General features: G+C 40.4%; 1 protein-coding gene across 2 annotated transcripts; it reads left to right on the top strand.

Annotated features, from left to right (window-relative positions):
- Positions 1–46773: 46773 nt before the first annotated feature.
- Positions 46774–103136, top strand: zswim6 (zinc finger, SWIM-type containing 6). 2 transcript variants are annotated; one of them, XM_053516210.1, is made up of 14 exons: positions 46774–47276; positions 76414–76770; positions 78040–78188; positions 79303–79453; positions 84953–85132; positions 85959–86135; positions 86770–86916; positions 88012–88149; positions 90442–90705; positions 93085–93220; positions 98347–98504; positions 99143–99306; positions 99745–99826; positions 100196–103136. In XM_053516210.1, the coding sequence occupies exons 1-14, from the start codon at positions 46856–46858 to the stop codon at positions 101059–101061; spliced, it is 3390 nt and encodes a 1129-aa protein (XP_053372185.1). In that variant the 5' UTR covers positions 46774–46855; the 3' UTR covers positions 101062–103136. The 2 variants fall into 2 exon arrangements, with proteins under 2 accessions (XP_053372185.1, XP_053372184.1); XM_053516209.1 differs by having other exon boundaries at positions 90439–90705.
- Positions 103137–140630: the final 37494 nt, after the last annotated feature.

The following is a 140630-nucleotide window of genomic DNA, read 5'->3' as shown; positions in this document are numbered from 1 at the left end:
TTGAAGTGACAGTCTTACAGTGTTCTTAGGGTTATTAGAAAGACCAATGCTGCTCTGAAATGTAATATTTGAATGTAATATTTGGACTGTACAATGGAATGCAGCCCTGGATGGGATGGGTGTGAGTGCACAGGATGGAAATGTGTAATGGACAGGATTGCTGAAGAAAGACATGTAAGATATAAAACAAAATTGTGACATTGAGCAATGATGAACATTTGTAATGTATAAAGTACAAAAAATTGGATATATGATGGGTGTATATATATATGGGTGTATATATATATATATATATATATATATATATGGGTGTTCAAGTCAAACCGGGACACTTTGATTAACTTTTTCATGAATGAACGCATAAAACTGACATTTACAGAAGACTTCAAGCACAATACAAAAATAATTCTCTTAGCGGCAGTAAAACATTGATTGGTGCAATTTCTTTTTTTTAAAGCTGTGAATGATGACTCCAGGTGAGGTTGAGATTATATAGAGAAATAAAGGTCATTTGTACATTTGTACACAAAAGTCCCTGTTTGATTTGAACACCCCCTATATAATTATTTGCATGACTTGTATTGTTTTCCCATTATATAAGGAAAAGAAAATAGTCGAAAAAGATATTCTACAATTGGAAGCCACATCTTATGAGCTAATGTTACTGTAGAAGTGTAGAGTGTTGTGTAACTGTGTGAAAGGAGACAACATATTCCCACCTGCCTTACATAACCACCTGCATACTTTCCCAAGGTATCACACTGTCATTGTGTTTGTGTGCGTGCGTCTGTGTGTGTGTGTGTGTGTGTGTGTGTGTGTGTACTGGGAAACAGCATGACATCTCGCTGTCCTGCTTCTATGACAACAAATAAAGTAGCAGCGTGAAATCTTTGAAGCGCATAAAATAAGCACAGAGTGTGTTTCACCCACAACAGACCAACATTTATATATACATTCAATCAACCTGATCACAGTAGTAGTTTAGCACCCTGGGTTTTGTGCTAGGGGCCAGGAGTTTATAGGTTCAAATCCCAAGGAGTGGTGGATAGCAACTTTACAAAGGCTGTACTGTATATACTGTAATTCAATATAAACCAGTGTGTCAGTTCTGCCCAGAGACCCCACTGGCTCAGTGCAATCATCCCTAATATATCTTAAGATGTCTATTGGAATGGGTGTGTGGGTATTTTGGAAGACAACGGGGGAAATCCACATTGTAAATGTGATATTTATGTGGTTTATGAACCTGACGCTGCCTACTCTTTAAATTTAAAAGAAGATCACGTATTTGAGAGCAATTTTAGGTAATAATCAGTATTACTCATTTTCATACTGCTGATAATAAACAAACAAATAAACAAGCAATCAAATAAAAAGCCCTTACAGGTCCAACAAAGCAATGCTGCCCCCTGGTGGACATATACTTTACCACACAAGCTGTAAAAAGGCTACTCTACTCTAGATTGTACCTAATTTAACTAAGTGCAACCAAAGACAACCCAGAAATCTTAGTATCTACATTCCGTATACAATCGTATTAAACATACCAGAAACCTGTTCTGAGGACTTCGGTTAAATTTTATTTTATGTATACGACAAAGAACAGAAATAAGAAATATTTATTAATTAAATGATTAATTAATGTAATTAATAGTACAGAAATCATTATTTCTATATATTTATATACTTTATATTGATAATTATTTCTTGTAAAGTGCTTTGTAACACTATATTTCGACAGCATGGTGGCGCAGTGGTTAGCACTGTCACCTCACATCTCCAGGGTCAAGGGTGTGATTCCAGCCTCAGGTCTGTGTGCATGTTCTCCCTATGCTTTGTGGGCTTCCTCCAGAAGACATGCAGATTAGGTTAATTGCTGTTTCTAAAATTGTCCATAGTATGTGTGTGTATAACGTTCAAAAGTTTGGGGTCACTTTCTAACTCCATGATGGTTCCTGATTTTTATTTCTTTCTACATTGTAAAGGAATGCTGAAGGCGTCCAAAAAAATGCATTAATCTCCTTTAAACAGTTGATATTGAGATGTGTCTGCTACTTATACTCTGTAAAGACTTCATAACGCCTCTAATCTGAGGTGCTGTTAATTGGTCATTTTTCAGGCTGATAACTCTAAATGAACTTCTCGTCTGGGACAGGGGTAGGTTTTGGTCTCGCCCTCCTGGGATGGTCTTCATGAGAGCCAGTTTCATTATGGTGCTTGACGGATTTTGCAAATGCACTTGACAATATTGTTTTTGCAAAAATTATTACAGAAAGGCTGACCTCTGTGTCTTAAAATAACAACTAACTGTTACTGTTTTTTTTTTTTGATGTTATGTAATTACAGTACCTAATCCCATATGTGTTATTTTATAGTTTTGAAATAGTTGTAGAATGTAGAAAATAAATCACAAAAAATTTGCATATATAAACAAATTATTAGCTTTATCAGTTTATCCCCAATTAGCAAGCGTGAGCCGGAGGTAATGTTGACCAGGAAAAATCCCTGAGATAACATGAGGAAGAAACCTCAAGGGGAACCAGAATCAAAAGGGAACCCATCCTCATTTGGGTGAAACTGCATAGCAGGACCATAAATAATTACTACACTGTAACTGTGTGCCATATGGCTAAAAAGTGCAGTTATTGCATATTGATCAAGTTAACATGGAGTCAGCTTTGTTTATATTCCCAACTGTTGGAGACTCGGGGACAAAAATCTTATTAAAGTCCTAAACCCCTCAGCCATCATGGCAAAACTATTTTGTACACTGGACATATTTCCTGATGTTGCAGTTTCACAAAAATGTTAACAGACAACAGGAAAAGTTTCAGACACACCTACATTAACAGCATGCAAACTGGAAATGCCACCAACCCTACACATGGCCCCCTTCACCTGCTCAACACATGACCTGCATTTGCATTAGGTATGAAACACAATGCCACGTTGTGTTTTTGTATCTATATTTGTTTTAATGGTCCAATCATGCCAATCATGTATTTGGATTTAAACACAAAGTGAACTTTGGAATAGAGATATGCGTGAGCTATTATGCACTCCTTATTTGTACCTGCGCATGACGGCACACTCTCACCTGCAAGAAAGCAGAAATCTCATGCTTTTCATACCGAATGTTACAAATTTTAACCTGAAAGACTCATAGGTTTATTACTGCAACAACTGCTCGATCAGATAACTTGTCCAAAAAAAAGGATTTAAACACAAACAGCACCTACTTTTGTATAAACTAAAAACAAACACCGCTGTTAAAGTCGTGTTGTGCAGGAATGCTGGTGTTCCTGAGCACAGCATATTCAAGGACACAGCAGAATAAATTTACTCCCTGACAAAGGCAAGTCAAGGGGTCACACAGACGCCAGACATTAAACCATGACCTTATTGACAGCACTGTAGGACCACCCCTGCAGACAATCCTGATAGTGCTGAGGTCTAGAGGACAAAGAAGAAAGAAATGAATAAAACAGCGCTGTTATATACAGTACAGCACAAGATACAGTGTGCTAAACAAAATAATCTTCTTGTCATCATACGTGTACAATAGTATCCATAGTGTGCAAATATATTTTGTGCATATATGTCTGTTGTTTAATAAAGAGCATCAGGGTAGAGTAGTAATAAAAAACATAAAAAACACAATGCCTGAAATATCTTTTTACTAATAAATGGAAGTGATTTACAACCAGCTCGATAAGGAATACAAAATGTTTGTCATTTATCTCTATACACCACCACAATGAATTTGCAATAAAGATGTGTTTGAAGTGTAGGCTTTCGGCTTTAAATCAAGGAGGTTTTAGGAAATCACCCATTTATTCTCTTCAGTCTCTCAATTTCCACAAAGGAAACTAGACAAACGAACACAATTAGAAATACAAGGATTATTTGGAATAATTAGATGCAAATCATTTGCACTTAAAATCTGGAACCCATGGACATCATCGAATGCTGAAATTCTCCTTTAAGATGTTTTATGAGGCATGTTCTGTGTTTGTTACTCTTTCTGTCTTCAATTTTGTCTTGTGTGAGTAAAAGGAATGTTCAACTGGGTTGAGGTCAGGTGACTGTCCTAGCCCTTTAAGAACTTTCCATTTCTTTACCTTCAAAAGCTCTTGAGCGGCTTGTTATGTTTTGGGTCGTGTGAAGGTCTTGCGCAGCATTTGACTGATCCGGAGCAGAAAAGTAGAGCTCTATATACTTCAGTATTCATCATGCTGCTTCTATTGGAGGTCACATCATCAATATACACCAGTGACCAGTTCCACTGGCACCCACACACGCCCATGTGATAACACTGCCTCTACCATGTGGTATGTTTTGGAACATGAGCCCTTCTTTTACTTCTGCTTACTCTTCTGTTTTCATTATTCTGGTACAAGCAAATCCCGGTTTCATCTGCCCAAGGAATATTGTTCAAGAACTGGGCAAGCTTCTTCACCAAAGTCTTCTAACAAAGTCGAATCTGGCCTTTCGATTCTTGAGTATCACTAGTGGTTTGCCTCTTGAGGTAAACCCCCTTTGTTTACATTTATGTAGGCGCCTCTTGATTGAAATCCTCTGGTGTTTTTGATTTGGCTAGATGTCGGGAAGTGGTTTTTCTTGGACAAGGAGAGAATTCTGCTATAATCCACTTTAATTGTTTTCTGTGGTCTTCCAGGCCTTTTGGTGTTACTGAGCTCACCAGTGCGTCCTTCTTTTTAAGCATATTACCAAATTGTTGATTTTGCCGCTTTATCTACAACAGGTTTGTTTTGTTTATTCAGTCCGACAATGTCATCCTTCACTTGCATCAGCACATTTTTGGCTGCATATTGAGAGCTGAAAAGCTACCAAATGAAAATTCAGCACTTGGAACATTTCATGTTCTTAGTTTGCCGTAATAAAAAAAACTCGAAACAGGCTGCACTTGGCCATGAAACTGCTTATGACACAACCCCCCTGTTTTTATCTGTTAAAATGTATATAATTCCTAAATGGTTAATATATATTTTTTAACATATTAAAATGAGCCTGAGGATGTGCACTTCAATCACCTTTAAGCACCCTTATTGCTTTGGTTCAAATCCATTGTGGTGCTGTATTAAGGCACAATTACAATAATTGTACCACCGTCCAAATACTCATGGACCTGACTGTATTATGTAAATGCATGTAAATGTTTGATACGCATATCTGAATGTAGTGCTTCTGTTGCTCTGTGAGCCTCTTACAATGTTTCATGCAGTGTTGGGATGTTTCAGGGCTCTTGTAGATATTTCACAACTAATTATAATTGATGGTGCTGTAGGTGGTTTGGGTTACAGACAGGAATTGGGTTTTGGTGAAAGCCTCATTATTTTCGTTTTTTGTTTATTTTCTCATTTGCATGAATGTAATCTCTTTTAGATGGAAGCAACCTTCATTAAAAGCACATTCCCCTGCCCCTGCATTCTGCCTCCAGAAATTAACCCTCAACTCCCCAGCATGGAAACCTTATTTGGCCTTTGGGGTTTGTGAAACTTGTACAGACAGTGAGTGATGACTTGCTTATTCATTACCTCATCTTTAGTAAGAGTTTTATCCCAGTCATGGTTGTGATGGATCCTATGCCAAGATCAACAAATATTCACACTGCTGCTCCACCTAATGGACTGAAGGAAACCAGAGATCATGGAGAAAAACACAGAAAGCATATGGCAAACTCCTCAGAGTCAGTAATCCAAACTCAGGATTGAATCAGGGATCATGAGACCATGCCATCCATAATGATATTTCAACATTTCATCGTATCTGTACTGTAAGTGACAGATGAGTCCAGCACATTTTGAACTTCATACTTTCTCAGAGTCATACATTCTTATTCCAATTATTATATAATTTTAAGTTTAATTTTTTTTCCAATATTTTTTTTCATGCTTTTTCAAGTTATCCTTCTTCCAGTACTTCACCACTACTGTTCCAATGGAAAACAATCACTCTTATTCATCCTTCTTTTTTTTTTTGGAACTGTTTCCCAAACCAGTTCCTGGTTCCCCAGACAATCCACATTGTTTCCTTCTCCCAGATCCTAACACACCATGTATTCAGTGTTCCTAATTGGTTTTTTGTTGGTGTGCTGGGAACTGGCGAAAAGCAAGCCTGTGGACCGCCTAGGGGTTTCCTACCACTGGGAAAAACTGATTTAGAGCTGCTGCACTGTGAATGCCTATTAGACTATAGCTGCCCTGTGGGGAATGCTGAGTTACATCACTCGGCACTGCAACTTAGATCAATACAAAAAAATTTGACAAAGAAAGAGATAATGAGTAGAGATCAAAGTGAACTATTAATTCAGAATCTGGTAGCATGCTGCTATCTACCTGATCGTCTGTAAATAGGTTTTGCTAAATGTTTGTGTTTTTTTTGCAGAACTATATGTCCATAATAGATTCTTATGTAGCCATCATTCCGACATTGGACGTAAAAGTTGAAAAGTTGTAAGTTATTAAAAAATCTGTCCCTATGATAGATTTTCCCCCCCAAAAGGATCAAAGTCTATATAAAATGTGGAATTAAAATCAAAATCAAGTAAATTTTGAGTTAAATTGAAAATCAGAAATCCATATACATTAGCAAGACCCCATGGGCCAAAATTGAAAACCTGAATCTAAAAAAGCACCTGTTTACATTCCCTGTAGAGGAACCTGGTGTTAAATAGTAACCCAAGGTCCAGACACTCTCTCCTAGTCACTGTATAATGTGCTGTGCTTTTGTAGACTAATAGCATTTCCAATTCTGTCAGCATTTACAGTTCATGACTAGGCTATGATAAAAACAAAATACACTTATTTCTGTTTTTATTTGACCTGGCTTATATCAGCCATTTATTTCTTTGGCCCTGTACTGGTTTAGATTTGGTGGCATTGTAGTGCAATGGGTAGTACTGCCATCACAAGGCTCTATGCAAGTGTTCACTCATCTTTTGTCCACAGTCCTGGGAATAGGCTCCAGTTGTACCAGTTGTATGATTTTTTAATTAAAGGAGAATGAATAAATATTTGAATTGTCCAAATGTTGCACATGCAATGCTGGCACCTAGAACAGTTGCTCCAAAAGTAGTACACTTTTGGACCACTAGAGGCCTCTAGTGAGCACTCCAAGCCTTGAGAAGTGAGCCATTACTCAGCACAGTTAATCATTGTTAATTTTAAATATAGGGACCCAGCCAACCTTACAAGGCTTAGCGAGAGTTAACATAAAACATTATAAGAGAGGTTATTATAATCATGTACAAAATTATTACTATAAAATATACAGCATGCTTATATAACTATATATATATATATATTTAGATGATTTTCCCATCAAAATAAGTGTAGAGAGGTTTAAGAGTTTCCATAGCCTTAGTTTCAGTTTAAACCAATCTGGCTCTCACCAAACTCCTTTTTCCTTTGTCAGTTGGAAACTAAAAAAAAAACTGTTAACCAAACTTCCAGGTTTTTGTCTGCATGTTATGGCATTCCCATGTAATCTGTAAAACTGCAGACAGAACACTGGACAAAATAGTGGCAAGGTCGGTTTTACATTGGGTTTAAATCCCCCACAAGAGCTCTATTGTGTTCTGACCTTTCTCATCAACAAGGCTTTTGTTCCAGCAGTACTGTTGGTCACTAGATGTTTTTAGTTTTTAGCATCAATTTGTGTTGTGTATGAAAAAATACCAATAGACGAACATTTCTGGATTAAAAAAAAAAAAAAGTCTGTCTGGCATCAACAGACATTACACTATCTAAGACACTTATTTATTTTATTCCATTCTGATTATTAACTGAAATCCCTGAGCAGTATATGCATGGTTTTATGCATTGAGCTGCTGCCCCATGACTGGAAGGGGTCTCTGAAATTATAAGGTTATTTAAGTAAGTAGGTAGCTGAGAACTAACTACTTTTTTTTATTTTGCTGCTTCTTGTGTGTCTTTGTTCTCACAGTGAGATTAAATAAAAAAATAAATAACACATTAATCAACCATAATATATATTTTGTATGTATCCTTTTGGCTGCGTGGGCAGCTCTGGCAACGCTGGGCCTGACTCCACAAGACTTCTGCGGGTGTGCTGTGGTGTTTGGCACAGGGACTAGCATTGGATCCTTTGGGTGCTGTGGGTATGTCTGGAAGCTTGAATTTTGATCTTGGGAATTGTTGGGGGCCAGATCAACAACCTTGAACTCTTTGACTGCTAAGCTATATACATGGCAGGCTGTGGTAAACTGGGTGTTCTGATATCACAGCTACCACTGACTGTTTTCAGCAGTTTGTGCTGGATTTGCATTTCTGTGGAATTGGACTGAACAGGCTAGACTTTGGTCCCAGCAGGCATGGGTGAGCCTTGGGTGCCTATGATCCAGCTCCAATTTACTGGTATATAATTAATAATAAAATTGTATTTATTCACCAAACATGTTTTTTTATGAACTAAACTACAGTAGTTGCACTGCTAATAAATTAAATTAGATATTGTTATTATATCTTAATAAGATTGTTATATTAAAAAATATATATATTTTGCCCTGCTACATTCTGACTTTACAAGGTCTAATTCACATACACCTAACAACAGTGCTGTGTTTGTCAAAAGGTGTAGTCATCCAAGAATGCAGTGCAGCATCGCACTCACTACTACACACTTTCCATTTCCTTCACATCGCTTTTCAGGAAAATGGACACAAGCAGAAGCTAAGACTGAAATCGTCCAACATAAAGATAATAAAAATCCAAATGAAATTACCCACCAGTTTATGCATGTGTTGGGGAAATAAACCTAATATTTGAAGCACATGTGTTTAACAGTTAAAAACATATCACATTATAACAACCACCATAGCTGCCTATTCAGTCCTTTGTGTGTGTTTTTCCATTCTGCCTCTCTATGCATTGTCAAGCGCCAGAGAAAAGGACGACCAGTTTGTTTTTAACACAACAACAGATGGCTTGGTGTCACTGCGTTCTACTCCAAGCTGAAAATCTGAAAGGGAATATTGCAGGAAGGAAAAAAAAAACAACAGGGCCCAGATTGCTGGTTCCTCAGCTGCCACTTATCCCAGGGGTAAAATTAAAGAAGTTCAGTATTTGTTCTAGAGCCAAGAGAGCAATATTTATAAGTTAACCTATGCAAACATACAATAAACATTAAATCAATCACATCTTTATCAGACTTTGTTGCTGTGGCCCTTGTAATATATTGCATCAGGGATGTACAGTACAAGACTTTGGGACTGGTCTTAATTTTGTGGTAACGCAAATTACAGTGATACAGTGAAATGGGTAACTACATTTCTTTAAACAAGCTTAATAATTGAAATGGACTTTTAAAGCAAGTTTATGGGATGGTGCATACAAATAGTAGTGTAGGTCATAACTTGAAATAAAATATTGTTTATTTTATTATGTTTAATTGAGTTACATTGTTTATTATATTTATTATAATTATAAAGAACAATATAAAAATATAGTTGCAAGCAACTAGGACAGGCCCAAGCACCCTGTCGCCGCCCCGGGTCCACCGCACAACCTGTGTGTTATTTAAGCGTGTGTGTGTCTGTGTGTTAACATTTGTGATGTGTGTTAGTATGTGAGTGATGCATGTGTGAGACGTGACTTGTTAGTGCATGCGTGTGTGTAAGAGAGAGATGTAAGTGTCTAAGTGTTAACATTTGTGCATGTGTGTATGCATAAGTGTGTACGTGCGTGCGCGCGCGTGTGTGTGTCTGTGCGAGTGTGAGAGTGTTAACGTTTGTAATGTGCATGTATGTATCTATGTGTATGTGTGTGCATGTGTGTGTGTGTGTGTGTGTGAGAGAGAGATGTGTGTGAGATGCTACATGTGTAGAATAGGCCACAGATGCTGGAAGAAAAGCATCACACTATGATGTCACTAAACATGATGTCACTGAACCTGTCACTGAATATAATGCCACTCAATATAAGGCCCGACAGAAAGTTATTAATCACTTTTCAGTGTAAGTTTTAGGCATCCTCAAGGCTGACCCGTTTGTGAAATCAAAAATCCCTCCACAATTTTGCATCCTCAATGTCTTTAGATCACATCGGCCTGGTTTGGTGGCAATCGTATAAATTCCCTAGGAGAAGTACATCAAAATCCTTTGGGTGCGCTTTTGCTAATGACGCAAAATAAACGTGCAACCGTGCGAAAGTTGTTTGGCTCAATGAGCTCTAAATGTCTACCAAGAAAAAGAATAATCCTTAGGAAAACAAGAGTGTCCTATAGTGCTTGGGCCCTAAAAACCTCCTCTTTATTCATCAAACATACTTTAGATGATGCATTTCTGAAACAATGCTCATGCCATTCTCAACAGCCTTGAAACGTTTGTTGCACAGTGTAAAATGGTGACACATGAATTCCTCACCGTTTTGTGGTCTCGTGTCAGAGTCGGTACCCCCTGTGGTTCACTGACTCACCGCAGTTCACAAGCAGCTCACAAGACCTCAATGAAACAGCCCGTGTATATTTTTTGCTTTCTCATTTCGAATCTTCTATGCACTTTATAATACACAAGTTATCCCCGTGAACAAAAAATCCAACAGGATACAGTGTGTCTATTATCCTAATCCTCATCCCATGGCCTTATTAAACAGACTGTACCTTAAAAATGCAAATACTGTATTAAAATTCTTTATTATATTGTTATTTTTTACAAATGCATTATATGGTCTTTACTTGTTTTATATGCAATTATATAAAAGGAGGCTTTACAATTTGTGTGAAAATTGTATATTGTACAAAATGTGCATCATTTTAAAATGTGAAATAAAAGTGAACCAAACAAAGTATTATACACAAAATTTATAATATATTGTATAACCTTCTTCTTCTTCTTAAAAAAACTTATTTTCATAAACCACGTGCCACTGTTTTTTTTTTACATATACATTTCATAACAGCTCCTATTTTTTTTTTATCAAAGGCTCGTGATAAAATATCGATTCCACAGGATTAGATAAATCCTTAAAATATAAAAAGCCTTTGTGCAAAGAAAATCTGTTTGTTTTAAACATTAATTGAATTTTGATTTGAGGCAATTACAATTCGCTTGTGGTTATTTACATTCGTTTAAACTATTCATGGGTTCATTTCGGGATTCAGTCTTCCTTTGATTTTTCCCCCCTCTAGACATATCACTTAAATGAATCGGTTCCTCAAATATAGTATAGTAAATATTAAAACAAGATCCGTCCATCCACGAGATGATTCTGAATTGCAGTAAATGCTCTGCCCGAGTCTGTCTATTCCTCTTTTGACCCATGTGGCTTTGATTAGGCATTAACATGATGCATCTATCTTCATAATGATGATCTGATGACATGTAGGACATTATTTTTTTAAGTTCCTTCGCTAATGTATGTGCCAGTGTGTGATATTAGAAATGAGAGCTCATTTATGGGGCAGTGACCTACAATTCTCCCAATATGCAATGAGTCCTCAGTCATATTGTCTGACTCTGCCTTCATATTTCACTGATATGAAATTCAGATTTGAGTGGAAATGCTTAGGGTGTGTGTGGGGGGGGGGGGGAGGATGGATTAAGGATAGAGAGCAAGATACACACACACATTTCCAGGCGCTTCGCCCCTCACCGTGCACACCGTCAGACGTCACGGGCCAGATTGTTTTGACACCCCGTTAAGAAATTCAGCAGGAAGATGGACGGCTCATGAAATTTGCAGACCCTGATTGAATTTATGATATTTTCATAAAGGCCATCAAGCACAGATGCCTGGGGGGAGGATGGCCTGACAGGCAGACAGAAAGATTGGGGGGGAAAAAAAGAGGAAGAAAAAGTGAGGCAATGTCCCACCCTTCTTCTTTCTCTTTTCCTCCATCTTACATTGCAGCTTCTGCTTCCATGCTCTGGACTAACCTGAAGAGGCAAAAAAAGGTCATTTATACACCCGAAAACACGCACACTCTTCTTGACTTTTATAACTCTGTTATAGGTTCCTTTCTTGGTGAGTAAAGTGGAAATTTAACACACAAATGACTAGCGGTAAGAAGTATCGCTGTATGCTCCACAGAAGGTCATAATATATAAAGCCATTAAACAACCCCCTCAATTTACTAATATGAGTCATGCTTAATGCAGTGAGTGTGCTGGGTTAGGATGAACTTCCCTTGAATGCGTTTTAGCTTAAGTCATGAATATTATATGAATTAAACCTGTTCTATGGATTTAAAGTTAGAGTGTACAATTGTGGCAAAAATATTGGGACAAAAGTGACATTCAAACAAGATAAGAAAAAGAATTTGTTTTTTTTATGCAACGATGTTGCTATTTATCTACCTGCATTTAGTATGAAGTCCTTTATTTTTCAAAACCTGCTGGATCCAGCTGGGCATGGAGTTTGATTGTCTGTCTCTGGTGTCACTCGGTCAACTTATGCCTGCTTGATTGCTTACTGAAGATCACATACTGTCACCACACAAGTTCCCAATTCATTCACTGTTATCTAGTTTTAGCCATTTTTGTGCAGAGGTGGAAACCCTGGCTTCAGAAAGTGCAAGTCCTGCCACATATTTGTTCCCTTCATTAACTAAACCAAGTGATTTTTAATAAGCACAAATCTTCGGCCAGATAAGCAAGAATTAATTAGTGAGGTTAGCTATTTTGTGCACAGGGAAAACTATAATACATGGCAAATGTACATGGCCACCACTGAACATTCAACTTGAGTCACATACCAGTAAAAGATGTTACCACTGTAACTGGTGGATGTGATTAATGATTTGTAATCATTCAAGATTTTATTTCAAGTGAAATAAACAGCAAAAATAAATAAATAAAAAGATTGCATGGATCCCTTCCTACAAGGTACTTAATATAATTCTGAGTCACATGGATTAGTGGTATTGTACATTCTGGTTCTCCAATTCCTCACACCTCCTAAAAACATGCCATGAGGTGAATTGACTCCATCTTGCCCCCTTAGTGTAAATGTGTATCTTGCATGCTGGCTATATTTGGCCTCATGTTCACTGTTTACCCAGTCTTAAAGGGGAACTATAACACAAAATTCACTTTTTAACCATTTTTAGATATTGACATGTGTCTCCAGTACAAATGAAAATCATAAAACAAAAAAAGCATTCTCTGCTTTTTGTCATCTTTTCCATTTTTGTATTGCCCTGGACTTTAACAAGCCAATTATGTTTTCCCCTATGTGACCTCATATAGGAAGACCCCCATCCCCCAGTGTGTTGCTTTGTTGGGGTGAGGCCCAGCAGTAGCTCATTTACATACACATTATAGTGCATTTGAAGAAAGAATAAAATAAATAGAAATTGAGGTACAAAAATAAGTAATATCCATGGGGTATTTCAGCTGGTGCATTACCAGACACTTCGCAGGACCTACAATATCTAGTTAAAGAAATAGCAAAATATGGGACCTTTAATGGAGGTAAAATTATATAGGTCTATTTTGAAAATCTATAATACTGCACACTCATGGTTCATAGCCCTCAGTAGGTATTAGATAAACTTAATTAACAAATGTTTTACCTTAAGTGACTAAGGAATGTAATTCAAACCTAGAATTGAACAGTTGCAGGCTGTAGAGGTCCTGGATCCCAAAATCTCAAATATTAAACAAGACCATGACCAAGAAAGGGAGTGTAATTTGCCCTCAGAGTTAAAATAAATGACAGCCCGCTTTTCGGCTGTATCAAACAGAATGGTAGCAGCCAGTGGGTTTTTCTGACTGACGCTGAAAAACACAGTTAACCATTTCCCCTTCACATGTTTATCAGCCCTGTGAAGTAACAGGGGCAGTAGCTGTAAGGACTGTATAAAGCCTATACCAACCCCAGGAGGTAGCTTTCATGCCATAGGGCAGAACTAGCTAATGAGTCAGAACCGGTGATGTCTGAAGTTGGATAAAAACCTAAATAAGCATTCGAACAAATAAATAAACCTTAAAGACTATTCTCTATCTGGCCTTCCACAGACCCTTAATTGCTGAACCCTGATTAAAGCTAAACAAATGTTTCATTTACATTTGGAGGCTGTTTTTAGCAAAGAGGCAGTGTTTAGTGTTTCCCTAACAAAAGCCCAAATTACCAGTTCAACATGTAAACTTACAAGTTCACACATTACCCAAAACCGCACACATACTGTACTGCCTAGGCCCATGTTGACAGAGACTAATGATAATGGTAGACAATAATGGAAAAATACATTTTTCTTTGCCAGAACATCTGCTACTGAATAGATTTTCAAAAAGCCCTTTTTATCTATCAGTTACACTGAGAGCTCGATGTATTAATAATGAATTAGACCTGTTCCCTCACTTCGTTTCAAATTAGTTTGTACAAGTTTTTCCCAAGCCAAACAGTCCAGTCTTAATTATTCAACTGCCTAGAAAGAAGTAATGTAACCCTTTTTTATAGTAGGGGGTTTGTGCGGGCGAGGGGGAGGGGTGGTGAGCGAAGTTCTCATTGTGAATGTGGGTAAGAGGAAAATCAAATATTTATAAGCACACAATCCTTTCAATTATTTCCCTGACACTTTAATAAAAGAAAAAATGTCCTAAATGAAATTGAGCATTTTTAATGCATTTTAATACAATGTTCTAAAACAATATGCCTGTTTCAATTATTAAACTCGACAGGGGCATTATACATGCATGCTGCGAAAGATTCTCCTAAAAGTTTTGTCCTTTTCCTGACATTGATATCTGCCTAAAACCTTAATGTGGATGCTTTTTAGCAATTAACAAAGAGAAACGGGGGGAAAAAAGCAATTGCTTGTGTTTTTGTCTGTATAATGGTGGATTTGGTAGCTTGTAGCATCAGGATAGATGTAATGTTAGGGAATGCTAATTAAAATGGGTTTTAAAATGAGGTAGAAGAAAAAAACATAAGTGATGACAGTCTTGTTTTGTGGTTAGCGCCTAAAAGTCCACTTTTCTCACTCACATTTTTTCAGAATTTAATGCAGCCATCCAACACACTTGTGCTGAGTGTAGCATGTAACAGTATAATGGATGTAAGAGGGCTGGACAGAAGAAAAAGATTAAAGCTCTGCTGCATCACTCTTTTTAGGTAGAGGTGAAGCAAGGGGTAAATCCACAGAGTGTATAAAATGAAGTGGACAAACCCTCTGTCACCTCATCCATTGGTTTTCTGAAGAGTGATGTTCTTGTAGTCGCCGTCCTGGCAGAAGTCAATACTCCACTTAAGCCTTAATATAATAATAATAATAATAGTAATAATAATAATAATAATAATACATAAATGGGCAAATGAATAGGATGAACAGATCCTGATTGTTGGTTTTAACATGCCTACTTGTCTTAATTACCACAAGCTAGCTAGCTTAACATTAGCTTAGCTAAAATGCTAATGTGGCTAATGTTAATTTATATGCTAACATTACTTTGCATTTGATTGAAATCCTTTATCACCTCCAACAACATTTCTAGTTAATTTGACTTAATGTAATTTTTAATGCGATAAAATACTAACCCCCATACAGTTATAAATGGAAAATCTACTGTCAGGTCCATAATTTTGGATTGATGATATTAAAAGTTTTTTGGAAGATAGCTTTTGTACACCACCAAACTGAATTTGATATGAAAGGTTCAAATAAAGACTTTTTTCAGGAATTACAGCTATCTCCATACACACACCTAACCTGGGAATAGAACTCACAATCTCCAGAAAGGGCAAGCACTTTACCACTCAGTAATCTGAGTAGATCATCAATAAACACCAGTGACCCGGTTCCGTTCTGTTCTTGAGCTTTACCAGTGGTTTGCACATTGTTGTGAAGCGTCTTTATGTACTTCATGAAGCTGGATCATGACACTAGATTTAGTAAACTTTGACAATGTCACTCCTATCTGTTCAAGAGTGTTCTCAACTTGGATAGCCGCTGTAAAAGGGTTCTTCTTCACCATGGATGGAATTCCATCATCCACTTTAGTTTTCTTCATTGGTCTTGCAGGCCTTTTGCTGTTGCTGAGCTTGCCGGTTAAGTTTTTCTTTTTAAGAATGTTCCAATCCGTTGTATTGGCCATTCCCAATGTTTTACTCTTTCTAGTGGGCTTATTTTGTTTTTACAGCCGAATGATGGCCACCTTCACTTTTACAGACACCTCATTGGACCTCATGCTAAGTGTTTGAGTGAACAGCTACTTAAAAGCAAATGTAACATTTAGAACTATCTCCAGGCCTTTTATCTGTTTGATAAGTCAAGAAGTAATGCCCACACCTGGCCATGCAAACGGCTTGTCAGAAATTTGGTCCATTATTTATGAGCCCCCAAAATGGGTGTGTATGAAAATGGCTGTAATTCCGGAATGTTTAATGTCACACTTTTGTCACTTAAATTAAAGCAGAAGCTCCTGACTTTTATTTCGAATTCAATGTGGTGGTATGCAGAGGTCAAAACCTATATTTCTTCTAAAATTTATGGACCTGACTGTAGCTATGGAGACCAAAACCATTTTTTAAAACAAACATGTTTATTTCTGTTGTGAAGTTGGATATTTTAACATGGGGCTCTTTGGGGATTAATTCACTTTGGGAGCCAACCCCTGGTGTTCATTTGAAGAACTGCACATTTTGGTATTTTGCATTGGATTTTTTCAGAACCAGAGGACGCCCCATGGCTAAATTTCACTGCTGTCACCTTTATCAGGGAGTTGAATGGCTTTGTGGGTAATAAAGGACACCAAATTGTCTAAAAAGAAGTTTTTAAAAGTACGTTTGGAATTTTTAAGATTACAATGTCACGAAAGATCACATGTTCATAAAGATTAATATGTCTTTATGATAATAAGTCTTTTAGAGTGGATTTTGACTTTGAAGATCAGAGGATGTATTCCGTGCAGTCTGGACAAGAATTATAGCCACAGAAAGAAAACAGGACAAATGAAATATGTTAATATTTTTTTTGTTTGTTTTCATATGAGAATCAAATGAGAGTGTGGCTTCAAACCTGTTTTCCCTCTCATTTTTACATATGTATATTACACTGGTAACCGTCAGATTTTACACACCTTTAAAAAGATTTGAGCTTCATTTGTAATTCATACATCCTATCCTATCCTGTCCAGAAGTCTTTTTGGTATGCATTCGGTTGAATAAACTTGCTGTCACACATCTTAGTGCTACATGAGGCAGAACCTAAAGAATCAAAGCTCCACAGAAATGAAGTGTGATCCTACATTGCTAGTTCAGTCAGCTAGAAGATTACCTACCATTATCTCAGTCGAGCGGAAGATTATCATTTTAATAAGGGTTGGTGCATTCTTTATGTAAGACTAAAATGAAGTTTCTTTTAATTGCACTTTTTATCCATACATACAAACTGTATACAAGTACTAGGTCAAATAGTGAAGCTTGTCTTTAGAAGTATTTATACTGACAGGTCACTGTATTTATAAGACAATCCATGCCTACATGTCTTCTCTATCACATTTCATTCATGAATATATCGAAGCTTATAAAGATAAAGCTTTACTCTTTCAGAAATGTCTCCAGGCTAAGATTTTCAGGTGAAGTTGTTCTCTGTTTAAAGTTATTCTTCACTGTAGATTTCAAGCCCCGTCAAGGTAATCATTTTTAAATGTTACCTACCTAAAGATAGCCTGGTAGTCGCCATGACAACCGCCTCCCACATCACTTCTTGCTAAGAAAATTGGGAGGAAAGCGCAGGTGCCGGCATCTGTATTCCCCCCTTCCAATCTTATTAGAGCCGATGTGCATGCATGCTTGGTCCGTCTTCATAAAGCTGTCAATTAACGCACAGAGTCAGCACAATGCTGGCTATCAGTGCATGTCTTCCAGATGGGCCAGATACCAATGAGAGATGCTTGGAGAAAAATGTAATTTTGTGACTCTTTTTTTTTTAAGGAGAAAAAGAAACTTGACAGGAAATAGGAGGTTATGACATAAGATATAAATTAGGTTCCTTTCTCAAATAGGCTTAGTTCAGAAAAAAATACAGTTGCTATAATACAGGCTAGGTTTTAGATGTTAACAACCACAGTAGGTATTAAATGTTAACAATTATATTATTAATCAACCAACTATATAAATCATGCTTATCAACATTATGGATATAATGTACATGTTAAGGTTTATATCACTTGGGTGAACGTTGTGTGGTGAGCTCACTAAGCTTTGGGTGACTAGGTGTGACAAAAGACATAACCATGTTAAGGGCAATTTCTTAGGGTTTTTGGGTTCTATGGTTAAACGAGGATCTTCTCTTAAAGGGGAGCTCTGTCATTAAAAGGTGTTAATATGTTATCAATATTAATATAATATAAAATGGGTCAAAACAAGCTGTAATTTTTGCATTTAATTAATGAATAAAGAGGACTTGACCACACTCACAAGCTTTCAGTTTATTTTTTCGAGAATTTACTCACTCTCTAAGTGACTGTGGGAGGCAACCAGAGCACAATTGGAACCCACCAAGCACTGCGAGAACATGCAAACTCCATGCACACAGACCCGAGGCGGGAAGAACCCGGACCCTGAAGGTGCAAGGCGACAATGCTAACCACAAAGCCCCTGCGCCACCCCGTTCGAGAGTTTTATCATCAAAATAATATAAATAAATGCTTCATGGACTGTACGTAAGTGAATTGAGCAGTGATCTGAGCATATTCATATATTGTCATTATCAAAAAAGTACTGAGGGACACCAATCTCCAAGTCTGTTCCATATTCCCTGTTTAATATGCAATATGTCATTACCATGCACAGGCACGTGTTAACTCTCCACACCCCACTAATCACTAGGCCTCCTCATGAAACCACTACTGTCCTTCATGCTGCATGTCTCCTCCAGGATGTGGCCTCACTGTCAATCCTACTGTAAGGGACTTGCATGTTAATGGGTGTGGTGAGGTGTTTCTTCTTTGACCTACTCCCTCTAGTTTATCTTCTACAGAATCAATTCTTTAGATCCTGATGGGTTATGATGTGAGAGCAGTAGTAATGCTGAGGATGAGGGTGTTGCCAAGGGTGTGAATTTGCCAGGTTTCCCGAGAGTAGGGTGCAAATGGGCTGTCAGAATCACAGCAATCATTATAATTGCCATAAAAGGAGATCCAACATGACCTCTCATACATTCAGCTACCTTTATTTTGATCTTCTAGAGAAAACAATTGTCCATAAACAGGAATGATCAAATTTTTGTAATAATTAAGCAAGATTTGTCCTAAACTTTGTTGCTGTGTTGTTTAAAAAAAGACCAAAAAAATTCAACTGGAAATTCCTGCTCAGGAACTCTAGGTTGTTTTCTCATCCATGGGTTCCTTCAAGCTCAGGGAGTGACATCAAATCAATGCACAAGATAAACAAAGTAGCCTTATTAATTTAAATGCATTATACTTTGTGTAAAAGCATCAGATTTAGAAGAATACCCAGACATATGCAGATGTAATCCCTTGTTGAATCTAAAGCAGTACTATAGATTACACAGATCAACAGTGTGAGAAGGAGCGTATACTTATTCCTTAAAATAAGATGGCTAGTTTGTTCCAAACAAAAGACAACCTTGGACTCGTCCAAGTATGCTGTTTTCTTACCTTGTACCTTGAACAGACAGAGGTCAAAAAAAAAAAAAAAAAAAACTCATTCCGAACTTCGACTTCCATCTCCATGGGAGCAGCGTGCGTTCTCTAAAGGTTAAACAGGTGAAGTTGAATAAGATTTGAATGACATTTTACTCCCTCAACCCATCCCCCACCCATTCACAGCCATGTACACAAAGCTTTGCCTCCAGAACCTACAGCTGTTCAACTAGAGTTAGTCTTTGAACTAGACTTAACATTAGCAAAGACTGTCATGCCATCACTTTCAAGGGCACTCATCCATTCAGCTGCATGACAGCCAAGTTACAACACGGTAAACATGCAAGATTTGTCTTCTTTTAAATTCGATTGAATAGGCTATTCACTTGCGCTAAAGCCAAATTATAATGCGCTATAATATACATGTGAAAAAGTCAGCTCATAATGGTTTATGAGGATGGTCAAAAGGAAACGAAGGATACACAAACTTAATATTTAAGTAAAAGAACAAGGACTTAAGTTGAAGTCCTAAGTACATTGCTAGTCTCTCTCATTACTTTAGTAGCTTAACTGCCAAGTGGTCTATGCGAGCATACTGCAAGCATACAGAATACAATAAGGTTAAAGGATGAGCCAAAACATTCGTTAAACACTTTTTTATCGGCATGAAATACAAAGCAAATGGTAAGAGTTGACAGCTCTTTAGCTCAGTACATTAGCTAATTAGCTAGATCGCTTCCAATCTTACCTGGACAAACAGTGTGTCTGTTCGAAATTCTTGAGAAAGTAACCAGTAGAATTCAAAGCCCAGGGACCAAGAGGGCAGGATTTGCTGGCCGGGTAACCGTCAATCACTTTGGTGCACCAATCAATCAGTACTTTCATAATGGCCTGCCTGTCATTGCTGTAAACTTTGACTGGTCCTCCCCATTGGAGTAGCTTAGGGTGACACTGTGCTGTGAGTGATTCAGTTTTTCAATAGAAAAATAAAAAAATGTGAGTAGAAGTAAAAAGTACCATATACATAAACTGCTCAACTGAAGTGCAAAGTACTTACAGTAAGTATGAAAATGGATAGATATCTACCTGAGGCGGCATGGTGGCATTGTGGTTAGCACTTCGGACCCACACCTCTAGGATTGAGGATTTGATTCCCACCTCGGGTCTGTGTGCATGGAGTTTGGATGTTCTCCCTGTGCGTGGTGGGTTTCCTCCGGGTGCTCCGGTTTCCTCCCACAATTCAGATTAGACATGCTGATTAGATTAACTAGCTGTCCCCTAATTGCCCATCGTGTATTTGTATGTGTGTGTGCCCTGTGATGGATTGGCACCTGTCCAAGGTGTCCCCTGCCTCATGCCCTAAGTCTTTAGAATAGGCTGCAGACCCCCCATGACCCTGTACACATGATACGCATTATAAAATATGAAATAAAATTGGTTATGTTTGATTATGATTATGTTATGATTAGTTAATTGAAGTAAGTAGATTAAACATTTCAAAGTTTTATACAGATTATGTTTGCACTCTAAATTACTCCTTCATGGAAACACTATCAATTTTTGACATTTTTTAACACAGCATGTTTTTTCCCTCTACAAAACAATTATCTGGCTGTGCTGAGTGCTTAAAATTTTCAGACTAAGATGTGGGCAGCGTAAAGGTGTGCTGGGGAAATCTATAAAAGTACTGACAAGAGGCCTATTCAAACATAAACAAGCCTCCTGTACCTCAAATCAGTTTTCCAAACAGACTTTTTGAACCTCACAGTACACAATATACTTGTCCAGGCCAGTTGATGATGCTCCAACATATTTACCTTTTTTTGTTGTTGCAAAAATGCAATAAAATGAACTAGAATATTTCACAGTTAAAATAGCACTTTATTTTGCGCTCTTGTTCCATATATGGCTTTTGTGTCATTATTGCATTATCTGACTGTTGAAAGAGCAAATTGTCTGACAGATAATGAAAAGTGTTCATGCTCACTGATCTCTTCAATTCCTTAATTAATTCAAGATAATGATCTGTGCCTTACCTTTCAAAGTTCAGGATCGCAACATTATCATTTGCTCAATTACTCGCTTTTAATGTGAGTGTTGGAAATCAGAGGTGACAGTTCAGCGCGCTCTGATTGGCTACAATTAGCGCGATCCATGTCTGGCTGTGATAGCAGCACGGAATATTGCATTTTCAGGTGAAATGGAGACAAAGCGTAAAGAATGTGGCCAGACATAATCCTTGACTGACAGCGAAGCTCCCGTTTTTAATCGTAACATCTCATCCTGGGTGACTCAACCATTTCTTCTCATATCTGACCCTCCTTTGTTCTTCCTCATGCAGATTCGCATGAGCCCCCTTCCTCTGCATTTACATACATAAATCTGTGGAGCAGATTTGTCCATTACAGCCGAGTATCCTTAGAGCAAGGCCTGAGGGTCCAGGGGCTAATAAACCATGCGCTGTCAAAGCAGCAGCGCATCATTATAAATTGTGCATGAAGTCTATGTTTTAAACATTTTGACCGCATCCCCCCTTTCACACACATGCACAAACATTGGCACGAGCTCACAGCAGAACTGCCGGTCCCTGTGTGAATAAAGTGTGTGCAGCATCTGCATACAGTGCACTGAGCAGATCTCAGGCTGGAAAACAAGAATCTATGAGGCATAAGAGAGCCATATGAGAGACAGACAGAGACAGAGACAGACAGGCAGAAGACTGTGATGGAGCCCATATTTATAAGGCAGAGGTACACTACTTTGGGAAGTGGTTTGGAAATAAGGCCATGAAGGGTCTTGCTGCTGAATGCATTTGTAAGTGTCTGTGAATGTGTGTGCATATTTGTGTGTGTGTGTGTGTGTGTGTGTGTGCGTGTGTGTGTGAATACCCTGCATATCCTAGCAGTGCATCTGCAAATGTACTCCTCAAGCAACACAAGTATCTCATAAAAAAGAAACACAGAAACCAGTCATGCCTGCAGAACGTGAAAATGGAGATATTACAATATATTTAAAGCAGAAAGAAAATAAAAATCATATAATCAGCCGTTGTTTGTGAGCCTAAGCAACAACATTTAAAAATAAATAAATCTAAATACTTAAACTAATATATATCATATCAGATATTTTTTCACTTTTTATTTGACCAACAAATAATAAAAAATATTTAAAGGGAGAAATGACAAAAAAAATGTTTAATAACCTGGTTAAATAATTGTTCACATCCATTAACATTAGGAAATATGACTGTTACAATCACATCATCATATGCGAAAGTGATTATCACAAACCTGTCGTCGATGAAGTGATTCTAATTTTAAAGATAAATATAATATCCGGGTTTCATCAAACTTCTGAAGCCATGATCCACAAAGAGCTTTGCAGAAATGGGGAACGGTAAAGAGAAGGTCTGTGAACATGGGGAGCCAGGAAAGGTGAGTGGCAAGGTATAAACACCAGTGGGAAATTTGTCTAATAATGTTCTGTGATGCACTGAGCAGCTGAAAGGATAAAAAAGGGCGGAGAGAAAAAAGATCAGTGGCAGAGAGCTGTCCGTGTGTGTGTGTGTTTGAGTGTGTGAGAGAGAAAAAGAGCAATAAAAAAATAATCTGCTAAAAAACAAAACTAAAACAATAAAAAAAAATAAAGAAGACATTCCAAAACCGACCTTCATTCCCTTATTACACTGGTGAGAAATTACCAAAACCATGGAGGTAGGTACACCATCAAAGAGTCTCTGCCATTCGTTGACATCAGCCAAACATTCACCAAAGCCAACACCAAGAGTATCTCCAACTTCCCACAGAGCAGGTAATTCCAGGCTCTACTCCAAGGCCAGGCAGAAGACCGGTGGGTGATCGGGAGGATGGTTGCATCAGATTGTGCTCTAGTAGCAGTTCTGCCAACTAGTTGTTATCTAAGATGCTGCCAAGCACAGCTGTGATGGGAGCTCCCAAATCTTTGCATTTAAAAAAAAAAAAATCATATTTGACTTAATTCTTAGGTTTTTTTTTTCTTTTATGAAATATAATTTATTTCATCACATACAATTGTCAAACATTACTAAACATTGGTGCCACAGTCAGGGAAAGGGAGTTTTTAATTATTTCAGGTATTGTGTATCCAAAAGGTAAGGAGAACAAACCATAAAGGTGATGGACCATCCTGAAAACCCATCTCAGAGTTTCTCTTCATCTCTCCACATATTTCACTTTAAAATAGCCTCAGCTAACTAACTGATCTGGGGTTGAATCCCAAATGGAAAGCTACTGTAGTTGCCTAGGTAGGGTTTGGAGTGTGTTGCCCAAGTAATGCCCTTGGTCAGGTGAGAGATGGATTTGGGATTCAGCCTTATGTTAAAAGCTAGTTAGATTTGAAGCTCATTTGTTGCCTTGAGCAAAGCATTAAAGTGAGTCATGAATCTGTCAGCGTGTAGGTTAAATCTTGCGCTCATGTTAACTAGCAATAAAATTAACTTAGGGTAATTGATTAGTAATGAAAAAAGCAAAACACAACACAAATGATTCATAGGCTATCTGGAACAACTTAGACTGACTCTTCTAGTGGCACGCATACCGTCTGGAACATATTATTACAACTATTGTAATAACAAAACTAAGAAAATTGCCAGTATGTTACCAGTATGCTAAATTATACTAAACTGTATGTGATGCAACAAAATGGATGCCAGGTTTTTAATCATTAAGTGAATTTTCATAAGAATAACATCATTTTGGCCAGCACTTAAAGTCTGTCCTGAGGTCACTAACAGAAAACCCAAGTTAAGTCAAGTCAAGTGGCTTTTATTGTTATTTCAACTGTATGAAGCAAAAACAGTACATATTGAAAATTAAGCATGAGACAAGAAAGAACTACAAAAGTATATACCAAATTAAATGAAACTACATGCACAAGACTATGACTAATAAATTGCATAAATGTAGGCATGTGCAAAAATTGCAGTAGAGTTCGGCTAAAAAACACAAGAAGCACAATGCAGCACCATCCAGTACAGCAACTGCAAAGTGTCCAAGACTCATAAGAAGACTAAAAGGTTTTCATAAGTTAGTACCTACTAAATCTGACTGATCTAACTAAACGGAAAGCAGCAAAAGAAGTCCAAGGAATGGAGTCCATGCAAACTTCACCCTGGTGGGACACTCATGCATTCTCCTGACCCAACCCCCCTGGCTTCATCTTACTGACAAGGGGGTTAAGGGCTATGTTGAGATATTCCCAACCTGCTTCCAGTTCCTCACTGCTGAACCAGACTTTAAAGTTATTACAAGAATATAGGGAATCTCCCTTTTGGAAGGGATTGATAGGGAGAGGGGGTATTTCCAAAGCTCTGGAAGTACCATAAAAACACAGTAAAGACCATCATCATCAACAAGTGCAGAATATGTAGAGTTAAACTAATATTCACATATAAAGTTTGGGGGAATGAATGACTGGAATCAGGCTTGTGAGTCTAGTTTATTTATAGGATCACATGTTACCTGTTGGTTCCACCGGCCTCTCTCCGTCTACAGGTGACGGTCGATCACGCCCCTGCTGCTGCAATGACATTCAGAAAATTGGTGTTTTTAAACTTTTTAAAATTGGTGTTTTTAAAATTGCACTATAAAAAATAAAATTTGAATTGAGTTGAATTGAACTTTAACAAAGTCTTGTACACACTTGTGTGAACTGTTAATGCACTTCCTAAATTCTAGGACTCCTCTTGAATTATCTAAAAGCTCTATTGAGACAGTAACTAAAAATCACTTCCAGTGCTTGTCACAGAGAACAACCGCAGATTTAACAGGTCAGCATAAGAAATGCTACATTGTGATGTTCACTGGCGTTTAAACACTAGTCAGTTTGTTCCAGGACCATGCAGATCATTTTTAACTCATTGAGGGTCTTAGGATTTCTTTTGTGATCTGCCCTCTTCAAATGAGACCACTGGTTTTCAATTGGGTTCAAGTCTGGTAAATTAAAGGGCCATTGTGAAAACCTTAATTTTGTGTTGCTGCAACCATTTCTTTGTCGATTTTAATATGTGCTTCAGGTCATTGTCTTGTTGGAAGACCTTACCATGGCTCGATTTCAGGCTTCTGGGAGGGCCAACCAGATTTTTGGCAAAATGTTTTGGTACTGAATGGAATTCATTATGCCACTGACCTTTTCAATAGCCCCATTGGCAACTGGCAGCAAAACAGCCCCAAATTATCAAGGGCCACCACCGTATTTTACAGTAGATATTCTTTTATGCAGGCCCCTTTCTTTGCCCAACACGATGATGGTGTCCATGGCCAAAGAGCCATTTTTATTTTGTGACAATAACACACAATTTCAGTACCTTCAATGTTGCTTGGCAAAGGTCAGACACTGGAATTTGGTCTCAGGAAGGCCTTCTGTCATAGACCTCATCAAAAAAGTTCTGAGGTTTGTTTTTTCCAACATCGAGAAATGATGAAAGGATTTACACCCCTGCAAAACAGGAAACTTTTCATTAATGACAATGAAGTCCCTAAAGGCTTTCAAGAAATATTAAGAGATATTATTTTCCCAAAGAATATACACATACACATAATTCCTCAAATAATTTATATTAGAATATTCTCACATGTTTTTGACAGAATTAACTATTCTGAAGATAAAATGGCCACTTTGGCAGGATTTTCTTTTATTGACTGAATATCTCCTAATATCTTTAATGATTTGAGAAAATGTGAATTATTATATGTAATGTCTATTTAATATGAATGTTTTTGCCCTTTTTTTAAGAAGTGTGCCATTATCTCTGGAGTCAACTATACAAGCTCACTGGGCAATCATGGTTGCCTTTCATGGATGTTTCTGGAAGGGCCTGAATCATATTTATTTATAATGAACTCATGATGGTAGCAGCAGAATGAATTCATAAGTCTACAGAAACATTCTGTCTGCCAAATTGCAGAGAAATTCATCCAATCTAACTTCCAACACCACAAAGGACTTCATCAGTAAGAAAAATGTAAGGTTTTAAATCCAAGACCGTAACCCAGTTGAGCAATCATTTCACTCCTGAAGAGAAGACTGGAGGGAGTAATTCCTCAAAATGAACAACAATTGAAAGAATTTACAGTACAAGACAGAAAAGCATCCCACATAAAAAAAAAAAAACAACCAAAACCGTTGGTTGATGTCATTGGGTTGAGAGATTGATTTAGTTATGGAAAGCACAGGATATGCAACCAAATGTTAAGTGTTATTTACTATCATTTATGTTTAGACTGTAATTTCCAACAGTTTTGCTCACCTAAATTTCGAGTCACTACCAAAGAAAAGTTGATTAACAGCAGTAGTAAATATCGAGAAATAAAAGTAAAAAAAAAATTGAGCTAAAATCAATTTTTGATTTTATTCCCACTCATGGAATTTTATTTTCATTTTTGACCTCAAGTTCAAATGTCTCCAAAACAAGAGGACTAATTCTCTTGTTCTGATTGGAAAAGAATTCCATGAGTGGGAATATCCTGACACAATCCCACTCAGACTTACCCATGTTGTATAAACTTCAATCAAAGCCGAACTAGAGGACGTCAACATTCCATTCATGTAATGCGAGCTAGCTGGACTGCAGGAAGCAATTTTTGAAATGTTACATTTTGACAGTTGTCAAGTCAGCAAATGAATTAGGGGGAATGTATGAGTCAACAGGAAATGCTGCCTTCACTTGAGTCTACAAATTAATGAGCAAACAGCCTCTCAATCAACTTCACTAGGGAGTGAAGAACGTGTTCATAGCTTGCCAACGTCTGACTCTAAACCCCATACATTTTTTGGAGAGCAGACTGAGGAGACAAAATCAGAATACACAATCTTAAAAACGCAGTCTGGTGTCATCAGACACATTTTATCAGTGGTAGAATTGTTTTATAAAAGCAATATAACACTCGTGTATGTGGGCTTGTTAAAGGATATTCCCATGCTATATTTCTTATACGCATTCTTCTATAGGAAATAATGTAAATGCAGATACTGTAATCCATTCCAGCCACCTAAAATATTACCAACAATTAAATTTTCAACACTATAATTATATCATATTATATGAAAACAATTAAAATCTAAATCTAGAAAAGGCATGTCAATAAAATCTAATATAAAATAAATAGACATTTAACCTAATTTAAATTTAATCTATGATTGCTTTTTGTACTTACTGCTGTAAAAACAAAAAGAAAAGTGCCTCCTTTTTCTTCTTGCTACCATTTTTGCTAACATTCTTGGGACTCTCGGTGCTGTCTTCATTAAATCTTGCAAAAATGCAAAAACACAAAATAAATAAATAAATAAATAAATAAAAAATAAAAAAATAAAAAATTTTTTTTTTAAATGGCTGTGAATGATGATAGAACAGCTACACATACACTCTGCTATGTGTTATCTGTGATACTGACAGGCCGGGATAAAAAAAAAAGAAAAAAAAAAGAAAAAACACAAAAAATAAGTAGACTTGCTCCGCTTGGCTTTCCACTGCTGCGAACAAATCTTGAAAGGTCTTCTGACATCCGTGCAACTTAGCCGATGTTTGGTTCGGCTCGGTTCGGTTGCTCGTATGCTAAAAATGCTTTGCGAAAATTTGCGGAAAGGCATCACTTTTAATACAAGTTATTTTGTAATGAGAGCCCTATACGAATATGAAAGTCAGACAAATATATGCTTAAATCCTTTATAGAGAAAATTATTTTTTGCGCGGTAAAGGGAAGTCGATTGGGCAAGGCCGCGGGGATGCTGGCGATGGGGTTTTCCAACATCTGTGTTATAATAATAATAATATATATGATAAAGTATTAGCGCTAGATAAAGCAGAGTTATATTTTACTACATATTACTCCTTACAATCCAAAAAAAAAAAAATACACATAACCTTGGCGCCATTAGCATAGCTAGTAATGCTAGTATCATATTCTACAGAGAAAATCTAATTTCTCACAATGAATGTGTTTTGCAATAAGGCAGGATTTACAGCCATATTAGCCGCTCACACTGCTGTTTTGAAATGGGTTTAGCCGTCTTATTTTCTCGGACGCTAACTAGCAAGCTACCTCTTTAAAATGGAGGCATTCAGATATAACAAATTTTTTAAATATTAATGCTAAAAACCCATCAAGACTTTCTCTAGGTAATTGTTCTTGTCATGAACATAAATGAACATGCGTTGCTGTGCATTATGTGTGATTAAAACACTGAGAGTTGCGCGAGCAGCGTGGTGATTTCAGGGGAGCTGTAGATGATCAAGATCAAGTACATGTCTTCTTGCTAATGTGTGAAACATGAATTTTTCATTAAAAAGCTATGTATTGCTTGGGGGGGGGGGTGGAATGGTTGTGGTTAAAGCACATGTGTGAGTGTATTTTAGTGGGACTTGTGTGCTAAACAGTATTGTGTGTGTGTGTGTGTGTGTGCGTCCTTCCCCTTGTTTTTTGTCCTCTGTTTCCTCTTCGCTCCAGCTCTTTTCTCTCCCTCCTCCTTTTCACTCGGCTAACACATCCCTCCCCTTCTCCTTCTTGCCGTTCCTTGAATGTAGCGTTTAGTGATTAATGTGAGTTTTAATTGTCAGGCCCACTTTTATGCTCATTAAAGTGCATTATGCAGCAGTTAGGGTATTAAAGTTCAGTGCGAAATTTCATGCATACTAATCAGAATGCAAATGAGCCTGGCATAAAAGGATCCCTAGGTGCGAGGCGAGGTGTCGTTAGTTATCTCTTGCCGTGGCTGTCTCGAGCAAGCGGGTGAAAAAGAAAAGAAATGACTCGGGCTAAATAGATTTTTTTTTTTTTGTGAATAAGCGAGGAAAGCGTTGGTAGCTATGGTACGAGCCTGTGTATGAACAGTAAAGAGCGGGATAAAAAAAAAAAACCTATTCAATGCGCATGCCAATTAGGACAATGAACATGCTTTCAGGTAGAAACCGCTTTTATGTAGAGTGCCAGTGGATTTAAATATGCATAGATAAATTTAAATATGCTCCTATGATTGGCCAGTGTGACGTGTCAAATGTCATGAGTGTCACTGAGGAACATTACAGTTTAAAATAGCTCTTTAAACGATACAAACGTCTGATACATTATGGATCTAACTAACATTAGGAGAAAAATGTTGTACGCTCAACAAGAGTGTAATGCTCAAAATTAATAAGAATGGTAATATTTGGTGTTATCATTATGCTAATTTGTATGCTAATCACGGATCATCTTCACAAACATGCATATGATCAACAACATGTGATGTGTCTGGATTCAAATGGGACAAACCCTAATTTCTCATTAAATATGTATTGTTTTGTGGGGGAGAAAGAAGCTAAAGTGTGTATGTGTGTGTGTGCATTTGTCTGTGTGTGTATGTGTGTGTGTGTGTGCATGTGTGCGCGAGCCGTTCCTTGTCCCCCCTCACACTGGTCCCATGCAGAGAACAGATTCTGTCATCACACACTCACCATATTTCTGTCTGCAGGGCAAAATGAAACAATAATAGAGATATTCAAATGAGTTTGGTATATATTTAAAGCCCAGCATGACACAACTATGATCATGTCATACTGTCTAGGTGGGATCACACGAGGTCAGTGGGTGGTGATGGACCAAAGTAAGTGTGTTGAGTCTGTGAGTAGTGGCACATGTAGTTACTTAAATGTAGTATAACAGTCTGAGGCTTAAAAATAAACCAAAAACAATACTGTAGGGAGTTTCCACCCCCACATATCTGGTCAAAAGGAATGTTATGATTTTCCTTTAATGTCACTGCGGTAAAACCAAAAAGGAAACTGAAACTAACTGAAAGTTGAGTCTTAGTAAATGGATAAATTCATAGCAAACCAGCATTTCAACCCAAAGCCATCTGCTTTTACAGCACCATGCAAAAAATCTTGAGTCACCCCTCATTTCTTTAAATTAAATACAATTTAATTAAATAACGTAAATGGGAACACATTTTTTAAGATACACTGTACAAATCGTATACACTTTATGCAACAACCTCATTTCCCCTCTTGTCTGTTCCAGTCACTCAGCATTCGGCATCACCACCAACCGGAGCATCAGTCATCATCTGCACTGTTTTTCGCCTTTAGTTAGATCTTTTTTTATACGTAAATTAATCGTATGTTACTGTGTGGCTTAACAAACAAAAAAAAATCATCTAAAACTTTTCAGGCAAGGGACTGGACTAAAAATGAGAACCAAAAACTTGACGAAAATGAGATCCTTCCGGGAGCCTGGAGAACTACTCCTCAAGACTACATTAAAAAGAAAGAAAAGTCTGGCTGTTTGGAAGCAAAATATAAAGAAATTAGTGGCGGTTCAAGCTTCGAAAAAACTGGTTTCAGAAACTATAAATAAAATTATTTAAAAAGTTTATGTTGAACAAACACAATTATATTTTTATCAGAAATTTTTTTTTTTAACATTGGCCCTATGTATTGTATATCTAAATGCATTCAGTAGGGTCCCAAAAGTCTAAGAACACAGTAAAAATATGTGATTAAAAAAAAAAAAATCTAAAGAAAAATTTTTATTTTTAAAAAAGTAGATTTAAACCTAATTAATTACATATGCAACATATCTTAAATATTAAACATTTAAGATTTTATAATATTTTCCCAAATTTAATTCCAAGCACATTTGTAATACAGAGCATGTTTTTTACAAAAGGTAGGATTGTCCTTATACTCTGATCTCTTCTTCTGGTGCTGTGATCAGATGACAGTCTGATCAGATGATCTGATCTAAAGTGGATCATAACAATCATAAGAATGGATGGTATGAAAACGCACAAACTTGGGTAGTCCATACCAGCTCAAGTGCACGCAAAAGACGACCAAAACTGCATTTAAAAATCTCAGCTTTTAAAAATACCAGGCTACGTGTGGACATGGCCTGATACCAAGAAACTCTATCTAATCTATATAAATGATAGGATGTGATGATAGGATAATAGGAGTGGTCTGGTCAAGTGTGACTCCTCCCCCATCCACTATGCAGTTAGGGCAGGGGTAGCTCAGTGGTTAAGGCATTGGACTACGGTTCGGAAGATCCCAGGTTCAAACCCCACAACCACCAAGTTGCCACTGTTGGGCCCTTGAGCGCGGCCCTTAACCCTTAACTGCTCAGATGTATAATAAGATAAAAAATGTAAGTCGCTCTGGATAAGAGCGTCTGCCAAATGCCTAAATGTAAATGTAAATGTATGCAATTAGCAGAACTTAAGATCGGTGAACACATATGGGAGAGTGTTAGACAGTGCTTTACCACAATCATCAAAACCAATTAAGAGCCAGATCCAGATCCATATAGAATTGACAGCAACTTTATCCAACCAATGTTAGTTCCTACTTTCACAAATAAATTTTTTCAGCACAAATCATTATGTCCTTTAGGAAAGTGGCTGCACTAATACATACACATTTATTATGCATAGCGATGGGAGTGGGGATAAAATATACAAAAACATAAGGAATTTAAACAATTTAAAAGGAAAAAAAAGACTGTGGCACAAAGGAAGTGCCGCAACTACAGATTTTTTCTTGTATTTTTGTTTTCTTTTTTGTGACATCATCATCTATCCTTGGCTTGCGTAGCATTATTGCATGGTCTTATAAACCTGTCAACAGACACACTGGTATATTGGGGTATATGCAAGATTTCAATATGAGATTCACAGATGTAGGAAGCATGTGGGAGTGTTTAAAGAAGTGTGCAACAGGTTTTGACGTGCACTGTGGTTTCGTTGTGGAAACAGAGACATCGTAATGTTTCTGTGAAATTCTTCAGGGGGAGAATTTGCTTCTTTTCACATTTTTTTTTTCTCATCAAAACAATCAAAATGAGGGTCTATTTATGCAATTCCCACTGAAACAAGTCTGAAACATGCCGCTCCCAAATGGAACACCTGTGTTTCGTGTGTGTGTGTGTGTGTGTGTGTTTCTGTGTTTCTGTGTAAAACTCATGGAGCGGATTAGAGTGAGAAGTGCAGGGCAAGAGTAACTCTCTAGACTCGCTGTTCCGCCAGCTGTCATTAAAGCGATGCCAGAAAGTTGTCAGATCACACAGATTTGTTTTGGCTAAGCCAGTAAGGATTCTTTGATAAATTATCCTAATCAGAGAGAGGCACTGATCCAGGATTGTATTTTACACGTGTTATTACTCACTCTGTAACTATGCTGTTTAAACACAGCTATGATCACTGTGATAAAGTAATCTGATATGGTCATCCCTTATGTTAAAGGAACAAACTTGCCTCATATACGCGACCTACTGTACAATCCGAGCAAAAGGGATATTAACGTTTAATTAATAGTACTTCAATAATTTGCATAAGCAAATCATTTACTATCACCTTCTTAGAAAATGCACTGTTGTAAGCAGAAACCCTCTCTACTACCTGAATTAGGGACCACCCGAGACCTGATGCCTCGACAAGCTAATTTCGTTGTTAAATTGAAGATTACAAAGAAGCCACAATTAGTTACATCACAGTTTTTAATTAACCGAGTTCACCCTCAGGCAATCACTTTGAGACGTCAGTATGATAGTAGACTTGTGTTTACTCGGTACTGTATTTGATTTGCAGCTTTGCTTGTCTATTTGTATCTCTTGGATCTCAGTTAAAGCATCTGACTTACTAGAAGATGTCTAATTCAGGTATCAAAGCTTAGTCATTTTGAAAGGCTGTGAGCTGCCTGTAATGGTTATTTCCTGTTAATGTAATACAGTAAATCTAAAATCAGTTCATCGATGTGCACATCACTGTAAACATAAATACCACAGCACTGTTAAATTCGCAGATCTGATTAGGGAGATGGTGTGGATTTCTCGTCTATGACAACATCAGTCAGACAGTTCGTGTCTTACAGAAGTAGAACCTGATGTGATCTTCTGCTGTTGTGGCTTATCCACACTTGTGGAAGTTGTCAAGTTGAGGCTTCTGAGATGCTTTTCTGTCTACCACAGTTGCAAAGAGTAGCTATATAAGCCTTTAGTCCTTCATGTCAGCTCAAACCAGTCTGACCATTCTCCACTTTCATGAACGAGGTGTTTCCACCCACAAAACCAGTGCTCTCTGGATTAAAAAAACATTTTTAAATACAGTGTCTATCAAAATTTTTGAATACTGTGAAAATGGAGTCTCTTTAAAAAGTTTAACTCTCATGTATACTAGATTTATAGTTTCAACCTTTTTTCGTTTTCATTTTGATGATTTTTGGATTACAGCTCATGAAAACCAAACATCTAGTATCTAAAATTATTTTAATATTTGCTGTTGTTTTCAGACTCTTTGTGACCTCACAGACCATAGCATGACAGGTCTTCCTAGATGGGTTGCAATTTCCTTCCCCTGTCCAGCTACGGGCATTGTGGAAATGCCAATTAGCCTAATATGCATGTCTTTGAGCTCTGGGAGGAAACCCACCAAGCACAGGGAGAACATATCTCAGACATGGAACAGGAATCAAACCCAGGACCAATAATTTACTGTAGAAACATTCTGAAAGATTATGTTACTTTATGCACCCTGTATATGGTCTGGGTTTCTTTTACATGAATTAACGCATTAATGTTGCATATAAAATAGAAGCAATCTGCGGCACTGCTGAGATGTCATTGATGGCCAGGTTACTTTGATAGCAGTCTTCAGCTCATCTTCCTCCTCACAATACCCCATAGACTCTAAGGGGTTCAGGCCAATCAAGCATAGTAATATAAAATCTATAGTAATCAGCAATCAGTAATAAGCATCGTCAGCAACTGTGGCCTGGTGCTAAGTCCTGCTGGAAAAGGAAATTAGCATCTCCATAAAGCTTGTCAATAAACAGAAGCAGTATGTGCTCTAAAATCTCCTGGTAGACGGCTGCAATGACTTTGAACTTGATAAAAACACAGTGGACCAGACCAGCAGATGATATGGCACACCCATTTATCACAGACCGAGGACACCTTGTCAAACCTTGTTCACACTGCACTTCAGGCATCTTTGCTTAATTCCTACACATTCTGGGACCTTGATTTTAAAATGAAATTCCATAAAATGAATGTCCAGTTTTTTTTCTCCCTAGCCCAAGTAAGACTTGTCTAACATTGTCTCTGGTTTAGGAATTTGCTTGCTACTAGGAATGTCACAGTTGTAGCCAATTTCCTGAAGACACCTGTGCATGGTGGCTCTTAATGCACTAAAGCCAGCCTCATTCCACTCCTTGTGAAGTTCTCTCAAGTTCTTGATTTGGCAGTCTTCTTAAGCCTGTGGTCATTTTCCTACCACACTTTTTACTTCAAGTCAACTTTCCATGAATTTGCTTCTATACAACTCTCGGAGAACAGCCAACCCTTTCAGGTATGACCTTCTGTGGCTCACTCTCCTTCTGGACACCTGTCAAGTTAGCAGTCTTCCCCATGCATACACTGAGATACACTGTATTTATACCGCATGAATAGTAATTTAGCCAAACTTAAAATGGAATCTTCTAATATTTTAAGATGCTGGGTGTTTAGATGTCGATGTTTGAGCTGTAAACTGTAACGAAAACAAAAAAAGCATTGAAATATTTCACATTACATGTAATGACTAAAATATATGAGTTTCACTTTTTAAATTGAATTATGAAAAAAAAGTATTGTTCACAATACAAATTTTTGCTTGTATGAATGTGTTTATGTCTGTATATATGTTGTTATGTATAAAAGGATTGGGAATATTTTGTGCAAGTTTTGTTTAAAAAATGGCTGAATGACTGGGTCAAAGCAACTCCAAAACTGCAGTTCTTGTGGAATGCTCCCAGTCTGATAGGACAAGACCTACCAAAGGTGGTCCAAGGAAGGAAAAACATTAACAGGGTCATGTATATGTATATACACATACACCGATCAACCATAAAATTAAAACCATTAGCATTAAAACCACATACTTTAGGTTTGGGCCCCCCTCGTGCCACCGGGTTGGTTCTGGCAAGGCTCTGCAGGGCCTCTGGGGGCGTGCTGTTGTGTCTGGTGCCAGGAAACTGGCAGCCGTTCCTTTGGGTGATGTACGTTAGAGGGTGGGGCCTCTGTGGGTGGTTGATTGGATTGGGATCTTGGGAATCTGGCCAGTTTAGCAGTCTTGGGCTCTTGCGCAAGGGTTGTAGTGCACTGGGTGTTCTAGTGCCTTCTATCGTGGCCAGTATTGACTTTTTTCTGTGATTTTTTCTTTGTGGAATCAGACAGGACGGTCTGGCCTTTGGTCCCTGTAGACATGGTTACCTTGGGTGCCTATAATCCTGTACCAGTTTGCTGGTGGACAGTTGGTAATCAATGTTGTTCATTTCACTTGTCAATGGTTGTAACACCAAGTACAATAAATAAGTATTCATAGTGTTATTAAATATTAGAATGAATATTAATATATTAAGGGTTTGGTGTGAAAAATGTGTGCTTGTTTGTTAAAATTTAACAAACAGGATTGTTAAAATAAATTTTTTAAAAAGCCATAAAGCTTTGGTTTAACTTATAGTCCATTTTCTGTTGAGGGCGCACCTGTGTGAAATTAGAGCAAGCATTTGACGATGTCTGTTTCCAACAGGTTTAATGTTGCACCCGTTCTGTGTGCATTTAAGGTCTGGAAAATTAAACTAGTATGTTTATGTTTGTCACATAGAGCAAAAAAGGGCTGAGAAATCAGTTTAATCATTTTCAATTCCAACTTCAGTCATCCTGGCTTATAGTATGAAACTCCAAACCATATATAACTTTATTGAATCTAAGATATTAAGGACCATTCCCGATTTTTAAAAAAATCCTTTTTGGAAACATGGACAATACAAGACTAAACAGAATCAAAAAGCCTTTACAAAAGATTTTTACATGCAGCTAAATCAACTTGTGCATTGTCTAAAACATTCTGTCTTAGCTTATGTAATGATGCTTATTTTTGCCTACTTTATGTGCAAGTGCAGTGTGAATTTTGACTTCCAACCTGCCACCTGCACTGATGTGACTGTCTGTGTGCTAAACCTAGAAATAACTTACCGAAAGACAGGAGGCAAAAATAATGATTTCAAATGGAAATATAAATGAATAGAATACATAAAAATGATATGACATTCAGTATGCAAAATGCATCTAATTCACATACATAATTACAAAGAAATTGACCTCTTACATTCATGGCTGCTCTTGAGGGTCTAACAACCTTTGTGTTTAATCTAGTCTGCTTCTAAATGCAGAAAATAGCTCAACACAGTGGACAAGTTCTATATCATTAAGTTTCAATCTTCATTCCCTTTTACCCTTTAAAAAATCTAATAGGTAAACGTTAACTTTACTCCCAGCTTTCTCTACATAGGGATGCTATCAGCTTTGCTATCAGGCCTTGTGAGGTCTTAGCATTGAAGCCATGGTCTCAGTGACAGTTTGGAGATGATGAAGAATTGCTTATAATAGGCTGGCTCCTTTGAAGATTTCAACACAAACACAACTGCAGACTCAGTTTAATTCTCAATACTTGGGTTGTTATCCTAGACTGCTTCTTAACAAATCAAATCACCAGTTGAAATGGTGAAATTATTGGCCTGCATCAAGCAAAGAAAATAACTAAGGAGACATGAAATTATTAGCATCGGGTTAGGAACTGTCCAACACATTGTTAAAGCTGGGAAGGATAGTGCTAAACCATAAACGTCTTTTTTAAAAAAATAACTTAAAACTCTTGGTTAAGTTGCATGATTAAACAAATCAGCAGTAGAAATCACAGATATGTTTAATATAGAATATATATTAATATTTAATATTGGCACTTTGGCACTGATGAGAACTCACATGATTGGGACTAAATAACATGGTAGGTCAGGTCTAGGCTCAGGAATGTTATGTGGCAATAAAATGAAGTCAGCCGATGACCTGAATGTATTGAATGACCTGGTTATTACAGTTTCTTCTTTGATGAGGCATATTCCAGATCTCTAATTGTGAAAAAGTGGTTCTGTTTAAAGCTTAGTCTTTTATAATTTTTTAACAGATAAAAATAAGTTCATATTATATATGAACTTTTATTTATTTATTTTTGTATTTTTTTACTATTTATGGTGTTTGCTTTAAAGAAACTATGCTATCCCCCCCCCCCCCCCCCCCCCCCCCCGCCTGAAATTACAATTCAAGCATTTGACTCACTGCTTAGCCAATTATGTTATGCTAGCTACTGGAACCAGCACTAGTTTAAAGTACCAAAAAAAAAAAACTTAGTGAAATATAACCAGTTAATTTTAGCATATTAGTGAAACTTCCCTTAGTTTGCTTAATCTTTAGATGAGACATCTCATTTTCTATGAGCATATTAAAACATTTTACTGAGATGGGCCCAGGGACATGCATACTCAAGTTTAACACCGCAGTCCGCTGGTTTGTCCATCATCACTTGCACAGGGATAGCTGTAGCCTTACAGACATTGTGTAGCATAAGAAGGCCACGGCTGATTATAATATATACCCAAAATAGCACTTATCTAGAGTAACATAGTATTGTCTCCTGTTGTCATGGAAAATTAATGTGTAGAGTAAGAATATAGCATGCGAGAAAAGAGGTGCAGCGCATCAGATGACTGCCCATGTGCAAAAATACAAATACGTAACAAAAGAATTCAATATTTTTTATAAGACAACAACAGGAAAGGTACAAGCGATTAATCAGCCCTAATACTGAAACTTAAAGACAGCTTAAAGACACAGGTTTCAACAAATGACTTTATGACAGGAAGACAACGGCAACATGCAGTGCTGGTAATGCTATTTGCTTACACATTAAAAAATACCGGTTTAAAATTTTCTCTTTCCCACATCATCTCTGTTATTATATGCTTGGCCAAAAAAGCCACATATGATACTGTGCCCTAAGGTGCAATGTAGTCCAACTGTCTGCCACTAAATGATAGCTTCTCTTAAGGGCCTGATAGGCATCTTGTGGCTGTAGTGGAGTGGCAAAGTAATTATAATGACACCATAATTAGGCTGCTAGAAGGACTGCCCTCAGAGTTTTGTACAAATGATAATCAGATGTGGCTGGTCCAGGAACCATCCTCCAACAAGTCTGACAGAAATGCTATACACCCATCAGGGTCATTATTTAACAAGTAGGTGTCCATCAAGGGAAAGGGAAAATAAACACTGGGGAAAATGAACTGGGGTGGAACAGTAATAGAGCAGGTTGGTGCTTTGTAGCTCCAGGGTTCAGGGTTTGATCCTGTTTTGCAGGAATTTTGCATGTTTTCCCTGTGGCTGTTCCTTTCCACCTTCAAAAGACTGCAGCTTGCCTTTTTAAAAAATTCTCCCAAGGTGTGTGCAATGTCACGGGATGGACTGGTGTCCTAACTGGATCCAGAGGACATACTGGGGACACCAGTTACGTCTACACCAGTTACGTCTACACCAGTTACGTCTGTTACGCCTACTGGAGTACCTACAGTATATATTCTTGTCTTGTCCCTTGTACCTTGGTGTCCTCGTGATAGGCTCTAGGTCAAACACAACCCTGACGAGAATAATGTGTAACTTAAGTTGTAATTAACAAAGATAATGAGTGCTTGCACTAGCGGCACAAAAATAATGCCATCAAATTTCTACTCTGGTTATTCTGGTTAACCTGTTGCTCTAAAGATTCTGTGCCATGTCCCACAGATAAGTTTACCCAACATGGCTCTCGTTTTCAGAAAACGATGTAAAAAAAAAAAAAAGAAGAAAAATCACCCATGTGTGGCCTAGACACAGCCCTAGACAGACTAGTGGTTTGTGGTGTTCTAACTGACAGATGGGACTGGCACTTCAAGATGCCATAAAACCGATCTTTACCTGCCATATTCTCCTCCTCTTTGAATGTACTTTAAGCCATAACGCTCAAGCAAATCACGAGCAATCCTTCTGATGTCTTGTGAAGATAGGCCAAACAATGTTCTCCCCATTTCCTGGATGTGCTTAGCCAAATCATTCTCAAATGTTGCGGAGCAGACCGGGATTCTGCCTAAATAGCCTGACTCTCGTTTTGTTACTGATTTGGATATGGGCCGCCTCAGGGTTTGTATTTGCGTGCAGCCTTTTTAATGTCTCTCCTTTCTGTCTGGCAGCGCTCTTCTTAACATCTTGTAAAGCCTGATCACCATAGCAGCAACAATTGGATGCTCACTTGTTCATTTACAGCTGAAGAAAGAGAGAGAGAGAGAGAGAGAGAGAGAGAGACAGAGAAATAAAAATTCAACATCCAAAAATAAACCAAAAACTTTGATCTATAGGCCTGCAAACTAGCTACATATGTGTTGTTTTTTTTCATAGAAGTTAGGATTAGCTGCTGGACCTGGGTAAACACTTGTTTTCCTTTTATTTAGCTTAAAATAAGCTCTTATCTAACATAATGTGTGAGAAAACCCGTTGGATGTCATGCTACATTACTCTTACTCACTCACTCATTGTCTATACCGCTTTATCCTGTGTACAGGGTTACGGAGGGCCTGGAGCCTATCCCAGAAGACTTAGGGCACAAGGTGGAGTACACCCTGGCCAGGGTGCCAATCCACTGCAGGGTTTCACAAACATACACACACTCACATGCTTTTTCACACACTACAGGCAATTTGTAAATCAGCCCAATCTGTCTTTGGACTGTGAGAGGAAACCGGAGTACCCAGAGAAAACCCAAGGACCCTGGAGATGCAAGGAGACAGTGCTAACAACTGCCGTACACTCTCAGGCTACATTAGCAAAGCATAAATATAGTTCATGAAAATAGTGTGAAAATGTGTTACTTGAGCTTTACTAGGCTAAAAAAAAAAAAGCATGCAGTCTTAAAAAAAAACATAGTGTTAAAAATTACAATTTTAAAATGCTTGAATGGACAATAAACATTTGGGAAATTTAGCCGAGAGAACTCGCTAAATCCGTTAGCAACAAATGAGTGAAATTTTGACAGCAGAGAGATATAAAACAGTTTAGAGAGGTGGATGATTCTGTGATATGAGTTATTGTAGAGCTCATATTCTGTATTTATTTATAAAACCTATCACATATTAAATATTAACATTAACCTTATTTGTTTTATATTAGGTGGCATGGTGGCTTAGTGGTTAGCACTTTCGCCTTGCACCTCCAGGTTCCGGGTTCAATTTCTGCCTCGGGTCTGTGTGCATGGAGTTTGCATGTGTGGGTGCTCCCATTTCCTCCCACAGTCCAAAGACATGCAGATTAGTTTAATTGGTATTTCCAAATTATTTACAGTATATAGTATCTGCCATGTGTTTATGTCCAGCTGGCATGCCTTAGTATCAAAGATAAGGAAAAGGAAAACGTACCGATTGTTCATTTTCTCTTCACACCGTCATGCCCTATTTACACAATGCTAGCAGAGAGAGGGCCATCGGAACACTTCAACTTGGCGCACCACAAGCTGATGTCACCAGTAGGTTTGAAGTTGCCAGGAATACCATTTGCTTGTTATGGAACAGATTCCAAACAACTGCTTCCACTTCTTATCGACCCTAGGTCTGTAAGGTCAAGAGACAAAACACCAAGATTAATTCAGTGGTGCAATTTGAGATGTCATACAGAAAATGCCACCACTGCTGCTGCTGGTATTCCAGGGGTACACATGATTTGTTGTCTGAATGAATTTTGGTTGTAGCTGGACAGGCAATATTGTCAGCCAGTGTCAACATCGTCAGATTTTAAACATTTTTAGTGCTAATGGATATACAGATTCTTGTACTGTATAAAATTAAACTTCCTTATTCATTTGAAATTTTTTAAGGAATTTATATGTGCAACATTTCTTTTGTCTATGAATATAAAATATTACATATTACAGTAGTTTGCTTAAAGACAATAAATATGCAATCAATATGTTGTGTGCCTTAGTGGCCTATTTACTGTAAATACAGTGGAATAGACTAATTAGAGGAATTTGCTTTTTTTGGGGGGATAAATGGAATTTCAAATATTAAAACTTATGTTCTAAGCATGTAAAGTCAAGTCAAGTCAAATTTATTTTTTAAAGCACATTTAACACAAATTAGTACTAATAGTAAAGTGCTGTACAATTCTAAAATAACTACAGACATAGAAACAGACAATAATAAGAAATTTAATAATAAGAGTTCCCAAATTGCCCGTACTGTGTGAATGAGTGTAAAAGAGTGTGTATGTGTGTGTGCCCTGTGATGGATTGGCACCCTGTCCAGGGTGTACCCTGCCTCGTGCCCTAAGTCTCCTGGGATAGGCTCCAGGTCCCTGCCACCCTGAATACAGGATAAAGCGGTATAAAAGATGAGTGAGTGAGTGAGTGAGTGAGTGAGGATAACCTGTTATTATCAGAATGATGTATATTTAGCAGAAAGTGCTCAAATTTGAGCATGTGAGTATTAATATAGTTAATTTTTGGTAGTAATTTTGTGAATTAATGGGCTACATCAAGCAAAAAAACTAATAAGAAACTACTTGAAATTACTGGAACTGGGTTAAGAACCCTTCGACACATTATCAAAACCTGGGAGGATTGTGCTGAACCGTCAACTTTGTGGAAGAAAGGTGGTCGGAAAAAATCATGAATGAAGATCACACTTGATCAACACTTGGTGAAGCTGAATTTTAAAAACCAACTATGTTTAAGAGTAAAAGTATGAGCATTTCTATACACACACACACAGTCGGGACTAACAGCTTTGTGGCCATAAGAAAACCACTTGTTAGTGAGACTGTACATACTGTAGTGTAAATCTACAACTAAAGTTTATTATATTTGTAAAGCTAAGTTTTTTTATATTATATATTTTGTTTTTATTTTCTATAGCTATATTTTTTATAGCTAAAGTTTTCCTATAGTTTATATCTTATTGATTATATATTTTTTAAAGGTCGCGGTCGGTCGTATAAGCATTTCACTGCATATCGTACTGTGTATGACTGTGTATGTGATAAATAAATAAAAAATTGATTTTGAATTTGACTAATCAGAAAAAGGGCTTCAATTTGTTAGGGATTCTAAAAATTTCACTTTGGAGCAATAAAAAAAGGTCCAAAAGCGCATATCATGTGCACATCAGGGTAAGAAGTAAAGCACATTAAGTGATGTACACATCATGCATAGTGCCCACTGTACACACCTCTGGAGGCAGTGTTATGATCTGGAGTTGCTTCAGGTGGTCAGGTCTAGGATCAGCAATGTAATATGGCAGTAAAAAGTCAGCTGACAACCTGAATGTATTGAATGACCAGATGAACACATTTATGGATATATTTCAAATTGTGAAAGAGTGGGCCTGGGAGAATGAGGAATCATTTTCACACATGAGCTGGACACCACATTGTGTGTAATCAAAGCGAAAGGCGTTTGGATAGAATCTTAATGTGTAACTTTCTTTTGGCCAGTCAAAAGAAAATATCACTTATAAAATACCACGGTCCTTGTCTCAGTTCTAAGTCAATCAATTGGATGTGCTGGCCAAAGTTGTAAAAGCTATTTTAACTTCTATTCAATTTTAGATTTTTATTGTGACAAAATGTATGTGAAGCTCTAATTGTTTGTAACTTCATTTTTTATTTATCTTGTTATTGCTAGCATGTACTACATGACCCAGAAACCTCAACCAACCTCTATGTCAGGACAGACAAACAACCTCGAACATCCTCAATCACCAGACATCTCATTACACCCACCTTTTCACAAAAACACATTTTTTTAAATAGCCTGGACTTCCAATCGGTCACTGCCAAGTCCCACTCCAGCTATCTAGCCTGTGATGTTACTAAGCCTTTACATTTGCCTGTCTGATGCTCTGGTTTGAGTCAGATTTGGATACTCATTTGTCTATTTGGTTCTGGCCTGCTGATGACTGTTTGATGACCTATTGCACATTTAGGGGTTTGGAGTATTTTTTATTCTCCTTGTCCGTTGCTTTGACTTCTTTTAATAACCCCTTAAACTTTGTGTCCTCATATTTGCAGTTCATGACAAGTCTGTGTGGTTGGAAAACAACAGCAGGTTACCAAAGTCCAAAGCTACATTCTCGCAGTTAACAGGAACCTCAATCTGCATAATAAATACCCACAACTGATCATTTAGTCAGGTACGTATAATGGAGATGTTTTTGTACAGTATTCACTGTAGTTTTGGATCTTAAGCCTTATTAAGATAACCTGCAATAAAGCACATTCAGATGGTGAGAAGGCAAGGGAACATCTCTTGATGCTCGAACAGGGACAGTAAACAGCAATTGGGTTTAATTTGGAATTCCAGTCAGTCACCACCAGTGAAAGTCAGAAACACCTAGACAGAGGTTTCATTCCCTAACAGGAAATGGAACAGGGAAACAGGTATTAACTTCATGAGAAATTTTCATCCAATCAGAGAGCGGCGAAACTGGTTGACCATTTACTTTGGTCCTTTCCAAGAACATCCGTTTTGTTTTCTGACGTCAGGCACAAGACTCGATAAGACCACATCCTTGTACTCTCTGCTTTCAATCAGCACACACTTTTTTTTACTAAACAAATTAGTGCCTGTTATCACCTTTTATTATAGCAGCTGTAAAGTCATTTAACACCCACCTCTTCTTTTTGATCTTGAAAAGACAAAAAAGCAGCTTGTTATTTTACCAAGAAACTAAACAGCATGATTTCCTCTGTCCAGAAGACAGAAAACATACTGACTGTAAAAGGAACATTTAAGAAATCTGTCATAAATATTAAATAATAAATAATTGCCCCATTACAAAAAGCTTTGTCATACTGGCATATATTTTTATTGTTTCCTCGGATGGGTGAATCTCATTTCTGGTCAGTGTGTGGAGTGTGCATGTTCTCCCTGTACTTGGTGGGTTTCCTCTGGGTGCTCTGGTTTCCTCTCACAGTCCAAAGACATGCAGTGTAGGTTGATTAGTGTTTCCAAACTGCCTGTAATGTACGAGTAGTCATGTATTGTGTGTGTGAGTGTGTGTCCTTGTGCCTATACCTTGCTTTAGATCCCAGTCCCCCCATGCCCCTTCACAAGAGAAGCAGTATAGACGATGGATGAATAGATGGATGCAGAATAAGACAATTTCATCTGTTTTTATCATTAGTCTTAGATAATATATAGCATCCATCCTACAATTACTTCTGAATAAGTTGTTATATATAGAAATTAAACCATTTTAGAGTCATGGAGTATAGAGACAATTAATTAACACCCTCTAATCAATCAGGTTTGAAGATACTTACATATAAAGTGAGCGTATCACTGATTTCAGGGCAAAAGTGCAAAGAGACTTTCATATTATACTGGCTTTCATCCAAATCTGGTGCTTTTTAATATGGTGGATGCCTTAATGTTCATGGTAGCTATTGCCAGTGACTAATGTAGACTTTACTGTATTTTTTTTTCCACCATAGTGGATTAGAATTACAGCAACATAAAGCTAAGTGATGTTCCTCCGTTTTATGTTTTCATTTTCAACAGTGATTGAAAGGACATCTAGCTAGCATTTGCAGCACTTTAAATCCATCATTTTTTAGATGGTCATTTATAGTACTTTAAATCTTAATAATATAATGCAATATAACATAATCTTAAACTAAAACTTTATTCATGATATGGAAGCAGACTGATCAGAGTAGTTGAACGGCAATGAGATACTCTAAACCTTCAGAAGTAGCCCTATATATTACATGTGATACTGTAATTCTGCCAAATGTTAATTTAATGACAGATATTTAGTATAACAACAGTTTTATATCTAAGACTATTTACCTTATTACATTAACCACTCAACAAGCAAACTTCCCTGGCTGATGGCAAGTGTATTCATGATAAATGGACCTTAAGCCATCTGGGGCCAACTTGCTCCTTTCTGTACTGAATAATCTCACCTGGATTATGTTGCTTTCTGATATCTAAGAATGATTGCTGTAATCATAAATAATATTTTATACTCATCAGCATATTCTCAGAGGCGGCACGGTGGTGTAGTGGTCAGCACTGTGGCCTTGCACCACAGGGTCCGGGTTCGATTCCCATCTCTGTGTGCATGGAGTTTGTATGTTTTCTTCGTGCTTGGTGGGTTTTCTCCGGGTTCTCCGGTTTCCTGCCACAGTCCAAAGATATGCAGGTTAGGCTAATTGGCGTTGCCAAAATTGCGTGTGTGTGTATGCTCTGCGATGGATTGGTACCCTGTCCAGGGTGTACCCTGCCTTGTGTCCTAAGCCTCCTGGGATGGGCTTCAGGTCCCCGTGACCCTGAATACAGGATAAAGCGGTATAGAAGATGAGTGAGATTGAGCATATTCTCATATGGAACATCTTTACAAAATGACACTATTGTATTTTTAAAATATAGTCTTGAGGAATAGTTCACCAGGCTTTTTCCACGTTCCAGTCCCTGTACAGGGTCATGTTTCAGAGAACTGCGTTTTATTTGTTAAGACACACAGTGACGTTTGAATGATTCGAGCATAAAAACACATCCAACTTAACGCATGAACCAGTGAGAAACAGATACAGATGCTGACAGATGATTATTATACTGGTGATGCTGAACATGGAGGCTATATTCAGCATCACTGAATGATTGAGTGGTTGGAACAGACGAGAGGGGAAATGAGATTGCTGGTAAGGTTGTTGCATAATTATTATTTTTTAATGTTTTTTGTATGTTTAGCCACTTTGTAGGCTGTCACAGTAAAACATTTCTTCCATTTTCTTTAATTTAATCTACATTGTTTGATTTTATTTAATATGAAGTAATAAGCCCACTGTGACCCTGAATTGGACTAAGCAGTTTAGATGATGGATGGATGGTTGGATGAAAATGAGGTATGGCTCATGACTTTTGCACATACATACATGCACATGTTTATTTGTTTATTTATATCTCTATAAATATACACACTTTTTTACAGCCTAGGTCCTATATAATTGGCACTACTTTTAAAAGTATGTGAACGCCCGTAAAAGAAATGTAAAGAAAACGCAAATATGTGGTAAATGCTATTCTTATCTATAAACTATAACGCTATAAAGTTCCAGGTCCGAATCCTATGCCTACTATTTCACAATAGTGCGCAGCAAGCCCCGCCCATTCTCTCTTTTGATTCGTCCACACTTTGACAACACGGTGTGACTCCGCCCCGTTCGGCCAAATAAGGATCCGTTGCCCATACACGGCTTACAATCGATCCGAACGTAACCTTTTTTCCCCCTTCCTTATTCCCCGTTTATATGGCACAGCGACTTCCGCTCTTGCCGTTAAAGCGGAGTGGAGATCATGGCGGAGCGCGTGCAGCAGCCCCCAGCTAAGCGGTTCTGCTGCCGACCCGGTTACAGCACAGCGTGTCGACCGGGGCTGCGGGCCGGCGGAGCAGTATGCGGCACTTCGGCTTCGGCTCAAGGGGGATCGGGCAAGACCCCGGAGTCGCTCTTGGACATTGCAGCGCGCAAAGTGGCCGAAAAATGGCCCTTTCAGAGGGTGGAGGAGCGCTTCGAGCGGATCCCGGAGCCCGTCCAGAGGCGGATCGTGTACTGGTCTTTCCCGAGGAGCGAACGGGAGATCTGCATGTATTCCTCGTTCAACACCGGCGGTGAGGAGAGCGCGGCGGCCGGGGAAGGAAGCGACGAGACCCGGCTGCCTTTCCGTCGTGGCGTCGCGCTGCTCGAGAGCGGCTGCGTAGACAACGTACTCCAAGTCGGTGAGTGGAAGGAAAGAAAGAATTCATTGTTGCATTTACTCGCTATTATTATGAAATAATAATATGGAATCGGTGGGTTTAGTTGCTGTTGTTGTTTTTTTAATAAGATCCACGAACGAAGGAAATCGATTGCGTTTAGGACGAACAAAGAAGCGAGCAGAGCGACAAAGGGCACAGCGGGTTTAAATCTCCCCACAGGGCTAACGTTACAGCTGATATACGACCTGATAGCACGGCTGTTCATCTGCTCCAGTTTAAGCGAACTCATTTCTACCCTTTTTTTGAAAGAAACGGATAGTGTAACGAGTTGGGTTTCAACCCTCAATCAAGCCTGTTTTTATTCTGTCTCTACTGCCTGTTTTTTTTTTTTCTTTTTCTTTTTTTTGTTCCACTCGAGAGAAAACACCAGCGCGGAAGTGGAGATACATTGTAGCCTTCAGAACACCGAGATTAAAGCGCTTTAGATGAAATAGCTTTGATCCTGATTTAGAATTCTTACTGTGTGGTGTGAGCGCGTGTGTATTTTAGTGCGAAAACGAGAAAAAGAAAAAGCCAGGCTATGAGGGATCGTCTGCTGCGCTCTGTTTATTTTTCAGAAGTGAAAGGCATGGGGGAGGTTTTTAAGCGAGCGGACCGAGAGCCAGCCGTACTGTCACTGAAATGACAAGCTGGGTTTATCAAACAGGAACGAGTTTTAGCTTTAACACTCGTTTATTGTTGTTGTTGCTGTTGTTGTTGAAGGAGTGTGTTTGCTTTTTGCATTTTTAGCCAGTGCGCATATCAAATCGCCGTCAGGCATCTCCCCCACTCTCTCTCTCTCTCTTTCTCTCTTTCTCCCATTGAAACTGGCACTTTGTTCCCATTTTCATGTTCATTTGTGTCTTTTCAGCTTTATGTCACCCTGCGAAAGGAAAGGCAAACAAAAGCGCCTTTTTATTTCTTTTCACTGCTTGTTAAATAGAAGAGATTTGGGGAAAAAAGAGAAGGGGCAGGGAGGAATGGCGATTTAAAGCTGCAGCGCCTCATTTCTTTCTCTCTCTCTCTCTCTCTCTGTTTTTCTCTCTCATTCTCTTTCTTTCTTTAAATGGACCTTGGATGGACCCACGTCCCAAAACCGCATACTGTCATACTAAATAACATGTCAGAAACAGCACCCTGCCTACAGCCTCCAACACTCCAATGTGTGTGTGTGTGTGTTGTTGTGTGACGCAGCCATTGTATTATTGTCAGTTTCCAGCTGATGCATTGGTGCTGCTGCTTGTGCTGCCATGTGCATCATTCAGCACTCAACTGATTGGAGACTTGTTTGAAAAACACTACTGCAGAACACAACCTCGCATCGGTGCAATATGTTTTTTTTTATTTTTTTTGTCTTGTAATTTTTTTCTTACGAGCTTTAAACTCCGGACAGCTTTTGTTTAGAGTGCCTCGGGTTTGGAGCGTCGCAGGATTTTAACCTCATTCCACTGTACGCTCAATTTGAATTGTAATACAATCTGCAGACATAATTTTCTGCATGACCATTCCATCCCCCCCCCCTCCCACCCCCCTTTTTTCCTCTGGATGGATGAGCGGCGCCTCATCTGGGCTTTGTGCCCTTCTTCCAGAGCCAAGATGGGTGTCTGCTCACAGTAAAGCACAAAGGTCCAAACCCATGTGTGTGTGTTGAGCTGTAGCCTCCTCCCCGGACCCTCTTGGACTGGATCGGGCGGCTCGGAGATCAAGAGCCTCTGCCCTGTTTTTCATTAGGTTTTTGTACGGAGAGCCTTTTTCTCTGTCAGCGAAGAGACCTTATCCCTTTTGTGTGTATGTGTGTGTGTGTGTGTGTGCGTGCACATGCTTGTCGTTCTGCATTGTGGTGATGGGAAAAGACAAGAGCGAGCGCACACTGGGAGGGTTTTCTTGGCTGATTGCATGCCATTCTGGAATGCGCTGCAAAAATAAAGCCAAAGAGGTGATAAATAAAAGATGCAATCGTCTGACACAACACTTCTAGCAGACCTGGGGCACGACGCATGACAGAAATCTGTTTGTTTTGTTGGGGTTTTTTTTTTTGGTGTCGTTTGGAGGTGGCAGAATTCAGCGTAGGCTGTGACTGGGAAATAGCCATATATAATATGTATTTCCATACGTATTTGCCTGTAAATATCATGGCTTCGCGATTGCTCTGGCAGGTGGCCATGATGGGCTATATTTACATCTCCACTCTGTAGCTGAACTTCTTTACCTCTTGGGATATTTCTTCCAGTTTCACTCTCGTTCTCATATTCAAGGCAGCGACTCTGTCATTGATATCAGGGCAAATATTCGGCCTGTTCTTGCTCGCTTCGGCGTATTGATCGAGCAGACGAGCGGCTGCGTCGTAGCTTAAGGGTCACCGAGGTCAAGTTCAGCCTCCTTTCCCAGCTGCATCCATTTGTTATGTCTCTCTCTTGTCTATCGGTTTATTACATTATTACGCACACATTTAGTTAAGTAATTAATGTATGTATTCTGAAGGCTTTCAAAAAATGCATCTGGTTGATTAAAGTGATTGATTGATTTAATTGAAAATAGTTGTTTGTGGTTTCTACATCATGAACGAGACATACAAGAAGCACATGATCAGGACTGAATAAGATACAACCCTACATGTATGACAAATCTGAATGTCAAATGATTTCGAAATGGATTTTAAAGTTCACATCCTCACCGAAGGATCGTAGTTATTTATCACAATCGGATAATTGACGTTTTATTTAATCTCACAGGAGGGGAGATTGCATGAAAAAAAGACATTTGACCCATGCAAGATAGAGCTTGTTCCGTGTGTGTGTGTGTGTTTGTGTACTTAAGCACTTTGTGTACATGTTGCATGGAGTTAGTGTGTTGTTGAAGGTACTCGCAAACTGACGTTTCTGACATTCCGGATGTACGGCCGAAGAATTTTAGACGCTGTTTGGAAGACTCGAGTCCTCCGAGTTTTTTCGGGGGGTTGTTTTTGCCTTTTGAATAAAAGAACAGCCGCAGTATTTAAATAATACATTTCTTTATCATTTAAATACGGAGTTAAAAGCTGACCAGCTTTCAGATTGGAAATAAGATTCGGTCTCTGGAGTAATAACCCAGAAACCATGATGATTCAGAAAATAGCCCGGGTTTGCAAGAAACGCTGAAATCCATCTCAGCTGATGAATAAATAATAGACACAGCATTAGAACGAGAGACCAGGAACGCAGCGGAAGGTTCCACCAGCCGCATTCTTGCTCCTTTAAAGTAAACCGACCTTATCCCTTGTCACCAGTCCACCAGATTTTGGCCACCAGTGCTGTCTGGTACGGCATTCAAGCAGCAACCCGGCTACTCTAAAGCAGCAGAAATGCCTCCTGGAGCACAAGAGCAACTCGTGTTTGCCCTTTTCCCTTCACAGCAGTAATATTCCGCAGTATGGTAATTTCCACCGGCACTTCAGTCCGAGTGCTGCGACCTCATATGTCAAGTAAGTCGAGAGGCTGGCGCAATTTTTTTCTTTAGAGTGCCTCCTTTTCTGCATGATGCCGTACAGACGATCAGACCCAATATCTTTTTATAATAGACTTCCACTTCTGTTTATTCCTGATTTTACTTTTTATTATATATATTATTTTTTACTCGTACGTGACCCATCAACGAAAGCATTCCTCGTGACCCAAGACAGCAGAGTGTTTAGTGTTTATCCAGACTAAGATTTAATACGATGAAGTCTCAGTTCAAAGGTTTAGATCTCCTGATTTACCTTTAAGATTTAAGCAACAGTTATAGCCTCTTTCAATTTTTTTGATTTAAAGTATCCCTGGCCTTTGGGTTCCTACGTACGCCGTAAACAGACGTTAATCCCAAGTCATCTTCTTTGTTCTTGGATTTTAACGATACATACAGTATGGAACGCTTACCGTAATGCTTTCCGTCTGTCCATATGCCGGTGTCAGATCTAATGTTACGCCTTTTTTTTTTTGTCTCTCGCAAGAACACCGTGACATCAAACATGAAGCAATGAATAGTTTCATGCTGTCTGGTTCGGTAAGGAACGTAGCATTACACGTCACACCTTCCTTTTTTTTTTGTTTCTTTTTTTATTACTCAAGCATGGAGATTTGGTGGGTGTGTGACTGGAGAGTGATGATCTTAAAAGACACCAGGCAGATGAGCTTTTATTTATGATTTGGTTCGATTCTTTCTTGCTTCGTCTGTCTGTGCAGGGAAGCAAATGAGGAATATGGCGTATTGGATACCTTTGGTATTCTCAGTTTCTCTGATCATCACAACACAAAAAGACACCAAAAGTCTATATATATTTGTGTGTGTGTGTGTGTTTCTTGTCTTGTACAGTTTTTTTTTTTTTTTTTTAAGAAGCAAACCTAAGCAGGGACCAGTTCGTTGCATCCGTGATTGTGAAACGCATTTTGTTTTTAAATAAATCAAGATGGCGATTTCGTCACGAAAAAAAAAATGTAACCAGTTTTTTTTTTTTTTTTTTTTTTGCATTTCTATGATTTGGTAAGTGGGTGGTTGTGGTTTGTAGGAAATGGCTTGAAATGTTTCCCCGCTGACTGATGCTGCTGGAAATCTCGCCGTCCTGCTTAGGTATTTTCCAGGTCATAGTCTGCTTCCACTCAGGAGACAGATTTGTATTTTCTGGCTCTGGCTGTGTTCCTCCCTCACTAAACGCAGGGTTCCATCTTCCTTTACATATATTTGCTCCTGTGTTGGAGAAGGGGTTGGGTGTGTGGTGAGGGACCGGATATTGATCATATTATTATTATTAGCAACTTCTTTCTGTTTTTTTTCTTCTTTTTTCTTTTTTTGATTCATGAAGAGTTTTCTGCTAAAAGGCTTGGGAGTGCCTGTAATTGCTTTAAGGGCAGCAGCTGGATGGGGTTTTTGGTTAGTTAATATTTAGTTAATCTCTCGACTCCAGACCTACGGGATTGTTTTCCTCCAGCTCTCCATCCATCTTTGCCTGATCGGTATTCAGCCTTGTCCCCTCGTGCCATTAACCTTCATCGAGGGTAAGAGGAGGGGTAGGAGGGAGCCGATAGGGATGTGGGGGCAGGGAAAATCAGGCTTACCTTTCCTCAGCGAAGACTCACCTCACTTTAATTAATTAATTTATTTATTTTCGATACACACAGTTTAGCCAGCTGCCACTCTGGCCTGTCTGAACAGCGAACATCAGGCCTCGCTGCAGGTCCATACGCTACGGTCAGTGTACGAAAAGGCCAGAGCACAAATCTTAAGGATGAGCCGTGGCCCTAAGTACTAGGAATTACCTTTAAGGCCATATTGCAGCTTTGTCAGCCTTGTCCGTAATCCAGACTACAACTAGTTGCTGGCAGAGGCGCTGCTTTTCAGGGCGGCCCCCCGATGCGTGATGACGCACTACACCAGCTCGTCCTGCGCAGGAATGGGCTCTAAACCAGTAGAATGTTGGAACTTGGTTATGCCACTTCATCCTCCGTATGCCGTGAATAAAAAGATTCAACAGCAACAATGGCCTGGTTAGTTATTCTGTTCTCTCTATGCGCTACCGGTGCCTCGGCAGGGTGCGCCTAGGACCCGATCTGTCTTCATTATCCGAGCTGCGGCGGAGACCTGGAAACAGCACGGTGATGAATGAGACCTTTAAGTTCACATTAATGGCTAAGTATTGCTCGTAAGGAGCTCTAGATTACGCTGCTGTTTGATTGGTGTGCTGCAATTCTCTGACGCTTCTTTGAAGACGGCGGGGGGAGAGGTTGCTGAGCGTCTCCGAAGCGGCTCTGCGTGCCGTGATAGACGATTCGCACATGGCCGAAGTTCTTCAGAGCTCATTCTTAGAAGCCTGCGCATTGCTGGGCGCACAGCCTGCAGCTGGCGTCGACTCGCAGTGAAGTCCTTAAAGGCGAGTTGATGAGCGTGCCCCATGAAAGTCCCCATGTGGACTGCCGCGTCAAAACGTCCAGATAAAAAAAGACGAGCTGGCTGAGCGCATGCATGTTTGTGTGTGCTCGCTGGTTGCTGAAGGCAACCCCGGGGGAGTTATTTCCCTTTTTTTTTTGTTGTCTTTTGTTTTTCTTTCCTATCATTCTAGGGTGGTTAACCCAGCTGTGCTTTTTCCGGACAGTCGGCATCGTCGCCCGCTTGCTGCTCTGCCTCGAATCGGTGGTGTTGGGTAGGGCTTGGAACGTTTCTACCATCTTCATTCCAGGTTTTCTTGAAAGCAAACGAGCCGAGCATGGAGTCTGCACGTTTACTTTTTGCCCAAGTCATTTAAATGGGTCATACTGGCTTGAACAGAGCACGAGGGTTAAAGTAAACAAAAGTATGCCGCATGCTCGCACAGGCCCGCAATGTTGTTCCTCCTGCCCTCGTGCAGCATTGTTCAGCCCGCCTCCAGCCATAGTCTCGCCCTTCGAAACCGCCTGACTAAAGGAACGGATGGCGAGAACCAGAAGAGCTTGAAGGGAAACAGGTTCAGGGACAGGTTTCCGAAGCACAGGGAGAGAGCCGTAAAGCGTCGCTGATGAATGTCTGGGAAGCTGAGCTGCGTGTTTGGCGAGCTAGCATCGAAAGGAAGTGCTGAGCTGTGCTGTCGATGGCAGAGGATTTGGAACGAGTTCACGTAACACCAGCCCACTTTCCTCAAACACACAGAGTCGTACATGGACACGAGGCGCTGAAGTATGATTCAGTTGCTCTGTTGAGAACGTAGCAGATGTTGTTCACACTTCCAAAGGCTAACTGTTAGGTTAGGTATGTTGAGTAACTGCTGGTCAGAAGCTTTTCCCAGGAACACTGTGTACACAAGGGTGGATGGTGGACATTGTACAACTCCCTTATTAACTCATCATCTATAGCGTTTAAACTGTATGGGGTGTGTGGGAGGCCTGGAGCCCATCGCCAGGGCGTAAGGTGGGGTGTCCTGAGGACGAGGTGCCAGTCCATTGCAGGGCACAGACACACTCACTCATACAAGTTGGAAATGCTAGTTAGATATTTGCATGTTTTTTAAACTGTAGGTGGAAACTGGAGTACCCGGAGGAAACCCACCACGCGCACTGGTTTCATGTTTGTCATTTAACCTCTGAAAGTAAATGAGTTACTCAAACCCTGTACCTCGGTTGCAGCCCGAAAACCAACTCCAATTCAAATGTGTTTCTTTTCGAACGCCCTTTCTTTAGTGATTCTGCAGGCTGACAAAAACCGTGCTCGTGTCAATTCCCAGTCAAAAGCCCAAAACCAATCAAGATTAATGTTGGCCTAAACAAGATGAACGGCTCGCCCGGGTAGCCTCCACACAGCAGAGCTCGGGCTAAAGAAAGCATACGCCACAAATGACATTTCGACTCGTAAGAATAGGCTCTAGTGATTAATTTAGTGGGGGGGAGCAATGCTATTGACATTGCTTGAGAAAGAAAAAAAAAAAAAGCAAGCAGGGTGCGGGTGAGGGGTGTGTGTGTGGGGGTGCTGAGGTTTAATAGTGATCATAATTCTGTCTGCAAGCTGTGGGAGGAGAGAGGAAGAGGCCTCTCCCTGCGCTCGCTTATAGACGCTTAGAAATAAACACAGACCAAAAAAAAAAAACACGAAAACCCCCGAATCTCTCGAAGCAGTATGTGAAATCGATCGAAATTTTTCGCTTAAAAATAGCACCCAGACGTTTAACGCATACATTTCTTCTGCCAATTAGCGACGCTCCACGTTTGACTGGTCTCCCTGTGCGAATTAGCGAGTATGTAAAAGATGTATTCCGTTACGCCTTTGACGGTAAACGAAATGCCTGTGAGTCAGTCTGAAATCAGTTACGCGGCTCAGGCTTTGTCTCAGAATTAGTCATGTAACAGAATACGTTCTTGTACTCGTGTGAGCGTTCGCGCACAACTACCAAGAGCTTCCTCCAGACCTCGGCTGCTGAGTCAGCTGCTCGGAGGCAGTTTCGAGAGCTCCGCGGCGATCCCTCGAACCCGTTTCGCCGGATGAGTCGGCTGGAAAAGAAAAGCCAGAAACGATATCGCACGGATCCACTCTTCCTTTAACGCACACACAGGAAAAGTTATTATTTTTTTTCCCTTCTTTTTTTTTTTGGCTCGCCCTTTTCAGAACGTGTTAAGGGAGAAATCAGGTTGTGAGTCGCACCGGTGTGGCAGCCTGCTGCAGTAAATCTGCTGTGACTTTGACGGGATTTTTAAATGTCCGTCAGTGCGCTGTGCCAGCCACGAGTTTACACACACACACACACACACACACACACACACACACACACACACACACACACACACACACACACACACACACACACACAGAGAGACAGCTGCTATGAGAAGGCAGTTACGTTGCAGAAGTATCAGCACCTCCTTTATCACGAGAACAGAGTATTACAGGATGCAGGCTTGTGGCACTGTGGTTAAGATTTGGATTGAATTACGTAGTCGCTACATACTGTACATTATACAGTTGATAGAAAATACTTGGCCTGCAGAAATGATGTGCGGGTCCAAAAATACATTTGCATGTCATAATAATAATAATAATAATATATCATCTGTGACATAATCTAACTACACAAGCAGCAGTCCAAGCCTCCGAGCTGGTGTGTGCGGCTCTGCGTGCATAGGCACAGAGACGAGGGGGTGAAGCCCTGAAGGATCTCCTCACCCTCTAGCTGTCCTCCTGACACACATGCAGACTGATGGATCTGTTTGTGTCCGTCCTCAGAACGGCACCTCGGGGCTCCGTGTGCAAGAGACCTTTCTCTTAACAGTTCCGTGGTCTCGAAAGCATTCGTGCTAATCCGTTTCTCGATACGTGTTTGCGTTCTGGAAAGCGCGCGTTATTGAATACGGTGCCTGGGCCCCTTTAGCCATGTCTCTGCATGTCTAAGAGCAGCTCCTCTTTGTCTTACGCTGGCGTTTGGGAAGCAGCCATGTGTGCCTCCGGCGCTGATCCCTCACTGAGAATCAGGTCTGACGTGCACATGGCTGGCTAGCTCCGCTTTTCTCGCCAGCATCCTACAGAGGGGGGTGGGGGTGGGGGGGGGAGGTGCATCCTAGGTGGAGCTTGGCATTGGTTCATTCCTCTTTTGTGTCACGGTGATAGGGGCCAGCTTTGTCTCGAGTTCGTATCAGATAGATTGATTGTGGAGGTGTGTGAGAAGCGTTTCCCTCATGAGGCTGAGATGAGCTGCGGCACTAAAAGGACCAGCCCTGGTGCCTGGCAGGCTGTGCCATCAACCCACTGCCATCGTTCCATGTTTCAATGGGCAAAACGAGGCCTTGGCACAGGCCTCTTGTCGCATACCATTCCTGCCAACGACTCCAGATGCGTGTTGGGCCTGGTCCCACTATGCGGGAGCCCGTTCCAGATGGTACGAAGCCATACGCCGCTTCCCTAAGACAGAAACGCGTCTTTGCTTCACCCGGCCCCGTATCCTCCATGCTCAGCCTTTGGCCGTTAACCTCCACGGGCAGCTGAGAAATGGCCGTCTTTGATTAGCGCAAGCGAGACCATATGTGCACTACGGGCTTCTACATCCAAACATAAGGCCTGTAAATTGCTTATTATTACTTGCTTTCATTTTTGCGTCACGTTTGTTCTTCGAGCATGTGTAGCCACTCACGGACATGTACAGAGTAATAATTCTTCACCTCATGGCATCATATCCTTCTTTGAACAGGACGTAGTTTCTTTCCCAGCTGTGTAGAATGTGAAGAGCCTGTAAATCTGGACCTGAAGGGAAGGCCTTGTAATCCTGCAGGTGATTGAGCGTGGCCGTCTGTTTGCAGGGATTGTTCTTGGCCTGTTTATGTAGTCTAAGCGCACCTGTTTGGAGTTCAGAGGTCAGAGTTCGGGCTTATCTATCCCGTGAAAAAGCTGCCAGGCCACTCCGTTATTTGTCCACCAATAAGCATGAAGCAGATGGCTATCGGTGCAGGTGGAGCAGAGCAGGCGGTTCTCTAAACGACAGCCAGCTCTTGCATGTGTCACGCTGACCTTCGAAAGAAAACACGTTTTTGACGTGGAACCGTTCCATACCCAGGTGACTCTGACTTCTTCAGCAGGGTATATGTGGTATGATGATACCCAGTTGAATTTCTGTTGTGTAATCGTGGGCGTTTTGTCTCTTACTTCCTTTCTTGCGTGCATTAATATGTCGGGAGAGATCCAGCAGCTTTTCACGAGGACCCGGCCGTCTCCTTTGCCACTGCTTTTCTAATATTACCGATATTAAAAAGCCTGGGCTGGCTTCATATGGTCTTAGTTGTGCATGTTAATCCCAAAGTGCAGGAAACGGGAGGCTCTTTGTCTCTGATCTGCGATCAGCAGGGGCTAAGGGTAGAGGGCTTGCCTGTACAATCTCACAGGAGGATAGCCTCTCAAGCCCGCTGAGTATAACCAAGCTCAGAGGGCTCAGGCTCGACCTTCCATCTGATCTCAACTCTTTTTATCTCTCGCGCGTCTCTCTTTACGATGAGATAGTGATAGTGAGTATGGACACATCAGACATCTTGCGTGCTTGGTGTCTTTTCCTTTAAAACCCAGCATAGTGTTCAGCTCTTGTCCTCCTGCTCCATTTCATTCGCTCATTATTATTATTATTATCATTATTAATTTTTTTGGGATTACTTGCATTTATTAACCGTCTGAACTGTGCACTATGAGCCGAGTTCGTTGAAAGTTAAGGGTTATTTGCTATATAGGACAAAGACGATCTAGGAGTTTAGATGTGATCTTCTGACGAGATGACTTGGTAAAGGCACAATAAAAGTTCTGTGTTGCATGGTGTTGTGCAGCTTTCCCCTGGTTCGCCCCTGCAGCTGGCCATGGGAACAGCTGACAAAACCTGAGCCCGAGAGGCTTATGGGAAGCCTTGTCCTGTCAGTCAGCGGGGACAACTAGGGGCCCTGGCCGCGGCCTCTGTTGTTCCGCAGCGTAAAGTAAGCAGGAAAGCAGGAACAGCTGGAAGCACACAGTGTTCACATGCACAGAGAGGTTCTTCTCTTCGCACAAAACCAAAGTAAACTGGGAGGCTTTCAAAGTCCCAGTGCTGAGTTCAGGGGGAGTGCTTGCCTTTGAGATGGATTGGAGATTGAGCTTCTCTCTCTCTCTCTCTCTCACTGATTTTTCGACACATCTGGCTACGGAGCAAAAATCCTAACTGGATTTGGATATCATGGCAATATTAGTGACATCCGTGCTCGTCAAATGCGAGTGCGCTCTCTCGTCTTAATCGCAGTGGTACCAACGAGCAGACGGTCGTCTTTTTCGGCATTTGTTCATTTCTATTTGTGTACGTTTTTTTTTTTTTCTTCTTTCTTTTGCTGGCAGACTGCGAGCGCTCAGTTGAGTTGGGCCGTTAAACCAAACAGCTTGGACTGAGAAATTTTTTTTGGGGAAAAAATGATAGAAGGAAGAGAAAGAGGTGGAGGGAGCTCCAGTGCTCGAACGCCGAGCCCTGCCAAGCCTCAAATGTGGCTCTTTGGCTTCACGCGCCTTTACAAAAAAACACGGCAGCTAGTCCGGCTCGATTAAGCGCATTTTCATTTGAAAAGCAGACGCACAGCGGCGCTTGTTTTTTTTTTTTTTTTTTTTGAGCCGAACAAAGCAGAAAGCCGTATGCTTGAGGTTGATCAGTTGCTACTGGCTGTATGTGATGTGGCAACTTTGATCGAGGCTATATTTAATTACCCTCATGCCCCCCGAGCTGGTTGTGTCTCCGGGCTGGTCTCTGGCACTTGTGCTCACGTCACAACCACTTTTCCAGCGCTCCGGGTCGGCTACGAATCTGCAAGAGATCTGACTTTTGGGGGAATTTTTCATATTGATTTGAGCAGAATCAAAGCAGACGTATTTGGGTTACGGCTTGTGTTGTGCTCTAATTAGAATTTGCGCTCTTATGAGAGTTATGGCTCTAATGTATTGTGTACGCCTCCATTCCCTCCGCCTTTCCTCTTCTTTTATTATTTCTTTTTTCAGCTGTCAAGTCTCCCTGCCGAGCTCATGTCCTTGATAGTCAAAGGAGAGGAAAAGAGGCATTTGAAATTCAAGGTTGAGTGTCTGTATCTCTCCGGTTCTTTGGAGGCATTGTCTACGGCCTCGGTGAGAGTTTGGAGTTTGGCTCCCTGTTTGTTGATGTGTGTGTGCGTGTGTAGTTTTGTGCAACTGTATCCAATCAGATCTGCCCCTTAACTGTAAGATGACCACATGTCGCACTGATAAACCCCCGTGGTACGTCAGCAGATTTGGAGGCTATGATAGCGCTGGCACCAGTGGCCTGAACTCCTGATAACGGAATGGAATGGAGTCCCGGGCCAACTGCTGACTCGATTCCCCTCCCTCTTGTACTCCCAGGCCAGAAGGGGGAGGTCAGAGGCACAGAATTAGCCCTCCCCCCCACACCCCCCACACTCTTTTTTTGCTCTACTATCAGCAAGAGAAGGGCTAAATATGAATGTGTCAGGAGAGGAGGCCTGGCCCGGTGTGTATGCTCCTGCATATAGATCACTGTCTGAGCCTGGGACTGAGCCGAGATCTGCTGATACATCAGTAGTTTGTGTCCCTCCTTTCACCCCCCCCCCCCCTTTCTCTCTCTGGAAAGTTTTCACCCCCATCCTGGTTGTTTACATGCCTCAAGCCCTGGCCCCCTTTTTTTTTTTCCTTTTCTTTTTTTTTTTTTAAACTGAACAAGCACTCAATGCATGTTGCCATGGTAGGATAGGAGAGCAGTTCGGTGTTCCCATTGTGACACAGACTTCACTCTGTGAAAGAATTCAGGGGGTTTAAAGCTGAAAGGCCCCGATCACGTCCACTGCGTTTCTGGTGCCTGAACGTCGCATCGAAACACACACAGTGTGTGAACATCCCTGCCTTTCTGAAACGACAGATTCCTGTTTAGATGTTGCACACGATGTAAATTACACAAGCCGAATCAGTTCTGTACCAAGCTTTGGCCCCAAAAAAAAGGGCAAAAGAGGTGAAAAAAAGGAGGAAAAAAACCCCAACGTTTGCAGTGTGTGGTTAATTTGGATGGTTGTTTTGAGTGCAGCCCTTTTCTGCAGGGTTATTTAGACAGAGGAGGGGGAGGTGTGAAAGTCTCACATGTTCCTTTGAGGCTTTGGAATCATTTTCTGTCAGCAATGTTTAAAGAGAATAAAGTGAGCTGTCATCACGAAAGGTTAAAAAAATCTGTCTCGCTCAGCCGTTTAATGAAAGCGACCGAGTAAGAACCCTGCAAACCCAAATCCATTATTCTGGGAAAAGTGGCGTAAAAAAAGAAAGGAAAGAAAAAAACCGTACGAGGATGAGTTCCTGCGCCTCTCGAAGTCTTTCGCTCACATGGAAATTGAGCCGTGGCTTTTTGTACAGGGACGAGAATCGGCTTCTGGGGACTGTCCTGTACGGATTCTGCTGATCTGGTTGGTTCACGCACGGATCTCGGGAACGCCTTTTTGTAAAAGCTTGTAAATGTGTACACTAAATGTTTATTCTTTGGTTTAATTGTATTCTTTAATGTGATTTTTTTTTTATTTTTTTTTTTTATATATGTTAAAAAATGTTCTATACTTGCGTATTAGGTCACGGCCAGGCGTATAAGCATTTCATTTTATTCACGTCATATTGTGTACGGATTGTACAAGACAAATTTTTAAGGGCTTCTTTTAAAAATGTGAAGCATGTTGGTGCTGAATTCATCAGTATTATTGGGAAAAGCAAAGCTTCTGCTTCTGCTTTACGTGTGTCTGTGTGCATGTATAACTATAGGGTGCAAGGTATGTAGCGTTACACACAACAAACCCACCCAGCAATGTTTGCGCTGCTTGCGCAAGACCATAAGTCTGTGCACTAACTGAGCTTTTTTTTTTTTTTTTTGTAGGAAAATTAAATACTGCTCTAACTAAATCACATAACCCTGCACTTGTGTATCGTTTATTATATAGTAGCTATTTAGGTAGATATACTGAATACATACATAAGACATGGAGTACAGTTGTTGAGAAGGAAAATGATTGATGCTATTGCTCAGTTTATAATCTGCTTGTAATCAAATCTACCATTAAGCACCATCGATAAGAATTTCTAATAATTCTTCTTATTGCCCTCTCAGGGAGTTTTTGCATGCCACCATCACCCTAATCTTGCTCATCAGGGACGATCTGATCGTTTAGATTCATACGTATTTTCTCACACATTTCATGCTAATCGTAAGTATCATGATATAATAATTACCCCGCTTTGATATTAAATATTTTTTTTATCTTGTTACACTTCTAAACTAGCTTGTGAGTCACTGTGTGAGTAGTTTAGAGTGCGGTCAAAGCAAAGCTAACATAACGAGATGACTGGAACTGGGTTAGGAACCTTCGAGACATTATCATAACCTGGAAGTGTAGCGCCGAACGTTGTGGAAGAAATGTGGTTTTTAAAAAAAAAAAAAAAAGGGTTTATTATGATTTAGGGTTGTTTCTGTTGGTCAGGTCTTGGCTCAGGTGGTAACCTGAATGACCAAGTTATCATACCAGGGGAGTTTTCTTCTCTGATGCCACAGAGTATATTCCAGCACTTGGATTCTGAAATGGTTCTGGGAGCATGAGGAATCATTTTTACACACACACACACACACACATATATATATATATATATATATATATATATATATATATATATATATATATATATATATACACACATACATACATACATACGTATATGTGTGTGTATGTGTGTATATATGTATATGTGTATATATGTATGTGTGTATATATGTATGTATATATGTATATGTGTGTGTGTGTGTGTGTGTGTATATATATATATATATATATATATATATATGTGTATATACATACATACATACATACATATAAATATATAAATAATGTGTGTGTATATAATATATGTATATGTGTGTGTATAAGTACCAATTTTGGAGTCATTGTGGTAACATGATTTGCCACAAATAACTGAATCGGTTCCCCCTTCTCTATTACCCATCTACATTACTTTGTTACCCTGTATAATAACAGATGATTACTCATCTGTATATCTGTATATGACTCTAATGACTAGCCAGATGTGTCTGCTTGAGTTTAAAACACTAGGTGAGGTCACGTCTTATTTGTGGTCGTCTGTGCTTTGTTGCATGTGTGCGCTTTGAATCAAGGCCTTGTCTATGAGCGCGTTTGCCGGAAAGACGATTTAATCAGCTAATTCTCTCAGCTTCCCAGAAAGTCCCGCGTTTCCCCCGGTTGATCTCTGGATGCCCAATCTGATCACATGCGGTCTCCTCTTAAACAGGATCAGATGCTTAAAGTCCTACGTTTGTGTGTCCCAGCTCTGCCTCAGATGGTGATGATGGTGGTGGTGGTGATGATGATGATGATTCGTACATAATATATCCAGTAAAGAGTGTGTCATGTGCATGTGAATTATTTGTAAATCTGACAAGTTTGCAGCACTACTAAGTCCGCCATGTGAACAGTCCGCCTTACCAGCAGTAGATCCAAAGAAAAATATCCACCCGCCTAGTGGTGCACTGATGTTATCCTTAAGAAGCAAATCTTCCTGACCTTTTCATACAGTTTGGGATGTTCTCCCTGCAAACGTCTTGGCAGAACACCGTCGGATTAAGTTTAAGCCCTGGATTGGCACCTGACACACTGCTCCAACAAACCAGTTTATCAGCCAACGGCGACGAGATTGTCACCTTTTTATTTGTCTAACGCCATTTGTAAAGTTATTTCCACAAACAGACGAAGCACTCCACCCCCCCTTTAGTAGTTGTTGTTGTTATTATTACTGTATAGAGGAGATGGCATCATCCATGGTCGGACTCAGCCAAAGTAAAAACGGTCACAATTAGACTTAAAGTGTCACCAGAGGTCTTTTTGTACGTGTGTGTGTGTTTGTGCTTGGAAGCGCTGAGCAGTAAAAGCGCTTTGATTGTTGTGAGGATTGCGTCGCCGTGGATAACTGCTCCGTCTGTATGTTCAGAGAGAACACGGTTAATTAGTGCCTTGAAAAGTGCGAGATCTGTACACCCCACCCCTTGTTTTTTCGTCGCCTCATGCTTTGTTGAGCAGTTGGAGATGACATACGACAGGCTTCAATTGACCTAGTTTGGGGGATATCCTCATTGACCTAATTTGCTTGCTTGCCTGCCTGCTGGTGCCTCCCTTACTCCCACCCCCATGTGCTCCGCTACCTTGCTTGGATGTCTGCAGAGACTTCTTCTTTCATATGTTATTAAGCACTTGCATATAAAACCCTGGAAAGAAAAGGGCTGTGGGTGTCTTTTGTCGGTAAAAGTTCTCCCTTCTCCCTCCAGGGGTTGGCCTCAGCATCCAGTGCCTCGACTGGGTTCTCCATTGTGAGCGAGCTTACCCCCACCTTACAGTGCACACCTAACCCCGCTCGCGGTGAGCGCGACACAATGTTAAACTACAGGGACGGGCCATTGTTCCAGGTCTCACTAAATCACAGGTTGGGTCACGACCCCTGAAGAAGGTTCTGTCTCTGGTTCAGGAAAAGCGTTGTGTGTTTCCTCGGAAAGAGCGTCCGCACTACAGGGCTGCCTAATGTAATTTACAAGCGGGAACATATTCGTCATGCAGGATGGCTTTTAAATCTTATTTGAAAGACCAACGGTGACATTTCACCTTTTTTAAAAACATGCTTTTTGCCTTTTAGAAAATGGGATTCTTAAAGTCCCTTAGGACCTCAATGTGTATTAGAGGAGAGGCTTGATCATGTTCACTTAAGCAAAATGTGATTACAGGAAACAATTTATCATGTTTAAGTAGAGAAATACCCATTCATTGTAGTTTATTCATTAATTTAAAGCATTAGTCTGGTCAAAAATATGTGCAGACTGAACATGGTTAGTGCTAGTTTTTATTCGTTGTTTGGGCTGCGTTCACATTACCAGCCTAAGTCGCTTTATTCAGATTGTTTTTACCCTAATGTGACTGTTTGTTTCATGGCTGTCTGAACACACACATCAGATCTGACTCACTTTCCTATAGGAAAGGGAATCACGCAGGGACCTCCTGATACCATATTATCTTGATGATTATTCGATTTTTATTGTGATTGTGGCGGTATTGCGATTGTAATATGGAATTGTTTTGGGTTTTTTTTAGATTTTGTTACAAGTGTAAACAAACTTGGCAAATAATTTGCTCCCACTACACCGGACGCTTCGGATTCTAGCTGAATTGCATAGCATTTTACCACCTCAAATGCAAACATGAGTAAATTAAAAGCTATTAAACAAATCTACGTTGGTGTCAATGTGGTGATGCATGACTTATACACAAGACTTTTCAGTGTACTGAACCATTCCCCCAATCTCTACGTTTTTTTTATATGTGGTCCCAGGGTAAGAATATGTTCGATATGGGTCGTGCAACTGGGCAGATCGCATTTCATGCAGCTTCATGCGGTGCCTCTGGGTGCTTGTTGACGTCTGTGGGCACCAGGGGGGGGGGAGGGGATTCTATGGTAGCACTAACAATAGCTGCTGTCCACTTTTGATAGTTTGAATAATATTATTCCTAATATTTATATTTAGCACTAACGTTAGACGGAAAGTCACTTGTAATTCTGCATGTGAACCGTCACGACCTGTAAATCCGATCCGACCAAAAACTCGGAAGTGAGCAATGTGGCTTGTAACGCGAACCAAGCCTTATTTTCACTTTAATCCAAATGACAATAAACCAATTGTGTCAGACATCAGAAAGGCCGCAGTTTGCATTCTACCTCATTTAACACACCTAATTCAACTCCTCCGCTAATTACCAGGCTCCTTCTGTTCTCACTTTGGTACGCCTGGGCATGTGGCCTGCACTGTAAACCACCAGTTTCCTTTAAAGTCCTGAGTCACCGCCGTGATTCGCACTGACGAAACAGGCATATCTGTAAAGTGTAGCTGAATCTTATCGATCGTCATGGAACGGCAGGGCAGGGCAGGGAAAGGTGAAGGAAGAATTCTTCGTCTCAAAGGAATTCCTGCCCGCCCCTAATAACTATAATTACCACAATTATAATTAGCTTAATTATCATCTGGTAGTTAAGTTCTTGCCTTGTACCTCTTTTTTTTTTTCTCCCCCAGAAGAGGTCAATCCTGAACTCGTCAGCCAGACACAATGAGAGAAAAAAAAAAAAAAAGGAAAAAAAGTCCGAGCTTATTTTATTTCCTTCCTCCGAAGTGTCCCTTCCGTTGGGCCGAGCAGAAGGCCCAGGAAGCGAAGAGTTAAAGGTTGATGGCTGTGGTGGCTAGCTCTATTATGCAAGCTGTTAAGTGAAAAAGGAAGTGCATTACAAAATGCTGAGCTCAGAGGTCTGGCATGTGGCCAAGCCTTTTCTTTTTCTTCTCCAGAGCTGAGGGCTTTCTAAGCTTCCAACCAGTGGGTTTGTCTACTGTTGAGGAATTCTGTCTCAGGACCGCCCCCTCTCACGCTCCCTCTCTCTCTCTCGCGTGCTCGCTTTTTCCTCTCCCTCAGCTCAGCCCCATCTGCCTCGCCCCTTTCCAATCCTTTGCAATGACCTCAGCAGCAGTTGAGCAGTTCAGCCCAGGGCCAGGCACGGTCGGGGCTGGGCCATGCAGGGGAGCGGCGTTTGTTGATATTGGACGAAATGTGCACGGCTCAGCCAGCTGAGGGGAGGAGGAGGAGGGGAGGTGGAGGAGGAGGTGGAGGAGGCGACGTATGTGGGCGGATGTGCGCATGCGAGCTGGCGTGGAGAGCAGCCAGCGTGTGGAACGCATCCCTTGTGGCCGCATCGTCAGCTGACTACAGAGCATAAGGGGGGAAACAGGAGGGAGGTGCGTTCTCTCGCCAGGCCTCCTTATTTCTCTATTCCTCCTCTGTTCGCTATTAGTCAGGTTTTCCAGTCAGTTAGCCCGGGTGTGAATTCCAGGCATACTAACCAACTAGCCGCCCGAAGGAGAAGTGAAAGCCGTTAGTGTGCTGAACGCCGCGTAGCACCGTACAGTTTTGCAACCGCATACTACATTAGTTTATACTATAATGCAACTTTTTCTTTTTTTTTTTTTTCTCCCCCCCAGATGTAAGCATGACACAAATGGCAATGCAGACAGATTTGTGCGTCTAAATAAGGAAGGATGTTCCTGAAATTGAGCCATACTGAACTGTTCTTGTGTCTGACATTATTCCGCACCAAGACCAGCGCATTAATGTCCATACAAATCATACGTGTGTGTGTGTGTGTTAACCTCAGGCTGAGAGCTTTTAGCAGTCTTACTGTGGCTGCATCCTATTTTTAAACGCCTTTTTTTTTTTTTTTTTTAACCCTCGCCGCTGGGGCGTACAGCGGGCTGGGAGGGGTCCCGAATAAAGAACCACATCCACCCCACCCCTCTTCTCTTGGGATGTGGACTGGCAGACTGGCGGATGAGAAAAGGCAGTGTATCCACAGAGGCATGCTTCTTTCCAAACAGTGGAGCATTAGGCACGTACAGCCTGTCGGAGCATGTGCACGTCACTCGTGCTGGCCGTATTTCACACACACGCACACACACACACAGAAACCTCTCTCACAGTGGCCTGTTCCAGTTGCGATTGCGTACATCTTGGCTCTTTGCGGTCATTTGGCTAAATCACACTGATATTTTACCCCAGTCGAACTGGCCAGTCAAATCCCTTTCAAATTACATTACCAAACCTAATCCAGCTCGAATAGTGCTTTAGACGCATGTTTTCTTCCAGTTAACTGCATTCGGTCTTTTGTTTCATCCCACTCAGCAGCGGTGCGGAAAAGCACTTGTGTTCGACAGGAAGCGTCTGTCCTCATCCTGTTCCCTATACAACTGCATGTGGAGACGAAACTGTTCCACATGTTCTCGTAAGCGCCTAAGCCCGAGCCTAAACAGGCGTCCGATGGAGAGCACGTCGGAAGGAGACGCGGGCCGACTGGAACGCTCGCTCCCGCACATGTGTTTTTAAGACCAGGTTTCCGATTTCATCCTGTAACGCGAATCAAGGCCCAACTGCAAACTGCCCACGCTGTGCATTGTGTTGTGGGGCTTTGGGGACCAGTCCAGGAAGCAGGTGTATGTCTGTTTGCATGAGTGTGTGTGTGTGTGTGTGTGTGTGTGTGTGTTCCGTGATGGGAGGGGTTTGAGGCCTGCTCTTCAATAGTCATCACGATGACTTCCTCCTCCTTCTCCTCCTCCATCATTTGTTATTGGAAAAGTGAGCCGAGTTTAGAGGCCGGAGGTGAAGGAGGAGGAGGCTGGTCAGTCAGCAGCGCCCGGCGTGGCAATTGACTGTTGGAAAAACAAGTCTGGGCCCCAGCTGTGCTTTTGCAAGCCTGTGGCATGCTGTTTACTGATGGGACCACACACAAAGGCTCTCTATCTGCCCCATCAGCATCTAGTACCAGAGGAGTGCACGACCATACACAACCGGCTCATCAGACAGGGTTTGGCTCTGTAAGGCCTATTTACCAGACTTTATGTAGCAGCAGGGTTTCGGGATAGGGGGGGGATTTGTGGAAGGAGGGTGCGTACCACATGGCTGGTGTGTACAGTTCCATTATTCTAAGCGAGCTGATCGGAGACGTATCATGTTGAGCTGCTCTGAACCGGTACCTGTCGGTAGTCGCGCTTCACCCACAGCCTTTTCTTTTATTGACTCAGAGCACGCTCAGATGTAATTCCAGCCTTCTTTTTATTTTTTTTTCAGCGTCGCAACGTCGTTCACACTATGTTTTTAGACACATCCGGTTCTTTACGCCGTTCCTCTTTCTGACTCGCACATGAAATTGACGAAGCACTCCATTTGCTTTTTTTTTCGTCGCAGTGGTTAGCACTGCCGCCTTGCACTTCCAGGGTACGGGTTCGGTTCCCGTCTCTGTGTGCACGGAGTTTGCGTGTTCCCTCTGTGCTTGGCGGGTTTCATCCGGGTACTCCCGTTTCCTCCCGTAGTCTAAAGGCTGCGAATGAGTGTGTGTATGTGTGTGTGCCCTCCGGTGGATTGGCACTCTGTCCAGGGTGTACCCGGACTCGTGCTCCAGGCCCTCCGTGACTCCGTATACAGGATAAAGTGGTCTAGACGAGAGTGATTACACATATATTTGGAACGGAGAATTCCATTTCCCAAAGTGTGTGCTCTGGATATTTTATGCAGAAATTTATAATTTTACGATATTACTTAGCGCACGTATTCATCAACATCCGCTCGATCGCAGTCGCGGTTTCGGTTACAGAGATAATTACAAACAAGGAGCGTTTTCTTCTTATGTTTTTTCCTTTATTTTTTGATTGTTCATTAAGTCTTTATTTAGTTGCTTTGCTTGTGTGTAAGTTCACGCCAGTAATCGCTCCGTCAGCAAGACTCGAAACTATGGTGTCTTTGGGGGCGTCGGGCTTTTGATCTGCTCCGTTGTGTTTGGGTGGTCCTGAGAGTCAAAACGAATTGGTTCATGTAGAACCTGCGTCAGGCGAACAGGAGCGTCAGTATTGGCAGGCTGCTTTCTTGGTCAGCATAACAGCTTGAACGGTAATGAAACTGGTCATTTTTTTCCCTCCAGATGACCGCAGGCTTTTTTTAGAAACCCTCAGGAGGATAACCTTGGACAGGGCAAAATGTCAGAGTTTAATAACTAGCACATGACATCCAGGAGGTTAATTGCTAGTGTCTTCTAATCACGGATGGATACGAGGAGATCGGTGGGGGAGGTTGGCGAAAAGGCCCAAACATTTCCATTTGTTTTAGAGCGCTTGATAAGGAGCAACATGCTTTTTGCTTTATAAGCAAACGGCCAGGATGTATTTGCTGGTCATTAGTAAGTCGTCAATGCTGACAGAAACTCGATACCATTGATGTCGTGGAAATTACAGGTTTTTTTTATTATTTATGATTTCTGGATATGTTTGACATCCTGGATTGTTGGTGAAACCTGTAACTTCCTGTTATTGCTCATGTTGGATAGAATTTATATCAGGCTGAAGAGAAGGAATGCACATTTCCATGACCAATCAGGATACAGCATCATGGCTGTAGTGGTGAAGTAAAAGTGGGTTTATACGACCTTGAAAGAAAAACACGGTCACGTGGACGGACTGTCGGCGTTTCACCCCTGCTCGTGGTTTTGCTTTAGTACAAGGGCTACAAAACCATAAACAAAGGGCTTAAGGTGTATTTTCGAAGCGGCTTTTTTTCTCCTCGTTGCCATTTCCGGCGCTTGCTACCGATCTGTCTTGTGGGTTCGACCCGCAGGTCAAAGCTAATTGGACGTATTTTAGAAACGGTAATATTTTGAAAAGGGCAAGTAGCAAACGAGAAAGGTTACGGGCCCGGCTTTCGACATGGTGCTGAAAGATTTGAGGAAGTCGTCTTGGGACGTGCTGCGCGTTTGTCCGTCTCGGAATAACGGCTCGTCTGTTCTGTACACTTTGTCACAACCTGTTAGTGTAGGCGGGGGGGGGGATAAGCCAAAAACACGACCAGTCCGGTCATTCTTCTTCATTTACTTTGTCAGTGTGTGCAAGAGTGACACACACCGCTGTCAGTCCGGAAATGAAGTGTTATCAATCTCCTTAACTTGGGTGCCTCAGGCTTCTCACTTGAAGTTGAGGAACTCATCGGCAGGGTTTTTCCCCCTTTTTTTTTCCTCACCCGTTGTACAAGTCGTGCATTCCATCAGGGAACATGATGTTCATATTAACTGCAGCTTCTATTATTTGTAATAATGGCAGTCTGGGTCATGGGGTCTGGTTTATCCTTAATAGAAATAGGACTTAATTTTGTGTATGTACAGTTTTGTGTAACATCATCACATGAAGCACATCTGGTTATATTGATCTTTTCCCCAATTTGCATCACTAATTCTAGTTCTTTATTCACGTGTGTACCAAAATTTGTATCTAATGGAAGTTTTAAGTCTTTAAGCGTCCCATATTGTCCCACTTCCTTAACAAGGTAACGTGGCTCTCAGAGCTCTACCGAACCCGGTGTTCATTTTATACTTCAAACTCACTCCGACTTCACTCCTCCTCCAAGCGCACCGTTTCAGTGTCTATGTAAACGAGCTGCTGCTGAGCGACGCCCCACCTGGAGCGAATACTATAGATATAAAGACCAGAAATATGAAGATGGCATACATCGTTTTTCACAGATGGGTCTAAAGACACGGGATCAGAGGAACCTGGAGCTGCAGTCACTCTGCCCAGGTACAGACTGGAGACTGGACTGGATAATCGTGTTCATGAGGGAGAGTGATGCAACTCACAGAACCCCAACCGAAGGTGCAGAACGGTACTAAGGGGGAACATGTAGAGATTATAGTGTGTGTGTGTGTGTGTGTGTGTGTGTGTGTGTGTGTGTGTGTGAAAGTGCCGGATGAAAGCAGGTGAAGAGTGCAAGACACAGAACAGGTCTAAATCTAAATAAAATTAAACCCTGGCCCATACGAAATTGGAAAAAATCGTTTTTTGGTCTGTAGTCGCACACTGGAGATGATGCATGTAAATACCTAAAATGTATTAAAATGGGTTTTGCATAAAAGGTCTCTTTTTAAATAAACAACTGGCATTGTGTAAATGCGGGAATTGGAATATTTTCAAGCTTAGAAACCTTTTTCCTTATTGCATAACTGCTAGGATTTAGTTTAATTAGCAGTCGGGTGACCTTAGTTTAGGTAAAAACGTCTACATTTCATTTAATTAGTAGAACGCTCCGACTCGGGTGTTTTTTCCCGTCCGGAAAAAGCAGGTTTTTGTTTTTTTTGGGAACTGCCAGTATGAAATCGGCGAGCTCCACTGGGCTTTACTTAGCTAAACGCTTTAATAAAACTGACCAGCGAGAAGATGTGTTAATTAAAGTCATACTAATTGTCTTGTTGCTCCAGTCCTTCCATTAAAGCGGTTGGGCGTTAAGGCAGTAAATTCCCCTGGAAGCCGGGAAGCCGGAGCCGATGCAGGTTTAAGATTCTGACGTAACTCCGCAGATCCATCAGCGCCGAGCTACCGTCTGCCATCCGCAGCCTATAAAGTCGGGATATATGGGAGGGAGGATAATTATTTGTCATATAACGGTGATAAACGTCTGCAGCTGTAAGTCAGGCCGGTCTTGACCCGGTGTTCGATTTCACGTGCAGTTGTGCAACTCGTCAGACGATGAGCGCGTTTCAAGATGTAACAAGACCCGGATATGCGTGCTGGATAGTGGATTGTTGTGGGGGGTTTGTGGAGTAATCCGTCTACTTAACCCTCCGAATGGAAGCCATGGTGGTTGGATGAGTTGCCAGGCGCATGCAAATAATTCTCCAAATCCAGCAGTTAGTGTACCATAATAAAAGAAACAGGCGAGTACGGTGGGAGGTGTCGCTAATGATTTACCAGTGTGCCTGAGAATAGCAGGAAGCGCACGGGCCTGTCTTTAACCCGAGCTAACAGATGGTTCAGGGCTGATGATCTGTCCGGGAGACGGGAGATGGAAACACTGGGGAGAAGAGTGTCGCTCCCTGCTCGGCCTCCTCTGCCCATAGCAGCCTGCTCATTAAAGAGTTCCCCCGCGTGGATCACCATGCTTAGAAAATCATTAAATCTTTGTGTGTGTGTGTGTGTGTGTGTGTGGTGTAAGTTTCTAGATGCAAAAACAATGCACAAGGTGTCCTTGTTTCCTGTCATGGTTGAATCCCTGTTGAATGTCTCCGAGCTCCCTATAGCCTGATTTGGTAGTTTTTTTTTTTTTTCTCAACCCCATCTGGTCAGTGAAGATATAACGGTGCAGTATTGGGTAATATGATGCTTTACTATTATTATTATTATTATTATTATTATTATTATTATTATTAAATGACACATAAGCCACTTGAAACTATATAACACTCACAACTCATCTCGTCCCAGCTTTAGTTATCATGTAATATGGATTATGCACAAGGTGAGTATATTCACAGAATAAAAGATATGCATCTGCATTTTGGTAAATACGAGGGGGCGTTCGAGTCAAACCGGGAACTTTGAATTGCGCAGAATAACAGAACGCAGTGAAAGTATAAAACCTCTCTGTATAACCCCCTGCTACACTAATGCACTTGTACATTATACAATAATTGTATAAATGCAATGCACTTGATATACAATCAAGGTAGACCGTTTTCTCAGAGTCCCTGCCTGAGATCTGTTACCTGCCAAAGAAGGCAAAAGTGAAGAAAACGGCAACACAGTGAGCCAGTCCTTAGGAGTCTGAATTAAAAAAAGAATTGGGATCAGTCGTGTATTGGTGTAAATGGTTTTCTAGAATATCTTAAGATTTTATGTTCAAAATGAAGTGGACACAGGCTTTTTAATTTATTTACTATTATTTAAACAAAGAAAGTTAAAGGAAAAAAAAAAGATTCATCCTGGCTTATATTATCTGTCATGCGTCATATTACGCTTTAATTTAACCATCTTCAAGATTCTATTTAAATACTTTAAATAACTTTTCCCAATTGTGAGTTATTTATTCTAAAAGTAAGAAATAAAATCGAAAATGATATTTATCGTCCTTGATCTTCACCTATAACATATTCAAAAGAGCGTATTCACTTAGACTTTTATTATAACCGATGCACTCGTTACTCAGAAATAGAAACACGGGCCGCACCGGAGCTCCCGCTGTGTTGTGATTGGCAAACATGTTGGCTTTTATCCTGCTTTAAAAGCAAGAGCGGTTTGGATGGATTACGACAGAACCGTTTCGCTCCCTTGCAGGATGTGTAGAGGAGGTGGTTGCGTATCACTAGTAACACACGACATGCTATTTATCTTTTGAACCACTAATGATGAGGAATAACACATTAAACAATAAAAACGTTTTGTTCTTTGTTTTTTTTTTCTTTTTTTGCACAAAACACTTTGAATTGAATGATTGTAGTAGTGCAAAGTTTAATAATAACTCTGAAATTGAAATATCACGTTTTATAAATGAGAACTTTTCCGTTTCGTTCTATTTAAGTAAAAGTCAGGATGGTGATTGTGTAACATCGGCCCTAGTAACATTTACAGATCGCTTTCATTAAGCGGACCGGCACGCACAAGACTACACTATACTGATGTTGTGCGTTGTTAAACGTAGTGGTCCTACCAATCCCAAAAGTCTAGAATTCGTGCTTTAAAATCTGAGTTGCCAGATGCGATGTTTTCCACCTACTTGGGCTGCTTTCTTAAAATCCATATTGGGCTAGTAGAATGTGTCCTGGGTGGGAAATAAAATAATAATTAAAAAAAAAACAGGATTCCTGCAGGTTTTTGTCTCTGCCTAGGCGGGATTCTGTAAGTGTGATCTGGCAACCCTGTCTACAAGCTCATTTTGTATATATTCTAAAGCGTCCAAATGAAAGTGTTTTGTTGTACCAAATTAAGCACAAGGTGGTCACAGGCGTGGGGTATAACCGAACGACGTGAAGTCACAACGTAAAAGTGACCTATGAGCAAGAGAGAGATGTTAAACACAAGAATAGCAACGAGATAAGGACCTGCAAACGCTTTTAATCTGTAAAGCTTGTTTAAGGGAAGAATGCAATAGAGAGGAAAACAACATATTACAACATTTCCCCCTAAAAAAAAAAACAAAAAGAATGATTTGAGATGTGCCCTAAAATGCAGAGTCCAGGTTTATGCTCTTCCTCGAGTGTTTACTCGCTGCTTTTGCTTCATTTAAAGCTTTGATGAATAGAGAATTCTCTGCAGTGTTTATTTGTGTTGCTCTTTACGTCTACACACAGTTTTCTCATTACCTTGCGCCTCCTTAGGGGGAGTGTTTCGAGGAGAAAAAAAAAGAGCTTTGGGTATCTCACCAGAGTCGGCGCGTTTCTGTAGGCCAGCGATGAGCGGACGCAATCGTTAAACAACGATAATTATTCGATTCACCCTGTACTTTTTTTTTTAACCCCTTCTCGTCAACCGTAAACTGGGTGAACGATAAGAGTGAACTAAATCACTTACGCCGTCTAGACATCGTCGTGAATCTTCAGCTAGTTCACTACATCTGGAATTAAAGGTCGATTTGAGACGTGCCCCTGGGGGGGGGGGGGGGGAGGGGGGCATCCGGTCTGTCTCGGATTGATACAAGACAGGAGGAGCATGTTTGTGATGAATTTAGATTTACCTCTTAAGTGCATATTTTATTATTTTGTATACACTGTACTCTCTCTCTCTCTATTCTGCCTGCCTACAAGCAAAGGCTTTTTTTTTTCTTCTCTTTGTGCGATCAAATATTTTTAGCATCGCAGGGAGCGGGCGGATAGGTGGCTAGTGCAGGGTCAGCACATAAGGAAGAGAAGTAAAATGAAGAAGAAGAAAAAACACGAATATGCAGCCCCCACCCTTTGGCTTTATCTGCTTTAGCTCCGGACTATATAATAATGGACAGGGAAGGTGGTGGGGTGTGTGTGTGTGTGGGGGGGGGGGGGGTGTATGTGAGGTCGGCTCTCGTTATACGTCGCCAGCAGGTAACCACATCAGAAAACACACTGCTGTTTCTTTCATCAGAGAGAGAGAGAGAGAGAGAGAGAGAGTAGGATGACAAAGACATGGCTGGTTTCTAGCTCACGCTTTTTGTTCTTGTTGTTGAATAATAATCCTTAATAATTATCCCCGTACTGGTTTGCCCTGCTCCGTGACTCGCATCGCGCTCTACGCTGTCGCGGCTGACTCGCCGACTCGACTCTGAGTCGGTAGTGACTCATTAGCGTCTACTTCACTTCCTAATCAGCATGTGACTTCTCCGCCTCTCTTGGTCCGACATCAAATGCTATTCAAATGAGCAGCAGATTTTCTTCTTTTTTTTTTTTTTCCCCCCAGCCCTTTGTAGTGGCACACGCCAGTCATCTCGCAGCCCTCCCTGGACAGACACACACACACACACACACACACACACACACACACCCGAGCACATGCATGTGCACACACAAACACACACATCTGTTCACCAACAGAGAAAAAGGAACCCACACTTCCTGTTCCTGTGCTTTTCTGGTTGTCTGGACCCTCATCATAGACTTTGTTTTTTGTTTTTTGTTTTAACCCTCGTTTGTTTTTCTTTTATGTCTTTTGTTTTTTAAACAGCATAATAACTTTAAAGAAATGTATATGGTGTAACTGTATGATATAATTGTAAACAATTAATTTAAATGTATCCATTGCATCTTGCACTGAGTTATTCAGTAAAATGAATTAATTTTTTATTTATTTATTTATTTATTTTTTATAATATAAACAGTATTTTTGTAAATTCCTGTGTTTATGCTGATGTGCCGGAGTTGTAAGTAAGAGATGAAGCTCGGGTCACAGGAACCAACACTTTTTGTTGTTGTTCTGGTTGTTGTTCTTGGTGTGTTTTTTTTTTTTTTGTTTGTTTGTTTTTTTTAACTTCAGATGTACAGTCAGCAGTATTTTTTTCTGCTCGGTTACACTTGGGTTAAAACGGCTCAGACGTCATCTGAGAAACATGAAGGTGGTTATAAATAAGGGTTTTCCTGTTAATTCAAGAAATGAAACCAAACTCTTATTCCCTGCTTGACTGACTGGGTAAATAAAAATGTAAAAAAAAAAAGTCACCGTTGCAGGGGGGTCAAATTATTGAGCTGTGTCAAGCAAAGAAAACAACTAGCGATTTTTTAAAATTTATTTATTTATTTATTACTGGAACTGGGTAAAAGGGAATTTCAACACACTATCCAGACCTGGAAGGTCAGATGTACCGTCGCCTCCGTTGTAGAAACACGATCAGAAAGAAAAATCACGAATGGAGATTACTTAAACACTTGTATGTACGGTCGAAAAAAAAATCTAAGTAAAACTCATAGAAGTGTGTTTAATAGTGAAAGTAAAAGCATTTCCATACACACGGTGTGATCTGGGGTTGCTTGAGTTGGTCAGGTCTAGACTCAGCAACGTTATGTGGGAGTAAAATAAAGTCCGCTGCCGACCTGAATGTACTGAATGACCAGGGTGTCACATCAGGCGAGACTTTCTTCAAGCATGCGGAATCACTTCCACACATGAACTGGCCACCACATTGTGTGCTTTCATCAGTGCTTATTGTGATGAAATGAAACCAAAGCAATATAGATAGATAGGTATGTATGTATACATGTTTTATTAATCGTTCCTTCTTCTTCCTCGCCTTAGGTTTTCATCTCAGCGGAACAGTGACGGAACCGGCCACGCCGTCCGAACCCGAGATGGTGTGCAGCGTGGCCATCAGCTTCGACCGCTGCAAGATCACGTCGGTGACGTGCAGCTGTGGCAACAAAGACATTTTTTACTGCGCGCACGTCGTGGCGCTGTCGCTGTACCGCGTACGGCGGCCCGAGCAGGTGAAACTGCACCTGCCCATCTCCGAGACGCTCTTCCAGATGAACCGCGATCAGCTGCAGAAGTTTGTCCAGTACCTCATCACCGTGCACCACACAGAAGTGCTGCCCACAGCGCAGAAACTCGCCGACGAGATCCTCTCGCAGAACTCCGAGATCAACCAAGTACACGGTAGGGGGAGCGTCCGGTCTGACGGTGGATATCGTAATCAACACGTCTCCAGTAGCAACGCGGCGAGGTTCTGATTAACCTCGTGAGGTGTGGGAGGAATAAACCGCTACCGAGTGTAATTAAGGAATTATGGTCAAGGTGAAGTTGATTAGTTTCCTGTAACAGCTCGGGGAGTTGTGTTTGATGCGCCGTGACAGATTGAGGTCTAGAGTTTTCCCCTTCCAACACATTCCTTATTTTCCTAGCCTGTTTTCTCCAGCAGTATTCACCGCTTTCCGTGTGTCCCTGGCTGTGATGACGTAAAGCTCAGAGGGTAAACGACTCCGGCTCGGCCCTCTCATCATGCACAATGGCCCGTATTATATTTCACTTTTGTCGGGAAAGGGGAAATCTAAAGCGGATGTTCCAATTATGGGAAAAACAAGCTGGTTAACTGGCATGTTTTTTGCAGGGGGTGAGTTACGGTGTTGGGGTTGAGAGAAAGAGAGAGCTTTCATCAAGCCAGGCCTGTGTGAGGTCACGGTCGGAATGCAGGAAGTCGGCTTGATGTGGTGCTTTGTAAATCTTTATAACAAGACTGTAAGCGTTTAATCCATCAGGCTTATAATCCCCCCCCCCCCCCCCACCCAAGGTTCTCGGGGTTCTGCCACGCCACCCCACACATGCTATTCTAATGACTCTTTATAACCCCCCCGAATTTTCAGACCTTTATCCCTGTCTGGACTGTATTAGGGAAGAGCTTTGGCCGTCTCTGATTCGTCAGTCTGTGGTTTCTCTCTATTCAGTAACCAAAATGATATCCCCCCCACACCAGCCCTTTCCCTTTATGCTACCTAGGTCTCCATTTTTTGTGTGTATATGTCTGTGTGCAAAATAAATTCTTCTTCATTTTTTTAATTTTCCATTTTTTATATATCGATCAGGGTTACACAAGACAAATAGATTTTTTTTCCCTCCCTATTGTGACCTCATATAAGAAGATTCTAATTCCCCGGTTTGATATATTCAGTTCTGCTGTTCTTTAACGTGGTTCAGCAGTCGCTCATAGACACTGAAACGGCTCATTTGGAGGAGGAGTGAAAACTAGAATAAAATGCATCATCTGAGGATTATACACTTTGCAGGAGCTCTGAGATCTATGTAACAGACGGGACCTTTAAATCATCATACACATCTCATTTTAGTTCCTGTTTTTTTTCTTCTTTCCAGTAGCATTGTTTCCTAGTGTTTGTGTTCTAAGCAGCGCTGACGTAATGACTTCTGCTTTAGGAGCCCCGGACCCCACGGCGGGAGCCAGCGTGGACGACGAGAACTGCTGGCATCTCGACGAGGAGCAGGTTCGGGAACAGGTCAAACTCTTCCTGTCCCAGGGGGGCTACCACGGCTCGGGCAAGCAGCTCAACCTCCTCTTCTCCAAGGTTGGACGACTCCGCTGTATCCCTCACAGCGCTTACCATCATCTTGTTTTCAGCTACAGAAAAAACAAAGAAAAATGTATCATATCATGTGTGTGTCAGTCATCTTGAAAAAAGCTTTCAGTTGTATTACTAAACCTGAATCAATCATAGTCATATAGTACTCCGAGAAAACGTTTCAGGAGGGTAATATACAAATATGACCGACAATGGTATGAGAGAGGATTTGCCTCCTTCCTAATTTTTTTTTGTCATACTTAAATGAATGAGATGATCTTATGAGTTTTTAAATGATTTCATTTAATAAGGGGGAAAAAAGCTGTCTTGCTATACTACGAATTAACTGCGCTTAACCCAATGAGTAAATTAGGCCTGATTTACTACCAGACCTGTTGAATCAAGAAATCACTTAAATAGAACCCGTCCGACAAAGTGCTGCACGCTATAAAAGACCTCAAAAAGCAACGCACCAAAGTGATCTAAAGAAATTCAAGGACAAAGTAATTGACATGTCTCAGTCAGTGAAAGCCATTATGAGTCAGGAGCTCATAAAAGAACCACGAACAACCTTTAACGACTCGCAGGCCTCACTTGCCTCACTTAAGGTCAGTGTTCATGATTCCACAATAAGAAAGCCAAAAGGGACCAAAAACAACACAAAGGCTCGTCTCACGTTCGTCAAAAAATGTATCTTGATTATCATTTAGACGTGGTCTGTGGACAGAAGTTGAACATTTTGGAAGGTGTGAGTCCCGTTGCGTCTGGCATAAAACCTAACACAGTGTTTCATTAAAAAAAAAAAACATCATCATACCACCAGTCAAACATGGTGGTGGTAGCATGATGGTCTGGACGGCATGGCAAAGTCCCGGTTGAGATGCTGTGGCGTGACCTTAAACTGGCAACTAATTTTTCCACAGCACTGTACGGATCCTATACATCATCTTTCATGTTTCGCTTTGCATTCGTTGCATCTTGCTGTTGGTGTGGGGTTTTTTTTTCAGTTTCTGGAAAGAGAACACACCCACCACATATGAGACTGTGGTGTAACTGATGCAGATGTAAACATGGTGTGTGTGTGTGTGTGTGTGTGTGTGTGTGTGTGTGGCCTCTGTAGGTGAGGGAGATGCTGAAAATGCGTGACTCAAACGGGGCTCGCATGCTGACGCTGATCACAGAGCAGTTCATGGCCGACCCGCGGCTGGCGCTGTGGAGGCAGCAGGGAACCACGATGACGGACAAATACCGCCAGCTCTGGGACGAACTCGGTGAGTGTCATGTCCGACTTCGGGTCTGATAGTTTATTGGGTACTAATCGGTCTAATCCGCCTAGGCAGATGAACCCTGAGTACTGGATTATTCTAGGAATAAAACATAACATCAGCATGCTGTTTTAAAAAATAAATAAAAATAAAACGCTTTTACTCAGAGGATCATCAGATTATTTCGGGATAGATGGTTTTATTTTGTCCCGTTCCAAAATCCCTGCGCGTTTGCTTTTAGTTCCTACATTTGCCACGTCAGTGAAGCTCCATCCCGAAACCGCTTCCGTTGCACATTTGCAGCGTTCGCTCCCGATCAATATTGCATATTATTTTTCCACTTAAGGCCACCCCAGGGCTTTGTGCTTGCAAGTCTGTAATTTAGGCTCAGGAGGAAGGCGCGGGATTCTGGGATGCAGGCACAGTGTTCGCTGCGTGTCCCGCGTACATCTTCTACAAGGGTTAAAAATGCCGGCGCCTAAAGCAGCCCAGGAATGAAAGTGGCTCAAATTGGATGGATTTGTAATCACTTAAATTGGGACTGGCTTGCCACACCATCACGCCTGCCAATGCTGTAAGCGGCGTCATGTTTCGCCAGCGGGCACGTTAGAGCGAGTCTGGGTTCCTGGGCATGCGGAAAAAAATCGGTATCCGGCATGAATAGAGAAGCGTTTTTTTTCTTCTTTTTTTACACAATTATAAGAGAATCTATTGTCTTTGATTTGTGTGTCCATATTGCGCTAAAAGATTTTCTTTTCTTCTTCTGGTTACGGGAATATTTGAATGAAATTAACCTGGACAAATCAGCACCTGCTCGTGAAGCATGGTAAATGTCCATGCCTTCACGTTATGACATCATGATCTATAAATATTTTTTTTAATTTGTCAGTATATCACCGAGAGCCATTAAAATGCTATTTATCAACACAGCAGATACAGCCTCTGTTCTTTTTCTCCTCCGGCAGCCATTTTGTCTCGGAGTCTCGGGAAAGGAGAGGCCCTGTCTCATTAAAGAGCAGGAAGGAGTAGAAGGCAGTGTCCGATCCACCTTTGTCTTCCCCCACTCCTGTCTCTTCCTTCTCTCTGATGAATCGCTAGTGCTGTCAGCTCCGTAATTGGAGAGGCCGTCGTTATGAAGGCTGCTCCCCCTCTGCCACCTCCAGCCTCCTGACAGGAGCGATAATGCTAAGGGTTTCATTAAATCCCGGACACTTAATGTGACACCAGCGGTCAGGTTGGCGCTACGGGGAGGAGGCTAGGAGAGAAGAGGTGGCGGCGGCAATCGGGCGCAGGTTTATACAGCCGCGTTTCTCGGGAGAACAAAAGCACGTCTGCCTCCGACAGGCGAGCGTGGGTGGGTCTGGTGAAGGACGCTGTGGGGTCCTGGTGCGCGTACGTATTGCAGGGGGTAGAGATAAGGGCCGAGAGTCTCGGCAGGTTGACGGGGATGGGGATGGGGAAGGGGAGCGGAGCTTCAGATTGGAGAAGGAAGGAGGAGGAGGAGAGTGTGTTCACGTGTGAATATATTCAGGGAAGGTCTGTATTGTTTTAATTAATCTACGCTGCTGTGAAACAGAAGCCTTTTCATCTAGATCGAGCGCAAGGAGATACAAGACACAGCGAGGGGGGGGGACAGGAGGTGGGGGGGTGGAATTAGTCCATGACCTGTCTCTGCTGACATAATTACCCCAGCAGGCTCTAATCTTTTACGTTAACCCCGTCTTCGGAGCCAGGAGCTCCACCGAGCGAGACAGTGTGAAGGTAAAGGCACGGGAGATGCTCGATTATGATATCTTGTTTAATATTCTCCTTGCTGCACCCACACCCCCCCCCCCCCCCTACAGGCTTATCTCCATCTCCATCATAATGAATTACAGCTGCAGCGGTGGCCTGATCTCCCTCGCCTCGCATCGCCTCGCCGCTCCATACGTAGCGCGCTACAGTCCTCCCGTTATTAAGGCGTTTGCTTTTGCACCTTTTCAAAGTGATCAGAAATATTGTCATTTCCTAAGACTTCAAACATTTGCTATTACTTTGTTACACCTGATGATGCCACGAAAAAGGTCCAGTTCAATTTCTTTATTAAAGTGATAAATGAGAGGAAATGTTAATTTTGAGAATTGTTTTATATAAATGATGTTTTTGAACATTTCCTTAAAGCAAATGTTATAAATGCACAAATGCAAAAAAAAAAAAAAAAAAAGCAAACACATTTATTTGTAGATATCCAACCCATGATGAAGGACAATTTGTGTTATTGTCCTTTTATAATATTTGTTAATAATGTTATTGTATTTTAAAGTATTCTTTTTTTTTTAACAAAACAAACAAAATTCATCTACATATTTGTTTACAGTAACAAATATCCAATTCATTTTTACTAATTAGTTTTGAATAAATATTCCAGATGTTATAAATGTTCACTGCTATAATACTTGCACAGCTGCAAAAAAATTTTTATGGTTAAAACTAAATAATTATATATAATACTAATAATAGTAGTAACAATAACAATCACAATAATAACAATAATAATAATGACAGATTTGTTTGCGAACTCCAATCTGTGATAAAATGTAAGTCTAAGTGAATTATATGTGTATTGATAGATATAGATAGATCGATCGATCCAAATAGCATTATAAGTGATGCCTTTTTTTTTTTTTAGAGATTTCAAAAATATTTTATTTGCAATTCAGCATGATTATAATTGAAAGAATAAAAACCATGTGTACACACACTTGCTAAACCAGGCCGATTAGTTTCCCGTCACCCTCCTGCACTGAGAATGGTTTGCTCCGGAGTGTAAACTGGGATGGCGCGTCCTGGTTGCACTTTCTCTCTCCCTTCTGTTGTCCTCGATGCCCAAACAAAAGGCGGACCAGCTTTCTTCTTTTCTTTTCTCCCCTCCCCTCCCCTCCCCTCCCCTTCGTCTCTTCACATCATCTCTTCCATATTTCCTCAGTTCATCCCTCCCTCACACCTTCCATCTCTCTCTCTCTCTGTGCCTTCTCTAACCCCTTTGTCTGCCTTCACACATCCCCCATCTCTCTCTCTCTCTCTCTCTCTCTCTCTCTAATTGTTCCTCTGACATCGTATTTCTTCTCCGCCCGTCTCCCCGTGCGCGCCGCCCGCTGCAGGTATTCTCTGTATGTTATTGTGGCACGCTCGGGGAGTGATTAAACCATCGTACATGATCTGTATTGCATGGGCCTCTCGCCGGGGTCCATCCATCACGGCGTAATGCAACCGGCCGCGTGACTTACGGCTCACGTCAGCGCCTGGAACGGTCAGCGTGGGAGACGTGAGCTGGTTCTAACCCTGAGAGAGAAAGGCAGGATCGATCCGGCAAACACTATGGACGCGAGTCTGTCACTTTGGGTTTAGACGTGTCGGTGGGATGTGTGACCAGGGAGGAGTTTAGAGGGGGCAGGAGTGGAAGTGTGGAGGTGCATTTGTGTGTGTTTATAGAACAATCCGATGTTCTGGGAAAATGTGTGCAGTTTTATAAGGAAAATAGCTGCAACGTTTTACTGAGCATCCTGTCGAACCACGCGCAGCTCTTCTTGACTGTTTGACTTTTTGGCATGTAAAACCCAGCTACTTCCACTTCTGTTTGGGTTTTTTGTTAGTTTTTTTGTCTGAAAAGTTGTCATTTATATAATGCGCTGCTTTCTTTTGGCATACTGATTTTTTTTTTTTTTTTTTTTTTTACTTTTGTGAATGTATTTTATGGAGAAATACTCGTGCTTAAAAATCAGAAATGATTTTATAGTGAATCAATAACAGTCATTAAATGAAAAAAGTCTATAGTTAAGTTTTGTACTAAAAATACACCCTGTATTTTGTGCTGTTTGCACAGTACTGTACATGTGTACATGTGCTATCTATCCATTGATTGTTTATTTATTTATTTATTTATTTTAAGTAAAAAAAAAAAATTATGTTGAGGTAGAGGTGCACTTTTATTCTTTCAAAATGTCATATATAAATTTAATCATTAAACTTATGATTAAAAATTTTATAATTAAATCAAATGCATTTTATTTGACACCACTACAAATTCAAGCACTTATTTTGCACATTATTTCCCCCAAAACATTTTAGATTTTCTTATTTAAAAATAAAATAATACACATTTCTTTTTGTTTCATTTTAGTATTTTTTTTTCCCTTGGATTTTATTTTATTTTTTTCTTGATTTTATTTTATTTTTTAAAATGTTTTGATTTATTCTGTTTGGTTAATGTTACTATTTCTCCCACTTTTATTAAGTCTTATAAAGCAGTTGGTCTGCCTGTAACAGCTAACTTGCATCAGGATCAGGTGACCCCCCCCCCCCCCCCCCCCTTTCCTAGCGCGTTAGCTTTATTAGCTCAGTCTTGCTCTGACACCGAGTGCCTCAGCTGTATATAAAACGTCCATTACAGATTTTTACGGCCGTCGTCTCTAATTGAGCCCTTCAGAATAATCCATGGCTGTGTGTCAGGTCTCGCCACCCTTCAGAGAACACACTCGGAGGAGAGAGTTATTGCAGGACGACTAACGAGCGCAGCGCGGATTAGCATGTGGTGCAGGAGGAGAGAGAGCGCGCGCGGCGCAGCTCAGGGGGTGTTAGCTTTAGCACAGGAGCTACAGGATTAGACGCCATAGTTAAAGGTAGAGCTCCGGTCATTAGAGCAGTCAGAGAGTGTGTGTGAGCGAGAGTGTGTGTGTGTGTTTGAGTGTGAAGTAATAAAGTATCTGATGGACTGAACTCAGTTTCATCGTCTCAGGTTCATGCCACTTTATAATCAAATCCAGTACTGAAGGAAAGTCAGCTATGTGTGTGTGTATATATGTGTGTGTGTGTGTATATATGTGTGTGTGTGTGTGTGTGATTGTGTTCTACAGTGATTAATAATGGAATATAAACTGATCAGGACGGTGGAGTGTAACTGAAGTGGTGTTTGGTTTTAGGACAGAAAGCGGTGCTGAGTGAAGGAGAGGAGGAGGAGGGATGAGAGTTAACGATGTTCTGTATGAACCTGCTCACTCCTCCTCATCTCTCTACCCATCCTCTCTCCCCCACTCCCACTCTCTGCCCTCTGCCCCTCCCCTAGTGCCCGTCACTATGCCCTGACTTCCTCCTGCTCTCTCACTCTTCCCCTCTTTCTGTTTTGTTTGTCTTTTCTTATTCTACTGTCATCTGTCCGTCATTTGTCATTTTCATCTGTCTATTCTGTCATTTTCTCCCCTCTCTATCCTCTGTGATAACTGTCTCTCTCTGTCCTCCATGATATTTGTCTCCTCTCTCTCTCTCTCTCTCTCGTCCTCTCTCTGTGCTGGCTGATAACTTTCTCTCCTCCTCACACAGGTACTAACTCTTGTTTTTTTTTTCCTTCTCTCCCATGTTTGTTAACCTTCCTATCTCCCTCCCTTCTTTTTGTGTGTGTGTGTGTGTGTGTGTGTGTGTGTGTGTGTGTGCTAACCATCTTTTTCTTTCTCTCTCTCTCTTTCTCTCTAGGTGCGTTGTGGATGTGCATCGTGTTGAATCCTCACTGTAAGTCTGAGCAGAAGACCTCCTGGCTCCGGCAGCTCAAAAAGTGGAACGGCGTGGACGTTTGCCCCTGGGAGGATGGTAACCATGGCAACGAGCTGCCCAATCTGACCAACGCTCTGCCTCAAGGTGCCCACGCCAACCAAGGTAGGTGTGACCGCGTCCGTGGGTGCACGGAGCCGTAAATCCGCCTTTGATCTTCCCGGGAATCTGTCAGCGCCCTCGCGCCATCAGGCTTTGTGGGACCGACCGAGCTCCTCCTCCTCCGACTCCTCCTCCTCCTCCGCTACGCGTTTCTCTCTTTCTGCAGTTCTTTACCCACGGCAGAATTAAACGAAGAGTCTCTAATGAAACTTTTTTTTTTTTTTTTCGCACGTACGTCTTGTGCTTTTGTACGGGACAGAAATGTCCGTAAGGAGTCTTTTGTTATAAATATTCATTTCCGCTCTCTAATAATTGTGAGAAATGATATCTCCGAGGCAGTGCTTTGCTTTGTTCGGAGTTTGCCGAGCTGTGCCAGGGGCATGAATACGGAGCAACGGTATTACACGACCATAATTATTATTGTGTTTAAAGCTATTTTGCGCTAACATCGATCATCCTGCCTGAATTTTTTTTCCCTTTTTTTCCCGCCGTGCGTTTAGAGTAACGTTATGTGATATCACCTAAATGGATGGAAGAACCTTCACGAACGGCAAAGTGAGCACTGGAAAAAAAAATTAAAGGGAAAAATGATAACCAGCATTTATTCGGAGAGTATAATAAATGAGGAAGTTCACAGCCGGACGGTGTAATGCATCATGTTACGTTACGTTAGCGGGCTCGCTGGCTAACTGCTCGGTGTTGGGTTTGTTTCTCCGTTTCTTTATATAGTGTCAAATGAAATCACATGTCAGTTTCGTTCAGCACTGAGAGTAACGCCGCCATGACCTCCCCCCCACCACCCCTCGCCTCTTCTGTCCTCTTTCGTCAGATTCCGGCGCCCGGCCTCACCGGACAGTGTTCACGAGGGCCATCGAGGCTTGCGACCTCCACTGGCAGGACAGCCACCTGCAGCACATCATCAGCGATGACCTCTACACCAACTACTGCTACCACGACAGCACTGAGAACTCCCTGTTCGACTCACGCGGCTGGCCCCTGTGGCACGGTAAGCGGCTCGAGCCGGCGCTAAGCGACATCTGTGCTGACTCGGGCTTTTGTCTGCAGTTTTCTGCGGCATCGACGGGAAAGAAAAAGTGAGCGTGTGAGCAAGTTAGGGTGCACGATCTGAGAAGGGAAAAGTGTTCCGTGATAGTTTTTTTTCCTCCCCGAGTTGTGCATAATGAAAGGCTGAATACAATCAGACCAAGGGAGGTTTAAAAGATCTTGTCACCAGAATGCTGTCTGACCTGATCAAGTGTGTGTTAGAGAGAGAGAGAGAGAGAGAGGGAAAACAGGAATGCGGTGCTTTATCAGTTTACATAAAAGACTAAATGTACTCGACTTGGGTGCCAAAACTTACAGCTACACAGTATATCACATTAGGATAACCTTGCTTTCGTAGAAGCTCAAGACGTTTTAAGAAGTTCTAACATAATAAATCTGCTTGATTTAGAAAGAAAGCACTTTAACACCTGATGCTGGTAAGAGAAAAATAGATTTAGGTATGTGATGATGGTTCAGAAATCGTGAATCGCAATATTAATCGAATCAGCACCTGGGTGTCGTGATGATGGGATGTTGTTGTTTTTGTTTTGTTTTTCCTGATGTCTTCATTAGCGTTTGTTGTTTGTGTCCCACAGAACACGTGCCCACGGCCTGCGCCCGGGTAGACGCCCTGAGGTCACACGGCTACCCGAGAGAGGCTCTACGTCTGGCCATCGCCATCGTCAACACCCTGCGCCGGCAACAGCAGAAGCAGCTGGAGTTTTTTAGGAAGCACAAAACTGGTGAGCTGCTTCATACCCGCGCTCGGTGAAATGGGGGGAAATAATTAGTTAATTAATTAACTCACCCAAAATACATAGCGAGCTGCAGCGATGGGCTACGGCGCCGGTTATCGTGATGCAAATGAGGTCATGCGTCGTTAGCCGGATTTGCATATTGAGTGTACTGTTCTCTTAATGCAGGTTTTTGTTGTTAAAGACTTGGATCGTGGGAAGTTCTCAGCTCAAATGCAGCGTCCTTTTACCCATCTATCTATCCATCTATCTATGTATCCATCCATAAAGCATGCAAGTGTCCTGGAAATGTCTCACATTCTTATACCGGGACCATTTGAAGCCGGATATGTGGTCACACATGCTGGATAATGTCCCCCAGGCTTGTGTGATCGATCGTTTCACCTCAGGATGTATGTGTCTATGAATAGGCATGTCCCCTTACAAAATTATTATTATTATTTTTGTTTGTTTGTTTGTTTCTGATGCAGTTTGTCCCCTTAAGCCAGCGTATCCACTTCTGCCCACTGTCGCTGGGGTCAATTGCATTTAAATGCAAATGACTACCTGTTGTGGGACTAGCGCACGAGCACTATTCACATTCAAATGAGGCGGCTCGGTGGCCAGAATGTAAAGTGCCATTGCAGTGATTTGCACAGGAGCTGCAGGAACCGAGGCGTTCGCAGCTCTCAGGTGTCCGCCATTGTCCTTTTGCAACAAAGGAGAAGTCATGCTGAAAAGTCTAAGAATTTATTTTTTGTCTGTGTGAAGGCCACGCATGCCAGACACGCGGAAAACGTTCTCTCTCTCTCATCCCGATCAGCGAAACGAGTAGCGTGTCGAGCCGACGCTGCAACACGTTCGCGCGAAACATGATCGGAAACTATTTTAGCTATGTGATTCCAGACACACACCAATTTCTCGCTGCATTCGTGTGAGGGTGCATGCAGAGTCAGCGGGGCGTGCTGTTATAGGGAAATAATCAACAGTGTTTTAGTGCACATGTACAGAATGGAGCGCGTTCAAGACATGCATAAGAAATTCTAAAATAAACAATAGACTCTGGTTTTGTTAAGAACGCCACTTCTCCTTCCCTCCGTCTAGAAACGCTCTATAAAGGGGTGACCTCCATCACCAATCTGGAGGGCTGGGTGGGCCACCCGCTGGACCCCATCGGCACGCTGTTCAGCACGTTGATGGAGTCGGCCCGCGGCGTCGAGGAGAGCACAGCGGACTTCTCAGGTACACACACACACACACACACAAACAGCTGATGCAGCGTCACAGCACCTGAAGGTGACGTGTACACACTCAGACACCTGCCTGAAAAACTCCTTTTTTAGAACTTGCAGAATATACTGTATATCCAACAATTCGAGTCATTTATTTGCAACATGAAAAAGATCCAATGCTGGTTTCATTTATAATGCGAGCAGAGCTAATGGGGGTCAATGAGGTCATAGTGTAGATTTTATTATTTGTTTTTTGTTCATTTTGTTTTTTTACTTAACTTTCCTTTCCTGGATTCCTAGTAGCAGTGATACACACTCCACTGATTAACCCTCGTGCGCTGTGGTTCAGCGCACGTTCACACGCCGTCTTGTGTAACCAAGCCAAACTGAAAAAGAGGCTCTTTTAATCCCGGCACACAAGTCAGCGAATGCATTCGTTCCTCTGCATTTTTAATGCTTTTTTAATTTTAATGTATTTTTTTTTTTGTTCCCCATCTCTTATTCATGAGCTTTGATTGGCGAGATGGCTGTATCACGATCACCGGCACCGTAATTACGCCTTATTGCCGCCTTCGGGGCCCTCCAAGTTTCTCGCTTGGCACCACCCGACGGGTACAAATGTTCCCTTCATCTCCTGGCTAGGCACGCTCTCCAGCGGCCGCCATTTTTTACTGGCTCTAGCCTCTGAAAGGCCCGTAAATCATGGTTTTAGTGGGAAACTCGTTTACTACGCTGTCTCTCTCTCACGGACTAGAAAAGGCTGTTCTACTACTGAACCCTAGTATCTTCTCCACCCACTCGCTGGCTAGCAGTTCTGCCCAAGGCATTAGCTGCTTAATGTTCTGTCCTCTGGATGTTGCTTTGAAGTGGAACCTCGGTTTATTAGCCGTATGGGTAAGGCGAGGGAGGGAGGGAGGGAGGGATAGGGAAGGGATGGTGAGCGGAGGTGTGTGTGCGATGCCTTGCTGCTTGGTTGTGTGCCCTTCTTCGTGATTAGCACGTTAAACCCTCCTGGGGTCAGGCACCCCGGATCCGAAGAGGCATCATTAAAACATTATGATCCTGCTCACAATTATCCCCAAATGAGCCAGCATCATTGGTAATGAATAATCTCGCAGCTAGTGTGAGAGAGCAATTCTTATGATAAAGATAAAGGTTACACAAAGCATTTGGGGGGAGGGGGGAACGCGACACGTCATGCTAAAGGTTCGATATTTTGCCGAATGTACGGTTGTTCAAGCAGGGATTCGCTTCCTTAATCAGCGGAGCCGCTCATAGCCGAGGACTCTCGGGTGATCCAGGCCTAATTTCAGTGCCAGCCTGAAGCCCTCGTCTCATTCGCCAGTCTCTGACACACTGGAGTGGTGGAGTCTCCACGGAGCCCGGCCCTTTCACAGCCAATTAAAAGGGTGGCTTTAAATCTGCCGAGGCGTTCCGAGGGAATGCAGCGGGGTTGGTGGCCATGTAGCCGGAGAGCAGTCGAGGATGAAGGAACTGGGCTTTAGTGTCTTCCCCGAAATCTAAATCTAGTCCTGGTCCTCCTCTTTCTCTCCCACAAGCCCGTTTTTAAAACACCCTCCCTGCATTTAGGCCTTTTTTTGTCCGGCTCTATTTGGTATTTCATAATCTGCACAATAGTAGTCTGCCGTGCGCTGTTTTTTTTTTTTTTTTTTTTTTTTTTTTTTTTTTTTGCAAGTCCAGCAAAACTCTTTCCTTTGCACAGAGGGATAATTGAGCATGGCTCGCCCAGTGTCCTGGCAAAGACAGCTGCTTCATTAGAGAAAGCTCGGTCCTCTCCGGTGCCTCATTATAATGCACCAAGGCCAGGCACCAGCTCCTGCGAGGCAGCTCTTAATGCGGAGGTGAACCGGTGTCAAAATACCCGGTGCTTTAAAGAATGCCTGAAGAAGGATTGTTAACTGCAAAAGTTTACACTGAGACAGTAGAATTCTTAATGCTTTGTTATTACTAGGCCTTCAGTGGCTTAGATTTAGAATCAGACTGCGTAAAGACTTGCATCAAGGTTCTTAGTTTTCTTAATTCTTAAAAAATCGTGCAATGTCATGCACGATTTTTTCCTTTTTCTCTTTGTTGTCTGTTCAAACCCAGACATTAAGAGCTCCCTAAATTTCCTTTTTAACCCATCTGTAAGTATAGGTTCGCCGTAAAACCCACGTCAGCAGGCATTACACGGTACAGTCAGTATGGAAAGCGTACACTATATATGTAGCGCAACTTTTATTTTTAAAGGAATCTCCAAAATTATAGCATTTGCTAAAAGCCCTGTCATCTCCACCAGCAGGCACGACGAGCTCCACCAAGCACGGTGATGTGCATACGTTCCCCGCGACGCGCTGTTTCCTGGAGGAGGGAGAGTCCTACCTGGCGCTGGCTGTGGAGACGGCTCTCATGGGTCTCGGGCAGCAGAGGATCATGCCCGAAGGCCTGTACGCCCAGGAGAAAGTGTGCCGCAACGAGGAGCACCTCATCGCCAAGCTGCAGGAGGTGGAGCTGGACGACACGCTGGTCAAGATCTTCCGCAAGCAAGCCGTCCTCCTGCTAGAGAGTGAGTTCTGAGGTTTTACGGGAGGGCAGATTTGTTTTTTGTTTTTTTGTTTTTGTTGTTTTTATGTAATTCGCCTTTAAGCTCGAGCCACCACAAGGCGGGCGGGGAGCAGGGACGCTGATGTGATGAAGCTGGTGAGAAGGAAGCAACATGATCTAATTTTGCCAATTGTGTAATTTAGTTGTATTAGCATAGCGAGCGTATTTGGCTGCATTCCGATATCAGGGCATAATTTGCAAAGCGGTTTGTTTGGAAAAAACAAAATGGATTTCTGCGGGGCCTCAGGGGCCTTTTCAGCAAAAAACTCCCCAGCCTCCCACTTCACGGCAACACCTTACAAGTTTCCGGCAAGGTTAAAGCGTATCGCCAATTAATTCCAGGAACGTGGAGCAAAACTCTCTGGCAGGTTTCCCCCCCCCCCCCCTCTCTCTCTTTTAATACTGTTTCCTCTTAATCTCTAAGCGAGTGAATTTTTCTTGAAGTGGGTGTCAGGGCTGTTTGCTGCACCAGTGGCGAGTGTGGAAAGAATGCAAAATGGCCACTGCAGGCAGCCTTGCTCCGAGCGCCACCGCCTCCTTATGAAAGAGGGAAGGAAGCTGATAAACAGGCCGCGCTGCGTCCCTTTCTCCTTCCTTGCCTCCCTTTTTCTCTCTCTCCCTCCCTCTTTCCTCCCGGGCCATGCCAGCAGCCGTCACATGGGCAGTGCAAACAGGAAAAGCATGCATGAATGGAGAGAACCTATTACCAGAGTCTCGCTCTAATACGCTCGGCATTCTCAGCTGTGTCTGTATGTCTCCGGTCGAACTCGCACTGTTTTTCAGTGTTCGTATTTTCGCACTCGACTGTTTGTGTGTCTCGGTCTCGGCGTGGATCTATGATCGCTATTGTGTTTGTATTTCGCCGTAAACTGCTGTGTGTACCCAGGGCTTCGTATATCAGTTACCATGGCCCATTGTGCACGAGTGTGTGTGTGTGTGTGTGTGTGTGTGTGTGTGTGTGTGTGTGTGTGTGTGTGTGTGTGTGTGTGTGTGTGTGTGATGTGGCCTGCGGTCCAGGGCCTCACGGTTGAAAATCATCTAAATAATCTAATGACAGGGGAAGCAAAGCCTTTACATATGGCTTCTGGCATGGCAGTTTATCTTGTAGGCCAGTGTAAGGGGGGGAGAAAAAAAAAAGAAAAGAAAAAAGCCTCACCTACTTGAAAGTGGCCTCACACTTTCATCTGGTTTGGCGATGAGAAGAAAAGACAGGCTTGAACAAACGAGCTCTAAGCAGATTAGCGCTGATGCGGTGTTAACTCCAGAAACGGTATGCGTTTAGCCCCGAGTGGGGTGAGATACGAGGGAGCTGAACCCGTTCCCGCCCACTCTTCAAGGAATTCTGGCCAATCCTGCTGCTTCCTGCAAATTCTCTTCAGCAGGCCTGCTGGTTCCTGCAGTTGCGATTTGTTTGCAGTCTTCTTCCTTTCTGTTGGAAATCGCAGTGACCTTGACCAGGGTAAAGCAGTTACCGAACATCAGTGAAAACATTCTTTTTTTTTTATCTTATGTTAACGAACGTCGTTATTACTACATTGTAGTACTTAACATAAATAAATAAATAAATAAATGAAGGTGTGGTGGTAGTAGCTCAGTGTGTTAAGGTTCTGAGTTACTGATCCGGATGGCGGAGGGTCGGGCCTCAGCTCTACCGCTGCCAGGCCCTTAAACGAGGCCCTTAACCATGCCTGCTCCAGGGGCGCAGTATAATAAACCACTAACAAGAAGCTGAGAGATGTGAAGAATAAAGAATTTCACTGTACAGTATATGTGACAATTAAAGGCTGAACTTATAAGATATTTATATCTGACCCTCTGGTGACCATGAGGGTCAGGGTTTGAGTCACATCCTTGATGCTTTTTTTTTGTTTTTGAAAGGTTTTTCTTTAGAAAGATCCTCATCAAATCAGTGAATATTTTTTTTCATCTTTTTTTTCATCTTTTTTTTTTTTGCTGAGGAAGAAAAATGTATGTAGGAGCAAAACGGCAAAATCTGGCAACCTGTGGTGTCAGAGTCAGCAAATCAATATGTAAAAGTGCTTTTTATATTAAGGAAAAAAGATTATAGCATGCTACACAGTTACTGAGGATAAGGTTTGAAGTAGGTGTGTGCAGAATCCTATTACTTATAGGTAATTACATACAAACATCCATTATATATCCATTAGACATAGCATCTGTATAATATCCAGTACCACAGGTGTATTGTGCAGAATCATGTCCTGAAATGTCTCAAGTTGTGTGCATTCAGTGATCCTAAAGTACTCTTCAGAAATTAGACATTGTGTGTCTGGATATGAGAGTATGCACAGTATCCTCAAGTGTGAATTTCTCCCTACAGGTGGGCCCTACAGTGGTTTGGGGGAAATCATCTGCAGAGAGAGTGTTCCAATGCACACATTTGCCAAGTATCTGTTCACCTCCCTCCTACCTCACGATGCCGAATTGGCATACAAAATTGCACTGAGAGCAATGCGGTAAGTGTATACACACACACACACACACACACACTTGTGCACTCACTCTGTTTTCTCTCTCTCTCTCTCTCACACACACACACACACACTCACACACACTCACACACAGCGCCAGCCTTCCCTTTCCTTCCTCCGAAACATGTTATGTCTGAAGCACCAAGAGAAAACAGCACGGCTTCCCATCCCATCTATATAACCCCCCCCACCCCCATCCACCCCCAAGCCTGTCTGCCTGTCTGTCTGTCTGTCTGTCACTTAGTCCTACCCTTTCCCACCCTTCAACATTTGTGTGTGTGGGTTTGAGATTATCTGGCTCATTGTTTAATCGGAATGGCACCGTTGGCTTGAAAATCTGCTAAATTATTCACTGCTGCTGAAAATGAGTTTCAGGGGAAAAAAAGAAAAGAAAAAGTGGGAATAATCAGTAAAGAACCGAGTCTAATTTGGGATGGGAAAGTAGTCGTGTCGTTTCCCCCCTTAATGTGGATGAATATGTGTAGGGGTTGTGAAGTAGGTGTGTGTGTGGGTGTGTGTGTGTGTGTGTGTGTTTGCTTCATATACACATAACCGTGCATGGACAAAAATTTTATTAAATACAAAACACAAGAGGAGCGATTTAAAGATCATAGACAGAGATCTAAGCAAAGTTGCAGCCTAGAGATGATTAAGCAGAACACAACACGGCTTATCAATCAACTATCGGTGTCAAGCCGTCTGTATTACTAAAGTGTTGGACGCCTTGTATATGATTCACCGCAACGAATCGGGTTCCTTAGATCAGACTACGCAGCAGGGGTCCTCGGATTATAATTCGGGTTTTTGTTTTGTTTTTTTGAACCCTGCCAAGTCTAGATTTATTTTCTGACTCTAATCCTATAAACTATGCAAATATTAGTTTTGCTGTTTAAATTTGTATATTCGTTTAAGATTTTTTTTCTTTCTTCCCAGAGCATATTTAAGGTCCAAGTTAATATTATTTATAAGCTTTAGAGTAACTGGAGTTTGTATTAAACCCATTCACTTTAAATGACCAGTCAAGTAGGGTAATAACTATAATATGTCAATCACAGATATCATAAATCGCACAGTGGTGGGTGTATTTTCACCCCTCGAACATATTAAAAAAAAAAAACATAAAAACTACTTCTCAGAAGCTCAAGCACACACTTGCATGCTTGGAATTTTTTTTTTTTTTTTGAAGGACAGAACAGTACAAGTAGCTTCGCTTGTGGTTTTAATGAGAATGGTTTCCTATAATAATTGATTTCTGTATGCTGAAGCCATCTCCTCCTGTCACTTCACTTCACTCATCTATCTTGTGTTCAGAGCTCTGGAGTCTAGATGTTAGCAATTATGTCCAAATCCTTCGTATGTATGTATTTATTTATTTATTTATTGGTTAAATGGTACATTTCCATCCCGAGGTAAAAGCCTACTACAGTCTGTAAGAGTGTCCTCATACTTAGCAGTTTTGGCCCCACCCTTAAACGATGGATCAAACGATCCGACAGGACCAGACGATCCGATATATGAGCGCCCTCAGAAACGAGGCGCTCCAAATCATTTCGGCCTGCTGTGGTGGCCTTATTAAGCATCAATCGTGTTTGTGGTGCAGGGGGTCGATGCGGTTAGGAATAAAGGTAACCAAAATCAGGACAGTTAAACACTGAGCTTTAGTCATGTTTTTAAATATAAATATAGATGCACACACTGATCAGCCATAACATTAAAAGCACCTAGGTTCTGGGTTCTCCAAAAAAAGTGGGAGAACTTGCACCATAATTTTTCACCATAATTTGCAAATAAATTCATTAAAAATCCTACAATACGATTTTCTGGATTTTTTTTTCTTCTTATTTTGTCTCTAATAGTTGAAGTATACCTATGATGAAAATTACTGGCCTCTATCATCTTTTTAAGTGGGAGAACTTGTACAATTGGTGGCTGACTAAATACTTTTTTGCTCCACTGTATTATATATATATATACACACAGTGAGGTCAATAAGTATTTGATCACCCTGTGATTTTGCAAGTTCTCTTACTTAGAAATCATGGAGGGGTCTATAATTTTCAGCATAGGTGCATTTCCACTGTGAGAGACAGAATCTAAAGAGAAAAATCCGGAAATCACATTGTATGATTTTTTTTTTTTTTTAATTTATTTGTAAATTACTGTGTCAAATAAGTATTTGATCACTTGAGTCAAAAAATGTTAATATTTGGTACAGAAGCCTTTGTTAACAAGTAAAAATTAACTGGGGTCAAACGGTTCCTGTAGTTCTTCACCAGGTTTGCACAAACTGCAGGAGGGATTTTGGTACACTCCTAGGGTAACCCTAACCCTAGGTATGGTATTATTGGGATGATACTCATCATTCTTCTTCCTCCAAACACGGCGGATGGAGTTAAGACCAAAAAGTTCTACTTTGGTCTCATCTGACCACAGGACTTTTCCCATGAGTCCTCTGGATCATTCAGATTGTCCCTGGCAAACTTCAGACGGGCCTGGACATGGGCTGACTTAAGCAGGGAAACCTTCCGTGCGATGCAAGATTTTAAACCATGACGTCTTAGTGTATTACTAATAGTAGCCTTGGAAACGCTGGTCCCAGCTCTCTTCACGGCATTGACCAGCTCCTCCCGTGTAGTTCTGGGCTTATTCTTCACCGTTCTTAGCATCATTGATACCCCATGAGGAGAGATCTTCCATGGGGCCCCAGTTCGAGGGACATTGACAGTCATCATTAGCCTCTTCCATTTTCTGACAGTTGCTCCAACAGTTGCTCTTTTTTCACCAAGCTTCTTGGCAATTGCCCGCAGCCCTTTCCAGCTTTGTGAAGGTTTACAATTTTCTTTAATGTATATAAAAATATCTAATAAATTTAGTTAATAAACTCACATATGTAAATATATATGGTACATACAAACATATAAACCCTCTTTCTCTCTCTAATATATATATATATATATATATATATATATATATATATATATATAAAATGTGTGTATATATAAGAATTGCACATTCTGCACCATCAGTCGATTTCTCTTCACAGCTCAAATCCCAAACCAGAACACTATTGTATTGTACTGAGATTAGATCGTATTAACTGCGGCTTTGGAGCTGAATTGAATCAAAGTAAGATCCACCTAAATTTAGGTGCAGCAGCAGCCTGAGGCTCGGTATTGACTCGCTCTATAAAAAGCACTTGCCATCCAAATAACAGCTTCCTGATCTCTGTATCCCATGTTTCCCTCGCAGACCCATATGAAATTAACACCACCATACTTTAATATACACTTTTACACGTATGGGCCTCTCCGAGTAGCCTGCAGTTCATCTTGCTCCGATTCGTCATTATTTATAGCACAGCGCACGGACTACATTATATTTTCATACAGTAACCTCTCAGGCTGTTGTGCCGGTATATTTAAAGCCTCACCCTTTTGAGATTCAGAAGTAGGTTTTGTATATGGAGCGGCCCGGCACGCCCAAATGCTTGCAACGGCCGAGTTACTGACATGATTCGGGCCAAACCAGTCCAATGTAAACATTTAGATTAAGCCTTTTTTAAAAATATAATCTTATGTCTTTTGCAAGTCATCTGAAAAACAGACTCTCGTTCAGAACTTGAAAGTGAGCCACATAGCCTCTTAAGCCATGGCCGTAAAGTAGGGGAGTGTATCCAACTGGCTGTGCATCAAGAGCAAATTACTATTGCCCTCATAGCGATATTTGATAAAGGATTGAGCGTCCGAACCAACAGCCTCCCTGCAGTGGTTTCTTAAAGAGCCCTGCTCTTTGTGCGAGTGCCGTGCCCTAGGCCGCCTCCGGGCTAAGGGCTTTTTGTTATTTATTTATTTATTTCTCCGAGCTTTAACTGAAGCAGTAATAACCATGGAAAAAGGACAGCGTGGTCTTTTAGAGCTGAGGGGGCTGCACTGCTCTTGTGGAGCAGGTGAAAAGTTCAGCGTTTTCCATGAGCTTGTGACCAGAGCCAAGTGTCGAGCTATGACCGTGAAAAAAAAAAGTATTTTTCTTTTGCATGCTTGCTTAGAGTCATTATTTTTTTGTAGGGATAAACATCAGTTCTGATCGTGATACAAATGAGATCACGCATGCGGGTCATGTATCATTTCCTCGGTGTTTTACACCATAACAGAATGATGTAATGTGTGTTTAAGTGTGTGTGTGTGTGTGTGTGTACATGTATATATACTGTAAAATAAATACGAAAACACAGAAGCCAACCATCAGCTGGAAAATTGATGCTTACGGTTTTCTGGGATTCTCAAGGGCCAAAGGTATTGGAACATTATCAGGAGTCTCAACAGTGAGACGCTTATTGAAGAGCTAAAGCTTCAACTTCAGATTAAATGCAGAGGACTCATATTTAAGGGCATGGTGATCTTGTATGTTCACACATTTCTGTCCACACTGTTGAAGCATCCTTGCTATAGTCCTGATCTCGCCCTGTTGGACTTTCACCTGTTTGGCTCCCTGAAAGCAGCACTACGAGGACGAAGATTCACTTCTGATGAAGGAGTGAAGACAGCTGTGCATTCCTGGTTCACAGCTCAGCTTTAAAAAAAAAAATAATAATAATTATGAGGGAGTACGAAAGCTCGTGGACAGATGGACAAAGTGTTTTAAAAAACAAGAAGATTATGCAGAAAAATGTATTACTAATTTTCTAAAAATGAATTAAAATGAATTCAGTGCGGATCGTTATGGACTCATCTTGTTCTTATTGTACACATGCTTGTTAAGCTTACATTAAAAGACTAATTTATCTAACCTGAACCTATGATGCCATTTTACACACACTTTTGTGAACCTAAAGGAAATTGATGTGCGCTTTTATACATTTTTTTTCCCCCTCCAGATCCTGAACAGTTCAACTGACAAAATATTTAAATGATATTTAAAACGCCACATGTCCGGTCACATTTGTTGTATTCGTTACTGAAGACTCGAACCTGATGAATAAAAACCTCCACACTGCTCAGTCTTTGTGCGAGGAGAAAATGTTCTACATGTTGCAATGTTTTGACAAATACAACGAGCACCGTTTTCATTCCTGACGTTTTTTTTTTTTTTGTGTGTTTTTTTGGGTTTTTCAGGTTACCAGTGATGGAGGCCGTTGCTCCTTCCGGAGACATGTCCCGGCCTCACAACATAGTGTCCGTCGTGCCCAACCGCTACGCGCGATGGTTCACCATCAGCCACATCGAGTCCCAACAGTGTGAGCTGGCCTCTACTATGCTCACTGCAGCCAAAGGTTAGACTCCGCCCATCCTGTCTTAGCTTAGCTTTTTTTATTTATTTATTTTTTTTAATGGAATTCCAGGCGTTGTGCGTCATTCCAGCGTTAAGTCTGGGAGTTTGACATGGTGCATGGCTCACACTCGGAGACAGTGTAAAACTTGAAAGCAGGGGACGCTTCGATTTGTATCAGGTCAACAGTGCGAACCTTTGAATCCTCCGTGAAGTGTGATGCTAGTGCTGACTCACTGTGATTATGCAGAATTGTGTGTGTGTGTGTGTGTGTGTGTGTGCGTGCTAAAGTGTCTCGTTGTCTGAGCGAGAGGAGGTGGCTTTGTAGGCAAAGGACAGGAAAGAAAAGGGGCTTTCCGTCATCACTGCTCGCATTCAGGCTAAAACGACAAGTAATTTGAAATTTAAATCGTAGCATGGAATTCAAATTTGTTTCAGTCAGAGATGTCTGCTTTACCGTTTATTTTAATGTTTTATATATTGTATGTTTTCCCCATTGTTTCCTTTTGCCTTATCATATTTGCAGCTATTTTTTTTTTAATGTCCCCTTTAATCCTGCGTTGTTCCTGACTAACCGCTCCGCTCTTTATTAGCGCACCTGAGAAGTAACCTTTTTTCTCTTTCCATCCGATTTGCTCTCAGGTGACGCTCGAAGGTTGGAAACAGTATTAGAATCCATCCAGAAGAACATCCACTCGTCCTCGCACATCTTTAAACTGGCACAGGATGCCTTTAAAATAGCCACGCTCATGGACAGCCTGCCTGACATCACTCTGCTGAAAGTGTCCCTGGAGCTGGGCCTTCAGGTACTCACACACTCACACACTCATGGCTGAGTTATACACTGCCTGGCCAAAACAAAAAAAAAAAAGTCTACCGCTCACATTTCATTCAGTCACCTTTAGCTTTGATTACAGCACACGAGTCCAAGTGTCCAAGTCAATGTTTTTTTTTTTTTTTTTCTTCCTCCCTGACTACATTTTTTTTCTTCCATAAAGCTGACGGTTCTGCACTGTCCTTCCTGGTTTCGATAATGTGTTGAAGGGTTCTTGACTCGGTTCCACTTTCAATTCTTCTTAGTTGTTTTCTTTGCTTGATGCAGTCCAATAATTTGACCTTTCTAAAATGGTGCCTTTTTGATTTTTATGACAAGACAGTGTATCATGCGTTCTCTTGTTTCTTCTTTTACCCTCTGGTGTTGTCTCAGTCGTCACAACGCCCTCTTTTCTTTTTTTTCCCCAAAGGTCATGAGGATGACTCTTTCAACGTTAAACTGGCGGAGGCGAGAGATGGTACGATGGTTAGTCACTTGCGCCACAGAAGTTGGTAAGTTCTTGAAATGTAAGGTTTCATTAACAGTTACATTGACGGCATTGGGGAGACGCCATTATCCAAAACTACCTGCGTTTCTCACGTTACACATCTGAGCAGTTGAGGGTTAAGGGCCTTGCTCAAGGCCCCAACAGTGTCAACTTTTGTGGTGCTGGGGTTTGAACCTGGAACCTTCCCAACAGTAGTCCAGTAGTCACCCTCTTGCTTTAACATGTTTGTGTCTTCCAGTCTTTCCCTGATTGTTTGAGCTCACCTATTCAGGTGGAAACGTATAATAACGCGGAATTCCTTTTGACAAGCTGCTTTGTTGTTCACGTCTTGAGCTTTTTGTACTGACTTCATTTTTTCCTTTGACATTTTCAGGCGTGTACGCACTGGACAGTATCATGCAGAGCTGGTTTGCCTTGTTTACTCCGACGGAGGCGACGAGCATCGTGGCAACGGCGGTGCTGTCGAGCAGCACGGCGGCACGTTTGCGTCTGGACGCCCGGCAGCAGGAGAAGCTGGCGAGCAGCGCACGGACGTTAGCGCTACAGTGCGCAGTCAAGGACCCAGCGAGCTGTGCGTTGTCCGCGCTGACCCTGTGCGAGAAGGAGCCGGCGGCGTTCGAGACGGCCTACCAGATCGCTCTGGACGCGGCACCGGCGGCCATGACGCACGCACAGCTCTTCACCATCGCGCGCTACATGGAGCACCGGGGCTACCCGGCACGCGCCTACAAGCTGGCAACGCTGGCTATGACGCATCTCAGCCTGGCCTATAACCAGGACACACACCCGGCAATTAACGACGTGTTGTGGGCGTGCGCCCTGAGTCACTCTCTGGGTAAAAGCGAACTGGCCAACATCATCCCGCTAGTCGTGAAAAGCGTCAAGTGCGCTACAGTGCTTTCGGACATTTTGCGGCGCTGCACGCTAGCCACGGTGCCAACCCCGCCTCTGCACGGGCGCCGGAACGCCACGCCCAAGTTGATGTCGCTGGACAAGGCGCCGTTGCGCCAGTTATTGGACGCCACGATCGGAGCCTACATCAACACAACGCACTCACGACTCACGCACATCAGCCCGCGCCACTACGGCGAGTTCATCGAGTTCCTGGGGAAGGCGCGCGACACTTTCCTCATGGCGCACGACGGCCACGTGCAGTTTGCACAGTTTATCGACAACCTAAAACAGATCTACAAGGGCAAGAAGAAACTCATGATGCTTGTGCGCGAGAGGTTCGGTTGATACCGAAAGGTCTCCTTTTCCTTTTTTTTCGTCTTTTTTTGACTCAAGTCTCCCTCTTTCTAAAGGAAAGCGACAAGAAGGAAAAAGCGGAACACAGACAAACAGAAAGAACATTAAAGCCACACCGGTATTATATGTATAGACTTTCTTTAGTTTGCAAAAAAAAAAAAAAAAGAAAAAAAGGAAAAATTGTCACATTGTGAAAGTTTTGTGTGTTTCCCTTTATTTGTATGGAAGTACGTGAGAGAGAGAGAGAGAACAGTAGAGAGAAAGAGAGAGAGAGGAAAGAAAAGAAACGTTTTGGTTTACACTGAGTATATGTTGTTCAGTGGCGAAAGCCCACATAGCACTCCAGATATCTGTCAACATTCACAGCCTCAAAGAGAAAGAAATATGGCTTTAAACCAAACAAAGCACCTCCATCCTAAGTGAAAAGTACCTCGTATGGCTCCAGCTTTACCCCCTTACCTTCCTAGTCCATTTAAACGTTATCAGTGTACTAAAGTGTTCAATACAAAGGAAAAACAAACTTAAAGAACCAGTTTGGGACATTTTTACTTTTTCATTTCCTTACCTTTTTTTGTTTTTGTTTCTTACTTTGTTCATTTTTTTTTTTTTTTTGTACCAGGCTCATCGTGTGGCTTTGCAGTGCTGTTCCTCCATACGCATGTCACACACACACACATGCTCACAGAACCTCCTGAAAACCCTGCTGTGCTTGCGCTTGTGGAAACTTAGCGACTGTCGACATACATTCTCAGGGATTTCTCAAGAAAAAAAAGGAAAAAAAAAGAGAAAAATGAACATGGAAAAAAAAGAAAGAATGAGAGCATTTTATTGTACTGTATATATGATAGTATATGTCTGAATATTGAAAAAAAATGTATACATTAACTAATTTATAAAAGAATATTCTATGTAATGCAAAATACTTGAAGCTGCAGTACCTTGGTTTAAAAACGAAACATATCAGAGGGACTTAAGAAAAAAAAAAAAAGAAAAGAAAGAAAAGCACGCCTTGCTTCAGGGGCTGGAATTGGGCAGTGAGCTTGGATGCTGGTACCTATGCAGAGCCACTTATCCAACTGCATGATCCACCTGGTATGTCGGATTCGTGTACGTATATACAAACGTTTGTGTACCCGGCGAACACCAGAACTGTACAGGGCACCAGTGTTTTCTAGATGACGGCGAAGCCAGAGCAACAAGCCTTAGCATTAATAAAGAATAGAGAATGCAAGAACCGCAGGCCCGCGTGCCTCAAAAATCACCTAGAGACGTAGATCCAGCAGAAACTGACTTTTAGTAATTTAACGTTGAAAGCAGCCACCCCCTCACTCTCACACACTCTCACACACACACACACGTTCATGTTTTGTTTTGTTGTTTTTTTCCCCACAACTATTAAGTCACGAAGATGCTCCATGTTTATGCACAATAACATGTACATGCCTATTCTGCTGACATCTAGACTTTGTGCAGGACAGAAAGTTACTGTGTAGGTCTGACTGTTCCGACATTTGTAATGCTTTTTTTATTTTTGTATTTATTCTCCTTGTTTTTTCCTTCGGTTCCTCTAGAATTCCTCCAACAAGAACAGCCTTCTTTCTTGCCTTGTCTTAACGCTTTAAAATAACCAAACTGGAGTTCTAACTACCAAACCTGTTTCATTAAAATGAAAGCCAACTGACTTTTGTTCCAACTTTTAGTGTCTTTAAGTTTAGCTTGAATGGTTCTATACCTTGTGCTTTAAAAAGCAGTTTTCCTATGTTTTTTTCTTTTTTTTTTTCTTTCTTTTTTTTTGGTGCAAAACGTTGTCAAGTGTCTCTTGTTCCCTTCCTTAGAGGTATGTCTGTAGCTCTTTTTTTATGGTTTAGAAACAGAAATATGTTCATTTTATTTATTACAAAAGGTAAACGATTGTACTTCATCACCCGTGTCAACATGCTCATGAAGTTGAATTTAAGATTTGATACACCGATATCGATTTATTTATGTAACTAAATCACTGTTTTATAAACTTGTTAATGATTCAACTTTTTTTGTTTGTTTTAATTAAAATTAGTTTTTTGAGAGGAAAACAAATGGTCTGACGTCATCTGTTCTTTTTAAAGCATTAGGGAAATTTATTTCCGAATTAAAGCGCTGTCGTTCAGCACCGAAGTCGGAATGGGTAGAAGGTATCTGGAGCTAAGACATAATTCAGTTCAAAGGTTTCCATGCGTGTGCGTAGATTTTTGGACAGTCTACACCATCATGATGGATTTTTAAATGAAGCAATCAAGATGCGATTAAAGTGGAGACTTTCAGCTTTAATTCAAGGGGTTTAACAAAAATATTGTCTTACCAGTTCAGGAATTGAAGCAATTTATTTTCCATGATTCCCTTTTTTTTTTTTTTTTTTTTTTTTTTACAGACTCAAAAAAAATTGGAAAATCGAACGTTAAGGAGTTTCATGGCTAGGTTGTTTAATGACCAGGATATGGAAGGTCTGGAGATGATTTTTGTATTCGATGGTTATTCTTGGGAGCTCTCAATGTGCGATGCAAAGAAAGCGAAGAAGGCCTTCATTTAGCCTGGAAACAAACAGTTGGAAAACTTTTGCAGTGGCCAAATTTGGTACAAGAGTGGTGCAACTTGGTGCATTCGTTATAAAAAGAAAAAAGAGGAAGGTATGGACTGGTAACTCCCAATATTAAAAGGAATTGACGACCTTGGGTGACAACTCAAGTAGATGATTGCAGCATTTTTCCCTTGGTGATGGAAAAAAAATCCCTTCATAATACGTAGATGTTCCAAGATCACTCTGGAGGAGGTAGGTGCATCATAGCCCAAGTCTACCATGCAAAATATTATGCAATAATATTAAGGTTCCCTTTGTGCCGGTGGTGCAGCTCTGGGACGTTAGTGGTGGGGTTGAGCCTCAATTGATTGTACTGTACTTGTTTATCCAGTATATCGAAATCGAAATAAGATCTGGGGAATTTGTAGGGCTTGACCTCTTTGCCTGCAAAGCTGCATACACAGCAGGCTGGGATGCACTGGGTGTTCTTGTACCTTTCTATCACCTAACCTACCTGTTCACCTGGTGACTGGTCTACAGAGGAGCAAACCACTGGTAAAGACTTGTTATAAAATATCTTACAAAAATTAATGAAATGAAAGACTTCTCAGTTCTGGAACAGTAGTCCTTGAACAGATCAAAGCATGATTAACTTGTATCAGAATAATGAGAAGGAAAGACTTTAGAGAAGGAAAGTAAGGGCAAAGATAGTCGCAAAAAAAAAACCATACTGCATAAACAACCTAAGAAAAGGAAACGGAATGTTCTTAAAGGGCCGAGTCAGTCATCTGACCTCAACCTAGTTGAGCATGCTTTTCACTTACTGAAGACAACAGGAAGTAAAGGCTGGGCAAAGAATTTCAAGGGAGGAAACTCAGCATTTGGTGATGTCCATGGGTTCCAGATGTAAGGCAGTCACTGACTGTGAAGGATATGCATCCTAGTATTTAAAATAATCCTTCGGTTTTTCATTCTTAATTCGTCTATATAACTTTCCAGCCTGTGAGAATGGAGGCACTGTGGATAAAAAGTTGTTAAATCCCTTACATTAAAGCTAAAAGTGTACACTTGCTTGATTCCTTCTTATGGATCTGACTGTGTATATGTTCACTTGTTCCAATACAGTAGGGTAATATGTTCTGCAGTAACAACTCATTCACAAAGTCTTTATGTGTATAATAGGTGATTAGAGAAAAAAAATTAGATGTATGAAAAAAAGATTTGAGTCAGCATCAGTGATTTGGGTAAAACTGATCCTTTGAGGAAAATAAACCGCATAGTCGCATCTGTATTAGTTTATTTGTTCATTCAAGATAACGTCTTCCTACTTGGTTACATCATATTCCTTGAAATCAGAGACACGGCAGGGTTTCTTGGTTCCAGTCCTGTGGACTCGCTGTTCTTCACAGTTTCATGTGTTTCCTGCACTAACACCCCCGATACAGATCATCAAGTCTGTCATGTGCTGGAGCAAGATTGTCAGTGTAGGAAGAAATTGCAGGACCATGAGCCGCTAGGACTGGACTGGAGATCACTGTCCCTTTTGCAAGTCCAGCATCACAGCCTACTCACTATATGGCACTCTGTTTTGCAAATCAGCTCTTTTGTAGGCATATTTTAAAGCACAATGAAAAGAAATATATCTACTGCAATCAGTAGTGTACAGAACAGACATTATATGCTGGCTGGAGATGATGGTTACAGTGAATAAGGTGTAGTTTGCACTGATGATATGATATGCACACACTGCAAAGGTGTTTATGTGACAGGATTCAGGGAATGGTAGGAACCAAATCATATGCTTCACAAACCCCATTTTCTTGCATTAGTGCGCTATACAGTGCTACTCGTTCTCCGATGCAGAGTAGGGAGTCGTTTCAATAATAGTGATTGTATTTCTTTAAACCGGTTGCTCACAGACCCTGCATTCATAACAAAAGGCAAGAAGACTGTTTTTTCATACATGGAACAAGACAATATAATGAAGGGCACACAGTCGGGAAATTGCAGGTAAAGAGCATGCAATTAGGAAAAAAAAAGTTGACATTTATAAAAGGGTAATTTGATGTAAAGCTTGACAATGATTGTTCCATCAACATGCTTTTAAAAAGATAATTAATTAATCAAAGTGAAAAACAGACATTTCCGAGCTTTTCAGCATATGTTTTGTTTGGCCATCGGACCAATAATGAGCTAGCTATGGCCCTTGGAAAATAACTATTTTTAGCAATCGAACCAGCTGGTTTACAGACTTTTTTTCCATAAAAAAATAATGAGGCCATTTTTCGAAGGGCCATAGATCGTGGTCCAATACAGAAACTAAACATATCATGTTGAACAGCTCTCATACTCCAATCAGCCATAGCATTAAAACCATTAACAATAAAAAACAACCAGGTTTTGGGTTCCACTTGTCCCACTGGGGCGGATCTGGTCCTGCAGGGTGTGGCTTAGCTGTGCTTCTGGATGTGTGTGCTGCGGCGTCTGGCACCAGGATCCTTAGGGTATTGTGGGTTATGGGACGAGGCCTGAGTGTTCGCGATCTGAGGAGTTTGGAGGCCAAGTAGGTGACCTTGGTTCGCCTGCTTCACCTGGGGCTGGTGGTAATGTTAAGGCTGATTGGTTTATGTCTAAGTTTAAATTAGGGCTGATTGGTCTATGTCTATGTCGAAAAACATAATAAATGAATGTGTAGTTGTATGTTGTGGAGATAATGCATCAGCAAAGAACGTGTTTTAATCTGTTACACAAAACTTACATTGATACAAATCTCCTGATTCGCTTCCCTATCATGCTATAGATTCTAAGTAGAATCCCTCTTAGGAGGCAATGACCCCTTAACTATCCAAATGAATATTGTCTAGCTTCACAATTGTAATTGCAATAAGACTTACTCTATCCACTATCTAGTGCACTATTTTTTTGTTACTATTTGTTTTGTAGCAACAAATTGAGTGTAGAATTTCGGATGCATTTATCCAAGTGTCTCCTGGGTGAGCCCTGCTAGCCTTCAATTAAGATACCATGAAATGACAATAAACATATGTTACCCCTTTATGAGAAATAGGCAGGAGTGGTTCCTAAATGCTCTGGACATTCTACACTATGAAGTTATATGAAACTATTGTGATTAGAGCCGTCTGATTAGAAAAACTTCATGCAGCCGTATAAGGTTTGTGTATGTGAGTTCAGCAGTTCAGTTTTCCACTGTTTAAAACTAATAACTGTCATAACTACTACTACAACACCTCACTATAATTTGTAGGCTACTTTGTGGCTCTGAGTGACGTCACACACTTTCCTTTGAAGCAGTACTCCTCGCTGAAAGTAATAGTAGGAACTGTACAGTATACAGAGGTAGGAGTATTTTTAGTTGTAAATTAACTGTCATTCCGATTCCTAGTAGTGATTCTAAGACGTTTAGTATATACAGACCCAGACCATTCCTTTATTCCACAAGAACTCACAGAATATTTAAATAAGACTGCTTGTCAAAAGGTCTAAATTAGACCTATAATATGCATCTATAAAAGTGGGACATTATTATGTTTTAATAAAAAAACATCTTTTAATAAAAGGATTTTGGCAATTTTACACAAATGAGCACAAAAGTCTATTTAAATAACAACCTTGTACATATTGTAAAATTTTCAGCTGAAAGTTTTCTAGATTTGCATATTTTTTTCTTTTACTCAATATTCTTATTTCTGTATTTGAATAATCTATTTTTGAAATTAATTGTACTCCTTAGTACAGAGACTTATTTTTAGGTCATGGCCAGTGGTATAAGCATTTCACTGCATATCATAACCTGTATGACTGTATATGTGACAAAAAAAAAAAAAAAAAAAAAAAAAAAAAAAAAAATATATATATATATATATATATATAAATAAGGGTCAGAATTGATTATTGCAATATGGCAATATGATGAACTGAATTCAATTTTATTTTAACCAACTATACAAACATGACCAAACGAGAAATTTAAAAAGGGTTTATAGGCAAAGAAATAACAGATACATATGAACACACATTTTTATGGTTGTTTTCGGTCATTAACAACAACAACAATAATAATAATAATAATAATAATAATAATAATATGCTCATTTTGTGATTACCACATTTTTGCGACTTCATTCCATATTCCGGTAGTGTTAAAATTACATGCTTTAAATATAATGATAGCTTTGCTTCTCCCTGACATAACGGAAAACGCAAATGCACAGATGTCTGACTTGGCCACACATACTGTACCGCCAGTACTTTCACATAAGCAGTTGTTTGTTTTGTTTTTTAATCAGTCATTGACCAATGCTGTGTTGTCACTTGAGCTGCCACTCGAGTTTTAAGGGTTAACATGGAGAAGCCATCGTGGAATAAATTAGCTTGGAAACTTCACATTTTTAACAACCAATCTCGCTAGCACGACGCAACAAAAACCTCACAATATGCATTTGTTACAGTTCCATCAATTTGTTAGTAGCAGCCAGCTGAGCACATTCCCTCCACAGGAAGCTGTAACTAAGACATGAATTCTAGTCTTCGTAACAACGCTTCCATGGGTTCCCAAAAGTATGACACGTAATTGTATCGCGTGCTAATCATCAGACGTGAGGTCCTAGCGTAAGCAGCATTACGGTATTACAGTATTGCTTAGGGTTAGCATCCAACTATACTGTAGATTTTTCTGGTTTACCCCATGTTTATCCTGCCGTCTGCATCTAACAGACAACAATCACCTATTTTGCCTCAACTTTAAAAAAAAATCTACTGGGAAAATGGCTCCAGTGGAAGATTAGGAGAGCACCATTGCCCTTTATATTTGGAGTGGAAAGATAAGGTTGGCTACACTTAAAACGACCGAGCCACTTCAACCTCTTACCTCTGAAGAACCTCTCATGGTCAATGTTTTTATGGCTACCTTCCTGCCATTTACAGTCCAAGGGTTTTAGACTATTCATGTGTCAAGAAGGTGCTTTTTAAATACTGCAGGATGAAGTCTGCATTTTGTTTTCCATGTTCACACGCAGATACGGACATGAAATACGTCCATGTTTTATTACTGAGCTTGACGTTTTTGGCTTGAAATCTCTAACGGTTTCAGAGGGAGATTTTGTACCAATGGGGATCTTTAAAAAAAAAAAAGATCTTGGCATTTAGGATGAGATCAGAGCTGATGGTAGATATAATAATATTTCTTAGCAGTGTAGCAGACAGATGGGCCACAGGCTTGTGCTAACCATCACTTCTCTCCTACCCCGAGAGCTCAGAGTCACGGGCAATCTGAGATGGAGCACTTTGCCCACACCATCAGTCCCTCAATACTTTTGGAAGAACAAACAGTAATAGCCTTAGGGATAATACCCATAAACCAGCCGAGGCCTGCGCACTCAGCTTGTGCCAAAGTACAGCAAAGAGGTTTGAGAGAAGACAGGCAAGTGCTTGAATGTGACACTGATAAATTTTCTTTCTCTGCCGATGTTTGAGCAGATAATTCAATCTTTCGCAAAAGAAAACACGGTGCCTTAGTTACAACAAAAGGTTTATATAGAGAGGGATGAAATATGTAGTGGGGATATTAGTGAAAAGATCCTGGTGAGACGTCTGGTCATGAATGTGCGGTAACCTATGCAACCTGCTAAATACTGTATGTAACAAACAGCAGGAGAGCAGAAGTATAGAACATATCGAGTAACACTCAATCATTCAAATCTAATAAAAATGTGTATATACTGCTGGACTGTTATATGTTCAGGTCATAAAATGTCATTTTATTTTGTAAATGTTTTGAATGAATTTAGGTAATATATGTTTACAAACACAAAAAACTCAAAACAACAACTAATAAACATCTTAATTAACTTGTTCAGGAAAAAGATATAGGAACAACATTAATGTAACTATAGTCAGATAAAAAGTATAGCATTTATCAATAAAACCGGCAGCACACTGGCATAGTAGTTAGCGCTGTAGACTCGCTCCCCCAGGGTCAGGGGTTCAATTCCCACCTCAGGTCAGTGTGCATGTTCTCCCTGTGACGGGTTTCCTCTTGCACTCGGTTTCTTCCAAAGATTAATCATATTGCTATTTCTATATTGCCCGGAGTGTAGGAGTGTGTGCCCTACCTAGTGCCCTGTGTCCCCTGGGATAGGCTCCAGGCCTCTCCCCACCCTGTACAGGACAATCAGTAAATAAATACAGTGAATTGTTATGGCATTGGTGTAATAAAATCTTTCAGGATTTGTGGGGAAATGAATCATCTTTCGAGTGGTATTTGTAACTTTTCCTATCAAAATGCACCCTGACGAATCCATTGAATGTGTTATGAGAATTAGAAATTCGATTACAAACAAATAAGATCAAAGTACTGTATCATCCTGAAATCAATTTTTTTCAACCAAACATAAAAACAACTTTAAATACTTCTAAACCATACTGTGTTCTTTCTTTAACACACTGTCAGCCTGGTGATGTTGATAAACTAAAGCGACTGTTCAGAAAAGATACCCTATCTGCTCGGTGTAACAGGCCATGCCGTGGACTTCCTCCCGTGCAGGAAACGCTGGTTGTAAAAGTCACCTGGTGACAAGCCCTGCGAGCACAGCCCATTAGTTCTCAGCAATGGCAAACTTTGATCCGTTATCACAAAAGTCCAGACTGTGAACTCCCTACAATTACCGCAGGTCCTGCTCGGCTAAACGGGCCCGCTCTCAGATTCAACAGGAAGAGCGCAGACTGCGAAGAAAAAGGCAGCAAAAGCCAGTGCAGTCATGAGCACCAGAACCCACAGCTCTGGCACTCACACAAACTCTACCACAAACCCAGTCTAAATATAAACATTATTCTCTTACAGTGACATGGTTTTTGGTTCACAATCAAGTCTCTGGCACCGTGAACCGTGCAGTAAATCCTGCGACCCAAAGCTCTGGTTTTATTCCGCCTGGCCTATGCTTAGTTGGCTGGGCTTCTTCCAAGCTCTGCCTTGCCAATGTGAACACAGATGAGAGGAAACATCTGGTTTGAGAGACATGCCTGAAGTAAGTCTAGGCACAGCATTAAAAAAAAAAAAAAAAAAGCCACTGGCAAAAAAAAAAAAACACTTATGGCACTGGGGCAGTTTTTAAATGGGATTTCTGAGTTTAAGTGGTGAAATTTACAAGCAATGTGGAAAAATTAAGAGGAGGTTGGTTGATAAAGTTGCTTGAAGGACATAATGGGAGATTTGCTCCTGTCTTTTGCAGTTTTATGATGGAATTAGCTACTCAGCTGCTGTCATACTGGCGCTGATTGTTATTGTATTTTCTATCTAGCTGGAAACTTCCTGTAAGCCTCGATCCATTCTTCTTGTCCTGTAATACATTAATTACAGCAGATTTTTTTTATTCGAAAACTGAAACATCCATAGTGCTTCTGTCATTAAATGGGGTCTCCAAAATGCCACGCTGCTAAACCGGGTATCCAGATAAGTACTGACAATCAATAGGCTTCATTGTTAAGCAAATGATCATTGTTTGCTCTTTTCTAAATAAAGCTCTTCAATATAAGGGCTTACAAAAGGACCTAACGCTAACATTTTCTAATCCGCTTTTTAATTAGGTAAGGTTTAGTGTTTCAATACCTCCTGTTCAGGTCAACCTTAGTAGCTCCATCTTTGTCATTTTTGGTGCTTTTTAAGGGTTTTTCTGATTGGTACCTGTCCATGGAACAAAGTCGTCCTAACTTAGATAGACATCTATACATCTCCACTATCACAAGTAGGTCAAAATACCAGAACAACTGTTGTAGGTGTTTTGGTTTGACATAGATACTATTGTGTGATAAACAGTCGCATTAATGTGGTATTAAGTATTTTTGTATTTGTGTTGTTTTATGTTGCATTTTTTTTAAATGATCCAACGGTCCAATTGCAAGGCAAATCACAAGGTTTTTTTGATTATTTTTTTTTTTTTAATGACGTTATCTTTTTCAGACAACCATGATACACATCGTTTGGAAAGACAGAAGTAGTGCGCTCAGATCGTAAGTGAAACATACGGTATGTCCGCTGTTATACGCATGTGAAACATGGAGACCAGAAGAAGATCCAAGCTATGGATCATCTACAGAATGAGATGAGTGGATGATGAGTTTTCTACTGAGCATCTCTGAAACGAACAAACCTAACTTTTGTCTTTTAGATATCTCGAGCCACTGGACCCCATAATGACCTCCTTACCATCATTAAGAGGAGGAAGCTTAAGTGGTACAAACATGTAACAAGATCTGACAGGCCTTCAGAGATCACCCTGCAGGGCACCGTACCAGGGTCAGGAAGAGACTGAGGAAGAGGTGGACAGACAGGGAAGGATAGAGAGAGCTGGGTTGAAAAACATCTGTTGTGTCCCAATGACCGTAACCAAGTTACAGGAATATAATTATGTTGTGTAGTCGAGTTAGCAAGGACATATATGGGATTCAATCTCAATTTAGTGTAGTCTATCTAGTTTACATACATAGTGTTACCTGGAGAAAAGTGTGAGTAGAAAGTGTCTATAGGAGTCACAATCTGTGTCCCAGGGCTGGAGTTAAGAGCATATGCAAAGGCAAAGGCTCCATCATGTTTTTACAGTCAAAAAAAAAGTCTTCACAGATAGATAATACACTGAAAATGTTCTCCCACATCACCCCCTACAAAACCAAAAACAGCCCAACCCAATCCTAGCTGAAGGCACTTATCAAACCCCCACACTGCACAACATTCCCTTTGAGCCTCTTGCACGACTCGACTTGACCCGCCTTCTCTCAAGAAACAAGGAAATTATGCATCAAGACTGTTCTCTGTCCCCAGACCCTGGTGAAGGAATACACGTCTCCTGGCTGTCCTAAAGTCCATATTCACCAAGCAATTAGAGACAAATAAGCATTATTAATACTAATTAAACTAGAACTCCGTTTTGTCTGTGTTATCTCAGACTGATCTCGTATGTGTACTAGCAAGAGGTCATGTTTCTGACGGAGACCAAAGCATTCATGCAAGTCACTCTGGATAAAGGCTTCAGCCAAATGCTGTAAATGTAAATGAGAAAAACAAAACATGTCAAGGCCATTGCATCAAGATGATCGAGTCCTTTATGGTCAGTGTAACCTTGTCTTGGGTACATGTCTTTAAAAAAACAAAACAAAACAAAAAAAACCTTTTGCCCTTTGAGTTCATTAACTTTGCCACTGGCCCTGCAGTTGAAAAATGTCAGCCTCCTCACTTTGCTCACAGAGAACAATTTCACAGTGTTTCTTCAGGATGAGTATTTCTGTCACCTGATAAAAAGAAGAAGAAAAAAAAAACAGCAGCCTGAGTTCTGAGTTCCTCATGAGAAACTAACAAACTGGTTTTGTCTAGTGATATACTGTTCCTTTGTAAAACTTCGGCAAGTTTTACAGTTTTAATCGCGCCACAGATAAGCAGTTCAGATACAAACGAGGCCGTTCTAGGCCTTATATCTGAAATATCTATCGGCATCTGATACAGTGCACAAGGGTATTTGTGACCTTTTCCCTACAGATGAAAGGCCTAAGTCAGCCTTTCATCCGAAGTAACACGGCTCCCAAGATTTGAAGTTGCTGTCAGGTCTTTTTTGAATCTCTGCTGGCGAGAGTAACACCCATTTGTGAACTTTAAAGGTGATTCGAAATGTCACACGGAATAAAGTTTTCATAAATGTCATTACTAAACATAACAATATATATATATATTTTAAATCTACAGTATGTAGTAGGTACTGTATATTTAAACTGTACTGCTTCATTTCTGAAGGTCCACCAAGACAGGTAGATGTTATTACATTTCTTTATTTGGAATGGTGAAGTTCAGTCAAACATTAAGTGGCGGTTGTTCTTTTGTTATGAAACCACTGGGCATGGGGTCTTATCATAGGCATAAAACTATTAAGCACTCATTCTTTAAAAGGGAGATAGGCAACTCCGTCTGTGATTGTTTTTTAAATAGGTAATTAAGAGGTAATTAAGGTAATTAATAAAAAATCACAAATGAAAGAAAAGCATTGTTAATTAGTATTTATATAAGTTCTGCTATTTGTTCCTTCTTTTAATTTGTACAGTACTTTGATTGGACAGTGTTCGGTAACTCCTTTAATAACATTTTAAAAAATGAGTAAATAGGAACGTTATCCAGTTCCTCAAAAGTTGAAGATTAAGATAATAATTAACTAATCGATTAAGCCAAGTGAAATACACGTTTGTCACGATAAATGATCAGATTCTAACTAAAAGCATCTGTTTTGGTAGTAGTATGGAACAGAACGGAACGGCTCGTTTTGTTTTTTTGCGCCGACACTGAAACTCTTCGAAGACATAGTAAAATCTTATTGTAATGTCCTGAGTCTATTTGCTTGGGATTCAAATGCAGCAACCTACTTTGAATGCATCAACACAAAACATTGTTTAGAAAACTCTATTTGCATTTCAATAGAACGTTTCAAACAAGGCTATCTCTGTGATTGTTCTTCTTTTGTAAGTTGGGACTTTATCTACATTTTGTTCTGATATGCTGTGTTTCTGTGTGCCTTTTTTGTGTGTGTGCGCATGTGTGTGTTTGAATGTGTGTGTTTGAGTGTGTGTGAGTGTGTTTGAGTGTGTGTTTGTGTGAGTGTGTGTGTGTGTGTGTGTGTGTGTGTGTGTGAGGGTGGGGGGGGGGTCCTTTAAATTTTCAAAACTCTCAGGCTCGAGAGACCGGCTCAGTGCTCCGTGATTTATCTATCTCAAGAAAATGCCCTTGTCTCCCATCCCTGGTGAATTTCCATAAATGCCTCATGAATACCCTCTTTTATTTTTATTTATGGGCTAAGGTTTTATAATTAAATAGTAATTAATACTGCCAGTGTTAAGGCCCGTGTCGTTTTTCTCCTCTGCCAGAGTCTTCAGTGATGAATGGGCTCCATCTATTAAGTTACCGAACAAGGCAGGGCTTTTCACGACAACTCTGATTAAGGTATCACTCCATGGCGCTTATTAAAATGCGGAAAAAGAGAGGGGGGGGGGGGACATGCAATTTCATTTCAAAATTGCCCTCGATATCGCCGGACCATTTTCAGAAAACCTGACCACTCAGTAAAATAGATCCCCTGTAAGATTTATAATAGATGAAGAAGAATAGGAGAACATTAATAAAAATGATAACTTCATTTAGGCGTTGTGAATTCTGCAGCATTTTACCAAAGGGCTCCCATTACCTTTTATTGTATTTAAAGGAGATATAATTAATGTGCTTGACCTCCGTAATATTAAAATACCCTGGCAGAAGAGGTAGTTATGAGCATGAGTGATACAGAAGCCTTACATTATGCTCAGTTATGTGATAACTCATTTTAATTGACTTTATGAATGACATTATTGTAAATAATATGAAGAAATGGACTAAAAGTTAGTTTGATGTATTGGGAGTCAGTCAGTCGTAATCCTTTAAAGGCCATTTAGATATGAATGTCTTTTATTACGCTTATTGAAATAACTGAAAGAACACATAGACAATGCGTCTGTGTGTCATGTTAAGGAAAAAGAAATAGTACCGCTGTTACCAATCTGTAATTTTTTCCCATAAACTTCTACTGAACAATTTCTATGTCATGTAGGGCATCTGTAGTGGCGTGGGGCACTCCGGGATTCCTGCCTTGGGTTCTGCAATGTGTGAGTGTGTGTATATGTGTGTGCCCTATGATGGATTGGCACCCCATTCAGGATGTACCCCATTTGGTGCCCTAAGGCTCCTGGGATAGACCACAGTCCGAGTGAACACATGACCAAGTCCATGCCATGACCAAGACCAATAAAATCGTAAAAATTATCTATTTTGATTGAAGCATAAGTACACACCTACCATAAACAGGGCTTCTTTCGTAATATACAAGGGTAAGTCAAAAATTATCCACACTCTGCCTGTAGAATTTATTTTAATTAGTAATAATATTTTAACATAATCTTCTTGCTTTTCAATACACTTTGTCCATCTGTCACCAGGCTTCCGTATTCCCTCATTTATAAATGTTTTGGGCTGAGCTGCGAGCTATGAATGCGCCGCTGTCTTCACTTCTTCATCAGAAGTGAATCTTCGTTTCCGTGGGGCTGCTTTCAGGGGACAAGACAGGTGAAGGTCTGATCGGGACTGTAGGGAGGATGCTTTAAAACCTCAAAACAAATGATTCTTTTTAAGATACTCTCATGATCCTTTTCACATTCCAAATTTTGTTTACAGATATCCAAACGTTTCTGTTTATGCTCTCCCATGTGTGGTTTTGACTCACTCTCGTAATAGCAAGAATAAACTTGTTCACAGACTTTCCACAACATTAAATGTAAACAGATGAAAGTATGACAACTGTAAATTGCTGTGGTCTTAAAACACTTTAGGACATACCATTATTCAAGCTTCAGGTTGGTAAGAGTGTCTCAGATTCACGGTGGTCCGCATCACACCACCCTGTCATTATTATTTTCCTACATCAGCATGCCCTGTTATGTTTATTTCTTACTTAATGTCATCTTCTGAAAATGTAAATGTCACAGGCTTACAACACCGCCAACGCTCACACTCACACTTGTGTAAGTAAGCTCACTGGTTAAGCTTCGTGTATTTATACCATTGTTTTTTACCTGGATTTGCCCTTTAAAAAAATCACTTTTTAAAATTAACTTTACACAGTGTTACACACTGCAAAACCTATATCTTAGCGCATAACATCTTTAAAAAGGTTCACAAACAAAATGTAAAACAGGATTTTTCTCTTCATAGTACTTTCTATTCTATTTATTCTAATACCCTAAGTATAGGGTATACTATAGTTCTAAATATAGTTCCACGATATATAAAAGTGCAAAGAAGTGTTTCTGGTTTGGGTTAAATGGTATGAATCCAAAAGAGCATTACAGACAGAGTTTCTGAAACACCGAAGGAAAAAAAAAGAGCTATTGACACGCAAGAACAGTATAAACATTAGTAATAGGTCTCTGCTCTATTTCTGCTGGGAAGGTTTACTTTAGATTATCTTATTTTATTATCATACTGAGGAAATGTAATGTCAAGCCACGTACTATACCCACATATACTAATCAGGCATAAAATTAACACATTAACATTGATATCAATTTTATATCAGCAAACTGGTGACACGATCATGAACACAAAAGGCTCACCCATGCCTGCAGGACCAAAGGCCAACCCATCTGGTCTGATTCTACAGAAAAACCAATGCAGCACAAATAGGCAAAACAGTCGATGCTGGCCACGAGAACACCCAGTGCACCACAGCCTATTGTGCATGGGGCCTGGCAGGCAAAGAGCCAAAACTGGCCTAAAAACTCTCCAGATCCCAGTCTGATCAAGCACACATGGGATGCTCCGAACAAACCAGTCCAATCCACAGAGGACCCACTCTCAACCCACAGTTACCCAAAGTTGTGCCCCAAGTGGACAAATCTGCCCTGGTGGCACAAAGGGAGCGTACATAATACTGGGCATCATGTTTTGTGTTGTAATGTTATGTCTAATGGTTGTCTAAAGCTACTACCAATAAGTAGACCTGTTTATCCCAAGCCATTCCACATTCCTCCTACCCCTAAATACACTTATCCTGGAAATGATTCTGTGGAGTGATTCTGGGCTCGTTCAATGATCATAGGTTGGTTTTCACATATTAGACAAATTGGTTCTAAACTGTAAACGTGAATGCAATTTCTTCCCCTGCCAATAGAAAAAAATAATCATGTCATGCACTGTCTGTCCCAGATGCGTACTGCTTTTACTCATAGCCTAGTGTCTGCCTCTGCGGTCTTGTAGTGAACCCATTTAAATAAACCAGAGATCAGTTCCTAATTCAGATCAGGATCTGAAACCAACCTTTACATTTAAATTGACATTGTGCACGAGTCTGAAAACGTTTCCAGACCAAGAAGCACATGCAACAAGTGTATCCCAAGGTCATCCTGGGTTTTCCAGGTCTTTATGACCTACTACATATAATCAGATGACTGTCCATATTCATAAAAAGTTACAAGAAATGCCACAACAGCAGCAACAACTCTTTAATAACTATAGAAATGGAAATTGTTTGATGTAAAAAACAACACTCACGGATAATATTTGCGGTTCATATTTATAATAAATCCCCAAAACAACTAAAGTAATTTTATAGGTTGTGTAATGAGTTAAAAATATACTGAATATGAAAATTAGTATGGTGATTTTTTTAATGGCCTTCATTATTTTCTAAAGTCTCACTGCATAAAATAAATACAACTTTTTAATAATTTTCCTGTTACATGACTACTGATGATATCCATTTTTCATTTATTTGGTTCCAATTTCACTCAATTACTCATCTCTTTATCATTTATACAGTACAACACTTTCTGAGAGCTATATGCCCAAACCCATGCAGATATTAGATTGGTGTCAGTCTGACATGGATGTTTACTACAGCATAGCATGATGCTGCTGATTGGTTTAGAAGTTCTAGAGTAGATTACACCAAACAGGCAAACAGTTCTGTTTAACAGGAAGCCACTTTGTTCGTCTGTTTCACATCTCCTAAATAGTACATATTATTACAGCAATGTTACCGTAACTAACATGTGCAGTCTTTTTCTTTCTCTCTCTCAACCTGTGAGCTTTTATTTTGTGCATGCTTTCCCAGGTTGGGGTCTCCATGCTGGGCTGAGGGAAAGAGCAAGGAAAAGAAAACTGAAAGCATGAGTGCCGTCTGTTCCACTCCACCTGTTCAGTGACAGGCAGCTGGGCAGGTGCGGTTTTGTGTGTGTGTGTGTGTGTGTGTGTGTGTGTGTGTGTGTGCCAGCCAGCCAGCCAGCCAGCATGTTCTCATTGAGGGATAAGCTTTTTGCAAATTTACCACAGCACACATATATGCACCACAAACACACACACAAGAACACGCATGCATGCACACACATCTCAATTTATCTCTTTTCTCCACTGCAAGAGCACCAATCCATTTTGCATGACTGATATTATCTCGTATGAGACACGAGTAAATGCTTTATGAGTCATTTTTTAGGCTACAAATGTAGAACATTCTTAACAAAACAAACAAAAAAAAATGTTCCCCAAGCATTTTTATAGCTAAATCATTTGTCCTTTGAAATGGAACTACTTCTAAAAGGAGGAACTCTCTGTTGTAGGGTTGTAGGATATACTGTAAGGTTTCTAACGGTCTGCAGACCAAAGATCTTACAGCCGAACAAATTGGTGCTTCTTTCAACCCATTTGAGACTAAACAGTATAAATGTTCATGAGTAGGCATGTTTTTTTTTTTTTATAACTGCAGTTATATAAAAGTAAAAAAAAAAAAAAAGAATTTTATTATTTGTAAATAAAACTTTCTTAGAAATCTGAGAAGTTTACCTTGCAAGTCACGATCCCATAAGTATAGTAAATATACTTACATATATTTACATATAATAAATTATAGTACATACCATAATATACCATTTTATTTCCCATGGTACCACTGTAGGCACCATAAGATTTTATAGAGTACCAGGGTAGGTACTGTAGCACAGCAGGTACCGTTGTAATAATATGGCGTGCTCCAATAGGTTCCAAAGTTCAGAAGGTATCTAATGTGGTACTGTATGTTAGTACATACTGTACCATATTAGCTATGTTGCTACACACTATAGGGATGGTATAGTACCATGTTATATACTTAAGTAGCCACTGTGCTACATAAACATATATAACATATCTTTGACATTATCCTGATATGCATTCCACAGTACAATACTTTGGTACATGGTACTTATTAGCAAATAAGTACCATGGTTCTGTCAGAAATAACATTGTACTATATAGCATGGTACAGGAACCATCGGACTAGCATGGTACCTAAACCATGGTAACTTTCCTGCCAGAACTGATTAGTCCAAACATTTAAGTATATAAGTATATGGTTTAAAACCCTCCTGCCACTTGTGTGCTGAAGTTAAAACTATCAACACATATTTATATTTATAAATATATAAAATATTTATAAATGTATAAATATGACTTATGATATGATAAATATGACAAAATTTCTCTCAGACATTCTTTTAGGTTCTCTGATGTTAGCTAGGTGACGAGCTTTACAGAAGAAATTCCTCAAAGAAATCCTTTTGGTTAGCTGGAAAGCTTTAGAAGAAAGGGTTCTAAACATTTTGGAATAAAAATAAGAATTTATAAATGAATAAATATGACTTAAAATTCCTTCTCAGAAATACTGTCAGGTTAGCACATGTTAGCTAACTGACAAGCTTAAGAAGTAGTCCTTTAAACAGTTATGAATTTTTGAAAAATGTTTAAAACAAACATTTATCTGTATAAGTGTAACTTAAAAAAAAAAACTTTACCAAGAAATCCTGTTAGCTCATGTTAGCTAGAAAGCTTTAGAAATGAAAACTATAAAAAAATGTATAAATATGAATGAAAAGAAATTATGTATGTATGAATCTGACTTCCTCTAGGAAAAAAACTGTCAGAAAAAACTCAAACTTAAAATAAAACTTAAATGTTTGAGTATGATCTTTAAAAAACATTCTGTTAGCTCATGTTAGATAGTAAGATTTACAAGTGAAGGTTCTAAACATTCATGAATATGAATTCAAATAAAGCACATCCCTTACGAGTGGCTTTAAAAACAAACCCTATCCTGTCAGGTTAGCACATGTTAGTATAGAAAACTAAGACAGTGAAAGTATAAATGTGAATGTTTATAAATGATTTCTGACAACTTTCTTATCTCTAATTTATATACACATATTCATACACAAAAATATTCTTAGACTTTATTCTGCACTGTGTTTGCCACTTGCGATAGTAGTGTTAGCCATATTATCATATTATTGAATGCTCAAAACACAATGTTGTAACTACAATCTCAAAACATTTTAAACCTTTGTTTGCCGCATTTGTGCATATTAAAATCCATCGGCACAATGTCCCACCACAAACCTAATCCCATACATTTTTAAAAGGATTTAAAATTAAATTCGGAAATTAGGATAGACCCAACACCCAGTGTGTCGATTTCCGTTTCGTTTTGTTTCAGAAATATCACAGAAAGTTGCATCTTAGCTTGCAAAAATTACTCTGCTATAATGTGGTGTTTGTTGCGCTTGTTGGCCCTTCATCATATAGTCAATGTTGTTTTATCATTTCACCAAAGTAATTCTAAATTTCAAAAACAATGTACTACCAATGTTGCCCTGATGTCCATAACCTTGCCAAATTAATGCCGCCACAACATTTTAACAATTAAAAAAATTCCCGCTGGGTTTACCAACAGCGCAATTCAGTATAACTGACACTTTACAATGTTACAACACTAAACATTTTGCCCAGTATTGTGTAGATCCCTCTTGTGCCACTGAGAATGTCCCCTTGGAGCCTGACTCCACAAGACCTCTGGGCGTGTGCTGTGGTGTCTGACACCAGGATGTTATCAGTGGATCCTTTGGGTGCTGTGGGTTGTGGAGTGGGGCCTTCATCGATTAGACATGTTTGTTCATGTGTGCTCAGTTGTGGATTAAAATCTGGGGACACTGGAGGCCGGATTAACAGCCTTGTGCTCTTTGCCTCTTGAACCACCATGCACGGTGGGCTGTGGTGCATTAGGTGTTCTGGTGTCCTTCTTCCATGGCCAGCATTGACTTTTTTTTAGTGATTTGTGCTGCATTGGCTTTTCTATGGGATCAGCCTAGACAACTTTTATAATTGAGTCTTGGGTGACCATGATCCTGTCACCAGTTTACTAATTGATAATCAATGTTTTTATGGTGTTAATGCTATGGCTGATCAGTGTATGCATGTACAACATTGAATCACATAAGGTACTTAACTTTACCTTTTTTAAAACTGTACCAAGCAAAATAATGACAATGTACCATTGGCCAGTGTCCAAATCAACCATGTAAAGAACTAAAACACCTCCTCCTGACACTCTCTTTTTTTGCCATCACTGTACCTCTTATTACTAACTGTACATTAGCTGTTAGACCCAAACTGTCCATATAAACCCAGCCAAGCAGATCACAGTGGGCCTCACTAGGAAAGTAGGCTTGAGTGTGAAAACATGCCACAGACATTAAGAGAAGTAGGCTAATTGCTGCAAATTAGCCGAACATCTGTTCATGGGTTCGGTTTTCCCTGAGAATTAAATAAGAAATGGAGATTTCTACCTCTAATGCATGATGTGAATGAGCCATAAGATTTAATCGTTACATTTCTGGCTGTTTTCCTGAATCACGTCACTAAACAGAACAGTTTGCTAAATTAGCAACAGCAGCGAGGCTGATACAGTAAATAATTTTTGCTATGGTTAGATGGAACACTATTAAACCAACTGTTGGTTTCATTCAAATTTTTTCTAATCTAATCAGACTTTAGCAGATTAGACAAGTCAATAGCTGGTTAGGGCTGGAAGGGGAAAGATTCCAAACAATTAAAAAAAGATAGGATTAGCTAATTCAATTAAGTTATATTAAGAAGTCAGCTTCTACAAATAAAAGTATTCATCTTTTTCACTTTTATTATGTAGTAAATAAATTGCTAGTGTGCTAAAGTTCGGGTTGCCTGGTCTAATATCTGCTAATCACCTTGTCAGCTCTTCTATGCTTTGTCATCTCATTTGTCGCTTACCAACACTTATTGTCTGGACCTCTGGTCAAAACGTAGCTGTTCACGTCCCATCTCGATGCCACTATTGTTTGCTAGATTTCTTTTTGTCTTGTCTGGAAAAAGCGTTTACCGTTTGTCATGGCTTGCTGTCTGTCATTTGCTGAGGAATCAGGTCTGTCATTCTGGGTGTTGCTCTAGTACTAAAAAAATACAAGCAGTTCAGGGGGGAAGGAAAATCTGAAATATAGGAATGTATGCTATGCCATATAGGTATTGTGTCTTGCGAAACGTTATGGAACAGCATGAAGACTCAGGGAGGGAAATGTAGCAGCCTGCTTCTCCAGTGATCATCCCTGATAATAAGCAGGAAGGAAGGCCCCAGTGGTAGGGCTGTCTCACACACACACACACACACACACAAGCACACACACACACAGAATAGCGAAGGAGGAGGCTGAGGAGCCCCAGAAGGTCCCAGTGGCTCTGATGGAGCTGTCAGCATGCAGCCTGACAGGTGCTACCTCGTCTGTTCTCGGAGGTGATCATTCGCTGCTGACACATAATGGACCATTGTTTCAGCTTGCGCACTTCCACACTTGCTCCCTCGATCACCATGCCATCGGTCCTCACTCTGTTTGTTGACAAACGCGCCCTTATATGCCTCCAGCAACTGTCGAAAAAAGAGTCAAACCAACCAGGGCTAATGGAACTAATAATACATAAACAAACTAGCATTGGCAGTTAGCATCACATCATCATGTTAAATGTTTACCTTTTGTTTAGAAGCCTACACTCAAACCCTTCCAGCCATTGTTTAATGATAAAATGGCACCAGGCGAGAATAATGTGGCTAGTAATGCATTCTTTATTTGCCGTAATGGCTAGTGAGTTACTAAAAAGGAAAGGAGATGGTTTTACATTAAGTATCTTTTAAGACGAATATGGTGCTTGCAAGAAAATGACTCACTGCCAGATTTCGGCTGTAAAGGTGAATAGAGAAGCCGTTTGCGGGGGCATGAAGTCTCGACAGAAGGCTGGTGGATGGTAATACGGCAGGAAAGAGACAGGCTGAGGGCAAACGGGAAAGAGAGAGAGAGCGAGACAAGCATGGAGGAGGGCGATGAGAAGGTCTCGGGTGAGATGCAGGCAGATCACAGGCAGTCCACAGGGACCAGAACTGGGAATATGTCAGGCTTCGAGCTCAGCGACAGCTGCCTTCATCTGGGAATCTACGCGCTCTACACCGTGTTGAAAAGTCCTGCTGCAGGGAAATGAACAGATGCGGTGTAACTGCTTTAATGCAATGAGCTGTCATGGCTTCCATCAGCTACTCCATGTGCCATCAAGAGCCCTTTGCTTTATGATCACACATCCAGAATTCGTTTCAGCAGTATTCACTGATGCAATGGAACAATGATAATAGTTAACAAAAAAGTATTTTAGACTTACAGAGGAGCAAAGCAGCATTATTCTGAGCCATGTGGCAATAAAAATGACCAAAAAGATTAATTCATGGTGTTTCTATGAACAAGATAATTGAAATTTAATTAATTAATGAATTCTGTCACAAGATGAGAATAAGAAAAGGCTAGTCTCATTATTATTATTATTATTATTATTATTATTATTTTAGTGTTAAAAATAAGCAACTTCTGTGATCATAATGTAGAATTTGATTTTAGATTATTTTTATTATTAGTGCGATACTGTATACAGGAAAAAGAGTGTGTGTATTTGGTGGAAGAACAATAGGTTATTAGCTTACAAATATACTGCAATTATTACTATTTTTAAATTAACTAGTTTTTCAAATATCCTCATCATCACATTACAGGAAAGCGGCAGGGTGACAGGGTGGTGTGCCATTAACACCACAAAATTAGAAACACACCAAATGGGAATTTTATCACAGACTAATAAACAACTTTTACATTTCTCCAAAACTTCATCAAGTTACTAGACTTCCTCTCACTCAAACAAAATCGCAGAATAAAATGAGACAACAGCTACAAACCAGGGAGGATGAAGTCTATCACCTGCTTCCTCATGCATAACATCAGCTGATTGCATCTTTTTAAACCGCTGTTCTGTGGTGCCATAACACACTCTAACACAGAATATCACTATTGACCTGAACATATGCCATCCCTACCCATCCCATAAAACATTTTCAATAAGTTTTATATTATAGTACATGCCATAATCTACCATGGTACTTCAGGCACCATAAGACTTTATAGACTACGAGGCTAGGTAATGTGGCCTTATAGTTTGTACCATGGTAACAAACATACTATAGTGAATTATATGTCAGGTACTATGGGTACCATGGTAACACTATGGTATGTTTCACCATACTTTGGTGAATACCATGGTACTTATCGGGTGCTACAGTGGCTAAAAGTTCAGAAGGTATCTAACATGATATGTTTGTACATACTGTACCATATTAGATATGTTAGTACATACCACTGGTATGGTGTAGAACAAGTAGTACCTCTTTATTGTATAATAAGAGTTTTAACATACACTTTGGGATTTATTTAATATTAAAATATATATATTTTTGACAGTCTTCTGTTATTTGTTTCATAGAATTATACTATTGTACATAGTAAAATCATGTAACATACTATAGTAAAATGTCAAAACTACCATGGTACTACATGCCATGGTACACATACTACCCTGGTCCCAGTATTATGGTAAAAAAAATGTATCAGATGAAAGCATGGTTAATTAATTAACTGCTCCCTAGACTCAGTTGGGATTTGAACTAATGAGCTTTGGATAATAGCATGAATGCTTTTTATATTGCATCATTTAGGAGCACATATATACATTAGTCTAACTGTTGCTATGCATACCCTCTCTACCCTGTCTACGTGTGGAAGGGGACTATCCCAGGGCTAGAGATGATGATATTAGGGTAGTGGATCATTCTTAGCATAGCAGTGACACTGATATGGTAGTGGCATGCTAGCTGGTATGAGTGTGTAAGGCAAAGGCAATGATAAAGAGCTAAAGGACTGATATAATTTGTGCGTGGAAATACAAGCTATAGTTACCAGCTGTACACCTAGAAGGTGAACGAAGAATGCAAAGTACTCCAGGAGAGCCGCTGCTGCTCCAGTATTCTAGCTGACCCTGCATTCTGACCCCATCTTCCTAACTATGTAAAGAAAAAATAATAATAATTTCACATGTGACAAAAAAAAAAGCTAATCTTATTATCTTACTTTTCTGGGGTAAAGTTCTTACGAGCAGTCACAATGTACAAGACGGCATTCACCAACGTCAAAAAATGGTAAAAATTAGCAAGCTGCAATGGAAGAAGAGAATAATAACAACATAGGGACGGTAACTAAACCTGCTTTGTGTCATTGATTATTGTCTCATAACCTTCATCATACTGTACTGTTCGTACAAGGTGATACATGCACTATTGCGTTGAGCTTTGTCCAGTTAGAATGAAGTATAATAGAGTATTTAAACAGTATAAGTGTATGTTATGAATAGTGTTTCTCTTATCGAAAAGCAAATCTCAGGTGCCTGCAGTAGAAGATCTGTACTGAGGTAGTTTGGCTGGAGAGCAGGGCTTTTGTCAGAAGCCTATACTCATCTCTCCATCACTCTGACACCTGCTGACAACACCAATTGTGTCTCACACTAAAATGGCCACCGAGAGCATTCATTTGTTGGAGAGCGTGTCTCATGTCAGTGAGATTCTGCGAGCTCTCTTTCTCTCGCTCCTTCTCTCTCTCTCTCTCTTTCTCTGTAAACCCCCACCTTCTTGTCTCGCTGTGCCGCTGCTCTCTTTTCAGACTTTATTACTTTGAAACGCTTCTGACCCTGGCTATAATCCCCATTCTATTTCAAGGAGGGAGTTAGTAATAAAGCGTCAATATAAAGGTTGGAATGAAATCCAATGGGGTCCCACGTAGTGAATGTCAGAGAAAGAGCAAACACAGGGGGAGGGGTTGGGGGGTGGGAGAGAAAGAGCAAGCGAGCAAGCAAAGGAGCCGGGTGGTGGGGAGAAGTGGAGAGAGGGAGGAGACAGCAGGTGGAGGAGAAAGAGAGTGATAGCACACTCCGAGCACTGTCAGCCGCCTGTGTTCTTTCTGCTCTCTTCGCATTACTAGCCCTCTGACATGTGAGTCCTGACTTGAAAAGAATTCAGACGCGAGCTTTTTTTTTTTTTTTTTTTTTTCTCTCCCCTCATTTACGCTTAAGCATTGCTTCTGGGATTGAATTAGGGCAAAACCATTATACAGTTGCCATGGAGACCCAGGCACAAATGCTGATAAAGTGTGTGTGTGAGTGAGAGAGAGAGAGAGAGAGAGAGAGAGAGAGAGATTCGCTTTCTTGCCAAATAAGCTCAATGAAGCGAACTGCATACATGCCACATTTTGAGCTGGCTGACAGTGAACCCACCAGTGTCAGTGTTTGTGTGTGTGTGTGTGTGTGAGTGTGATGAATCCAGACTGTGATCCTGAATGCATAAGTAGCCTCCAGTCTGCCGGAGTGGCGCAGTTAGCCCTACACTCACTGCCTCCGCGAGGTGGACTTGAGCTCGGGCGCCAATTAGGCAAGTGCTGGGCTTCTGCCAGAGGAGCCACAAATAATCTGTCACTTTCAGCAGGCTAGTACAAATGCCCGAGATGGTTATCATTACAAAAACAAGAGCATGTTCACTCCGAGGGAGAAATACATCACTGTGGGTTCCATTCACGTGGCACAAAGAGGTGGCGTGTGGTGAATAGGCTGCGCTGTAATACCTAAATAATTTTTTTTTTTTTTTTTTTAACAGACAAAGAAAAAGCTCCTCATTGTAACCCTTGATGCCACAACTGGTGCATTGTATCACAGCTTACATTGATGAAATGGCTTCAAAAATTGCCAAGCTGAATACAAAGGCTCCAAGAGAGCAGTTTTTATTTTAACAAACCTTTTACTGCATATTGCCGGATATTGTTGCACAAAAGCACTAGGGTTTTCTGAATATTAATCCCATCTCAAACTCCAAATGACCTTGCTGTTCAGTGACTTTACTGATACTTTACTGATTTCAAGCGTGCACTAAGCTCTTTTATTTTATGCAGGCAAGCAGAAATCTGGGATCGGTTTATTTCCCGGGACCACCATTGGACGTCATGGGAGCACCTCGAGCTATGTCATTATAATATATTATACACAAATTTGTCGCAGATCACTTTCATCTCAGGCAAATGGCTGCAGAGAGAGAAATGGTGGAGATGGGAGGCTGAGGCAGCAGCCCTGTGCCACCATTCACCAGAATCCAATTTACAGAGGCAATGAGGGATATGACATATAATGTATCCTAATTTCACATCAGGCTAATATAGCTGCCGGAGCGCTCTCCGTACACAACGCGCATACCGAAGGATCCCAGTGCTGTGATGGACACGCTGCAGACTGGAAACATCCTCAATGCGCTGGAGTTACGCATGACATAGCGGGTCTTTCAATTCCCCTCAAACTAATTTTAGAATTTGATTTTGCATTTTGGTCTCTGAGCAGTAATCACATGCATGAGGAAAATCCATGTAGCAAGGAAAGTAAAGGTTTATGATGAACTCCATATTGCATATTTGAACACAGTTTGACCTACATGTATACACAGGATTTAACCCAATATCCGAATGCATTATACAGACTGGATGCATGGCGCTGTCTACATGGGTACAAGCTTTGTTGACATTGTTGAAAGACATCACAAACACATCTGGTTGAGACTAAAGATGAGCACCAGCACTGGGATCATGCAGGATGACAAAAAAAAAAAAAAAGTCTGTTTTCTGCTTTCATGCTTGAGAGAGTGTGTATGAAAGTCCAAGACAGCTCATTAACATGAAAAGACCTGGAGGTGCACTATTGCTTTTTTTTTTTTTTGGTTTCTTGTCAGTGGTTTGCTCCAGAAGGCTGAAATAAATACAGTTCTGCCTAATTTTTGTACTGAAATTGAAACATATTTCTACCATGTATTGTCTTTTGTTGAAACTGACCTTCACAAAAGAAATAGAGCTGCAGACCATGTAATGTGCACAAGGTCATATGTCTGCTGGGCTTTAAAAAATATAGATATATTAAATGAATATTACTATAATCTATATATTACTAATCTAAATATATATATATATATATATATATATATATATATATATATATATATATAGAGAGAGAGAGAGAGAGAGAGATTATATATATCATATATATATATAATGATTATATGATTATATATATAATATAATCATATAATTATATGAATATATATATATATATTATATCATATGATATAATCATAATCAGATGGCATATTCTTTTGTCCCTAAAGAAACAATTCTGCATGTAGATTTCAATAGCATGTCTAGTTTTACATTTGTGATTTTTCTGCAGTGGACATGGGGTGTTCAAGTCAAACCGGGACTTTGGATTGTGCAGAATGATCCCCTGATACATTAATGCACTTATCCCAGTGTTTCACTAGTGCATGTATGAGCCAGAGCCATGCCTGCCTGCCGTGTCAAAATGTTCCTTTAACTCACTGCAGATTAGCTTTCCTCAGTGCCAGGCAAATGCAGAGAGCTCTCTCTTACATCACAGACGTACGCACATTTCTATAACATTTGTACGTTTTAAATATTTTACTGCAGCTAAGAGTTTCATCACCGGTCAGCGCTCGAAGTCAAGTCCTGGTTTGACTTGAACACACCTCGTATTAAACCCCAAAACTAAAGAACTGGCTATTGTCAATTCTAAAAAAACAGTTCCCAGATTTGGGAAAGACATTGTTGTTTAAAAGATATTTAGTTCATAGTTAGATTAGATAGATCCTTAGACAAGCTTGTGAAATGTACAAGTTAAGGTAATACATTCAATTTTGGATACTGTTTGGCTAGTTGTTAGACAAAAAGTGGGGGGAAAGTAAGAAAGAAAGCAGGATGAATCTACTTAGTTAATGTTTAACTTTAATATCACTTCATGTAGAGTTGGACAGGAGGTATGTTATACTTAAACAAGTACAAGATAAAAAATGACTATTAATAGTGTAAAATAGTTTAAGAATGTGATAATGTGAATCATGAAAATGTTTGATTCACATTAAGGAAATCGAGATTATATTACCAGACGTTCCAATCTATGCTTTCCACAATGTTAAAATATAGAGAGAGCATCTCCTGGTCAAATGGCGGCATTTTTCGATGGAGTAGCAGGAAACACCTGCACTGATAGATCCGGAACATAATGATCAACATGCATTATCGGGTATACGGTTACACAAGCCTGTCATAATGATTACAAAGAGCTTTTCGAGAGTGCTCCAACGACACCAGCCTCAGCACCATCACAAAAAACAGCATCCACAGACGATGGGCAGTTTAGCCTTTAATTTTATTACAATTAAAGTGACACCTCAGGTGCGGCTATGAAAATTTAGGGGCAATTTATAAATGAATGTATTTATTTTTAATCATATGGTGAACTTGGAGTATATTTGTTTACCATATTAAACACTACATATTGTAACATACTGTATTTAACTTCCATGCGCATATCCTATGTACAGGGTTACAGGGTACCTTAAGGCTATCCCAGGAGGCTTTGGGCACAAGGTGGGGTACACTTTGACTTGAGACAGGAATCGAGCCCTCCACCCTGGAGGTGCGAGGCAACGGTGCTAACCACTACTCCACGGTGCCACCAAAATGGAGTCTTTTTAGCCATAATTTCAGCGTTATGATGAAAGGACACGGCTGAATACAACAGTCTGACTTTCGCTTTAGTTAGTAATATCAGATTGTTTTATTACCTAGTTCCCCATAGCCTGTGTGTTAAACAAACACATACTGTTCTTTATTTTTCTGCATGTGTTTGCCATGCATGTCAAAGCTGCCAACCTATTAAGTGTGGCGTACTGTTGGCCAGGAGAGATACAGACCAACATATGACCACATCGCTCCCTGATGCCATTTAAGAAGTTTTGCTATACAAACATGCCATGCATGTGGCATCTGTATAATGTCTTTTCATCGCTTCCTCACTAGTGCAAATGGAGCCCATGAGGGAAAGCGTGCCACATGCTTGTTATAAAAGCTGCCATGGCTAGAAACTACTCCCCGCTCTCTGGTGAGCCACACAGCACACAAACAGGCCTATGTTTCGCCAAGCCCAAAGTTGAAGCCAAGTTAGACAAAGAAATCCCTTCCTACATTTTCTCCGTGCCTCGAGGTCATTTTATTAGTTCACAGATAATTAGTTAGTGTTCGAAATCACCTAAACATGCACTAACAACAGCCCTCGTTTTCGTCAGAGGAGGGAAAAAGCCTCAACAGAAAAAGTAGTGCAAGCCAAGCACTTTTATACAGATTCATAAGATAATTGCTGCATGCTCGTCTTTTGTCATAAATCAAACACAGCGAGTGTTATCGCTCAACAATTCAATTCAGCATAATAATTCAAAGAAGCCCGCACAGCAATGGCATACAAATAAGTAGGCTATGTGAGCTAAAATTAGCGTTCTTTATAACGTGGCATGCACGTAGCTATGAATACTGCAGGCATGCAATCCGTTTTCACAGGAGCGTACGCAGGAATCTGTAATGCCTGGCATGGGCGGACGCCTTCATTCCAGCACCGAGGGGCCTAAGGGGTCTGGCCGTAGCCACATCATCTACATTCCCACACATCCTTGACGTGAAGGATTGTGAAACATCTTTTATCACCATTGTACGGCGTGCGGCTCTGTCCAGATGGGGGGGATAAAACATGCATGAGTCGCCCGCAGCTCCGAAAATAATTATACTCATTTACCAGAGATGGAGAGAGTGCATCCAACCAAGTCAGCAGCCATCATATCGACAAAGCTCCCAGCATACTAATGAAGACGTGGGACAATGACCAATCGCCCGAACCCTCTCACACACTCTCTCTCTCTTACACTCGCTCTCCCTCTCTCTGCATTTTGCTTCATGGAAATTTCACAAGTAGGAGAGCAGGAGAATATACAGTACAGTAGTCCACATACTGCGCGTAATGCACCTACTCACTGAAATTGTGTATGTATATATAGGATATATAAATATATATGAGCAAAGTGACTGATTCAATGCTGTGTATACTTCTGGCAAAAATGATTAGGCATAATTCTCAGCTGATCTGTATTCCCCGTTGCTGTACTTTTTACAGCAACTTAGACTCCATGAAGCAGAAAATAACATTTCCATTCTGCCAGCATGATTATTTGATATGGAATATCAACTTGGTGTGGTAATCTGACAGTACAGTTAAATCCAAATCTCCCCCGCCTGGTGCAAATTGCCATGAATGTCATGGGAAAGAAAAAAAAAAAAGCCCATCCGTATGTGAGCAATCAATTCTCAGGCAAGCCAACAAAATTCTGTCTGATCCTTCCCACACTCGCCATGGTGAATATGAACTATTACCCTCTGCTAGTAGATACCCGGTCTATCCATGTAGGCTGAATTGTTTTAAAAATTCTTCGTGGCAGATTTCCGTGCCAGATGGAAACGCAATTACACCAGGGAGAATAACATAAAAAACAACATAAAGTGCAATGCACAGATAGTATTGCTTTTTATTTGTGATATGAAGACAATATGCCACACTCAAAGGCAAAACCTTTATTGCATTGCTTTTACATCTACAGTGGAAAAAAAAAAAAACAATCAGGGGATTGCTTTTTGAGAATTTAATGCTGACTTTCTGTCAGATGTGAATACAATTCCCTGGGTGATTGCATTTCATTTCATTTCATGGCACTGCTGCATTGCGGTAGTGCCACACTGAAATGCAATCACAACCTTAAGCCATGCTGTGTTCAGGTGTAGATTAAAAGCGTCTGATTGCTTTATTATCCACGTAGCATTGTTCTCTATATAAGGGAACACCTTTAACTGTTGTTTATTTCTACTGCATTGAACTCTTAATTGTCAGGGCTTTGAGCATTATGAAAACAAATGAGTAATACCATAATATGATAAAAAAAAAAAATACTTGCAGAAGATGTCATGTTATTAAATTCTTCAGACGTTCAGTGATCTTTGTATCCTTAGATGTCACAAAATAGGAATTCAAGTAAATATTCTAATACTACTTCTATTAAATATTGGAGATTTTCAGGTACAGAAAGTTATGCAATCCTTTCTCACAGATCTGTGCTTTCTTTACTATACTTCATGTACATGTAACATATCTTTAACACAAATACAGTATATAATCAGCCAATTACATGGCAGCAAGTCAATGCATTTAGGCATGTAGACATGGTCAAAACTGAAGTGTATCAGAATGGTAAAGAAAGGTGATTTAAGTTATTTCAAACCTACAGGAGCATGGTTGTTGGTGCCAGACAGGCTGGTCTGTACTGTATTGCTGAGTATTTCCGAAACTGCTGATCTACTGGGATTTTCATGCATAACCATCTCAGGCTTTACAGAGCATGGTCTGAAAAAAAATATCAATTGAAAGGCAGTTCTCTAGGCAAAAATACCTTGTCGATGCCAGAGGTTGTTACGAGTGAGGTATGTTGAAAAATATCTCTGAACACACAACATATCCAACCTTGAAGCAGTAGAGGACCACACCAGGCGCCACTCTTGTAAGCTAAGAACCAGAAACTGAGACTACATTTCGCACAGGCTCACCATAACACACAAATAGAGGATTAGAAAAAGTGTTGCCTAGTCTGATTAGTCTGCGACATTCGGATGGTAAGGTCAGAGTTTCATGTAACCAACATGAAAGCATGGATCCATCCTGCCTCGTAACGGTTCAGGCAGCTGGTGGTGGTGTAATGGTGTGAGAAATTTTCTTCCCACACTTTGGGCCCCTGAGTACCGATTGAAATAGCATCGTTTAAATAGCACAGCGTACTAGAGTATGAATGTTGACCATGTCCATCCATTTCACCCAAAATCACCTCAAACAGTTTTCTTGAACATGACAATGAGTTCAGTGAACTTAATGGCCTCCAGATCTCCAGTCACCAGATCTCAATCCAATAGAGCACATTTGGGTGCTGTGGAACGAGAGATTTCCATTTGAACCTTGTCCAATCTAGTCAGTTCTGAAGGCAAAAGGGGATCCAACCCAGTTCCTAATGAAGCAGCTGGTGAGTGTATAATGAGATAGAACTGACAGGAGACTAGAATTGATACATGATAGTTAAAGAAATAATAAATGGAGTATTAAGGTATTTATTAAGCTATACTGTATTCTGTATTCTGACTGTATTTTATGTTACTGTATTTTATTTTACTGTATTTCTAACATAAAACATAATCCTTACTTATGTTGCACTCTTAAAACAAATTTTCCCTGGAGCTTTGTGCATGTCAAGAACATTTGTTAAAACTAATTTATGTTTAATTGAATTTAGATGTTAAATTAAATTTATATATTGTTAAAGCTAAAAAAAAAAAAAAAACAATTATCATTAACATTACAAATTTTAGACCCAAATATAAACATCTTTTATTTTCAGGTATATTGTTTATTTGTTTTTTTTTTTTTTTTGTTATTCATGATATACAAAACCATTTACTCGAAATGATATTTAGAAAAGTGATTTATAGGCAACACATCCAAGGTGTACCCTGCCCTGTGCACTAACTCAGGATGAGCAGTCAGATAATACATTTATTTATTCATTTGCCTATATACAGTTTTAAAGGTAACATATTATCTAACATTTATTTTTTGTCATTTTTTGATGGTTCCCCAGTCTATGTACACAAACAAAAAATGTGAAAAAAGCATTTTCTGCTTTTTTGTCCTTTTTAAGTTTTTGTTTTGGGTGGAACTTAAACAGGCCAAGTAGATTTTCTCCCTAATGTGACCTCATATATGAGGCTTGTTGCTCAGCTCTGCTGTTCTTTTGTGGGGCGGGGCTTAGCAGTAGCTCATTAACATAGACAGCAACAGAAAAGTGTTCTCGAGCTTGAATCCAGCAGCAGCCTTCTTTAGCCCGGAATCTAGGGAGTAAATCAGATAATAATTTTCTAATTTTCTGTCTGAATTGATTTGTAAATAAAATTAAGTTTTACTTACTTTTACGTAACCCGAGACTTTGAATGTCAGTAAAAGAAGTCTCTGCTGTGATTTACATTACAGCTGCTATAAACAGATCTCTCTCTCTCTCTAAATTTTATTTATTTTTTGTTCTTATAGAAAACCTTTGCTGTTTCAGAAACCTAAACGGGGCAGGCTTAGGTTTAACTGTTAATATCGTAAATGTTAGTTTAATGGTTATAAAAATTTGAAGTCATTGTAAAACTATCGATAGAACACAATTCACAGGAACTGCTTTAACACTTAAGCCTTAGTAAAGACTAATCTTTACATGTTGCTTAGCAACCAAAGTAAAGAGGGTTGTGTCTAAGGACTACGAGACCCTAGGGACAAATCACATTACAAAGTAAAAGCGCAAACATTACAGAGACACACTCGGTCAAAAAAAAAAAAACTGGTTCGGTGCTGATTAATCTTTTTTATGTTATACATACAATAAAGAAAATGTGTGTGCCCAAGAAGCTACTTCTAAAGTTTGTGCAACTTGGTAGTGACCAATCTTGTTTTCCTAAAAACATCAAGTTGATAACGCTAGCCGTTTTAAAGACATGATTTTATATTTCCCCTTAAAATAGCCATTTTTTAGTGTTGTACTGTCTCGCTTCAAAAAATTATAATTTAAGATGTAAATTATTCATATTTCTAGAATATGATTCCAAAATTGGTGTTAGATTATAGAAGCATATGACCTGTAAAGTTGTTGCTTAAATTGCTTTTTAGTAAAAGCTTACAAAGCAAAAAAATATTATTAATAATATTAAAATAAAATATTATATATATATATATAATAATATAAAATAACATAATAATACTAAATATTAAATATTCATATACAATATACATTTTATTAATATAATGAAAAATGAAGTATTATGAAATATGTCATATGTTATGTATACAGGTATGTTACATATGTTATATGATCCTATCTAAAAATTCACTTTTTCACCTAGGTGAGACACTTTGTAGCATCAATACCATGCTTTGACCGACTTTAATACAAAAATACGTAAAAAAGCCAAAACACATAGTACAAAAAATAAAAACAGTAATAAAAAAAAAACTACAAAAGTAAAAGCACAAACATTATAGAAATGCAAATACAAAGTCACATGACTGTGACTTTATTCTATTTCCATAATACAATTTTTTTTGTTCATTTACCTCCTGGAAACATTGGTACATCCAGATCACTAGGTCAAATCGAGCTCATCACTCCTCCTACTGTCCCGGAGCACTACTGGTGCAAATAGCTTTTCCTGCATTTTTTTTTTCCTTTTGCTTTTTTTTGTTTTGTTTTTGCGATGACTTTTGCATGTGTTTTTGTATTTGCAATATGTTTCTGCAATGTTTGTGCTTTTACTTTTGTATGTTTTTTGTATTTATACTGCATGTGCTTTATCCCTAGGGGCCACTGTAAATCGTACCCCTACAAATGATAAAATCACGTCATACCCGCGAGTGGCTTTAATAACACCTAGCGGTAATGAAAATTGATGGTCACACAATTCTATTTGTTATTTCATTCATCGATGCCAGCAACGGAGGAACAGTACCATTCAATTTAATATGTTATTATTATTATTCACATAAACTAAATTTAGGGGCTTCTTCCTCCAATTTAACCCATGGCTGTTACTATAGAAACAATAACATATTTGAAAGTGAGCTTTAATATAAACGTGTGATTTGTCTACTGTCAAAGCCATGCTGTTACAAAAAATGAGCCTACAACTTCCGTCCAATCATTATCCACGAGGAAGATTTTTTTCTTTCCCTCTATTACCTGGTTGCTGCCTGCTGACAACATTGCAGCTGCGGAGATGAGCTGCTCTCATACGAGGTGCAATAATTGATGAATGGGATGTTTAAAGGAGAGAAAAGGAGTGAGGAAGTGTGCTCAGCAGTGCATTAATCAACCCTTCTGATTGGACCCCCCACCTCTGAATAATGCCTTTAAAGTGAAGACGCTTATTAAATTTGTCTCACATTGCAGGTGATCGCATGCGCACCCCGACCGGGTCGGGTTCGATCTACAGCACTCAGGGGAGAGATAAAGCCTTTGAAAAGATGCTCTAATTTCAGAGATATTTAAGGAAATGCGAGGATTTTCAACCTCTGTGGTGAATTACCCTTTAGAAAACTACTCAATAAAAATAATAAAAGCGATAATGATATAGCAGTCACAAGTGCAATGAGATATTTTATCTACAGTGGGTTTAAACCACATTTTAATGCTGTATGAGAATAGTTTATTGTTTTTAGTGTTTACAGTCTTTCTTGGTTTGCCCTTACCTTCCAATCTCTTCTCTAAGGAACTCTCTAAATGAATGTTTTATGAATGATCAATGTGTATGTCAAGGCAAGTAGTTAGCTGTCTATCGATTTGTCAATCTATCCTCCATCACCCCCCCTCCCCCCCTCTATCTGTGTCTCTCTCTCTATATATATATATCTGTCTCTCTCTCTACCCTTTTTACTCTCACCTTTCACTTCTTTTTCTGGTCAAAGGTGGGCACCTGCTCAATGAGCTTTGATTTATGTCTTTCAATATTAACACATTTTTCATCTGCGGCCCACAACGGAAAGCAAAGCTGATGAAGGATGGGAGGTAATCAAGAGCCTAATGTGAAAAAACGCCTCACCACAAATGACTAATGAAGTTGCTAAGAATTCAAGCTGAAAGATTATAGATAGAATATTACAGTGACTTTCACGTGTTCTGTAACGTCCCTGAATAAAGTTCCGCTAAGCAACTTCGCTTTCTTGTTCAATGTAGTTTAGACCAAGTTTTCATGTCATTATTGTTTATAAATCATATTTTCACGCAGCTGTGTAAATGTATAGAGTTTACTGACAGATTGTTTTGATATAAAAGTTCTAAACGCAATATTACACGAGAGGGTGTGCTGTTGTGCTAAATATCACAGCCGTATGAAAAAAATAGCTGGTTTAAAAAAAAGAGTGTGTATAAATATATATATATATGCGCCCATTTTTTTTACCAGCTATTTTGCTCCACCAACACATATCCTTCTGTGACTGGTTGTATTAACTACCCAAGACTGACAGTTAGCGACTGTTAACAGTGTGATTAACAGGAGTGAAAGGAGATTTAAATCACCAGAACTATGTAGCCAAAAGGTGAGAAGAGAAAGTCTTACTTTATATTTTTACCTATTCCAGTTTAGATTATCAAATAACTTTCAGGTTCTGAGGTTGAATCCCAAATAGCATTAAATGGAATACCTAGTAGTGCCCTTGATCAGAGGGATTTGGCATTCAGCCTTCTCTTTGATACTAGTACGCTTTGAACCTCGTGTTAGCCATAAATGAAACTGCATGGATGTTTCAGAGGCAATTCGGAACAACTTAGAAGCAATTAACAGGGAGATAAAGTGTTTTTTAAGACTATATAACATAATCAGCTGTGTTTTCTTGAAAGTGCTACTGCAACTGGTCTTAACTTGCTGTGTTAGTGTACAACTGTTATGTGCAGTAATACATACCATATACACTCACCTAAAGGATTAGTAGGAACATCTGTTCAGTTTCTCATTAATGCAATTATCTAAATTCATGGCAGTTGCTTCAATGCATTTAGGGGCGTGGTCCTGGTATTGGAGATTATTGAAGACAATCTTCTGAACTCCAAACTGAATGTCAGAATGGGAAAAAAGGTGATTTAAGCATTTTTGAGCGTGGCATGGTTGTTGGTGCCAGATGGGCCGAGTATTTCACAATCTGCTCAGTTACTGGGATTTTCACGCACAACCATTTCTAGGGTTTACAAAGAATGGTGAGAAAAGGGAAAAACATCCAGTATGCGGCAGTCCTGTGGGCAAAACTGCCTTGTTGATGCTGGAGATCAGAGGAGAATGGGCTGACTGATTCAAGCTACTTTAACTGAAATAACCACTCGTTACAACCGAGGTATGCAGCAAAGCATTTGTGAAGCCACAACACGCACAACCTTGAGGCGGATGGGTTACAACAGCAGAAGACCCCACCAATTACCATTAATCTCATTTACATTTACATTTAGGCATTTGGCAGACGCTCTCATCCAGAGCGACTTACAAACAGTGCTTTAATATTTACATCATTGGATACATACTTACACTGGGTTATCTCCACTACAAATAGGAAAAAAAGGCTACAATTTGCACGGGCTCACCAAAATTGGAAAGTTGAAGACTGGAAAAATGTTGCCTGGTCTGATGAGTCTCGATTTCTGTTGAGACATTCAAATGGTAGAGTCAGAATTTGGCGTAAACAGAATGAGAACATGAATCCCTCATGCCTTGTTACCACTGTGCAGGCTGGTGGTGGTGGTGTAATGGTGTGGGGGATGTTTTCTTGGTACACTTTAGACCCCTTAGTGCCAACTGGGCATCGTTTAATGCCACAGGCTACCTGAGCATTGTTTCTGACCATGTCCGTCCCTTCATGACCACCATGTACCCATCCTCTGATGGCTACTTCCAGCAGGATAATGCACCATGTCACAAAGCTCAAATCATGTTAAATTGGTTTCTTGAACATGACAATGGGGGATCTCAACCAGATCTCACCCAATAGAGCATCTTTGGGATGTGGTGGAACGGGAGCTTCGTGCCCTGGATGTGCATCCCACAAATCTCCATCAACTGCAAGATGCTATCCTATCAATATGGGTTAACATTTCTAAAGAATGCCTACAATCAATGCCACGTAGAATCAGGGCAGTTCTGAGGGCAAAAGTGGGTCGAACACCGTATTAGTATGGTGTTCCTAATAATCCTTTAGGTGAGTGTATATGGTCTGTATTATATATATATATATATATATATATATATATATATATATGTATATATATACACTCACCTACAGGATTATTAGGAACACCATACTAATACGGTGTTTGACCCCCTTTTACCCCCTTTTTACATGTTGTATACAGGTTCATGGGGGGTCTGGAGCCTATCACAGGAGACTTAGGGCACGAGGTGGGGTAACCCTGGATGGGGTGCCATTCCATCGCAGAGCATAGACATACACACACTCACACACTCATTTACACACTACGGGCAATGAAGGAATGCGATTAACCCAATCTGCTTGTTTTTGTACTGTTAGAGGAGACCGGAGTACCAGGGGAAAACGCAGCAAGCACAGGAAGAACATTAAAACTGCATGCACACAGACCCAAGGGGGCGGGAGCGAGCACCTGACCCTGGATGTGCAAGCCGACTTTGCTAACCACTATGCAACTATTTAACTATTTCAGTGGCCAATTACTTTGCATGATGAAGTAAAAGTAAAAGTGCTTTTGCATTTTGAAGTCAAATGAAAAGTGCTTTCCTTTAGAGCAAAGGAATAACACCGAGTGCAGCCAATGAAAACTGTATAGATAAGGAAAGTGAGCACCAAAGGAGGCATCCAAGTGACCTTTCGCATCTGTCCTATGAAACACAGCATTGACAAACTTGCAAGCAGTAATTGGTCAATTATAAATCCCTTGGATCTCAATTGATTTTTCTGTTTTTAGGGCCCAGTCAAATAATCATCGTCTAGACATGGCGATTTATATCACAGGCTATTGCACTGTAGAATGTTGTTCTGATTCCAGTGGCTTATTTTCCGTAATTTGAAATAGCAGATTAAATGCATTTGTAACAGGAAATAGCAACTGTTCATTCCATGTTCACTGAGAAAGAGAGAAAGAGGGAACAGTGATGAACGCCAAGAACAGGCTTATCAACCACATAAGCCATGTCCGTTCATAATATCCTAACCAGCTGCGCCATTAGATAAATAAAAAAGAACAACAACAACATTTCTTATAAGCAAAATGGCTAATCTATGCTTTTATAATTTCCAAAGTTTTTGTATCCACAATGATTTCGATTAATACTAATGTAATCTCTACAGTCCACCCAATGTGTTCGCGAAGAATTTAATTTCACAGAACCGTTGTAATGGACAACACTATCATAGCATATGGACTGCTGTAAAATAGAAGAAAAATTTAGAACTGAAACACTTTGGTACTCCAAATGTTTAAATAAGCATAATTAATCCTCAAGTCTAAAACATGCACTTAAAAAACAGCATTTAAAAAAGTATAGAGAGGCCTCCGAGTGGCACAGTGGTAAAGCGCTCGCCCTATCATCCGGAGATCGCTGGTTCGAACCCCGGGTGATGCTGTTTTCCTCTCACAGCCGGAGGCACAGAGAGAGCTGATTGGCC

The sequence above is a fragment of the Clarias gariepinus genome, chromosome 17 (assembly GCF_024256425.1).
Source record: "Clarias gariepinus isolate MV-2021 ecotype Netherlands chromosome 17, CGAR_prim_01v2, whole genome shotgun sequence".
Taxonomy (NCBI): Eukaryota; Metazoa; Chordata; class Actinopteri; order Siluriformes; family Clariidae; genus Clarias; species Clarias gariepinus.
The sequence above is the reverse complement of the archived record's forward strand: the minus strand, read 5'-3'. Positions and strand labels throughout refer to the sequence as shown.

Bases quoted from the DNA above. Each gene is read 5' to 3' on its own strand.
- zswim6 (XM_053516209.1), top strand. From the start codon at position 46,856: ATGGCGGAGCGCGTGCAGCAGCCCCCAGCTAAGCGGTTCTGCTGCCGA. The intron at 47,277-76,413 runs GTGAGTGGAAGG...TCCTCGCCTTAG, and splicing joins AGACAACGTACTCCAAGTCG to GTTTTCATCTCAGCGGAACA. The intron at 99,827-100,195 runs GTAAGTTCTTGA...TGACATTTTCAG, and splicing joins CACTTGCGCCACAGAAGTTG to GCGTGTACGCACTGGACAGT.